The sequence below is a fragment of the Harpia harpyja genome, chromosome 1, assembly GCF_026419915.1.
Source record: "Harpia harpyja isolate bHarHar1 chromosome 1, bHarHar1 primary haplotype, whole genome shotgun sequence".
Classification (NCBI taxonomy): Eukaryota; Metazoa; Chordata; class Aves; order Accipitriformes; family Accipitridae; genus Harpia; species Harpia harpyja.
This window is the reverse complement of record NC_068940.1, coordinates 91,632,549-91,776,727: the sequence shown is the minus strand read 5'-3', so window position 1 is coordinate 91,776,727 and position 144,179 is coordinate 91,632,549. Positions and strand designations below refer to the sequence as shown.

General features: G+C 43.5%; 1 long non-coding RNA gene across 22 annotated transcripts; it reads right to left on the bottom strand.

The window, feature by feature from the left end:
• Positions 1-39,599: 39,599 nt before the first annotated feature.
• On the bottom strand, positions 39,600-126,839 carry LOC128149667 (uncharacterized). 22 transcript variants are annotated; one of them, XR_008237761.1, is made up of 15 exons: positions 124,820-126,832; positions 123,470-123,689; positions 119,322-121,364; positions 118,829-118,996; positions 112,080-112,274; positions 92,017-92,258; positions 91,341-91,456; positions 72,740-72,929; positions 70,268-70,349; positions 63,429-63,563; positions 59,840-60,150; positions 58,049-58,223; positions 54,655-55,209; positions 40,633-40,901; positions 39,603-39,962 (listed from the first exon to the last, which is right to left on the bottom strand). It is a non-coding gene; the product is annotated as an uncharacterized LOC128149667 (long non-coding RNA). The 22 variants fall into 22 exon arrangements; XR_008237732.1 differs by having other exon boundaries at positions 39,600-40,901; positions 124,820-126,830; XR_008237725.1 differs by lacking the exons at positions 39,603-39,962; positions 40,633-40,901 and adding an exon at positions 74,413-74,523 and having other exon boundaries at positions 52,463-55,209; positions 124,820-126,837.
• Positions 126,840-144,179: the final 17,340 nt, after the last annotated feature.

The following is a 144,179-nucleotide window of genomic DNA, read 5'->3' as shown; positions in this document are numbered from 1 at the left end:
CTTGGATGGAAATCCATTGCAAGTCACTTGACAAATTGCAATGGGTTCAGAAAAGCCTAGTGCCTCTGCTTTGCTCCTCTCCTGCTCCACAGACAGGGCTGCCTTTGAACCCCTTACTGCTGTGGTCCTTGGAGGCTTATGGGGAGGGTGAAACCACAAATGGGATTAACACCCAAGAGCCTATGGGAGCTCTGAGAAGGCTAAGAGGAGATTGGGACAAGGTGGAAATGAGGTGATGATGACTGCATGGAGGAATGAGTATACACAGCTGATACAGAGCGGCTGGGTTACTGCCTCTGTCTTACACTACATACTTGTGGCGAAGATGATGTTTAAGACATGGCATGTCTGGAGCTGTACCTCACAAACTGACTAGGGATTTTAAAACAATGGTATGAGATAATGAATTCACATGCTCATGAAGCCATATGTGAGGGCAATGGAACAAAGACTAGATGTATCCAATAATTATAAGAGACAGAAGGGCATACCTGTTCCCAGTGAAACTGCAGGTCTGCACCAAGAATTAGCAAAAAGGTTTCGACTGGTTTGGCTGGGAAGCAGGCAGAGGCTGACCGGTTGGGAAGACAGTTGACTGGAGCAAGTGATGAGAGTGCATTTCTCACCTGAGCAGGGTTACAAGGGACAAGAGCTAGCTCTGCACTGCAGGGAACAGGGACACTCGCAGATGGCCTGCCTCACAGGGTGGGTCAAACACAATGATAGGGACGAGGAGGTCTATGAGGGAAGAGACTTTGAAGCAGTTAATCTTATACTTCCTTTAAAAAATATCTTGATGGGAGTAGCCAGATGAGATAAAGTGGAGGGGGGAAGAGAGAGAGAGAGGAAAAATAGAAAGAGAATGAAAGAGGCTTTAGGACTGAAAGGCTCAGAAAAAGTACAAGAATAGAAAGTCCATAGAGAAGACAGAGCCAGCCTAAAGAATTAAGAAAGAAAAGAAAGTAACAGGCAGTAGGAAACTAAAAGATGAGTTACAGTCCATGAAGTAAAGCATGGGCATGGAGGCAAAAGTGAGAGATACATAGGTGAGGACTGTGTTTGATTTCAGTGACGTGTTATGGACACATCTGCTATGTTTCATACCCAGCTATATATTAGCTCACTCCTCTGTCTACATATCAGACTCATCTTGTGTGAAAGGTTCTGGTAAATAGCACAACTGGGACTTTCATTTTTTCACAAACTTTGTAGCATTAGTCCCCTATGCAGAAGATGCTGCATACGTCCCTGTCCCAGCCGATTCCCCTTGATCACACGGGCACAAACACAACCCGACAAGCTCCAGGGCATCTCAGTTCCCAAGGAGGGTTGCAGGTCCCAGTTCAGAAATCCTGGTGGGCTCAGCTGCTGTGTTCACTCTTAGGCCTGACATGGCCCCAGTGCCCCAGGAGCCTCCCAGAGAGCCTCCCTAAAGACACAGTTGGTGGAAAGGCAAGCAATATGGAGAAATGTGTTTTTCCAAGTTGGGCTGTCTCAGAAGCAGCACACCGCAGCTGTACTATCAATTATAAATTGAAAAAAATACCAGAGGAATGCTGAGGTTCATAGTCTGTGATTAGGCAGAGACCTTAATTTATGCTTGCCTCTATCCAGAGGATGTCTGCTACTCAGGGCTGAGCCTACCAGCTTTTGCATGGGGAGCAAAAAAGAAGCAGATGCCATCAAAGCAATGTACTGACTTGCTTCATTAAAACCAGCAGCTGCCACAAAGAAAGTTTCCTGCAGGACCACTAGGCAAGCAGCATCCTCTTTCAGGCAGGCTTGATGGAAAGAGGAGATAAATCCCCGCTTTTAGTGCCTCGCTCTGACTCAGCTTCCTCTGGACAAGCCACGCTGCGGTGAGTGCATGAGGCTGTGCACAGAGAGAGGATGGGGCATGAGGAGGAGGAGGGACACAGCATGAGGAAGCTGGAGGGGAAACTCTCCCCTTGTTTCCCACTTCTCACGCCACCAGCATTTCATCATGCTGAGCATCTTCAATCTGATTCCCGAGGTGAGGATCGAGGGTATCCGCTCCCCCCACGGATGCAATGCTTCCCTTCTTCCTCAGTGCAGGAGCACAGGGTGGAAGGAAGGGTATATAAATAAATAAAATGAAAAAAGCTCCCTGGCTTCAGAGATACAACAGCTGGAGATGTTCTGCACTCACAGTAGCTAACCATCCTCCTCCAAAAGACAAAATCCAAACTAAAACAGCAACAAGAGACACTGAACTATTTTTAAACCAAATTACTTAGTATGTAAGTAAAGAAAACAGATCATCAAAACTACTGGCCTCCTCCTGGTCTGGAAATGATCATGTTTCATTATTATTTCAAATAATCCTGTTTCATTAATGGCAGGAGCAATGACTTCTTCCCTGTAAGGCAGTTAGACGTCTCTCTGTTTAGCAGGACAAGAAAGGCTGTGAGTTAAATGAAAGCCTCTTGCTTCAGAAGGCATCAAAGAACAACTTCTTATAGCACATGGTAAAAAGAGGATTTCTTTGTGTAGTGTAATGTGTTATTATATTCTATTAAATATACTTTCCAAATATATATACCATCCTGTCCCTGTGCTTCTACAAGATGTCTATTTATACCAATTTGTACACCTCCAGAATCATAAAATGCTGCTATTCTTACTTCAAAGACTTTCTTGAGCATGAGCTGGAGATTTTCATTAGGCGGTTTACATCACCTAGATGTTATTGCTTTCAAGTATCTTCAGAACACTAAAGAAATCTCTCTCCAAGCTTTTACTTGGTTGAAGCAAACACCTGCAAGATACAGGGAGAATTATTTTCCTAGGAGACAGGCTTATCATGACTTCAGCCAGAGGGAATCTGTGTTTTATCTCACCTGATGCAATACCCCATGTTAGTCTTAATTCACACTTCACTTCTGGTAACCTCTAGGGCACCTTTAATGACTACTGGAAATCTTCTCTAGCAGGCTGTACATTTTAGGAAGAAATCCTTTGACTGAAATCAATGGTTTCTGGCTTCTGGAAAGGTTTTACTCCTTGTTTCCAGCTACTACATACTTGGAAACACTCCCAAGTGCTTCTGACTATATAGTGGCTGTAGAAATGCAATTCCACTGCCAGGGGTGCAGCCATAAAACCAGCCCAAAATCTCAGCAGTTCTCATTCTCTGCTGCCTTATTTGCCTTGCCTGCCAGCCCATACTACTAGTATCGTAAGACATGTACTTGCACGGTGAGTAAAAAGTCGTACCTGATGTAAGACACCAGAGAATCAGTCTCTGCAGCTAGCGAACAGGTTTTCTGCCCAGATGACAGTCTTCTGAGAGAGGTCCCACACTGCTGATGTTTCACAGAAAGATGTTAACACCTTCCCAGAAGGCATCAGCCAAAGGCATCTTCCAAACTTTCCATTAGGGCCAAGAGTCTCTCCTCCATTTGCAGCACTGCAAAAGCATGTCTGAAGAGTCTTGAATTTCATCCACCTGTGGAAGAAGAGGAGGTACTTCTAAATAATAAGAGCACCTTTGCAGCATTATAACATAAACATTTTGAAGCCCTCATGCCTCTGCGACGCTGCCTCTGTTTTGCAGGTGAAGGAACAGTGAAGCACAAATCCATCGTCTGTTCTGGATCAAAGAAGATCAATGCCAGAAATGAAGTCAGATGTTCTGACTCCCTGAGCTAAGACCATGCCTTGTTAGTCTTTTAGACCGAGTGAGAAAGAAGGAGAACCAAAGCTGTGTTACTATCGATCGGGTCTTGTGGTCATCCCAGAGCAGAGTCCAGGCCATTACATGGCAGCAGGGTCATGAAAGCGGCAGTGCCCTGCAGTACCTGCCAAGTCCAGCCACAAAGCAGCCCTCCTAAACATCAGGGTGCAATTTATACACGTTTTACTACTATGCAAAATGTTTTCTCTGTGTGCTTCTCAGCTTTACAACTGATGCTTCATGGAACGAGTTTTGAAATGGATTCCTAGAATTAAAAAAAAAAAGAAAAAAAGAAAAAAAAACCCAGAGTTTCTGGGAAGGGTGAAAAAAGATCAAAAATGGTATTTTTGTACATGGAGAATCCACACGGAATTTTTCTTTCATGATTAATTTGTGAAGCTGTGCTGGTAAATCAGGGAAGATATTAGAAACTAATAGAGGAAATACACTGGCACGTTTGGGGAAAGTGAGAGAATTATTCCTTTGGAGACTTCTATTTTTTAAAGAAACAGAGGATATCTGTCAGCTCAGAAAATTTCTGTATCTCTATTCTGCACCATTAAAAACCAACCCTCTTGTGACCGGGAAAGAAAAGTCAGAGTTGTTTAATTTTCAAATTTGCTACAGAAGATGGAAGGAAATAAGGAATGCTTTTCTTCTTTGGCAAGTCATTACCCAGTATTGGTATAATTCTGAAAATGGGAGGTCTCCATCAGAAACTCAGTTATTGCATCTCTTTGTCTGCTCTGAAATGTCTGCATTTTAAAAATAAACTACTGCAGCCCTCTGACGTGATGAAATCTAGTCACCACATCACTGCCGTTCCTCTGCTGCATGCTTCCTTCATGTTCAGGAGCACAGCAGAGCTCTTTACACCTCTCTCCTGCCAGACGAGAAGAGGCTTGTTCTTGGCCGGCTTGTCAGTAGTGTAATCCCACATCCTCCAGTCTGAGATGTCCTTGTAGTATGAGAAAAAACAGGATAGATCAAACCTGTGCGCAGTGAAGGGATAAAGAAATAATTTTACAACTCAGATATGCAATTGGGAAAAAAAAAATGTGGCAGAAGTGACTGAATTAAGGCTGTCCTGAAAGTCTCTATTTTCATCCCAAATTCCAGTTTGCTTTTTTCTAATTTTCTTTCTGAACTGTGGTACAGTTATTTAGCCAAAATAATGTTGCAGACAGAGACAATTTATTTTGTTTTCTAAAACTGCCACCTAAGGGGAAAGAGGTACTTCTGGTATGAAAACAGAGACTGGCACTTAGTGACTCTGAAGTGGCCTATTGCTTGCCAACATACACAGTTTGCACAGACAAGTGGCCATTGGCACTGGTATGATTTTGGCAGGTGTGACACAGATGCATGTCTTTGAATACTCACTGCAGACCGAATCTATTACACATTTAGGTGAGTTTTCCCTCAGGTGTAAGAACTAGGGAAGTTATAGCACAGCTTTCAGTCTGACACAGTTTTGAATTTTACCTTGTGGCTTTTCCATTACAGCCAATGCAAAAATATTCTTACAATTTATTTATACTACCAAAAGACCCCAGCAGTCATTAGTTACTTTATATTTCAAAAATCTCAAGTTCATTCGTGTAGTATTAGTGACCTAGAAAGGGGGACATTGAGAAGCAGGGATAGAACAAGTTTGGTCCAAGCCTGTAAATATGTCTGATAGCATCCATCACACCTAAAAGCAGCTATCTAAAATAGAGTGTCTAGTTCACCAGGTTCCTTCTACAGCAAGGGTAGGTCTCACTAAGGGGTGAACTAGTCAATCCTAAAACTGATGTCTATGTAGGGATTCCAGGTGAATGAGCTTAGTCAAAAAGCCTATTATGGCAGTGCCTAAGAAGTGTATCCTACCTCTTTTCTAGAAGATGTAATTTTAGGAATCCCATTTTCCAGAGGACAGTTTGGCTTTCATTGATCCCCTTCAATGCATGTTAAAAACTCAGTATTTGAGTTATTCCTCTGGAGATAACCTGAACTTGTCATAGAGCATGAACACAAGACACTATACAACTACTTCCTCTTTTAATGTTTTATTTTATTTATGCATTTTGTTTGCTGGATTTTTAATTGCAATTTAATTTTTTGTTGTTGTTTAATCAAAACCTTATGCTTTTTTTTCTATGCAATGATGAAGGAATGTGAGAGTCACTGGATCAGACCTTGTAGATTAAGCCTGTGCTATTCTAGCACAGACAGAAATAGAAGAAATGTTTTCCATATAAGGCCCACATTGTAAGCCTGGGAGCAAGAAAATAAACTGTATGGGAAGCAAGATTTCTGAAGTTACAGCACCAAACAGAATAAAATTACACTGACAGGAATTTCTTAGAGCAGCTAGCTAAGGATGCTGGGATTTCCATGTTGTTCTAGATTTTCTCTCTTACTTTTGGAACCATCTATTTACTACACAGTGTTCAATATTGTTAAAGAAGCATTTATTCCGCTCTCTAGAGCTGAATCACTGGTGGTTTCTTCTGGGACACCTCGCTTCAAATTGTGCTTAGAGCAGAGGTTACTGAGCAGCTGGTGGTCTGATTGCAGTCCGAAGTATTGCTGCAGATCGGCCTTTGCAACTCAGAGGTATGCTATATACCTTCAAGGTGATATTAATACCAGTGCTACTAGAAACCGCAATAAATTATCGTGGTTTGCAGTTTCATTCCAAGGTCTCAACTCAATCCAGATGTATATTTCAGGTCTGCACATTTTTCAGGAAACCTGGACAAAATTCTTCTAAAAATTGAGTTACTTCATGGTTTCTGACCAAAAAAACCCAAGAAACCCCGAACAAACCCCCAACAACAGAATTTACGAAAGGATGAAAAACCTGGTAGCTTTAATCAAATTTCTGTATGCAATTTCTGTATGTGATACACATCATCACACAATATACACTTTAAAGAGCTAGAAGCAAGTGATGTGATGTTTGTAGGGAAAAATAATGTTTTATCAGAGCAGCTGGTCTAGTTAGAAAGAGCTTTGGGCATGCAAACTCTTCACTAGGACTGAAATGGAGACTGCAAAACTTAAGAGCTTCAAAGCTCCTGTTCGATGTGTGAAATGGCTTGACTCTCCCTGAGCAACAAGAACGAAACCTACCCACATAAAAGGCCCTCCAAGGCCACACCATAAGCATCCTGCATCCTACAGCCATTCGCCCCTGGAGGCAGTACGCTTCACCCCACACCTGACCTGGTGGAAACCACCCAGGGGAAAGGGAACAACCACCGTGCGCTGGGATGAACTCACACGTACGATGAACAGACCTCTTACCAGGAGGACAGCTTTTCTCATGCAACAGCTGTTTTAGCCCTTCAACCCTGGCTTTCAAGAAAAAGCTATAAAATATTTTAAACCAGTGGAACTCTATTGGATGTTACAAATCATGCATTTAGCTGGTTATTTAGTTCAATATGATTCCCCTTTCCATCCTCACTCTGGCTCTTGCTCTCTCTTTTTCCCTTGAGATAACCACATTATCACCTCTCCGTCTGCAGTATCCCACCCTTCACTCCACAGGAACAAATTATGTTTGTACGCAGGTGGGTCATCCAATTACCATATCTAGTGAAACATGAACAGGTTGTTCCTGGTTTGCACTCAGCATTAACATTTACTGCCTCTACTTCAAATCTGATGTTCAGAAGACATCAAGACATAGGAATACCCTATCTGCCTTGGAAGTTTGTTCTACAATATGATCATCCTCACGGATAGAAATTTATGTCTCTGTCTCCCCTTTCAATGCCTTTCTTTGCTTTGGAAGAGCCCTTGAATATCCTATGAATGTAACTCCACAAAATGATCATGCCATCTCTGCCTTTCTTCTGAATAACCAGCCACAATGAGCAGTTTAAAGTACCTCAGTATAAGCCATCGCCTCACTCTCCAAAATCTTTTTCTGGCTCTTTTCTGCACCCTGTGAAGTCACCAGACCTGGAAAGGGCTTTGCAGGAGTGGCATGATCAGTGCTATACTTACTTAGATTTGTAACCCCCTTTCTAATCTTTTCACTGCTCTCCCTTATACTCATGTCGTGTTAGGTCATGTTAGGTCTTCTTGCTCTACAGCCCTGCTATACTGAGTTGTTTTCAACCACAGAAACCCTAAATAATTTTCATAGATATTGCTTTCAGGACATGGCCTCTCCTTTTGTTGTATAGTTTTGCTCCTAACTGGAAAATTCAAATTTTATCATATTAAAACAGACTAACCGCTCTGGATAATTTTTGTAATTGCATCTAGCATGGAGTTTTCCATGATATGAAATTCAGATTAATAGCTGTCCAACCCATCCAAATATCCTTTAAAATATCATCAACTTCACTTTCTTTGGCACTTTTGAAATTAACATGGTATTTCAAGATTTATAACAAATAAGCATCAGCAAATGAAAGATTTAATCTGCCAGCTATTCAAAATATTTCTTTCTAATAGCTGTTGTCCAACAGCCAACTTAGTCTTTAACAGACTGCAGTCATTTTTCATCCTCATGTGGTAGTAGCCCATTATCTTGCTCTTTCCTAAATGGAAAATAGTGGGGTTTATTGAATATTTTATTCTATGTCATTACTATCTCTCTTTCAAATAATGGTCCTATATCATTGCTTCCATTTCTCTTGTTCCTGATACAGGTAGAAAGTTTTTCTTTTCAGTGTCCTTTGCTTCACTAGTCACATTGGTGCCAGCTTGCCATGCCAGCGATGTTTTCATCTTCCTTCTTCAGTGTTTTCTACTACAGAACTTGCAATTTCTGTTCATTGGCATTTTGGGGGAATGTTTGCTATTTATTTTGTTTATAACTTGTTCTCAGTTCACCACTGCACCAGAATGAGCTTTAACCCAAAATTGCCTTCTCTCCTGACTGACTTCCCTATCTGTGTTTATTTTGTCCATCTAAACAGCTCCTTTTAAAGAAATCCCAGGATCCGCTCATATTTTTTTCTGTTTACACTCTTCCTCACAGGTTTTTCACTGGTAATGCTCCTCAGCTGGACAAGACCAGCTGGTTGAATCATAGGATAACTCCCAGGTGGATCCACCTGGCTAACCGCTAGCCCCAGCTGCCAGCACCCACATCTCAGGGAGGCGGAAAGCTTCAAGCCTGATGGATGAACCTTTCCCATGCCCACTCTAGCACCATTTGACGCACTTCGGTATACGGAGTTTGTCTTTCAGACACTGCACTGGATGCTACTACAGTGGAGGCAAAGTAATTTAAAATCCTCTTCCATTTTGTGTGTTTCATAAAGATGCTAATGTTAAGCCAGAGGAATTCCCCCTGCGCCCTAAGTCTCACTGGTGTGGGACAGGGGAAGTAGATGACTTAAATTTGCCGACAGACAACCCTCCTTGGGTAAAAACAGAGGTACAAAGCACATCCGTTACAGCTCCCTGGATTTAGGAACTTAGGAATTCCATTGAGGAATAAATTATTTTCAGTCTCAGAGGGTGCCTTATTTTTAATTTTTAGCTGTAAATTCTCCTCTTCTTCCTGCAGAGATCAGACATAAAAATAGCTTGTTTTCTTGGAAATTCAATTTTCCATTAATTCACTGGAAGATGGTGGAAGATGCTCAGTCCAGCCCGTGGGCACAGCATGTTTCACTTAAGTGCTCATTAACGAAAGGAATTAGGGATGCAGTGCAATCGTGTGCAAAGTCCTACCAAGCGGCTGTGACCCCCCCCTCCCTGCCATGGCTCCGCAACAGCAGATGGCGAGGAAAGGAGCTAAACTGAGCGTGACCTCCTTGCAAGCAAGATGTAGTAGTGCCTGTAGTGAGTTAGGAGCTGTACTTGCATGTCTATAGGCAAGACAAAGACCAGGCAATTTAGTTCCTATCTGGGATGGACTAAAATCCTGCTACAGTGATATCGGGATTATCCTGCAGAGAGATTCCAGCACACTTTTATGCAGAGTTATCTCAGTTCTGGAGCTCCCAGGCAGAAGCAAACACACAGGCTCATTAGCACAACATTACAAACTGGCAGGTCTGGGTAGGTCAAACGACTGGGTAGGAATAATTCTGTCTAGCATTTTTATGTGATCTCAGAGCACACACTCAAACTGTGCAAAATTTACTTTGTGATATAGTAAAGTCTAAACACTTCAAACATTTTTAAAGTTTCCTGAGGCTTGTCAGAGCCCTGTCCCATTTTATTGAGTAGCATGTTTAACTTTATGAGTCTATCAATCAGATGAATTCTAAAGTAAATAATATTTGAACAAGATGAAGAACATAAAGTTGCAAAATAAAAAGCTTTTTTAAAAGCACCCTATTACTCTGTTCAAATACCCCAGCATTAGAGTGCTTGGAAACCTCTTAGAGCTAAGTGTGCATTTTTAAATAACGTAAGTTGTTCAGGCTGCAGTTACTGAATTCCAGCTTGACACTGAGCACTTAAAGAGTTTAGAGAATCCAGACTCTCTTATCAGCTTGCAGACAGGGGCACTAAATGTCATGTGGGCTTCCTTTTGGCTTGTAGCCACAAGCTGCACATAGTATTTAATGTATTCTCTGGTTCTTAAAGTATTAAGAAAACCTGAAAACAAAGCGCCTGCCATTAGTGAAATTGGCACTGTCTTTTGACATTCTACAGTACGCATTTCTGGTTTGGTATGCCTCAAAAGTTCCCTAAAAACTGAGGGGGGGGGGCAGGGGTTGCCTGTAACTTCTTCACAAGATACAGAGAAAAGTTTCAGTGAGGGTCCTGGAAGCATGTGTTCCCATTTCCCATACATAAGCTTTGTATGTTGATTAAATAACCCACTTTGCTATGTTTTTATGTACCACACTACTGGAAAATAAGACACGGATCATGTGCATGGATCATGTGTATTACACTAATGATTATGGCATTTCTTTTGTACATAGTAAAATATTTTAATTATGGAGTTAAATTCACCATAACTTAATGCTTAAACACAAAAAAATAGTAAGGAAAGATGATAAAATCATTAAATCTGTTCAATATACTTTTTATTTTTAAGAATTAGATTTTTTACATCATCAGATGCATAATATTATAGAAAGGAAAGCATTACTCTGAAAAGCTAGATGTCAAACATCAATAAGTATTCATAGAAAAATTGGCATAAAAAGCTACAAACACATAATAGCCTATGTTAAAAGAAACAAGGCCAGTTTAATCTCAGTAATAGCTGTAATTACAGCTACATCGTGGCTGTAATATGCACCTCAGGCGACCAACATGTTGCATGATGTGGAGGGACATCCTTGAGGAACTGGAGAGTATCCCGCAGGTCCCTTCTCAGGCTGGAGTTTAGATCCTGGATATTGAGGTGAGAGCACCTGCTATGTTACAAATAATTATGAAATTATTCAGCAACCTATATTTTTTCATGGTGCCAGCCTGACCACAGCCAATGCTGAGAGGCTGCCTCAAGGACCGAAGTGGCAACAGCATGGATGCTATATGTCTCTCTGGGTCCCCGGCCTAATATCAATGGCATCAGTGGCATCCCTAAGCCTCAGTTCAGCTGCTCCAAAGCCTCCCACCAGGCGTTAGCCTCACTTCTATGGATCCCAAGGCATCTCAGCTCCTCCAGATCTGGGGAGCGATCCCTGGAGAATCTGGAGGGCTCAGAGCAAGTTGCCTGAGCTGTAGCCCCATGCTGCCTCCCAGCCTGGCTGCGAGCTTGGTGCTGTGCTCATGCACGATGTGGCTTGGCAGTCCCCAGCCCCAGTGGCCTTATGCCACCTTCCATTGCAGCATTCCCTGCAGATGTCACTCCTCTCAGCCAACCATAGGCACCTAAACTGGGCTAGCTATTGGGAATCAAATAAAATAACAAAATACAATGAACTTCATTGGAGAAGCCAGTTCCAGGAGTAACTCATTGCATCCTAAAAGAAGGTTCTTCCAAAACCTTTGGGCACTAAAACCCAGACACAGCAATACAGACTGAGCATTGTGTTTTAGCTCAATCAGAGGGGGAGCATCTAGCCGTCAGCTGTCTTATGCAAGAAAGTGAGTAATTGTCTGCATTTACAAAACAGGCAAATTTGTAGGAAAATTGCATGTTCTGAAACTGATTTTGTTGAAAATCTGTATTTCCTTTCCACATATGGGTTTCTTACTTTCTTTTATGCATTTTGACATTATGTACACAAAAGGGCTTTAATTCAATTACTTCTCTCAGTATTAAATTATTCTGACATTGTTTATTCCATTACTTCTTCTACAAATTTGAGGAGGGCTGAACACTGGTTTTAATTCTGTCTGTCAGTTCCTGATTCATTGCCATTGCAATGTACATCATTTGAAGTGGGAAATATTAGCAAAAGCTGGAAATTGCTCAAGGACATACTACTGGATGCACCCAGACTGACAATCTGGAGAGAGAGGGGAAAAACAGTTATTCTGGCCACAAAAACATCCTGGTTAGAAGGAGATCTGAACAGAACAACAGAAGTGAAACATTTACATTTGAATATAAAAGGCAAGTTAATAGCAACACGTGAGGTACAAATTGAAATTGGAGCCAACTGATAGAACGGACAAAAGGTAAAGAAATTAATGAAAATTCAGTCATCAGTGGAGTTGTTAATGCGGTGTTTAAAATGTGTTAGGAAGAAAAGGAGCTCAAACAAAGGGTCTGTGCATATTTAAGAGATGCTTTTGCCTTCAGAACAAAGTGGGAGAACTGATTCAACTCTTAAGAGGTACATGCACTGGAAAGCTAATCATCTTTCTTGAAGGAGAATTCAAGCCAGAATCTACTAAAATTAAATGTTCTTAAATCAAAGGGACCAAATAACTTACCCCAAAGGGTCCTAAAGGCTGGGGAATTGCTGAAATTAATACTTTAGGAGTAAACACATTGGCATTTCCCCTGGCTTTGATACATTCTTACTTTTCCAAGACTGAAAAAGGAGGAGAGGATCTACCCAGGAACTGCTACATTGCTTCTCTACCCAAGCAAAATAATGGAACATATTCTCTATTAAAAAAGATTATGAGAATAATACAGAACCACCACAGGCGTGTACGGTTTCACAGAGCACAGATCTTGTCAAACAAACCATTTCTGTTTTGGAGAAGATGACATTTCTTGTTGATAAAGGCAACCATGTTGACTGATGCAGTTTATTTGAACTTCTCCGAAGTGTTTGGTTTGGTGCTACACTAAATTTTAACTCAAATATTTATACAGAAATAAATGGGCACGCCCGAGATGATTAAAAATCTGGCTCTCTCATGATCTTTGCTATGTTAGTATTTTTACCAATGCAATGCAATGGTGTGGGCAGCAGGGCAGATGCTGAAGCAATGCAGGCGGTGACAAGGCAGTGACCAGGGAGGCTCACAGCAGGTCGGTGTGGTCACTTCAGGAACGAAGAAGCTGCAAGGGGATTCAACCGTGGTTGAGTCATCCATGGCAAAGATACTCAAGAGTGGGGAGACTATTTGATGCTGCTCACAGACAGCATGAGAAAGCCAAGGGCTTCCTCACTCATTTCACTAAGTAAGAACGGGTGGCTGCCAACAAGGAAGAGTAACTAAACTTGGCCTGACTTACTCGGGGTGGTAGGTTCATCACCGCTTGGGGTCTTTGCAATGAGATTTGGGCCAGTGTGTGTGTCTCTGCCTGTGTGTGTTTGTTAGAAACATGCATGAAGTCAGCTTTTAAGAGGAAAGAAATCTGCAGCTTGTGGATACAGGAGGTCATGTCAGATCGCCTGAGTGGTTCCTTGCAGGCACCAGCTCTTTGAATCTGTGAATTGTTTCCCCAGTCCTGATGGCTTTTATCTCAAATGCTCTCACAGGCTGAATTGTAAGTGTAACTGCACATGGTAATGAGGTCTGAAACATTTCATGTAAGGTCTAAAAAACTGTAACTCAAAGTCAATGTAACAACAGATGTATTCCATACAGGCTAAGAAATGACTTTTTTTTTTTTTTTAATTGGCATTTTAACTTAAATATTCTAATCCTGTGAATTACCATAGACCTAAGAAAGACATGTAAACAATTAACTTTACAAGATACGTTTGTATGTATACAGGAATGGTGAAATCTTTGTCACTTTCATGTTTAAATATGGTGCATTAATAGCACAGGTTAGCCTGATGCACTCAAAACTGCGTTTTTACAGCCCTTTCTATCTGTTTACATCAAATAGTTACAATGTCAGTAAAATAGGTGCTAAAAACTTACAGATAAACTTGAACTAGCCATGGAAACATCATACACATTTTCACAGTTCACATACTGTTACTGTTAAAAAAATAGAACAAAAAGGCATGTGAACATAGCTGAATCAAATAACACATGAAACAGAAAACAATACACAGTGTGATTTCCACTATTCCGGATTTTAAGGAACAGCTGTCCTACACACCAGGCTTTGTATTTGCAAACACAGTGGGATAAGAATAATCTCCTATTTCCTGGGACTGCTATGTTTAATTTTTTCATTCCTACAGCAACCTATTGCATTTTCAAGGGCAGATTAGGCCTGGACTTCTAATGCAAAGAGAACATTTTTATATACCACAGAGGAGAAAAAAATAACCTCACTACTTTTCTGCTTTGTCGGTCATCTCCAATAGTCAAAAACAGGTGGAGTGCAAGGTAAGCTGGTGCAGATTTCAACTTTTGTCAGAGAGATGCATCCAGATAATACATACAGAGCACAAATAATACTTAACCTTACAACCTAAACCAGAAATACTTTTGTTTAAAAAATTCACTAATATACAAAGGAAGTAAACATTGGAATTTGAAGAATGTGGGAGTAAATGGGTGCCTTTTGCCACGGAGAAAGCTGGAAAAACTCACTGGAAGAGAATTTCACTCATGGCTGTTCAGTATGTGCTATCCAAGCATAATTTTTAATATACTTTTTTCATATTGGTAAAAGAAGCCAGTTCCACTGAGCCACTGTTCAAATGTTTCTGGAGTAAAATACTTACCCTATGTAACTTTCAGGAAAATAAAATAAAACAGTGCCAGAACCAAACAGCCAAATTACATATGCTTGGGGTGACCACCATGCACCCAAATAACATCACACTGCTGGTCACACCCTTACTCTTGGGAATCTGCAGAGCTACACATTTAGCAGCCTGGATAATAAATAGGCCAATACACCTGCCTGATCATCAAAGTAAAAGAAAAAAAGTTGCTTAATTAGACAGTTAAGATTTATGATTTTCTGTTTAAGTGTTAAATAGATTTCTGCTCTATTGTTTCAGATTTCATAAACACCTGCACTGGACAAGAAAACCTGAAGTGAAGCTGTAACCAAGTCATGGTAGTGACTCTGCATGGATGACCAAAGGCGTCACCAATGGCTAACCTGGCAGGTAGGTGTGAGCTGGGTAAGGTCCATGGCAGGACCTGCTCCTTGATGGATGCTGCCCCAGGTTGAGCTGCCTCGCAGCATCCCCCAATCCGTCCACCTGCTCCGCGTGTGAGCAATGCCTGTTCGGAGACTGGTCTCAAGCACTCACCCCTGTGCAAATGAGACAGCCGCCCTGGCAGGACAAAACAAACAGGCGAGGAGACAGTGAGAATGGTTTCTGGGCTGCTGCTGCTGGGCAGCCCGCTGTACCATCAGAGGTCACAGATCTTGATCATAAGCCAGTACAAGTCTAAATTTCCACTGACTTTAACAGGCCATGATTTTGCACACATCATTTTAAGTCTAAGATGCAGACAGTATTTCTCCTTCCTTATTTATCTTCAACAACATTTAAAACAGGTTTATCCTGGCTATGCAGGTCAAAGAAGATTTGTTTCAGGTCCCAAGCTTAATAAAGAACTATTCAATGTTAAATCAAGTATGGAAACCATATTTCTCAGCCAGATTTCACAGATGTATAGCATTTAATAACTTAAGAACTCTTTATTTCCTCTTATTGAATTTCTGTTTTCTTTAATTGTGGAAGTTAATTGACAAGAGCACAATAAAAGTGAAATGGTAACCATTACTTACGCAGCACTAGGAAACCAGTCACCCTGAAGAGGCATTTAAACTGCTTTACTTTACTTTCTCCCTGGGAAGCAGGAAACAATTGTTAACAGGGCAGATGTAACTTCATGGAAAGCTCCGTTTTTTAACATACCTTTTGATACCACTTGATTGTTTTCAATGGTAGTTGAAGACATTTAAAAAGGATAACCTTAATGAGCTAAGAAATTACATCTTTCTGACTTTACAATCATCCTGTCTCTGTGCAGAACTGTGCAGTTTAAATTTAGATCAGTCCAAAAGATAACTGTTCCTCTAGGCTCAATTTCACATTATTTTTCAAATAGCTTATTTAATTACTCTTTTTGTTATGTTCTGCCAGGGTGAGTGACCTTAGCTAATAATCAGTCATTTTTTAATAAATTTACTACCCCATTTAATTAACTTTTTGTAATACTGTACTTGGAGTTATTGAACGGATTAGCCTGCCCCAGCTAACATGTTTTCCTGCAAAGAAGAAGGTAAAGGAGTGTGGAATAAACCTTATTGCCATACTGGGGCAGAAAGTTGAAGAGCATTTTATCCGTCAAATCAAAGTTCAAAGCCCAATTATAGACTTAGTGTTTAGAGAAATAGTGTGAGCCAGTCTTGAGAGGAACAAACACCAAGCTGCTTCATTGATATTCACTTTGTTTGATGTAAGTTTTAATCTAAATGGGAAAGTTCTGCCTTCTTCTGTGATGTGCAGTTGGTGCGACCTTATCCCTGGAGGGGCAGAGCGAGTAATTGCCATCTGATGCCCAGAAAATGTTTATTTTACAAAAAAAAAACCAAACAAGTTTGATAGAAGAAAACCATTCCCCCACCACCACTGCCAAACTGGCTGGGAGGATCCTCCGTAACTATCCTCTGCTCTCCTGAACCAGGCAGTGCCACTTTTTCTCTCTTAATTCAGTTCAGCACTCAGCTTTGATTTCGGAAATCCTACCATCATCGTGCCTTGTAAAGAGAGAACAAAAGTGAGCAAAGCCTGCTTTGAATTAGAGAATTACAGAGAAATGCTGCTAGTTAGGAGCAATGTGAGCTTGTGATCTTTTTACCTTGGGCAGCTAGATCCCCAGCAACAGCTAAAGTATGTCCAGAGAGTGGGAACAAAGGTATGTCCAGAGAGTGGGAACCCTTTGGAGCTGTGCCCCTACCAGGGACCAGAATCCAGCCCGCCAGGCAGGTCTGGAAGCCAGAGCTCACTGCAGCTCATCTGAATTGTGGGTGAGCTCCCTTCTCTGTTCAGCACGGAAAACATCTCCACTGATCCTATCTGCAGGATTTCCAGTTGGTTTGCACCTCCAAGGTAGCACAACTCCTGGAGGTAAAGGCAGAAAATCTGGCTGGCTGCTTAGATTCGTGGCAGGGCACCGAGCACAGCCGACCGAAATACTGCACCCAGCTCCGTTCTGCCGCCCAAGGCACGGTGCAATGGGGAGAGCCGCGCTGGGCTGCACGGCTGCAGCCTCCTGGGGCCGATGCATGGGAATCGAGAGGCAGCAAATCAGTCTCATTTGAAGAGAAGGTGAATATGCAGAGGAAAGCACCATGCCTATACAGTCCTCTCTTTCACTCTTTCTTTCCACCTCCTCTCCTGTAGGCAGCTGCTGTAGGAGTTCATAGGCATATGCTACTTTCAATGAACTTTTCAAAGCAAAAAGATTATGAGAGAGCTCTGTGAGTAAAATATTCCCTACAAAGCTGGAATATTTGTAGGCTCATCCCTGCTCGCCTTGGAGTCCCAAAAGGCACAGAGTTGGCCAGCGTGAGAACATGGCAAGAGAGGAGACCCAGTCATGGGACTCAGAAACTTGTTTCATTCTTGAACAACTTCACATCAGAACTATCACCTCATAGCACCTCCCATCTGTGGCAGTACATCATGTCAGTCCAGTGTCAAAGAATACACAGACTTGGATCGTACAAGTGTCCAAAATGTTAATACAACCAAAATGAACCTGCACTTCTTTTTATCAAGATATTGCTTTGGCAACTGCAGCACAAAAATCCCACATCTAGCAAGATTTTTTAATTGTCTTAAAGTTATAAAATGAGTAGATTTTAAAAAATCTCTAAAGCAAGAGTTTTCCTTTCTATTTCACCATTAGTACCAAACAAAATCAGGAAATTATTTTCAGAGAGATTTATATTCTAAGACTGAACTTCTATATTAGAAATTATATTTAGGAATCCTCTGAGGGTACATGTTGTAACATACCGCAGAAATCCTGTGAGCCAGTATGGATTTGTAAAAAGTAAATCACACTTGACTAACCCAATTACCCTTTTTTTTGTAGGATTAATATAGAGCAGAACCAGGAGGCATAACTGTAGATGGATCTCTAGAAATTTATTGAAAATTTCACATGATAAATTAGGGACCCACTTCTCTAAATAGGGCTTTGAGTGAATGAAACAGGAATGAAATCATATGTTGAAAGCAGATTTCAGAAAAAAAAATAAAAGAGCATACTTTCATGAAAAGAAATTCTGGACTTCACAACATGCAAAGTCCACTTGGCATCTCTTTCACAGTTTTCCTGCTGCTGAGGAGCTGGTCCTCACAGACTGGTTGGACTCAAGCACTAACCCTTCCCCACAGGCTTGGTGTCTTTTCATCCAGTGCAGTGACCCAACACCATGGACACAGGTGGAATCCCCTCTTCCACATACCTGGTGATTTGCCCAATGGTTTTGACCTTGTTTCTCAGCTAAACTATTTCTTATATACCAAGTTTGTCTTGTGCTACCTATTGTGTGCCAAAAGAAATAGTTTTCTGCCTATTACAAGGCTGTGTCCCATTCAGAAAGCAGTATTAATCTATAAATCTGAAAAAAATAAGCTAAAAGGCTCCTAAAAATCCAAAACTGACCCTACAAAACATTTATGAAGTCTGTAATCAAATTAAGCCCTAACAAATGCTTCAGAGGCATTTGAAAGCTTGCATGCATCTGACTTTTTTTCCAGCTAGACCAATAAATGAAACTTGACTATGCAGATAAAACCTTTGCACAATACTGAATTATAAAGCTCAGTCAACCCAGCCTTTTTCTGTACAAAGAAATACTAAAAGCCATCATCATTCAACTGTAGTGGCACTCGCCCTAACTGATGACTGCTCTTGTTGCTGAAGCTAACAATAAACATTGGCTCATCAAAGGCTGCTCAGCCCATCTGCTTCCAGACATTATTTCCAGTTAAAACGTTGTCCTCAGAAAACAAGAAATTCATATGTGTACAGCAGAAAGACAAATGTGTATGTCTGTGTGGGCTGTGCTCTGTGCAAGGTATATGTGTGTAAAGCAATAAATACGTATTTACTGACATGGTATCCGACTTCAGCCCAGGCAAGACTGAGACAACACAGATGTTGGTTAGCACCTGGGCCACAGCAGAATGGCTTCCTGAGGCTGCTCTGCTCTCCATGGAGACTCATGCAAATCCAGTTCACATAGAGCTAATTAGGGATGGAAATGGCCTCACTCTGTTTTGGGAGGCTGGCAAGAAACTAACATTCATCCCAGGACTATGCACTGCATTCACCAGAGTTACTGTCATGGACCAAAAATCTTCTTCACCCCTGGAAAACCTGTGGCTCGATGCAGCTGCTCACACGATTCACTGAGGAGCGCCAGCAGCTGCTATCCCAAACCAGAGGCTGAAACATCCCTGGCAGTGGGGCAGCCCTATGTCCCAGGCACCAAAGGTACACAGTCCCATCTCCCTGTGTGCTCTGCATATAGCAGCACGACGATGGTGGCTCAGGTTATGTCCAAAGGAAGCAGCGAAGAGCACTGTGTTGCCATCTCTGAGAAGCTCTGATTTAACATCGTAGACCCAAGAGGGCACTTGTGCCCATTATGCTGTGTCTGCAAATCCCACAGCATCTTCCCTTAGGTAACATGAAGTACTTCTAGCAAAGGCCCCAGACAGCTTCTCCCTCTGATGCGGGGATGCCATTTTGCCACAAGCCGGATATACAGGTTAGAGGATTATCTGGACAGCCATAACCACAGCAGGATCTGTCCCATCCACACTGCAGAGGGCTGTACTTTGCCACAAGCTAAAGGCAAAATCAACCAAGCTGTCCAACTGCCCCTCCCAGCTCATGCTCTGATCTCTTCCAAAGGCTCCAAAATAAACATGAGCCTGGGTTCAAAAAATCAGAGTGTGAGACAGATTAATGCTTGCACACAGGTTTGCATTTAAGCTATAACACAAATGTCCCCAGCCATGTCCCCAAAGCCAGCTGTGTCACTAGGTAATGGGAAGGTCGCATGATAAAGAAGAACAGCAGATGACGACAAGCACAGCATCAGCGCTAGTCACTGGTGTAGTCCTACCTCTGACAGGGAACTGCCTTCATAGATCAAACTGCCCTCATGCTGAGCTGGCCAAATTATACAGTCTTAGGTAGCTTTGGGTCAAGTTTTATTTCTGTGTGCTAAGTGCCTGAGATCCCTAGGCAGCTGCTTTTAGTACCTCAATGGACAAGCGACCTGAGATAACTAAGGGATGCCATATACCACTTCCCATTGCCAAGCGGTTGTATATATCACATCTGTAAGCCTCCTCAGGGTCTAGCTGAGTCTGAAGACATCAGTCTTCTTTAGATAATGGAATCACTTCATTCACAATTCCCAAACCAAGCCCTTGTCCCTTCCATTCACGAACAACATAAATTCTTAGAGAAAGCGACAGAGCAAGACTCTGCTCCATGTAACTCTAACTGACCAGCTGTAAACTTGGCTTGGAAATTAGAAGCTGTTTTCTAACCATCAGAGGACTGTAGTTCTGCAACTACCTACCAGTAGGAATAGTGGAGGTACAAAACCTAACTGGTTTTAAAATGAGGTTTGGTAATTTTATGAACAGGACTACACAGTTGGTTGCTGCTAGAGCTGGGCACCGGGCTCAACCTGGAAGATCCCTTTCAATCCCATGGGGAGACACCAGGATGCTCTTGTCTGCTGCATAGTACCCAGCCTCTTTAAATATCAAAGATACTTATCTCCTGGTAGCAAGGTGTATTTGTAATCCTAGCCCTCTTTGCACTGACTGTAATTCAGATTAGCAGTAGGGCCAATAATTTCCCTGTTTTGATCTGTCCATCAAGAGCAGGAAACGAGAAGACACGCAGGCTGCTGTCACACTCACCCACGCAGACTTGTGTTTTACACCAACATTCCTTCACATCTGCCTTCGCCTCCATACCCACTTTATTCCCTCCCATACATGCTCGTCCTTCTGCTCTCTAACAGGAAGAAAGTCTCCACTTAATAGAGGGTCAGAGAAATTCTTCCTTCTGCCCACATATCTCCTGGTAATCTGGCAAGACCTCTCTCCTTTGCTTAGTTGTTCCCTGCTCTTGTACCTTAGGGAGCAGCTGGGATTCAGCGGGGGAATGGCTGTGGTGAGCCAGGGCTGGGAAATCCCACTGCCCTTGTGCAGAGTGGTCACTGGAAGTCGAAGCAATTTCCAGTCGTGCCTCAGTGTGGTGGTGCATTTCTTTCCCCCTCTCCAGGCTGATTTACGAACTCAGGAAGGCTCGCTAGGCCTTAGCATAAGTGTAAAGAGTCAGGCAGTTAAGCGACCTTTGACTGTGCCAGGAACCCGTACACAGCTAAGACAGGGAGATACGCTGTGCGTCTCAAGGACTCCTGCTGCCCAGCGAAGGCAGGGGGACGGGAGCAGTGATAGCCGGTTCTCATAACAACCTGCAGCCAGTTCTTTCTCATAACAACCTTGAGACGTTACAATCCTCCCCTGACAATCTTGGAGCACCCCGTATCTATGTTTTGAGTTATTCTCCAACAGTCTCGGAATTTTCCAGTGCAGCTGGGATTCTAGAAGTTTGTTAATGATGAAAGTCAATCATCTCCCGAACCTATAAACAGTGGTACTAAGTGAGGCCCTTTGAGCTCTCCTGGACCGCAGCGGGCTGTGACCAGCATCTCCTGCTGAGTGGGACACCTCTCAGAGCTCGCAAACTTTCCAGTTTGTGAAAATCGGAGGTCTGTTACTGAAAGCCCACACGACCTGGGCTGATTCTCTTCAATCCTTGAGGCTTGACCCTTTGCTCATTGAGATAAATGCAGAAGCATTTGACCTGAATATTTTCACTGACCTCGAGGGGAAATTTTAACAGGTATACCTCTTTTTCTCTCTCTTTTACTCTCTTTTATTCTCTTTTATTCTCTTATATGTATTCTCTCAGTGTCTTTATCCATGCATGTGTACTAACTTGAATAGTCTATAGTAAGTAAGTTATAGCAAGTAAAAGATATTAAGTAAGCTATAGCAAGTACATTATAAGATATATTATAAGTTATTACTTTCAAATTTATACTTAAATTACTGTTGTGATTTTTATTCAACAGTGAATGAATTTTAGGCTGCTATTATACTCATAATCCCTTTAGATATAAACTGTTGACCAAGTCGGGGACTAGGAGTCGATCCAGCCACATCTAGAGTCTGACAGGACTTTAGAAAGCAAGGGGATCTTCTCTGAAGCTCGTGACTCAATGGGAGGGTCTCCCTTACCCTTTCCCACATTTCCTTTTACCCTATTACATTTTTGGTCCCTATATACATAAGTTTAGTCTGATTCTGATTTAATTTTCCTGTGTGCATTTTAGCCACGTACTAAGTAATAGAGTGAACCTTGCCAACAAATTCTGTGAAGTTGCGCTTTTATACAAATTTCTATTAAATCATTTTTCTATTGTTAATACAATTGGAGGTGATTCTTTAAGCAATCCAAACCTCTCTCAATTTTAAATTCCCCCCGCGACACTCAGAGAAACAGTCTCCGTAGCCCTTTGGGACTTGGCTCGGTGCTTGGTTAGTCCTGAGTACATGGTTTTGGAGCACTGATTCTTATGGGAGAGCAAGTTCCACCCAAAGGTCCACCTCACCCCTCAGTTGAATTTCCAGGACTTTGTCCATACACAAATGCAGCTCTTTTTTTCATAGCTGGCTAAGTTAACTCAATACACTGTGCATTTGTTACCAGCTTAAAGCATGCATTTTGTATTAGCTGACACTTTTTACTTCACGGTACCAATAACTAAACTTCTACTGGATATTATGGAGAGTTTTGCCATGACATGCTTTTATGTAGTCATTATGCACTCCTTGATACGTTTCTACTAGACAAGTTCAAAACAAAAGTACTGGATTTTTTACAGGTGCAATAGTCTTTAAAAAAAAAAAAAGAAAGGAAAGAAGCAATATGAATAAATGAAGTAATTCCTCCATCCTTAGAAAACAGCAGAGAAGTGATATTTGCCACTCCTTTGTAAGAATTCTGCACACATCATGCTTGGTCTCAACTTGATAAGATTCAGAAGATGCCAGTTCCCAGAGTAGAGCTCTGGACTAGGTATGGGCAAGGGAAAACACTGAAGAACCATTTTTATAAACCAGGGATTATTACAAATTTCTGGTTAAGTCAGAGTAGTATTTGCCATATGTGAGATCATTTCCAAAGACAAAGGAAGGAGGGCAACTTTTTCAAAACCCATAAAGACACATGACTTCAGAAATGCTCGGGCTTTTAGCTGCCTTGTTACTTGACCACATCTACCCGAGGCACTGCTAAGTCACTGCCTATCTTTGTGGGTACCCCTACTTGGCCATTAGACTTTCTGAAGCCATTGGAGCCCAAACATCTAAGAGCTAAGAGACTACTCCAGCTGAAGCACAGTAGTCAAATTATCCAAACACCCATTTAATTAAATACAGTCCATTCCCAGTTTTAAAGTATAGAAGGGAGGGCACCCATTTGAAATGTGAAGAATAAGGCTCACACCCCTCTGTAATGGCTTCTAGATGTTGGCAGCATGGTGCCTATTGCATCCTCCGGGCTGTGAGATGGAGTCACTCCTCTAAATCCCTCCCTACCCCAGCATGAGGCTTTGAGAAACTTGATCTAGTGGAAGGTATACCTGCCCATGGCAGGGGGGTTGGAACTAGGTGATCTTTAAGGTCCCTTCCAACCTAAACCTTTCTATGATTCTGTGTGCGATAGGATACGGGACATGCGGGAGTTGATCTGGTCTTGTGAAAGGATGCCTTCAGACAGGTAAGGATTCAGGCCTAGAGTGCTGTTGGAGCCCTGATGTAGATCTACATGATCAAATGCTGTTTCTACTCTCTAGCTGGTTTCCACTTTTGTTTCCGTAGTATTTTAAGTCACTGGTGCTGAAAAGTTTGGCTTTGTCGCAAAATACTGACTTCAGTATAACAGACACTGTGTGCAAAATATCCACACTGAACAGCACTCATGACTAATGTAAGTTAAATCTCAATCAACCTATCTCCTTAAATGCTGAATAAAATTTAGAAAAGCCCTACTTCAGCAACAGCAGTGGAATTACAGTTACAGACATCTATAGATTACCTCTCCAGCCATGTCTATGGTAACACAAGCCAAAAGTAGCTGGAAGTTTGCACTTGAATTCTGCAGATGAAGAATGTCAATTTAATTGAACCCAGATGATACCAATAAGGAGAAATCCTCTCTGCTACAGTAGAGACCATTGAAAGCTGCACCCCCCAGCAGAGACAGTCTGCAGGAGATAAGGAATTCTCTTTGCTTGAACTTGGCCCATTTTCTTCCCTACTGTGATGAAATCTATGGCCAACCAACAGAGATGCAAGGAAATTTCCCTGCAGCATAACACGACTTGACAATCAAAAAAGTAACATAAACAATGATTTTCTGACTCCTGGAGGTACCAGGAATGCTAAAGCAGTGATGTCTGCGTCCTTACCTTTATGGCAGTGCTGAATTGCAGTGGAGGAGGAACATGTGGGGCATGGAGAAGTGGAAACATTTGGGCACTGCAACTCTCCTCTCCCAGTTCTGCTGCCAAACACTTTCTGCCCAATAGAGCTTCCCAAATTAATTTTCTGCACAAGTCAGCTGTAGGGTTAAATACTGGAGAACATCTGCTGGATTGTGTGAAGGGCAATAGCTCCATTGGCAGGTCATAGAGATCCAGGAAACATCAAAGCAGGTGGTTTTTTCCAGAATTAAGGAAGCATGGTACAATACATTGGGAAGATGCATCTCATCTGTTCCACCTCGCCCTTGATTAGGTATCTGGTTACAAGAATATCAGAATTACCAGTAGCATTTTTTTTCTCATGGCACGTTTTTAACATCTAAAGTCTTTTTCTAACCTTTGCAGTGTTCCACACCATCAGTGAAGTTTGCTCCTCATTTGTCACTAAGGCATGATCCTCTCATTGTCCAGATCTCTCCAAGAGGACACTTGGCCATGGTTGCCAGGACCGAGTCCTCTCCAACTTGTTCCATGAAACAGCTGTCTCAAGATCTTGATGAAAAATTGAAATCTTACTATTATGTTTCAGGTGCAACATTTTCCATGTGCCTCTTCAAGGCTATTAGTATTCCTGAGCAGAAAGGACACTGCCAGTTGACCTGGGGACTGGGTTGTCTCCTCAATGCAGTCTCCAAAACCAAAAGCTTAAAGAGTCCAATATATTGTCTGATGACATCAATCACACAGAGTTAGACAGATAAATGACTTGGAAAGATCGTGGTCTTACGTATTCCTTGACTTGAGGAATGCGTTCCTGGACAAAAGTAAAGTTAGGCTGTAGTAAGTTAGTGGATGGTTTATGTAAACTTTAAAGGACTTCTTTTACAACAGAATTCTGTGAGACCCCCCAGACTCAAAAAGAGGACAAGACCTGACAGACGTCAGTCAATGTATTACAGTCACTGTCATTGTGGGGGATACTCCTCTGCGTATAATTAGGGGAAAGTTGGGTTTGGGCTAATGGTTGTAATATAGCCTACAGAAACAGCTACAAGGGTAGCAGAAGATACAGAATCGGTTTAGCAGACACCTTACATTTTCTTTCATTGTATGGCTATACACCAAGTTAGGGTTTAAGGTTGGGGATTCAGAATAAAACTAATCTAGAGTTGTTCATATTGTTGCATGCATGAGGATGGGCCCAGAGAGTTAAGGACAGGACCAATATTAGCAGCGTTGAAGGTCTTGTTTAATTTTGTTGTGTGGATATGAGAAAGTATATCAGACAAATGTTTTAACTAAAGGCCAGAAAAGATAGGTAAAGGATTAGTATTATTTACACCCAATAGCTTGCCTTTTTTTTTTTTTTTTTTAAGTATCATAGACTAGTTTACCAGGTACCTGTTAGTTCATGGTTCTAGACTCCAGGCCAGCTAGCCTGTCACACAGGAGTGGGTCTAGGGCATTTTAATGATTTAAAAATCTAAAGCATCTACAGTTGTTATTGAAATATCTTTGCAGGGCCCCAGAATATAACTAGAGAAAAAGTGTGGAGTCTTCCACCTTATGTTGCTTTTCAATGAAGGGCTGGCAGTTTCTAACTCATAGTATCACAGTTAGGATTAGACTTCTAGAACCTAAAAATACAGACAGGTCATTCTTGTTACACCCTGAAAAGTCCTGAAGACACAGGTAGGCACTTCTTGCTTTGTCATGCAGAAGCCAGAAAGGATTGGCAGGGAGGATGGTATGAGTGAACCTTTGGAAGCCTCCAGATACTTCTAATTTAGTGTATTGAAGCAATGAGATGGTACGGGTCAAGACAGCTATTGGTGGTACTGAAGATACTATGAAGATACTACATTGCCTTTGACAATATAAATCAACATCTAGGTAATTTTAAAGATTAGGATCAGTGTTATGGAATGTAAAACTCTATAAATTAATTATTGCTGCATTCTGCAGAGTCTAGAAAGCAACTAATATACTAAGTACTATAAGTACTCCTCAGCCTTGTTTCATTTTTATGTAATGGCAGGTCCCCGGGAACCCTACAAGTTTGTATTAGGGATGTAGAATCAAAAGCATGTTGGAGAACAAACTATATTTGGTAAGCATTCACGAAGATGGAAATGTTGGGAGAAAGACTGAAGCAGAGGGGCTCTGGGCATCTTATACTGTTTTTTGTTGTGTGAGCCACTTCCTTTCTTTATGACTTAGAGTTAGGATCTGGTTTTACTGTAGAAAAAACCACATCTATACAAGCTACATTTGCTGCATCTTTCAGATCCCAGATCATTGTGGAGAAAAGTGGTACTACTCAATGCTGTATAATATGGGGTTTCTGACCCAGAAGCCTTGCCAAATAGGTGGATATTAAACATAGGTTTAGTGTTTGAGAAGCTAGAGGATCTACACACACTAATCTAACAGTATCACACAGGGGCTAGACAGATCTAATGAAAACTAGTATTAGTAGGGTTCTCTGCCCTGTGTTGCCATTGAATATAGGTGTCGTGGTTTAACCCTAGCCAGCAACTAAGCACCATGCAGGCACTCACTCATTCGCCCTTGACCCAGTGGGATGGGGAGACAATCGGAAAAAAAAAGTAAAACTTGTGGGTTGAGATAAGAACAGTTTAATAGAACAGAAAAGAAGAAACTAATAATGATAATAACAATGATAAAATGACAATAATAATAAAAGAATTGGAATATACAAAACAAGTGATGCACAATGCAATTTCTCACCACCCACCAACCGACGCCCAGTTAGTCCCCGAGTGGCGATCCCCCCACCCCCAATCCCGCAGTTTATATACTAGACATGACATCTCATGGTATGGAATACCCCATTGGCCACTTTGGGTCAGCTGCCCTGGCTGTGTCCCCTCCCAACTTCTTGTGCCCCTCCAGCCTTGCTGGCTGGGCATGAGAAGCTGAAAAATCCTCAGCTTTAGACTAAACACTACTTAGCAACAACTGAAAACATCAGTGTTATCAACATTCTTCATACTGAACCCGAAACATAACACTATACCAGCTACTAGGAAGACAATTAACTCTATCCCAGCCGAAACTAGGACAATAGGCAATGGACAGGCTGGGTTTAAGTTTCAGTTCTAGGACCTAATGCATTTGTCAGCATTGTTATTGGGATGTATTGAAGTAAAAAGAGTACAAGACAATGCTGTTGCTAGTGATGCTGAAGGCCCTGTGTTGCGTCCTGTTGGGTGATCTGCTACATGAGCCAGAGTACATTTCAGGTTAAGGTTCAGGTTATGGTTAGTGTTAGACAACCTAAAGCAGCCAGACAAGTTAGTCTTGCACTCTGCAGGGCACAGCAACCCAGAACAGGACTGGTGTTAGTGCAGTTTTACAGTTACCCCAGAGGCAGCGAGGACTTGGGTTACGGTTAGAAAACCTACAGCAAACAGCCAGTTTATTTTTGCAGCATCCTGAAAAGTCTGGAAACTTAGGGACAGGACTGATGTTAGGGGTGGTTCCGGGGTTTGTCTTGTGATTTAGAAGAAGAAATGACCTGGCTTCGTATCACGTTGGAGGTTTCAGGTGCTACAACCTAGTGCACTTAAAGACTGTATTTTTGTGTTGTCCTCCAAGGCCCACGCTGTAAGACAATACTGGAACTTTGTGAGGTGAAGGCCTTAATGCTACCTCTGAACATCTGAATTACTGACTGGGTAAATAGGGCCAGGGATAGGGTTAGAGCTAGCACTATCATTACTGTGACTTTCTTCAGAGATGAAAAAGGAAGAGGGATTACTGGTGATGTGAGGACCTTCTGCGGTGTCCCAGGCTATGAGCTACTGTTCTTCTACATTTCATGCTAAGATTATGATTTAGAGTTAGAGTTAGGACCTAAAGCAGCCAGGCGAATTATTTTCACTATATAGGTCTATGTCTAGGAAGTTGGCAACTTTTTAAGAAAAGACTTGTGAAATTCAAAGTTGAAGTCATATGTTATATTTTAAGGTAGCACTTTGTCCCATGACAAAATCTCATTTTAAGGTTAGAGTTAGGGTTAGAGAAACTAATAGACTCAAAACTTACTCTCACAGAGCTGTGACAACCCAAGGATGAGTGTTAGTGGGCTAGAGAGAGGGGTGCATTTGGTTCCCTGATGACCTACCAGACTGAGGGAACCTTTTGTGGTCTGGTGATTACTGTAGCTAAAAGTATTAGTATACACCCTGCAGACACTATGGGAGAAGCACCTAAGAGTTGAAGAGCTTAGGCTGACTCTTCATTTCTGAACTCCTATGTGGGTGCATTTCAGGCTAGGGTTAGGGTTACAGAGGCAAAATTGCCAGATAGCTTATTTTTGTTGCATCCTGCAGATGGAAGAGCATTATGGGGGGAGTGGTGTATGTGAGGTCCAGGAGCTTGTTTATGACTTCAAGTACTGTTTGGCTTCCTGGAGACATCTCAACTTGAGAGTATATTGTGATTTTCATAACAAAATGCCTTAAACCAAGGTGGCGGGGTGAGGGTTGCATTTTAAGAAACTATAGCAGGGAGAAAGTCTGTTCTTGCTGTGCCTTCTTCATTCTAGGAAGATGGGACAGGATCTAGATAACCAAAAAGCTGTCTATCCCATACAGTAAATAATAACAATACAAGGAGCAGAGCTCTTCTTCCCAACAAACTTTTCTGTGCTCTGCAGTACTGAAGAATAATAAACTTTCAGGCTGCATCTGGTTCTGTAAAACCACTCTGGTCCCTCAAGATTTACCCCAAATCTGCACCCAAACTCAGCCTGAAATGCGCTGAAGCAGGAGTTATTTCACACTCAGGCTACACTTCTCAATCCTTATATCAGCTGCCTCCCCCCTTACTGCCTGTAGCATGCAAGATGGCACATCAAGACCTGAACCATGAAGACAGGTGGATGGGGAGCAGTACCTTCCCTGAAATCATCGCAGAAGGGCTCAGGGCTGCCAAACACATCTTCTCACCTCATCCTTCTGAGCTCTGCACACACAGTGAGAAAAACATGTTTGGCTGCTTCCAGCTCCTCATCCCTACTCCCAACCAGAAGTCCCAGCCTGGGGTGTACAAGGACCCTCCGTGCATATAGAGACATGAGGGACATCCTTCAGCCCATCAGCAGTTTTTCACCCTCTGCCTGGCCCCTGCACCACCCACAGGGAAAGCATTTGGGTCTCACAAAGAATCCCTATCCATAAGCTCAGAAAAAACCAAAAGGCTGTACCTACCCAAAGTCATGATAAAAGGATCTTGCTCCTCAAATACCACTCCTCTCATTAAAACCCTCCTAGCTCTGCAAAAGGCATCAAGAATATTTTCTTTCGCTCCTCCAACTCAAATCTTAAACCTGACATTAACTTAGCATATTCCCTCATTCCTGATGGGACCTTTTCTTGCAATATGAAAGATACTGGGTTATGCACAATGATGTAATGACTTCAACCTCCAGAGCAGAACTCTTCTTTCCCAAAGCCTTGTTGCTGCAAAGGAACTTAAGAAAAATGTCTCTAAATGCATTGGGATCTGCACCCCACAACCAAGGCAGTTCTATAGACAGGACCATGCCCTGCCTTACCTGAGTGTCTCTAACTTCTGTTCTTTCCTGCTTTTTTAGGAGCTGCAGGATGCAGCAAGGACAGCCCCTCTGGCTGCTTTAGGTTTTCTCCCTAGTTCTAACCATCACCCTGATAGTAGTAAATATACTCCAAGACAGCTCCAGCCTTAAGCCCATAAACAGTTGTCTCTCTTACTCTCTGTGCCCTGCATAAAAACACTGTCTAGATGCTTTATATCCCCATACCCTAATTGTAATCCCAGCCCTAACATCATAAATTCCCAGGGGACCATAAGCTACATTAAAAGCCTTGATTCCCTTTAGTATGAATCCTCTCCCTATCTTTCTGATCTGTGCAGGATACAGCTAGTATAACTTGTTCGGCTGCCTCATTTTCTCTAACTCTAACCTGAAATGTGTTGCAAAATGTAATTATATAGCAGGACACAACAGCCTTCAGCCCCCATAGTTTATTGCCTAGGCTTTACAGGATGCCTCAGTAAAATGTCTTTAAATGCATTAACTTCTGCAATGAGAAATCTACCCCTAAAGTCATATGTAGCCCATGGGGCCATCCCATTCCTGAAATCAGTTGTCAGAGAAGCAAAAGCAGCCAGACAGGTTATTCTTGTCACAACCTGCAGAGCCCATGAAGGCAGGGGGAGAGATGCTTTTAGTGGGGCACTCGCACTCACGTCATGATTTACAGAAGTGGCTGGTCCCCTGAGTACATTTGAGGTTAAAGATGTTTAGGAGTTTGGAGCCTAAAGCATTTTAGGACATCATTACTGCAGCATTCTGCAATGGCTGGACAGGGAGACGGGATGTAAAAGGGGACTGTAGCACATCGAGCAGAGGGTCTCTTGCTGTTTGACCTGCTACCCAGGTACATTTCAGGTTGGGGTTAGGGTTAGGTTTAGGGTTTCAAAATCTAAAGCAGGCAGACAGGCTATTCTTGCTGTATCAGGTAGAACACAGAAAGTCAGTGAGCAGAGACTTGTTGGTAGGCAAAGTCCTTGTCTAGCACTTGAAGATATTAGCCTAGTGATCCAGAATCTACTGTATTTCAAGTCATAATTATTGTAATGCTTTCCAGGGCCTATAAAGTAACATATAATTCTGCTGCTAGGGGAGCTGGAGGACCTTCTCAGCCCCTGACAATGTGACTTGGTGCCTTGCTGCACAGCCAGCTAGGGCAGGGGTAGAGGTTGGTATCCTTGTCTTTATGGTCAGGGACTGTGTTAAGGACACTGAAATGTCTTGAGTTAACAGGAGTCAAAACTTGATGCTGTCCTTTATTTCAGGGACTGTTTTCTGAGTATTTCACGATGGGTCCAAGTGAGAGCCAAGGAATCTAAGGCATGCAGGAACCTTTTAACTCTGAATGCCCCAGGGACATGAGAGCTGGGAAGAGACCCGGTGTGTGTGGGCATCAAGTCTGAATATTCTCTGTTATTGAAGTGCTTTGTTTCCTGGTTATAGTACAGTTGAAGCTGGGGTTCAGGTTAGCATGTGGGAGTCAGTTGCTTTAAAAAATTACCTGCTTCTGATGGCCTCCATCTTACAAGGGGCATGCTCCATAAATGCTGAATTGTTTTGCCTGCAAGTGTCTTCAATGGTGCCTCTGACAGCCCTGAACAACCCACTCAGGAGCAGCCATCCCCCTGCCTCCCCAGCCTCACTGCTCCCTTTGGAGCAGGTGGGTGCTGGCAACCCCCTGAGCAGACCGACCACGGCAGCTCGGGGGAGATGGGACAGGATATATGTCTCCAGCCTTAGACACTTCAGGAAGTAGGTAGCAACAAATGTCTCCTTACCGCAATAACCTGGTGAAGCCGTGATTTTCCCCCCCTCCACCCATGCCTCGAGCTCTCTTGGTCCACCACAGGATGCCCCTCTGTCTTTCTGCCTGGCACGGATGACTGCTTCTGTGCTCCTCTCACTGCACGTCTGCCTGTGGACTTGGTGATGTGTGTTAGACATCAATTTCTGATTCTCGCAGGTCAGCAGGTAACCTTCATAAGTAAACGAGCATCCAAATTAAAGACAGACATGTTTCAACAAGGGAACTTAATCTGATTCCGAAGGTGAAAGATCAAGTTTATTAACTAAGCCACCCACCTCCCCAGGAATATTACATGAATTAAAACCAGACTTCCTGGTGTTATATATGCAACGGCTGTCAACAGCATAAATTATGCCTGAAGAGGTTTTAGCTGCTCTTCTGAAAAATATCAAAACTTCTTCTTCTTTTGATTTAAGGCTTGCAAAGTTTTTTTTTTAATTTATGTGGACAATATCCTGTCTTCTTCTTACAGACTTGGACAGTTGCAGCAAGCTGTCCCTTAAGGGCACAAAGCAGATATCCAAAGACTTACAATATTTGTCAATGAAAAGACCTTTTTTGTTGTTTAAATGAGAAACCCTCTTTAAACTGACCATTCAAAATGAGATAATATGCTCCAGCTACAGTCATCTCTGAAGCCTACTAATAGAATAAAAATTTTATTTAAAAAGTAAGACTTGAATTACCAGTTCCTTTACAATCATTAAGGGCATTAGATCCAGATAGTTTATGGCACTTCTCATACAAACACTAAGTGCTAAAAGTCAAGATGAACAGCTGATCTCGAGTATAATCAGTGTTGAAAGTTACTGCAGGGGCTAGAAAAGCTGACAGTTCATTTGTAGCACAAAGAGGAATTACCATACCATTTATGATAGACAAAGTTTGAACTAATAAGAAAGAAATGACCTTCCCTCCAGTAGTCATACTGATTAGGCATCTTTTCACAGTACTTCCTTGAATGGAGATGAGCATTATTGACTTAATTCAGTTCAGGCTGGTGTAAATCAGGACAAATTCAATTTTAATCAGTGGCGTTAGGCTCATACAAATAAGTTCTTCATTATATTTTCTCTGTGATTAAATTACTGCATGTGAGCTTCAGCATGTAATAATTTGTTCTGGGTTCCCCATCAGTGCTTAGAATAAAAGGTTGTAACAACAGATGTAAAGCCTCCTACCAGAATTAATCTGGTAAGCTGCGTACTATGGCAAGGCTCACATATACTTTGTACTTGGCATGGAGGAGAGGCCACAAGATGTGTTGAAAGCTTTCTGGAGAAATAGCCAACCATGGACAGTAGTTCCCTGGTTCTTTCTTGAGGAATCTTGACAAAATCAAAACCAGCAATCTACTTTTATTTAGTTATTTATTTAAAAAGAGAATCACCAATCAACCCAACTGCAGCTGGGTGAGTTGACAATCAGTCATTGAGTGGATTAATTTTACATGTGTGCTTGTGAATTATCTGAAAACACAGCAAAATCCAGAAATGTATTCATTCATTAGTACTACTCACCATTACTTGCAAAAATGCTCTTCTGTGAAAGCAGTACTCTACTCCAGAGTGATAAAAGCCATCTGAACAAGGGCATGTTAGAGACACAAATGCAACACCAGCCTGACCTACTAGGTCTTTATAAAATCACTTTCCCATTAAGTTCTGAGTAATTTTGATCCTTATATATATACTTCTGCACCTTCTCATTGGAATGCTACATTGGGCACATGGGTGAAATGGCAGTCCGGAGTGCCTGACTGCCTCCCTTACTCCCTTACAGGCCACCTCCTCAGCCACTCAGTGTTACCTACTCCAGCGTCCACTTTGGGGGAAGTTTTAATGTATGGAGTTCTTGTCTCTGATCTTTGATTTCAGTTTAGAAACAAGCCATACACAACAGAAATACAGTTGCAGCCTTACCTCTGGGTGTAGAAGTGTTTTGTTTGCAGGCAGATATTAAAAATTACCCTGAGCTCCCAGTTCTCATCCTCGTGGGGAACTTTCTGAAGTTCTGGTGATGCAGACTGAGTGACACCACATGTGACCGCAGTGTGAGAGGGCTGTCCATCATACATACACAGGCACATCTATGAGGGTCAACAGCAGAGCTTTCCAAAATATCCAGAAGTGTGCACTTGCACTTTTTGGACATGGCTGCAGGACTCTCTAAGAGCTTCAGGTGCCCCATTTTGACTTGTGCGCACGTACAAATGTGCAATGCAGAGACACAAATGTCCTTTATCCAAATGAACGTGAGCAGTTTCCAACAAGGCCGTGGTTTTCTCCTCGCTGGGCGCAGAGGGAGAGCTGGCATCACCAAAACCCGCAGCTCCCAGTGCCGCAGTAGGAACAAGCGAGAGGCACTGGGGTTACGGGACATTTGCAGCGCTGCCTGAAGTCACCATCAAGGCGAACAAAAGGAAACTGTTGGGAAGTGCCGAGCCCGGCATCCCGGCAGAGCTGGCTGGGTTTGCCGGCGGCACAGCGGGGCTCTGTCCCCACCCACACGTCGCGGACTGGCACCACGGCGTCCCCAAGAAGAATATACCCATTTCTTAATGAGAAATTCAGTGATTTATCTGATAAAGGAGCAATTATCTGAAGACAATATCATCATTTGTGGGTAAGAAGCCGTCCTCTGTCACGCCAGGGATGTGACCAAACACAGTACATGTTTTACTTTGGACTAAGCATTCCCTTTCATCTAGACTGTGGCTTCCTTTCACAACTGTAGCTGGCTTGCATAAAGCTACCTTTCATCTGATTTCCTAATAAATAAGTTTTTAAATTCACATGGGGTCAGTCACTGGTGACTAGAATATTTTCTGCAGGAACATGTCAGAGCAGGTATATAACACACCTACTACAACATACCTTAATAAAGAATGAATCCTACAAGAGTATATCACAGCAGCGCATCTCAAACACCACAAATTGGCTGCGGGTGCCCTTCCCTCCCCTATCACCTCAACACTGCACTGCAGAAGTGAGCTGCAGGGAGACCCCAGACGTCCAATTTCTCCCATAGCTGTCCTCATTCCCTGTTTTCTCCTAGAGAATGTTTTTAAAGGTGCTTACTTCCTCTGAAGGAAGAGGGTAAAGCTCAAATTCCTATAAAAATCTGCTTCTAAACTCTTGAAAGCGGAAATAGTTTCTCCTGCTGGGAAAATGGTAGCAGCTTTAGAGCCCATTCAGCTGCATCTGCTGGGAACCCCAGCATGCCCCCGACCATGAGCAAATCTGTCCTTCTGCGAACGAAGGTGGATCTTTGCCTCCTTCTAGGCTGTAGATAATCATATTTCTTTACATCAGTGTTTATAGGTGAGCAGACCTTGAAGGCCGTAGGGGTGAAGGGCAACATTCACTTGCTTAAAGTTTAGCATGCATTTAAGTGATTTGCAGGACTGAGATGGCTCAGAGTCCTGCAGAACTGAGTCACACCTAGTCATCATCCCACAGTTACACTTTTGGTCCCTTTATTACAATGAAGTAGTGGCTCTTCTTCATCTATTTCAAACCATACAGCACATAATCCTTAAAGAACATAATCCAAATCCCATTGCTCCCAATGCAGATGATTTAGTCTTTATCACAGAATACAACTACACACAGAGCTGGAATATACATGGCTTTGAAGTAATCTTTAATAAATTTATTTACTCACTGCTGCTTAAGAAAAATCCCTACCATCAGATCTTAATCTCTTCCTGCAGAAAACAAAGAACAGATTTTTCAGAGTTTCGCCTGTTTCCTAGCTGCTATTACCAATGCACTGGCATTAGTTTAGAAGACGACTGTCCTACTAAGCATGACTATCCTTTTTAAAAAATAATTGCTAGGGGCGACTTAGAACAGGCTCAAAGAGGGTAGAGAGGAAGATGGGGAAAGAAGAGAATTGCTTTTGTTTTGATCCACTGCCCTCACAGTCCCTCCAATCCTCTTTGATTTAGCTTCTTAGACTGCTTTCACCATCCTAAACAGCCAGAATCGCAACCTAATTTCTCCCATGTCAGCAGTAATACTAAAACTGAATCACAGCTACCAGTTTTATCTCTATTGCATTTTTTTTTAATTATATGCTACAACATATCTGTGATGCAACTCTATAGGCTACAGCAGAATAGTTGTCCAAACTGCCCAGCAGATATTAACTCTGATGCTGGGCTTTCCCCACATGTGATTCCCATATGTTGGAAAAATGGGATATCACAGTTTGGAGCCCCTCCTGCATCCGATGTGGATACTTTGGAAGACACTCTAGCTCTCAAAATCTGTATTAGCATGGTGTTAAGTCTGAGATTGTATCATAGCTTAGGGGTAAAATATTACAGAAATACTATTATTAGCCCCAGATAGGCAATCCAAATCTAGGAAATTGTGATTAAACATTAAAAAATAAACTAAAAAGAAAAAGATACTCAAAGGCACGAGACACCTAAATAATCCTTCTTAGAGTAATACTATGTGAGGACTGAACAGTTATGATTAGCTCTTTGTTCACAGTCTCTAAATTTTGAGACATCTGATTTTATTTCTTAATCATGTCACTCAAGAACAAATACAAATGCTGCAAGCTTGTCAGGATGGACACATAACAGGAGGGAAATGAGGAGTAAAAATACTCCAAGTGTCTTCAGGAAGGATTAGGGCTATGCTGGAACAGCACCCACGTGGGGTTGCTCCGTATACGCAGTTTATAATCTTATTCTCAGGAAACTGCTGAGAGATATTAGCAGGCAGAAGGGGAAGTACTTCATACTCAAGTGGCTGAATAACATTTTGCAGCTTGTATTGAGACACTGCCCAGAGCTGCAATTTATCCGTATCAGGGCTGACAAGCCTTGGGGTTTCTTTTTCACTATTGCATATGTTGCGCTTGTGGCAGAGATGCTGAACAGCATCAGCAAAGCATTGCAGCTGTTGGAATCACCAGTGTTACAGGAACATTTTTTTTCATGTCCTGGAGTCAGCAAAGGCAAGGCTAAAATGGGAAACCTGAAACGCGTCCCTTCAGTGAAGACGTGCAGACACTTAATCACCTGCCTAAGTACCCCCTAGGCAAAAGAGTAGGGATGCTAGCAGGGACACTGCCAGACTGAGCCCATTCCCTGCACCTCCTCCTCTTCCTCCAGTGCAATAGATATGAGGGGAGATGACCAAAACAGTGGCTCTACCACTGTTCATGTCCCTTATGGGAGAAGGAGTCAGTACGGGGCTGCAGCAGAGCTTGGGAAAGCCCCGACCAGGACCCTGGTGAAACTACAGCATGGGAAGAGCTCTGTCTTACACCATGGTGAATGGGAAGGGAATCTGGTGCTTCTAAGATCACTTTAACTAGTTAACATACAAATTGAAAAATGTTTCAGTGTGAGGTAGAGAGCTCTGTACTCCCATCAGAGGCCCTTCCTCCATTTTGCAGCTCTCCTACCAACCCCCCAGAAGCAAAAAAGCAGTTTATAGGACTCCTGAAAATAATTGTTTTCCAGAACTTTTTGAACCACTGTTTGCATGAGTTTTTCTAACTGTGTCCACACTTCAGCTTTTGCTGGTGGTGTTATTACAGAAGGGGCTGGGAACAACAACATTTTAAAGAATAAAGGAGGCTTCGGTTGCAAAAGCATTTCCCACAGCTGCCTAGTTGGTACAGCACTGCCCCAGGCTGCAGTTAGGAGACCGTTTTCTGTAACAGTAAAGCTTGTTTAAGAAACTCTTGCCCTCGGCCTGTTGTTTCTGTCCTTGTGCTATATTTCAGCATCTTTTTGTTTGCATCAGTGCAACTGTTTGTCAAACCATGCCATAATGCAAATCATGGAAATGATCTGAATTAAGAAACCTTCCAAGAAAAAGTTGTGGGCTTGCGGGGGTTGTTTTTGCCTTTAATGCATCGTTTCCATGTCTGGTTGAGAAAGTTCTGCAACCAGTATAACGAAGGAGACAGTGAACTTCAGTGCAGGCAGGAAGAATGGCAGCTTGGAGCAGGGATTTTTTAAACAGCTTTGCTCTCAGAGAAACCACGTGTGTAACTGCAGTGTGAGATCCTCAGGCACTGTGGGCTGTGCCCTGCCCTGATATAGCCCTTCTGCTCATCCATCCTCCTCTCCTGCCATTCCCCCGCTGTGGGTTTGGGAGGGCATGATCAGATGCCGTGAGCTTGCTGTCTTCCACCAGTTTCTTCAGGAGGTTTTATGATACTGAGGTTTTATGTTTTTATTTTCACCACTCCAGGTGTTCATGTAAAAGGGAAATGGAATTCATGCTTTGGCTTTTGTGATATTTTTGTTTTCAGACTCAAGTTCCCCAAGAGAACCTTAACTCTTCCTGGCCCTCAAGCACAGCCTAATCCCACTGCAGATGATCTCTATCTAACGGCCTGAAAAGGAGCGTCAGGAGGGTGCCAGTAAGAGCTTCTCTGTCATGTCAACAAATCACCCAATAAAACCATGTAGGCAGATTGGACAAGGTATTAAAAAACCAAAACAAACACATTTTTAGACCATCTTTACACACAGGGTAAAGAAGCAACAGAATCCAAAATCAGTAGATCTGTTCCCTCCACAGTTCTTCTTTAAAACAGGTATCTTGTCAGTTAGTTAGATTAGTGATGAAAAGGAAATAGAAGGATGATACTGGCTGGATTGCAGGGATGTGATAGTAAGATTCCACTGCTTATTCATGATGGGTTAATTTGAAAGAGAAAAGACATCTTTCTGAATGGCCCTCATGATAGTCTTGTGAGAATAAGCAACAGACAGAGTGGAGCCCATCTGGGATTTTACCAGTTAGACTCTCTCAGGGCAAAGACCTTGTATTACATTAAAATATTAACTTGAAAGACACTGTTTGACTCTTGCAGAAACTGTATTGCATATATTAAGCTGGAATTGCATATAATGTTATGTCATTTTTATCAGTTACTTCACAATTGTGTATTTTGTTCCTGCATCCAAGGCATTGGTTTCATTAATTTAATTTCATCTTATCAGGCAACAGCCAAACAGATGCTCAGTGAAGATGAGGAGAAGAAAACAAAAAGCTTTTTCACTCTAAGGGCTCTGCTGTATGTCATGGGTTCTTACACGGGCTCACAAATCACTGGTGATAAAATGGATGCTTACTGCAAACCAAAGACATCAGCCCGAGAAGAGGGAGCCAGAAAGCCGACTGTGTGTGACAGTAGCCGGAATGAACTTTAAACCAGTTGTTCACTGCCATATAAAATCTCTCTACTGGAGTCATAACTTTTATTACTTATTCATACTTGCAGAGCAGTGCTGCTACAGCAACTGTGAAAGAGGACTATCATGTAGAAACACAGCAGCAGGCGTGCTGGACAGTCAGGCTTACAATCCTAGCACACTTGCATATTTTCTCTAACCACCGAACTGCAACATTTTTCTACACAAGCAGCAGCAATACCCTTCAAAAACAAGCTTGCTTCTTTGGTGTTTTATCAACTAATACTGAACATGCTTTTCATGTTCATAAGAAACCAGGTATTTCTCTGTCCAAAACCGTTTGTAAGAAGAATTCCTGCCCTTGTTTAACTGACTGCAATCTGTGCAGAGGGGGTCTTGACAGGGCAACCACAATGGACTAGATATTTCTTTATATTAATATTTTCAAGAGCGACAGTTAAGTATTTCAGTTAAACTATATCACCCTAAAATGAGATGGCTTCTAACAATTCAAGATCAAAAGTACTAGCAGCAGAGAAAAACAGGAAATTTTAATTCTAGGAATGAAATTCACATCAAAGGATGCTATGCTTCCATTTCTTCATCATAGCCTAAACAAATGAGATAAATCCAGGCCATTCACTGTTCTGGATCTCAAATGGGATTTATTGATTTTAACACACTTGGAGCATTAATACATGATATAGTCTACCAAAGGTGAACCACAAGACTGTACTTATTCTCTGGTTCTGTCCTTCTATGTGCATGAGCATGGAAGTTTCCAAAAAAGTTCAGTATTACTTTATTACCAGGACAGGACAAATGTCCATCTAACTCCAATTTCAGGTCTCTGACCATGGCAAGGAGCAGATGCTTCTAGAAAGATTACAACAGATTATAGATCAGTTCTTCCACTGAAAAGGAACCATAAGAAACTTCTTAGGCCAGAGGCTAATCTTATTTAAAGGCTACTGACAAGCTATGAAATCATTAATCTAGGTTGAGGGGAAGGAAAATGTAGATTTCTCTTGCTTCTGGAAAAGTATAAAATCCATCCACATCTCAGCTTTTGGGGGATTCCCCTGCAATTAGGAATAAAGGTTGGGGTCTCTACACAGTCTGCATCTCCCAAAGCACACCACAACTACTCCATTGTGTATATTACTTGGCAAGAAATGCCTCGACACATCCTGGGAGTTTGGAAGGCAGGCTTGCTCATCTTCAGAAATGGCATCAATGTAACTTAGAAATAGCTGAGCTGATCCAATGCCCTGTGTCTTGGCAAGGCACTGAAACAGCCGGATGGCTGCTGGCACCAGGCTCTCTCAGCCAAAACCAGTTGGGGAATCTCTGCTGAACTGCAGCTGAACTGCATTTAGTTCTCACATCAAAAGTTTTGTTGATAATAGTCAATAAATATTTTTAGGGAACATTTTAATAAACACTTCTTTTTTCTTTTTTTTTTTTTTTTCATTTTTGCAAATCTGACAGCAAGTATTTTCCTTCACCCATAACACCAATGCCCAGCAGACCCAAAGAAACCAACCGGTGTTGCATGAGTCTCTGGCCTCACTTCTCCCACGGATGCAGGAGCTATGCCATAACAAGTCAGACATGGGCTGGGCATTAGGAGACCGGGATCTTTGGGTAGCTCGGCACTGACTCATTGTGGCCTTGGGAAGCCACTCATTCTCTCTCTGCATCCCTCTTCCCAGCTGGTAAGTGGAGATAATGTTGTTTACCCATCTTCATAAAGTGGTCTGACTGATGAAGGTGGAAAAACACTCATAGACTATCATGCTGAAGACACCAAACCTAGGGAAAATATAGAGATAAACCAGATGTTACTGATGGTCTGACTGCTCTTGGAAAGATTCCTTAGAGTGATGTGATCAGATATGACAGTGGATGAAAAAGAAATAAAACAGAAGCTAGTAAAATATTAGGGGTGACAACAACACAAAGCAACAACGACTAGCCTGTAGGAAAAGAAAGTCCCTGGTTTGCCGATGGCTGCAAAATTGGCCAGCAAAATGCCCAAGGAAATGTTGAGTAGATGAAGACTCGTTTGCCTTGAGTGCCTACAGTTCATCGATTTTAATTTAGCAGCATTCACTAGAAGTCATTCTTGGTTTATTCTCCCATCAATTTATTTGAACCAGTATGTCTTTAAAGTCAACCAAATGTAATAAAAGGATATTTTCCAGCATATATTGTTGCAACAAAGAAGAGAACAGTGGAACACATTTTTCCCAAACCATTTACTAGTCTCCAGGGAGATATAATTTCCTTTCAAACTGAGCTACGTTTCAATTCATAGGACATTTTTATTAGCCATTTTGGACTAAGTAATTGACTCTTTTGGAAGCAGTTCCTTCATTGTCGCACTATCAATTAGTCAATGAAATATCATAAGGTAAAGTGAGAAACTGACAAGATATGCATCTGCTCCTGCTCGGCACTTTGAATAAAACTCTCCTTCTTTTACTCAGCTGCTTAGCTGAACTCACAACTTCATATCGCCATATGTAAATGAGCAACAATTCATTTCTTTATGTGGAATTGCGGAAAATACCGCTATGTGAAAAAGTCAACAAGAGCATTCCCACCCTCAGTAGGTAGAAGCATGGTGTAAAGCAGGAGGAGACTGCTGTATGCTGTGTTAAGTGGACCTCTTCTGAAAGCAGATGCAGTAATTCACACTGGACCACAGAAGGGCCAAGTGCTTACTTCAACATGAAGTTGCGGCTCAAGGATGATGGCATCTTGCAGGTTTGGGGGACAATACAGTAAATACCTGCTTCCCTTGACTGGCTGATGCAGTACTCTGGATCACCAGACCTGCTGCTGACGCAGAGAAAAATAATAGAAGATGAAGGTATGGTAGACTGAGCTCTTGAGAAGAAAACCAGCAAACAAACAGAAGGTGGAGCCTCTGGACCCACCAGCTATGTACACTGAGTCTGCTTTGTGTAACTGCAACTGAACAAAACCACCGCTACACACCAGGGATTTGGGCACAGAGTGATGTATGTACACTATGCATTTGGGGTTGGATGTAGTTTCCTTTCATGCTCTTTTTTGAAAGAACTTACTATACTGGACAGTTAAGGAGTATAGGAAAGTTCAGTTAGTGGCTAGTTGGCCGTTGCCGCTTGCTTTTATATTCATTCCTTTTTTGTCAAGGAAAGATCAATAGCACATGCTCAGCACAAAACTAATGTAATCAACACCATGTTTTTGAAAGATTAAACTGCACCTTTGTTGGGAAGTATCAGAAAAAGTCATCTGAAAACCTGAAAATACTCTTGGGCAGTGGAGTGCATAAAGTATGTATTACAAAGGCCAGAAAGAAGACGATAATGAAACCTTCATTATTGCAGACTGGACTGAATCACCAATATTCGTGTGACATGATATGACATGACATGACATGACATATGACTGTTACCAATGAAATCTGATTTGCAACTTCAAGTACAGTAGCTTTTTAGAGCTGTATTCAAACAATGAAGAAGAATTAAAGATCCAGGCAAAGTTTCACAAAGCAAATAATTTCCTTTTAATTGAAACCGTAAGGGCATAGTTTTGGATGCAGTGAATGCTCTGGAGCTCGTTGCTTCATTTGAACACAAGTGATTTTAAGCGTATTATTACATGAATATATTGCACTACATCCCTCACTTAAAAAAAAAAGTCATGGAAAGGCAGCAGAAAAATACATTTCCCTCATCCCTCCCATTCTGAATGTGGCACACCAGCAAGCTTTTGGCATGGCAGCTTATATTAATACTACACATCTATATGGGAATCATATACTACATTTTTATGTTGCAGTCTTAGCCAATGTTTCCTTCTTGTAAAACATCCAAGGTTTCTGGTAGAAGCTTTATTACAAAAGATGCATTGTTTCCACTGAGTTATGCAGTAAGAATAATCAGGCAAAATTGTGATATTAACCCTAATGGAAACAAGACATCCCTTATTATTTGCTGTTGATGAAACTTTGTGATTTGAAGAGACCCCAAAGAACTATGATTAGCTTCAGAAAGGTAGAGAAAATGATATTAATTTCTATGTCTTCATTTTGCAAGCTGCCTGGTCTTAAAGACATCCTTAATAGAGGCAGAAACTCTGACAGCTGCAAATCTTTGCTTGTTGGCCCCCTGCACAGGAGAAGGGATGAGAGCTAGGGAGTGGGGCAAGGCAAGTACTGCAGTGGCATTTTGCCAGCTGGGGAGGCGGTAACTGATGGTCTGCAGAGGACACACTGATCGCATGAGATTTTGGTTGTTTCCAGTTGCTAAATGTCATGAAAATAAGCTTAAACACTTTAAATAGTTTCTGCACATCACTTTCCCATTGCTGTGGTTACCTCAGGTGTGTTCTGTGATCACAGATTAAATGTTCTGGTCAGTTTTAAGGGGAAGAGCAGACGGCAGGGCTCAATCAAAAAAATAGAAGTGGAAGCACTTGTGTGCATATGTGGCTGAATTGCAGGGGGGGGTTTCCACTGAACCCATAGTATAATGGTGTTAAAGGACTTCTCACAGCAGTCCGGACAGGAAAGTAACATGAACAGGGAAAATGTGGTCGCACAACTACTACCTCTGCAGAGTTGCCCAGTGGGGGATGCACACAGTGCGAGTGCTGCAGCCTGGGCAGGTCGAAGTGCCACACATGGAAAGAAGAATCACTTCTTTTCTCCCTCACAGTTCATTAAAAAATGAGGCTTTTAATGAGATTTCAGGTAATACATGTTATTACGCTGTTTGCTGGCTTAAAACAAGAAAGGTACAATGCCTGTCCACATAAAGCTGTTTTCATGAACTCATTTGTGCTGTCAGAGTCCAAAGCTGGCTGGGGAAGGTATCTCTCCTTGCTCAGAACAGGAGAAACTGCCATTTTGTGAGTAATTTAGGATGCAGAACAGCATAGAGAAGAAGTCATGCTCTCCTTCATAAAAACTTAGGTAAACATATGTGTATGTAAATAAAGTAATTACATAAACTAAGACTTTACTCTCTGTGTCCAGCTAATCAGATCACAGTGTTAAGGAGACAGTTCCTTTGTATTCAAAGAGGAAAGGGATATTAAATAATAATTTGGATTTACCAACTCATCCACTATCATATTGTAAGAATTACAGCTGAGATCCAATTCAACAAGTTTTTCAACAAGTTTCTATGATGCTGTGAAGCTGTCAAAAACACGTAATTATTTTTGAGTACACGGGAAATATTTGTAAGCTTAAAGTTTAGCAAATATTTAAGCAACATGCTTTGCTAGTGAATTTAGTATTTTTTTCTCCATTTTGCAGTATAACTTGCACAACTGCTCCATACCATGTAATAATGAGTTCTCACAACCCCTTGTCAGATAGTACCTGTGACACCCATAGCACTATACGAAAATCAGATGAATTATCTGAATTGTGTTAGGCTAAAAATTGACTAGAGTATTCATTACCATAGTATACATACTTCTTATTAATAGTTTATTCTGATGTTGCCTTTCCTGCATAAAGTTTTTTAAAATAGGGTGATTTTAGAACAAAACGTACACAAGGGCAATAGCTGAATTATGTAGTATAGAGAACTGTTAACAGTGACTTTGGGATAAAATATTTTGAGAACAGATTTTTGGATACTGCAGTGGCAGAAAAAGATGAGCTCAAAACTCTAGCTGGAAAAGTCTGCAATTTTCTAGGCTTAATGCAACCCACTCCACTTCTGGAGACTTTCACGTAGTCCCCTCACAACTGGCAGGAGCTGTGCTAGGAAGCAGCCTTTGAAGAAATTCCCTTTGCAGGGAGGGAGATTATGTTGAAACCTCCCTGCACATAGTGTGACTGTTCACCAAGGACAGAACATTATTGCTGGCAAATGCCATGACCTCTGCCCAAAGACAGAGTTATTACAAAGCCCAGCCTGACATCCCAGTACAGTTTGTGCAAATAACAAAACGACAATAAACTCAAGGCAGCTCTGAGACAGGGTTCCCAGTATGGCCAAATCGAGATGCTGGTCTTAGGTTTCTTTGGGCTGCTAATGTAAGGCAGTAAATAGCATGACATCAATTCTGTTTACTTTTCAGGCTGCAAAACCGCTGAAATGCACCTAAAGATGGACATTACCACCTGCTTATTCTAACTTGGCTAATAAGTTGGCTGAGGCATCCCTCTGTCTGGGTGGGGTGCAGGCATGTTTCAGCAGGAAAGCCATTTGGGCCCTATCATGGCTTTCTCCTGCACTCCTCTGCTGTGCCACAAACCAGGGCTGTTATGGAGAGAGAAGTGGGGCAGGCAGGACTATGCAGGCAGAGATGAACAATGCCTTAACAAGAACAAAAGCAATTTCAAATCCCACCAGTTTGTCAGATTACTTAAGACATTTGACTGAATGTCAAAAATGTTTCAATGAATTGTTTCGCCACCCAGATCTTATTTCTAGGCCCTCTTTTGAAAAAAAAAAAAAAAAAAAAGAAATCCTGAAACTTAGTAATTAACTACTTAATTTCAGGTTTCCTCAAATACGTGTTTATAATTCCATTGTGCAAATGTGACCCAAAGCAGTAAGGCTTTGAACTGGTTAACTTAAATCTAGAGAAACACCTTTCCAAGTCCAGTTAGGACAAAACTTAAAACCTCACATCCAGCTTCTGGAGTCTTCCTAATGCCCCTGTTTTGCCCCCACATTTTCACAGATGACTGCAGGCATGTCTCCCACACCTATTTGGTTCATGCCCAGCAGCTCCGCAGAACCGATCACCTTTCTTCCAAATGGATTTGGTCTGCTGGACGCTGACTTAAATAACGTGTGTGATGCCATGTGTGCCATAAAGAAGCATGACAATGTGATTCACATGCTGCCTACAGATTTTCCGCAATCTCTTTGTATTGTAGGGTTTGTACTCCTTCATATCATTTGGAGGAACTCTTGGAATAATGATTTGGCATGTGTAACTGTTTTTTCCATTTCTGTCATTAAAGCTGCTTTCAGGGCCATGCTGAAACAGCAACAAAAGTCTTTCCCACATCGCAAATCACTGTAGTACTTGGTGTGCACTATATCAATAAAAAGATTAGCTTACTTATAGGAAAAGGATGACAAAGTCCACAATTGTCCAAGCCATGAGAAAAATGAGGTTCTGTTTCAACTAAACCAGCTAGTAACAATGTCACATTTTAACCCTCAGCTCCTCAGGTACAGTACAAGGCTCACAAGTGGATTTTATCTTATGTGCAGCATTAAATTAGTGCCATTAACCTTGTAGGTCAGGGCTTTGAAGTCAAGCAGGCATTTTGCTATTGATTTCCATGGAGCCAAGATTTTCATATTTATTTCCACTGACTATTTATCTCAAAGCATCAGGAAAATTTTCTGCTTAGAAGCCCAGAAAAGAAATGTGAAACAGAAGGGTGTGGGAAGAGGGATTTCTCCCTTGGTGTGAATGCAACATCTTCCAGTACCATCCCAACTGACAGCAACCTATGCAGACTCTGAGACAGCCCTACAGGGACCAGCAGAAGTATTTAAAATACTTACAGAAATCAATTTTAATGGCTTTCCAGGAGTGGAGAAAGAAAGCGACAGGCAGACAAATGACTCAAGTGAAGTTGAAGCAAACAGAAATGGTGCTGGGGGAGGGCAGAAGAGGCTAGACTTAAACCTGGAATCATGCTGCATTGAAAAAATGGAGCAACTCCCATAGAGATCCCTATTCAAATCCAGCTTTTTAAGGTTCATCAGAACAAAAATTTACTGAGCCAGGTAGAGGAATTTGAGAGAGAGGGAGGTAATTCATATTCTGTTCCCATTCACTGCAAAAGGAAAAGCACCAGGCTCCATGATTTTATTAGTTAAGCATTTTAAGGAGCGCCAAGAGTTGATAGCAAATTTCCAAAAGGCCTGGCTTCTGTCATGAGGAAATCATATTCTGTAAAAAGAAAAAGAGCTAGCAATGAAAAAAAGTATCAAAAGTGGGGAAAAGATACCTGGCCAGGGACTGGTGACTGTGAAGTGCACACTAAGGAGCTACTGGTGCAGGGTTTTCTTGGACTGCACAATGGGAGAACCACAACAAACCACAGGGCTATGGACACGATTACCAGCATGTAAGAAAGGGCCCCATACTGAAATGGTGCACAGCAAATACAGGACAAAAAGATGGCTCTTTCCAGTGGAGAGTTTCCCATCTAATTGTACCTGTGGGTATCACTTAATCCAAAAGACTCTACTCCAAATACTCAGGTGTTGGACAAGATGACCCTCAAAGGTCCCTTCCAACCCAAACCATTCTATGATTCTGTGATCATACTGGAGCCCAAGAAGTCACGCTGCCTCTATGTGAGTCCCGTCCAAGCACATTGAACAGCAGTTCCAACCAAATCAAAGAAGTTACACAAATTCGCATTTCTGAATATAATAAGGGAAAGACCTGTTTCTAGTGAGCATGTAAGAAAGCCTTACAGGATGCTCAAGAGGGTTTGCATATGGTCTTCTATTCCTTCTAAAGGAAAACAATTTTACAGACCTTTTTCTTTGGTATTTCCATAGCCCTGGGCTCATTTTTAATTTGTAACTGAGGACTTGAGTTTGCTGGGAAGGGTCAAAATAGAAATTCTTATTTCTCTGCGCATTTCCTTCCACGCAGCCTACACATACCCAAGTGCTATTCATTGTTTTAATGAGAAGAAAAAGGAATGGCATTTCAGCTGCCCATGGGGGATCCTCACTGTGTAGCAAAATAGACTACATGGCATCAGGCCCTCAGGTTCCTTGGTTTTTGTTTACAAATGTGAATATGATTTTTTTTTTAAGGAGTAGTGTCCCACTGCAGGGACAGTGATCAGAGGAAGCCCAAGGCTCTCAGAGTGATCACGCATGTTGAAGAGGAACCCGGGGTTGTACGTTTTCCTGGCTGCCCAATGCGATTTGGGATCTGATTTGCTGAAGTTCTCAAGCTTTCAGTCATTAATCAAGTCAACACAAACTATGCTTTGCACATACGTAGTACAGTCTGATGCCAAATGATAGAAAATCAAGGTGCTGGCATCTAAGGTAGGTGCTCCAAATTAAGCAGGTAGTCTCTCAGCTGAGCCTCTGTGCCTTAGCTTCCCAGCTGGAAAATGGGGCTATCCGCCACCAGGAGGTCGTTTTATTCAATCCAAATCAAAATACCTTGTGCATACTTACGATTTTAATTTAAGTAGGAAAGTATAGGCAAATGCAATCTTTCAAATTCATATTTAACTTGGCAAAATGAAATAGCTCCAGTTTTCCTCTTACCTTTTTTCTTGCAGAAACTATTCACTGACCTCAGTACAAACTAGTGAACTATTCCATGTCCTGAAAACATGTTGCTAAGAAATAATTATGCATCATAAACATTTAATTTAATACTGCAGGTAACATTTTTACATTGTGTTTCTTAAGGCTGATTTTTTCATTAGGCACCTTCTGGAAAAAGCAGTAAAATACAACAGTTGGGTTGCATCCTTGTGACACTGGTGCAGTCCCCAGTGGCAGCTGGATGCGGTACACGGATTTCAGCTGCCTGAGAAAACGAAGCGGCAGTGGCAAGCCGTTAGCGCTAATACAGCAGAGGAAAGAGGCAGGGCATGCAGTGCTTTGTGTGAGGATGTCAGACGAATGATGAGACTGAACAATCTTTGGTTTGTTTCTCGAGGGAAATGTGCCATAGCCCACTTGAGGTGGGGTTTGACCCCTTCTGATCCAGGCTGCCTTTTCCCCAGCTGTCTCCTCAAGCATCTGCTGACCACAGCCCTGCTTCCCAGGACCCCATCGCAGCATCAGTGTGTCTGATTTGCAGTCCCAGCATCTCCCATCTGGGCCTCCTGTCCCCATCTCTGTTTTTCTACCATTTCTGCTCTTGCCTAGCCATCTTAACTTGTCCATAACCGGTCCCTTTAAAGGCAGGGTTTAGCCCATCCCTAAAAAAACCCCCACAGAGCTGCCCCTGAGATGCGGAGCGGTGAAACTCAGGAAAAGAAAACTGGGGAAGGCAAACGGTTATGGGGACAACAGCGAAAAATGCAGGGGGAGGGGGCAGCCCATGTGTCCTCCTAAAGGCAGAGGATTAGCACAACAACCCGCATGAGACCTATGTCCTGAAAAAGTCCAGGTTTGGCTATTGTCCAAGGACACAGTGTAGCAGCTATACGCACGGCAGAAGGAGAACACCCAAATAAAATAATTGCTGTGTGTCGTTGCTGTCCTTTCCTGAATCCTTGCATTGTCCTGGGGACACATACAAAGTCTTTTCTTCTCTCCGCTCTTGGCTGCCCAGCTGGACCCCGTGGCCTGTCTTGCTTTCAGAGTCACGCTCCCCATGAGGATGAGTTTGTCCCTCCACTGAATCATAGCTGTCTTAGTAGCAACCACATTGCATTGAATTTCTCTCCTGCTTTTGGGGGGCTTCCCTGTGCCCAGCAGCACCGCTTCTGGGGTGGGATGCTGTGAGCAGGGCAGCCTGAGGCAGGGTGCGGGTGTGAAGGAGGGCACAAAGGTCCAGGAGGGCTGGGTACCGCTGCAGCATGGCCATGGCGGCTCATCCCACACAAGCCAGACGCAGCACGGGGGCACTGGAGTCTCAGACAAGTTACTGGTTTGGAGTTTGTGCGCTTGTTCTTTCAAGAAGCAAAGGAATACATTTTTTCCACAACTCTCTTGCTAAGGGAGCTGGATTGGTTTTAAAGAGGCAATTCTTTTAGAGACGACAAGCCAGCTCGAGGCAGGCACCAGCAGGGAAAATTTCTGCACGAACAGTTAAAGTTATAAGCATGAAAAACAGCCTTGTAATTAGGACTGGGAGGCGTCTAAACAGGCAAGTGCCTGCAGCCCCCACCCACCGGCCTGGCCTCACAGGGTTTGCTATCAGCCCGGCTCTTACTACCGTTTGACTTGGGGTATTTCTTCCCCCCCTGCCGCATGCCTATGTTCTTAGGGGCTTTTTAAGGGAGTTTATCAATGGCTTTTTCGGAAAGCCAAATAAATTATGTCAATCAGTTCCCCCGCCCAACTATTTAGTGACATTTTTTAAGAATTCCATTAGTTTTGTTAGACATGATTAGTTTTCCATTTAGATATAATGTTCCTGTTCTGTATAAGAGTGATATTTACTGATGCTATTTTGCTTCTAAGTTAGCAAGGCTTTCTGCATTGGCAGTGTGTGAGCGTGCACACTTTGGCAGGGTTTAACGCATACAGTGATGAGGGCATTGTAAATACCTAGACAAATTAATAATGTAGCACCGAAGAGGAACACAAGTCAGTTAATATTAATGCTAATATCAAAAGTGTCTAGAGCAGCAGACAAGATAATTTTTCTCTTTGTCAGGAATAAAGGGAGATCAGTAAGGGCCATGCATAGATTGCATAACTTGGCTTTAAAAACACGAAATAACTTGGAAAACGCCATTCTTGATCCTCTTTAAAGAAATAATCAGTGCTAGTTCTCTCTCTCTGACTTAGTAAAGGAACTAGAGCTATGCCCTTAAACCAGGGCTGTCAATTTATGTTGACAGACCTTGACGAATATAAATACAGAGCACCTAACCCGAGTAGCAGTTGAGGGGGAGAAGTTAAAATGAAAACCTAATATTGGAAAGAATTGATCAGCCTTCTTTCCTTTTCTCTCTGGAGCCTGCTCAAAGCTCATTTATTGGAAAGACTGATGGCAGCACGGAGACTGCGGGACTAGTCCGGGCTCGCTGTGCAATGCACTTAAATGATTAGGGAATATTGGACACCTTCGCTGGAGTCGGCTGTTTGTCCTCCAGTCTGGGAGCTGCGCGGCGCTGACTGCCAGTCGTGCATCAGGACAGCCCCGCGCGGAGCCACTTAGTGCTGCTGATGGCGCAGGAGCCCTCCCTGATCGATAGCCCCGCTCCTCCGCTGCCTTGGCTAAGAGCTGAAGAGACTAGTTGGTGCATATGTGATGACTAGAATTTAATTATATATCAGATTGATTTTCAATTACAACTTCAAGGAGCTGCTTGCCAGGATTTCGAGTTCATGAGAAAGGCCCTGCGTCTCCTTTCTGAATTCTTTTCTCCCCATATTCCTGCGCTATGTGGAAAATTTTACAGACTCTCTACCTTCAGCTCTCTGTCTGGGGATAAACAGCTTCAAAGTTTCCAGTAATAATGAGAAGATCAGCTCTATCTGAGACTGAACCTATTCAAAGCTGGAAGAGGAACTTTAAAGATGTGGAATAAAATTAAAACGTCTAGTTATAATGGTGATTTTTTTTTTTTCTTTAACGTAAGTTTCCCAGTGCTGAGTTAAGAAGCAGAATCTACCTTCAAATTGGGGTTTTTTGATGTTGGGCATAACACCAAAGGGGACTGAATTCAATCCAATCCAGTCTGTAGAAATGGGAATGTGTGAGTAATAAAACATTCTCATTTTATAAACCCATTTAAACCTGGTCCTGGATGAAACTGGGAATATTCGGCATATGAGAGCAACCAAGTAGATCAGAAACCAAAGGTTTTCATGAAACTCTCCCAGATCAGTTTTGTTTCTTTTATGGGTGTTCTTATGGCTGTTAACATCAGAGATTTTAATAAGACTTTCAACAAAATGCAATCAGTATGTGAACTGTATACTGGGCAACTACATGAAAAATTGAGCTGGATTTCAGGGGGGAAAAAAGAGATATTAGTCAAATTTCAGTGTTAGGTCTGATCTGCTTACTCCAAAATATGGAGACAAAATTTGCCAGTAAATTCACACGGAAGTATTTTTAAATTATATAAAGTGGAAATTTTCAGAAAAAAAGAGAAAATACAAAATTTTGAGTGGACTTAAAAATTGATTTGGTGTGGACAGAAAAAGAAAACCCTGAGCAAATGAAAAAAGAGCGGGAAAACAGTAGCAATCAAAGGACTTAGGCTTACATTTGCTGGGACTGGGAATGTCTTTGCTCATAATGTGGCAAAACGCGTGTGACGCAGCCATCTCCACGTGCACCACTGGCTTTTCCAGTGATGGCATGTGAGCTCCATCAGGCAGCCATGACATTGAGTACCGCTGATAAGAGAGCAGCAACAGTGTCTGCCCCCAGGGCTGCAGGAGGGACTGTAGCCCCCTTGCCTGCAAGCATGGCCACAGGCTAACACCCCACTTGGCCAGCTACCCTGTCTGCCCCATACATGCATAACAATACCAGGTAAATGCAAAACACCTTTCGGAAGGTACATTGCTATATGCATATAAATAGGTATGTGCTAGATACAGTAATAAATTAGTCCTGAGTTCTGTAGCAAAGCCTCTGATTTTTATAGAATAAAATTTTAACCTGTTATTTCCAGGAATCTGTATTGGAATAGAGATAGGACTAACAGTAAGTGAAGGTGAAGCCATTCTTTAATAAACCTGTAAACTGCTAAATACATGCATTGTCCAGATCCATTTGAATAGCAGTGTTGCTGTAATACATTTTTATTTAGATTTTCTTAATTTTCTGAAAAACTTGCATGGAAATCTTGACAACATGTCATGTATAAAATCCAGCCTTTTTCTCTTATCCAGTCACAAGCCAGCTGCTTTCTTGAGACATCCTGTCTGCAATGCAGATATGGTTCACTTTGACCATTTTGAACCTGCCACCTGGTTCCCCTCCATGTTCTCATGAGAATCATGATTTTATTTACTATATTATACCTCCTCTGTTACCTTCTTTCCAAAAAGAATAGTCCTACCTGAATTGCTGTCTCTTTCAAGCTCTTAATTACCCTTCTTTCCCTTCCACCTACGTTTTCTAGTTCTATTCTATCCTTTTTGATCAGTGGGAGACAGGTTTGCACATGATGTTCATGATCCAGGCACACCTTGTATTTGTACTATTTGATGTTGATAATTCCTGCTTTTTCTCTGCTCTCTTCCTAATAATTCCTAATGTTCTGTTTACTTCTTGTGATTGCTCCCATCCATGAAGTTGATGTTTAGATAAAACTACTTACTGGAACCAACTTTCCTAAGGATTATAGAATAACAGAAGAGCTCAGGTTGGATTTTGGGAGGTCATTGAACCCAACGGCCTGCTCAAAGCCATGAGATATTGGAAGGCTCCCAAAGCCATCTCTTCTCCAGGCTAGACAGTCCCCGATGTCCAGCCTGTCCTTGCAGGGCAAGTGCTCCAGCTGCCACCATCCCGGTGGCCCTCCACTGGATTCACAGTTACCAAAGCCTTCCTTATACTGGGGGCCCAAAACTGGACACAGTGTTCCAGGTGTGGTCTAATAAGTACAGGGGAAACCTCACTTTCTTCAATCTGCTGGCTATGCTGCACTAGCTATTTATAGAGTTATTTACACAGCCTCCTGTGCATGTCTTTTCACTTGTCAGTGTTACAAAGTTCAGCTATCACTTGGTCACCCAGTCACTCAGGACTGTGAGATCCCTCTGCACCTTGCCAGTCAAGTTTGCTTTCTCTAAGATGATCCCATCAGTGAACATTGTCATCTCAGTCTCAGCCCATTTCTCCAGACTGTTTCTGAATATATCAATGCATTATGATTCAAGTACCATGACAGTCTGATAACTGAATTTATCCTATTTCAATGTTTTGCAACAGAAGCAGCCATACCTTCAACTAGAAAGCATGATTAGTCTCAGCCTTTCAAAAGCCTCAGCATCCTTCAAAATATTTACCATATTCTCCATTCCTACTGACTGCGTTTTTGTTTTAAAGTGGGCCCAACCAGCACACAGAGCTTGCCTCTGTAGGCAACCCCATTGCAACCATGGAGAAGCTTACAATAACCAGCTTTATAGCTGGTGGTAGATGCACACAGGATGGGGTCTTCAGTGCTAAATCTTTAGGGGTTGAGTTACAGGAGAGACACACAGCACCTGAGTAGGGGAGACATGAATAATAATAACATCTTGTCTGTGTCTGGGCTTCTGAACACCACCAAGATCAGGTACACAAAGTTCACCTAATCAACAGGGTGCATCTGTAGAGCCGACAAATGTGGCTGTAACAGATACTGGCCCTTTATGTGAAGGTGAGAAAAATTCTCAATAGGGAAGACTCAAATGCACTGAAGCTGGTTGGGCTGTCACCACCACCTCTTCAGAAGCCTCCATTATCTCTTTTGCTTCTGTTTCTCAGATTTCCCTTGAAAGCTCAATTGTGTCTTTGACATGGGGATGCTAGAATGAAAATGGAAATCTTCAATGTTTAGAGGCAGAGGTCACTTGAATACTCAGGAGCTAAGTGGGACAAAAGGAAAATATAAATTAACTTTACTATGAGATTAAGAGCACTTCATGATTCAGGTTTTGTTCTTCTCCTGAGGACTAGACTCCCCCTTTCAGCCAGGATTTCCTGACATGAAGCAGTCAGGGTGTGAGAAGGGCACGGCACAGGGACGGCAGCATCAGGGTGGCAGCATCCCTCTCGAGGGAGAGTCCCATTCAGCATTTCAGTGCTCATTAGAATATTTTCTCAGACAGTCATAAACCAAGGATTAAGAGAAAGGATTTTCACAGAGAAACAAGCCCTTAACAGAGTAGGCAGCAGGATGTTTTTGTACTTTATCAAATAGAGGACAGGGCCAGGACACATCCTGAGTGCTGCTGTGTTTAGTTCTCCAAAAAAGAGCAGCTCTACAGTACCAGCACCACACATGTATGAGTAGAGCAAAGTTTAGTCTTAAAGAATTAGAGGCAGGTGAAAATCAGAAACTTCTGTATTTAAATCCTTGTGGGCTCATGCCTGTTTGCTGCAGAGAGGCTGCTGGGGTGTAAAATGTTCGGATTGCCTTTTTCCCCATAAGGCCAGACGCTGGAGGCTGCCTGCAGTTTGTAAACAGGATCCCAGATGCTACAGCTTTTCATAGCCACCTTTTCTTTTGTCTTTCAGCACATTGCCAACAATCATGTCTGCTGAGCCTCGCGTTCAGTGCAGTAAAACAAAGTGTGTTTGAGAAGACCTTGGGTTTTCCTCCAAGAGGATGGCTCAATGCTCTTCAAGGCACCTGCTAGAAGCACCTGTGGTTGAGACAAGGTCCAGTTTTAAAATGAGGACAATGCAGTCATACACAGCCAGCGAACACCAGCTGGTTCGTCTTGCCTCGAGTCTCCTCCACCTAAAATGAAACAGATCAGATCCATCACATTAGTGTGTTCAGTGAGTTGCCTGATGTAGACAGGCTCAGACACCCTCTTATCATCCTGTATCTCAAAGAGGAGAGTGGTCGGTGCACCGCCTGAGTGCTGCCTGCTGGAAGCAGAACATTTTGCTCCCATTCAGTGGTTTCCCCTCCAGTGCCAAAGTCCTCCTTAATTTTCAAAATTTTAAGCTTGCCTCATCTTCTGAGTCCCCATACACTGACATTTTTCCAGTCCTTCTGCCCCATGTCTGTTCCCTGATCTGCTCTTTCACTACTTCTTTTGCTTCTTCAGTTATCACCTTTCTGAACTTAAATCTCAAAATACATTCTCCATTTCTCTGCTTACCAGAAAAAGAACCATTTCTCGTTGCACATTCCCACTTCTACCACAGTTCACTCTCTTTGTCTTGATTCAGCCTATATTTAACTTTTTTATAATGTACAAAACTTTCTCCCATGGCCCATATGAAAGTTATGTTACCCCAAATTTTTCCTGTCTACTCCACTTCTTGTTGTCAAGTTTTCCTCAGGATACTTTATAGGGAAGATTCTATATAAAACATTTATTGTACTGTATCCTAGAGAACTGGCTGGTTTTAGTGTTATCAGTGGCATTATTAGAATGAACAATATTATAAGGAGGTTTGATGGGAATTACAGAAGCCAGGTTACAGATCTACTCACATCAAAGAGGGAGACAGAGAGCTTGTAGTGTGGGGAGGGAACAGATGACCACATCCTAAAAGCCTCATAAAAGATTTCTTTTTAGCCGTATGTAATCTAAAATAATAATAGGTCCTTATAACCCAAACCTTTGTGTCCCTCCCACAGGCTAATGAAAATTTTCATGTGCCTCTTGCCACCTTTTACATTCAGGCAACAGAATGAATATTTCCAGAACCACTTTTTTCACTTTTTTTTTCCCTTTGTTTGCCTGAAATCACTGTATATCTCAGGAAATACAGACTGCATATGCTAATCACCACTCTGAATATCATCAAGAGAAGATAATATATGGCATAATAGAGGCAACATCGCAAACTAGCATTACCAAAGCTGTGACACCAAATTTCCAAGGACAGGATTGGAAAATCAATCTGCATTCCTCAAGCAGTAGTTGGTATAACTGAACAGAAACCTGCCTTGAGGAAGAGCAAGGCAGTAGTGTGCTCACTGCAGCTGAAAAACTGTAACTACAATAAGCTAAGACCACATTCGACACTGTTCTCTGTGTGCATCAGCTGCCTGGATCTCACCTCATCTGTGCACAGCGCCCTGCAGGATCCAGCCCTCTGGATCCCTTTAAAGCTGGAAAGGAATAAGATACTCCTCCATTCCATGAAAAAAAAATCCTGTTTCATATCAACTTTGGGGACACGGCCCCAGGGAGACAAAGCCCCATGGTCCCTGCTCATTGCACCCTGAGGGACTCTGAAGCAGAGGTCCTCGTCCACTGGTGCCGTGGCCCCAAGGCTTCCCAGCCAGTCCTGCTGACAGGCTGCCAAGCTGGCAGGTGAACAGCCTGCAGGGAAGCAAGAAGGCCTCCCCATCAGCTGTTTTCTGAGCCTTTCTGCCTTTATGTATTACTTTTTTTACTGCAGGAGGCCCAGACTCAGGAACCAAGAGCCTACATGGAGCTCGATCACGTAGTAAATGTGTTGCCATCATGGCTGGAGAGAAGCAGCCTGAAAACCCGACACAAGTGCACTTCGAAAAGCAAACAAAATTACCCTTTCTGTTTTTAAGAAGTCCTGCGATTTTTCAGCCTGATTCATTATTTTCTTGTGAGAGGCTGAATTATTTGGGAAGGAGACAGTCATACTGTCTAGCACTGGGCAGCCAATAGCCGTGCTTTGAAAAACCCTTGGAGAGACTGCTCCTCTTTGACTGTATAGGGAAATTTGGCTGCTTAGAGTGCCCTGAATCATCCTGCAATTAAATGTCTGCAATGGGGATTGCAAAAACGCATGTGATGTTGGAATATTTGTCTCTGACAAAGCTGGAACGAGTATGAATCTGAGGAGCCTCTCTGCTTTAAGAAATTCACAGTTCACCATTGCACTGCTATAAATAAAGTCTATAGGTGAAGAGGCAGTGGGCATCAGCTAAAGCCATTTTGCCAACAGGTAACAGGTATATGCCCAAATGAAGTATAACATCCTGGCAAAGCACTTTAATGCATTCATAACAGAGTCTGTATTCTGGCTTTCTTCACATAAAAATGCTTCCAAAAATCAGAACCACAGCTAACACCTCTGTCAGGTACAACATGTCAAGCTTAAAGCCTGAAGATGGGCAGAGATGTCCCATGAGCCAACTTTGGGAATTTCATTGTACGATCCTGTTTTGCCAAAAGCCTGTTTCCTGAGATCTTTTTAACTAAGTGGTTTCAGAAAAAAGATTGAAAATGGCTCAAATTCTCATATCCCACAGGCTCAAATTCAGAGGGTAAAAAAATCATGACAGTTTAGTGACGTGACAAGTTTTGAGGCAAGACATGAGACCACTTTTGTGACTGACCATTTTTATATATCCATTTTATGTGTGGGGTGCAAAGAAGCATAATTACTTTGCAGAGAAGTTATGTGGCAGAGCTGAGAGTTGTACCCAGGTTTCTTCAGATGCAAACTGGACCCTCCTCTATTTTTGTCTGATACATGGGACACTTTTGTTTTCAGGAGTTGGTTACTTTTAATAAATTACTTGGTGGGGAAGGAGGGAGGATTGTGGGTTTGTGGGCTTGGGAGTCAGCCCATCATAAACATACATATGTACAGCTACAGAACAGCAGTAGATACCCAGCTTCGAATCCTACCCTGAGGAAGTGGCACTAGAGACTTTGCCAGAAGTTACTGTGATTGGTGGTGGCTGAAAGTTCCAAGGAAGGAAGACACAAGAACTAGAAGGAGACATTGTATAGCGCAGCTGGCTCTGGTCCTGGAGAGCAGCTTCCATGGGAGGTTGAGTAGCTTTTTTCTTCCAGGGAGGAGCTGATAAAACCAACATCAGACATTTGAAAACCTTAAGATCCACCACAATGGCAAAATATGATTTTTATTGTTTGATATTGTTCTTTACACTGATTTATGATGAGTTACCACAACGAATCCTGACCATTGAAAGGCTATTTACTTTTCATACAAGACAAACTCCTTACAATAATGCAGTGGTTTTTTAAAGCCGAGTTCAGCCTTTAGCCTGAAGGAGACCATCAATGGGAACCAAATAAATTCTCTGTCCACGAGTTTCAATAAGCTCTTTTTTTTTTAATCTCCCAGGCAAAAAAAAAGTTCTTGAAAAAAAGTTACTTTGGGAAATAGATGCAGAATGGGTTTTCTGTACAACTGAGAGATGGACATTCATGGTTCATTTCTGGGTGAACTTTTCTTTTTCCTGCCTTAACACTTATTATTTTAGTAAAAAACAGCAAGGTAAATAAGAGCACTGTCACAATCAAAGAGAAGAGCTGGAAATCTGAAATTTCATCTGCAAAGCCCAAACACCAGCCGAAACACCAGCCGTGATTCATGTTCCACTGATGTGGCACATGCTGGAAGCTGGGATGAGCACCAGCCTCCGGCATGCAGCAGGCTGGTCTGGTGGGAGAACAGAGATGTTGCAGATGAGTAGACTCCACCAAAGCGCACACACTCGAAATACAATGAAGAAACGAGCCATGTGCATTAGAGTGTACAACCCATCTTTGTGCTTAGGAGCATTTGTGTTGTAGAAAAAAGCAAAAGCATTGTTTATAGCAAAGCATCTTGGTTTTGTTGGGCTGTGTTATAAACAGGTGACTGGTTTTACCCTGGTGGGCTCTGGTCCATTAGAGCTACTGCAGATGCACAAAGTGGCTTTGGGGCAGAAGAGAGCTGGAGAGGGGAGGACTCCCTAATCTCGTGTTTCTTGCAGGATATTGAACACATGCTGTGCCCCATTTCATAGCTATATCCAGCCATGTCTATAAGGATTGCACTCCTGATCCACATCCCCCTCTGGAGGCTACCTGAGGGTCAGAGCCCTGACCTCTAGGATAAGATGGATGGAAAAGTTTCTGTTTAAAACTGGAAAGCTTTTAATGGAGAGCAGCTCTATTCTTTGTGGGGAATTTCTGTGAGAAATCCTTCCTTTCCACAGAAAATTTATGTGGGAATTTTTTTAATAAAAGCCAAATATTTGAAACCTCTCCCTTTCCCTAACAGAATATGTCACATCCCCACACTTCCCTGCATTGCGGATCTCCAGCCGGACTTCATTCCTCACAACGTGTGGTGGAGAAGTTTCCCTGTGATGCAGGACCTTCTCTTGTAAAGGAATTTTCTGCACACCTCTTGCACCCCTTTTTTCAAAACAAGCTCTGGTCCAAACTCACACCCACTGGAACCAAGTGGAACCACGCAGGCAGACTGCTGCAGGCTTTGAATCAAAAGCACATAAAACACCTCACTCATTTTCCCTGGCTCTCCGACTCTCTTCTGCACTTTCTTTTCCAAAACAGAAGGAGGGAATCCCACAGCCTGTAGCTGTTATTCGCCTTTTCCTTTCCCTCTTCTCCGCTGAGGTCAGGAAATAAAGCAGCCTGAAGGAGTGCTTGTTCCACACTTACCAGTGCATCACGAAGTAGCCTGAGGCGGGGTGAGCCTCTGCTGCTCCTCCATGGTTGCCTTCCCTCAATGCTCGAGCAGGACGAGCAGGACCCATCACAGCAGTCACTGCCGAGGCTCTGAAACAGATACCAGCACCACGAAGGGGAAACTCAATCACATCACTTATGCAGCTTCTCTTCCTGCTCCAGCATCAGGAAGGATCCTGCTAGGAGACCTCCCAGGCAGCTCTGCTTCACAGATACATTTTTCTTGTGCTGGTTTCCCCTGTCCTCTTTGGGCAGTTTGAGAGACGCTGTTGCTGGAGTTGCTGCTGTAAGGCATCCCAGAACCCAGGTTTCTGGATATGTAAAATACAAGAACTGAACGTACATTTTTAAAGCTCAACCCATCTTGCATTCAAGGACACAGAAAAGACTTCTCTATAGAAAGAACGGAGAGTTTAAAAACATAAAGGCTAATAGTAACAGCTGAATATTATTTCCATGAGCTGTTTTATACCAGGACTAAATCTGTCTGCTTTAAACAAAAGGAGATAAGCAAGCATCCCTCCTGAAACTGATTATGCCTTTATTTATTGCTGCTGCAGTGCTAGGGTGGGAGGCAAAGATGGGATTAGCGGGGATTAGCCCTCGGTTGCCTGCACTCAGGCCATCACTGCTGCTCGGTGTCAGGGGCGCCGGCAGAGATGGCTGCTCGGGCTGCACGACCGCGGGTACCTGTCCTGGAGAGCAGCCTGGAGGCACCTCACCGTCACCCACCGCAGCCCTCTGTCCTCTTCGCTGTCAGAAATGACCCTTCTTCCTCTGCACTTACCATTAGTCTCTCAGGGAACTTTGACAGGGCCCAGGCTTACTCCGAAAGAGATAAAAGTGGAAAGGTCACACCTCTGGGTCAGAGGCTAAAAAGCAGATAAAACACCCTGCCTTCAGAAGCAAAATCCAAGGGAAATCAAACCAGCTCCCAAGAAAGGGTAGCTTGTAGGCTGAACTCCAGTGGGAGGATGCAATTGCCCTTCTTTTAGCAACTTCTCCCCCCCCCTTTTTTTTCAAACATGGGTTAACAAAATATATTTAAGCACAAAACAAAATAAACTCAAATGAAAAACCCAGCCTGCCTCCTCTCCTACGGCTGATTTAATGGAGACTTTTGCTCTGCAGGGTCATCTTTTCATCTCTTACTGAGGGCAGAGTAAAAAATGTTTTTAAGCACAAGACAGACAAAATTTGGTATTAAATGTTCTTCCTTTAACCAAAAAGGGGCACAGCTAGTCTTCTGACTGGTGACTTTGAGAGGACTTGGAACAATAAATCAGAAAATGTCAGCTTTCAGTTAGGCGGGTTAATGGAGGGGATAGTGGCAAGTTGTGGGAGGGAAGAATAAACCGTGTAAAGCAAAAACACAGATAATACAAAACGTATGCAAATGAGGATCTAAGGAACCTCTTCAGTGTATTTAGCAAGAAATTATTAACATTTCTATATGCAGAAAAGGCAGCCAGAGTGAGCCAGATGCACACACATGTGGACTTTTACATATAGAGCCACAGGCTGAGAGAGAAATTTTGTTCAGATCCCTTTGGATCTGAAAAAAGAAAACAAATATTCAGGTCACTTCTCCCAGGGGAATCAGCACAACAAGGGTGACTGAGGTTTGCATGTGCACGTGTGAAGTGAGATCCCATGGCAGCTCTGCAGAAATGAGCATGCCCATGCAGAACCTACAAATCTACATTTGCACAGATGGCTCCAGTTGCTCCAACATTAACATTAGGAGATCAAACTTTTGCAGTTTCCCTTCTTTCAGTTGATATTTCTGCAGTGTGCTGCTAAAAGCAGATAATTTAGAGGGCATTGTATCAGAGTTGGATGTTTTCATGTATTTACTGCTAGTGCCTAGTTTTATGTAACCCACAAACTGTCCCTCTTCAGCTTTATGTGCACAGATCCAGGTCTCCCTTCCAATAAAAACTGAAGTTTTTGCCATTGCCTTTGCTTGATTTCCAGCACTTCTCCCCCACTTCAGTTTTTTCATTCAGCAGAGTTTTAAACCCTCAAACTTCTCTGCATAAGACCAACACAAGGAAGGAATGAGGAAATTCAGTTTTCAGCTTAACCAGAACAACTGCTGAGCCATTAGAAACTCATGAGGGTTTATGAGGCCCCAGAGCACTAGAGAAAGGTTGACATGCTATCTTATGCAGAAATGGAAAATCTGGGGAACGACCAACCGGTTTAACCTTGGCAAGATACTTGAACACAGTATTAAGCAACTCCCTCATAGCAAATAGGAATAACTCTGATAAAAAGAACTGGTTAACTTGAATTTGTGAAGAACAAAGAATGTCAAACCACAGTCTCTTCCACCAAGAGAGAAAATGTTTTACTGTCTGGAAGAGGATCCATGGGTTCAATTTTGAGTTTAATAATGTGTTTTCTGACATTTTCCTTGCTAAGGATGTAAGTTTTTAAAAAAGTTCTCCAAAATGGGTGCCCAATTGGCTGAAAAACACAGTCAAGTAATAACATCCAGGACATAAGTATCCGTCTAGGAATATACACCTATCAGACAACTGCATCTATCTCCCAGGCTTTCATGTACTAGCTTTTTCTTCTAACCTGACTGAGTGTGCCATTGACAGCTGCATCTAAGAGCAATGGTTTAAGCAAGAAATTAATAAAACCACATTAACCATCTCTGCTCCCTCCAGATCTAAAGTTTGAGGTGATGAATCGCACTCCTGGCTTTTAAGGTATTTTCCATGCATCTGCACTGGGTTTCAGAGCAGAGCTGGCTCCCAGGTGCCCAGCTTCCAGCTGAGCATTTCACAACATACAGGTAGCCCTTGGGGTAGATACTGCCAGGCTGCAGAGAGCACACCTACGTTTCTCTGAACTCCTGTGACAGAGGAACTTGTTCTAGGTCATAAGGAAGACTGTAAGAGAGTAGGATGTAAATCTAGGTCTCCCAAATCACAAGCTATCCCCCAGCCATGGGGCTTGGAGGGAAAAAAATACAATATTTCAGATATGAAAAAAAAGAAAAGCAGAGATGCTTGTTAAAATATACTTTGCTGCAAACTTCATTGTTTGAGGTTGTAAGAGCAGTTTTATTTTCCAGGTGGTGAAACAGTCAATCATGCTTTTAATACATGTAGGCTTAGCTAGCCGATAGATCCATACGGTCAAAACCTGGATATGAGTTTTGTCTCACAATGATCGAAATCAGAATCACAAGTAGAGCTCCTAATCTAGTGCCTGATAACACACTGTGTAAATCATTACGTTAAATGATAAGCCCTCTGGGACTCATCTTCAGCATACGGCTGATCATTAAACCTCTTTTAGGTCTTTTAAGGTTATTCTGAAGTTAAATCAATACTTAGCTCATCTCTGCTGCTGTCCTTCATTGAATGCATCCAAAGGACACAGTCCTTTTCTCAAACAAGGGGAATCCTCACTCTGGTTTTAACTAAAAACTCTTCATTCCAATTTTTGGAATATTAGACTATTCCAGGAAAGCTCCTGAAATGAGTTCAGCAAACAGTTGCTCAACTCCCTCCTTCCCTCCCCTTTAATCTCGGGTGCTGACCTGGCCATTCATTCTGTGTTTGCTGTGGTGAGCTCTGCAAACGGAGTTTCCATGGCAGCTCTAATCCATGAATAGGGCTGGCTCCATCGGTGGTCACTTAGGACAGGCTTTGTCCTCCCCGTGTCCTGTCGTTGGCTGAATCAGAAGACAGAAAACAAGCACCTTCAGTAAACATGACCTAATGAGATCCCCGGCTCTGTGACGGGGCCTGGAAAGGGAACGTGTGGGGACACCCGCCTCTTCTGGGATTTTCCACTGAGGTCTCCCAATGGTTTCCTGCCTGGTTTTATAAACTGTTTTACTTAAACTGCATTTCTAGTCACTTATTCATTCTTCTTTTCTTTTTTAGATACAGATATAACTGAATAAGCATGGCAAAACCATGGTCTGTCTTAGCGAGAGGTGTGTCCAACGCTCTCTCCTTTCTGCAGGCGCCAGGTTGTCCTCTCCCCACCGGCCCGGCTGACCCCCTCCGTGACCGCAGGACCCCCATGGCATCGAGCGGGTTTTCTCTGGGGACCAAGGGGCCCCTGCGGGACTCCTGCAGTGCCGAGAGTAAGGTCCTGTGCTTTCAGCCTATTCCTCCTTCGGGTGTTAAACAACAGCATGCTGATCCCTGGCTACAAACCCTTCCCCAGCCAGCACTAGAAGCTGCCTAGAGGGCTTCTGAAATGAATTGAACAAAAATTCAACTCTACAAGTTCTCCAAATAGTACATAACTTCTTTCATTTTATGCTGAATAATCACAGTCGATACATCTGGGCATTAACATGATTGTTCACGAAACCGTCTAAGAGGATGACAGCCCGAAGATTAGGCTTTTCAAGCTGCTAAGACATTAGGAAAAAATGATGCCATGTAAAAATATGCCTGAAATATACTGAAGCAGACAGGCTATGTATTTTGAGTATATATTCTATGGATTCTTTAAAGCATAACTTTTACTCTGTTCCTCCAAGCTTTTTCCTTTGCTCTGGGGCATGAAAGTCCTGCTATCCATCTTCTTTTAACTCATTATGTGAGGCACAACACCAAAGGTAAACGTGCTGGACACCATGTACACGCACCTGGCCTTTATGCACTGTCAGTCACTTCTGCAGTGTTGGATGGGACTCAGTCTGTTATTTAAGGTCTGATTTCAACTGTTTGCCCTAACGTAACGCAGGACAGTTGTCACAAAAATGCTGATCATTATCTCCACGTACTGCAAATACATTTCAGAGAATACAGAGGGCTGAGTCCTGTAGTCCTTATTTTGGGAAGACTCCCACCGCCTCCACATAGTTGATGTTTTACCCACAATTAGCAGCTACAGTCAATGTATTTATAGGAATTCCTCTGAAATCAAAAACACAGGCAGACTAATGGGATGTAAAAGAAAGAGAAAGGAAGTGACTTTGGCCATGGCATGCTTCCACCCCATGCAGTCGAGGCTGGACAGCTGAAGGACCCCTGGCCCTACGCCCTGTCAATTACCTTAATCCCAACCCAAAGAGGAATGATACTAAACACTCCACAGAAACGCTTCCAAACATTGCCATGGGAAAAAGGAAAAGCATTAACCCTGCCTTCCCAGGCACGGCTTTAGTAATGGACGCATTGCATTTTACATGGAGAAACACACAAACATAAAAGACATACCCTCCAGTGAAAAACTTGCACAACCTCTCAGAATGAACAGAATTAATCCTAAGGAATAATTACAGTTCTAAACAAGAATATTTATGACATTACATAAACACCATTAAAACAAACTGAAAGGCAATAATTTTTAGAAAGAGGGAAGGAGGAAGTGAGGCGGGGGGGACGAAAACCAATCAAAGTTTATAGTTGAAAAGATAAAAGTTACCGTGTGTCAGTCATCTTGGAAATTGTTGCTTCAGCCATCACTTGTGCCTTGTTTACTTCCCTTAATAAAACAGGGAAAGAATTTTGTTTATAAAGTTAGCCAATACTTGGAGTTTAAAGCATTTTTCTTAAAAAGGATCTTTCAAAAGCAAGAAGAAATGTGGAAAATTTCTTTCCAAAATGTTTTAACTTTTCAAGAAAAAACATTTCAACTCATTATCATCCCAGCAACCCTCTTTTCTTTTTCCCTCCCTTTTTTCCCTTTTTCCTGAGGCAGGGAAGGATGAAGGGAAGAGGGAGTTTTCCTTTCTTCTTACTGAATGACAAAATTAACACAACTGTATTTTTAAATAAAAAAAAAAAATGAAAGAGTTGCAAAGAAAAGCATTTGGAGATTTTCTTTTGCAATATACTTGTAGCATTTTTCTAACCAATTCTAGTCATTAGAGCTGGGGCAAAAGCTTGCTATGCATTTACACCCCAGATTTCATTCTGAAAATTTAGAGCTCAAAAACTGCCCTAGGCAGTGTCAGTCAGGGCTGAGCCTTCGAGGCCTGTATTGCCCTCCAGGAGACTGAGCGCTCGAGTGCCTGGCAGGAACTGGGGGACCTTTGCCGACCCAGAAATGGCCTGGCAGTTCCTCATCAGGAGAGAAGCTGTTACACTCCCTTGGGTTTGGGTTAGACACGTCGCTGGTGGAAGCAGTGCCTACACGTACCACGGGCACATGGAAGTGGTTTAGAATTGCTCTGTGAAAAGAAAGTTTTTTGGTCATAATGCTGTTTCCTTTATTTTCTATTAAGACTTGGGCATATTCCAGCATCAAGAAAAGGATGGGAACCAACAGCACTCAGAGCCATAAAAAACACATTTATCTCCTTTAAAATTCCCTCTTTCAAGAGCTGACTTCTGGGAAGAGCAGCCCAACCTTCTCCTGTATGGACCACTGGCCTGAAAATGGATAGAGGGCTTTCGTGACCCACGCGAGGAGCCGGGGATCTTGGCGGGCCGGGTGGGTGGCTGTGATGAGGAGATGTCTGTGGACATTTCAGGGGCTGGAATTCAACAGGAGGGAGCTGCTAGACACAGACCTGCATTTGAAAGCTGGCTACACCTTTGCAGGGGCAGCAGAAATTTTTGGAAATGGAGTACTGTGGCTTTATAGCAGTACCTCCCTCTGGACAAGCGTAAAAATGCTCTCAGCTGGCTGCGAGCTGCAGGATCAATATCAAGTCTGTGATTTGTACACAAATACTGCAATCATCTAATTGATACACATGGGCAACAGATATGCTTTTGCAAATCAGCTGTGATTACCAGGATCCCTCGCAGGACTCAATAAACAATGTCTGGCTTTGGGGCCGCAGAACACACACATGGCTACGCAAACCTCCCAAACAATTTTCCACTCTGCCACCCAGGCTCCATCAGCCAAAAGCTTGTAAAAGAGCATGCGACAACATAAACAGCTTGGGTTTAGCTGAAAGCCCAAAGTACAAAAACTCATCTAGCCCAGCGCAGTCTGCATCCAATTCCCCATCTGCATAGGGAAATGTTTCACTTTCCGGGTTTATTCTTCAGTACCCTTAGAAACAGGAAGAGATCCCCTTTCCCCTGTTACCCAGGCACACTTCATCGTCCCCTCCGTCCATCTCCTCAGGGCTAAAAACACTTGTGTCTCATGGCCAAGCGTGGCCGGTCAGATGGGAAATCACGTGTTGCACGTTCCTTCTCCATTTTCCCTGGTGCCAGGCGCTTCCCCACTACCCTGATTTACTCACCGAGGCGTTGGGGAGAGTTTACTCCGCTAACTTCAGGAGTCAGGCAGCATTTCCTGAACCAGAATGATGGTTTAAGTAAGGTCCTTCCACTGACCTCCCCGTGACACCGTGCTCATGAATAACCAGGTCTGTCACTGCCCCTCATGCTTAATTTTCTCTGAGGAAATCTTCTGTTAAGGGGCAACAGTTTTCCATTTCAGTGTACAGCACTACCCAGCTGCTTGTTATTTCACTTGGCTGAGCCTGACAAGCTAATGGTATGTTTGATTTGCACTACCAGTTCCTGCTAGAGACATCATAACTTTTATTACAGACGTGGTTCTTGTTAGAGACTCAGTTGTCCGCAGAAGAAAAAAAAATGCACATTTATTTCGGTCAACTTACTGGTTAACTCATTATTTGCAAGAGGAGTGCTGGTATCTAGCACACAATATCTGCTGCATTTCTTTTCAACGTATTTCACTGTTGTTTGTCCAGCAAATGGAGAGAACGTTCTAGCTTTTCTTTTGATATGCATTCCCTTTACTGTCCTAAATCCTGTGAGGATGATCACGTTTCTGATTGCTAGAACATTTGCTGTAAACTTTCTTAGACACTGTGCAGCTAAACTCAGATTAGCCGTTGCCACAGGGAAAAAAAAATGCGTACAGATTAATGATAAGCAAGAATACATTTAATTGGGCATAGCTCAGCATAAATTTTCTGCCTTGGTTTTCCTGCTTGGTGTTGATAAAGATATCAGAGTGTCTAAGGAACTTACACATCTGCATTATTCTTACACTGCCAAAAGTACTGCATGTGCCATGTAAAACTAATGCATTACGCTTTGCAAGAATAAAAAAGCAAACCAAAAGGACTAAATTGCCACAGTCCTGCCTGTTTGCAAAACAGAGAATGGATATTTTAATGAGGAGACCACTTGGATTACAAAATCTGTTTCCCCATAACATCCTGCAATTCTTTCCTCCTTTCTACATAAAGCATCCACTCAGGACAGGGCAGTACCCTCCAAACCTTCCATCATGCTGATTTGGAGCACCCTGATAGACATGTCTGTGTATCTGACGCTCAGCAACCCAGATGGAAGGATCCCAAACCTAAAATTGCTTATGAAAATTTTGGCTGCACTTCCCCTCCATCTCAGTTTAGTCTTCAGTAAAAAGGGGATGGTATTCACACACATCACCACACTGCAGCCTTGTGTAAAATATGCTTGCTTAAAATACAGCATATACAAGCAAAAAATAAGTAGGCTCATATTGTTGGCTTTTCCTCAGAGCCAGAGTAGGATTGTTACATGCAAGACTGCCAGTGCAAGATATCCATTTGCAGTATTATCAGGGACTGTTAGTTTCTCATGCAGAATTTTCTCTTATAAAGGCTCTTTAAAGCTCCTGAACTCTTGATCCTCAAAACAGCCAGTCTGGGGAGCGTTTCTTCCAGTCTTTGAAGTTGTAGCACTCATAAAGCTGACCAGCGCTGTTTGTGGGTTTGTTTTCTTTCCATATCTCTCCTTTTCCTTTAAGACCAGACAGAAGATGTCATTATTAGCAGGCTGCTCACAAGCACCTAGTAGTTTAGGGGCAGGCTTTTTATTTCTGCTTTCAAGCAGAGATGAAAGATTGTAAAAAGCTCTCTCTTTTTTTTTTTTTCCTTAGGGAATTACAGCTCACAAAAGTTCTTATAACTCCTTACAGCAGCTATTTTACTACTCAGAGAGGATATTTACTAGGTCACTTTCTTCCTGCAGCAGGCCTCAGTGTTAATAAACGGTGTCTGTGAGTTACTTTATGCTCTTCATACTTTATTTTGATCTAGCTGTGTGTTTAAGAAGCTAAAGAGAGTGTGTCTTGATGAACTACTTACACCAGAGTTTGCTCTAGGCCAAAATGTAGAGAGGGCTTTCTTCTGTTTTTTTTTTTTAAGTTTTTGTAGGTACACTGAAATCTGAAAAATGGGGCGAGCTGCCAAGGTTGCTCTGCAAGTCTGTTAGCTTCTGCTCACTCAGCATTAACATCTGTCTTCACTAAAGTGTTACTGGACCCCCAGTACACTACACGGAGCAAGCTCCAGAGGCGCTTATAGAAAGCAGAGCTCGGGGAGGGGGGGAGACCCACGTCCTCCAGGCCACCAACTAGTAGCACTTTTTCAGTCAAATTAAGGTACAGCTTTACTCCAGACAGCTGTGTCCCAGATCTGCGTGCCAGGGAGCCTTAATATCAAAGACAACCACAGAGGAGAGATGGGGAGATTGTGCCAAGAGGAACCTGTACCTGGATTCTCCCTCTCAGCATTTTGTCCCATTCAGAAGGTGACATAAAATACAGCAAGGATTTTTTTCTCTTTCCAAACAAGAAGTCAGATGATTTTAGTGTACAGTTCAAACTCAAAGTGCAATATCCCTGGAGGCCAGTTACCCCTAAGCCCTCAAATGAGGCACAGTCATTACAACATCAAGCTCAGCACTAACACACCCAAAGCAAGGCAGTACTGCATGCCTCCCTGGTAAGGTTGCACAATATCTCTGCACCTAATTAACATCTATGTGTCCATCCCACAAAGAAACCAATTCTGCGTACATGCAAAGTACATGAGTCTTACCCAGCCCCTTTCAGGTTCTATCAAGGGCAGAAAAAAAAAATCACATAAATCCCCCATAACACCTGGTGTGATGTCTTGCACGAGACTTGGGTGTACTCATTGAGGCTGTGCTTGTAGGTAACATCCAGCAAGTCAGTGAATTCAGGATCACATCCTTGAGGTGAGAGCAGCATCCTGCTCTGCAACGTGTGTAAAACTAAACAAGCTACCAGCACATGGTAAACAGGAGCACACCTCTGAAGGCACAGCTTCAGCATATGCACTGTCCCATTTTACAAAGTAAGGTCCAGCTTTCCATGAGCTGACAAATTTCCAGGTTTTTCTTTGTGTACTGTGTGCTTACATGCCCGCCGTACAATCAGCAGCGCCTGGATTTGTGGATTTATTGGCTGTGACCAGACACAGGCTAAGTAAGTAAACAGATTAATATGTATTAACATACTGCATTCGTTCAAAGTTCAGAACTTGTGCGCACATGTGAAGGTGGTATTTATCCATGGTTCTTACCAAGGGAGCTGATTAAAAACAGGATCATGCAAAGTAAGCAGTGCAGTAAAAAGGCAGCATTAAAACATTTTTTTAACTGAAATATCCAGAATAATGGTTACCTGATTTAATGGCTCATCAAACTGTAGCTCTCACATAATCTTCAAGGGTTTGGTGGTTTTATGTTGTAACTTGTAGCTGATGCTGCAAGAAGTGAGCATTCTTATGAAATTATTTTCCTATTGTTACCCATAAAAACCATCCCTAAGAGAAATCATAATGCCTCGTCTACAAAAGACAAAGGAAGAGAAAGGACAGTCATCTATTGGTCGCCACCTAATGAAAAAGAGGTCTTAAAACAGAGACAGGGACTTATTATTATAGCACCTCTTTTTTAAGTTTTTGGCTTGTAGTCTTGAAACCTTTGGATATTTTGCGTCTAAATATGGTGGGACAGTAAGTTAGCTAAACTCCCATTTTATAATAGCAATAAAAAGCTCCAGGTGTGTGTTAACACTGTCAGAGCTGCGGGTGTTAAGTACAGCAGTATGAGCTGCCACCTCACCCCCTCCCTCCCAGCAAGACTGAGCAAACCCCTCGGCCAGGCTCCCTGCAGGGAGGCTGCACTTGCAGCCTGGTTTGCAGAGCAACACAGGGATGCATTGCCAAGGCTAAAGAGGAAGGGGGGTTTTAGTGTTTGCCCCAAAGAAAACTTCACTCTTTATTACATAATTTTTAATCCAAAACCTAGGATGAATCAGGAATGCAACTGTTTTTACAGGAGAGGATATCCTGGGAGATTCCCATTGCAGCAGGTGCCTGGCCCTCAGCTCTCAGCCTGTGGAAGAGGTGCCCATCCTGCCCACCATGAGCCATCACTGAAACCCTGCTGCTGAGGGAGAAGAATCAATCTTCATCAGGAAAGTGATAAAAAGGAATTTCTTGTTGAAAATGTTTGTGAAAAGATTTTTTCAGCAGCCGCTCAGCTGCTCTCCCATGGAGGAAGCCAGGTGAAAGCTGGATGATCAGAGGTGCCACCAGCACAAGTGCTCTGGTATGTGATGATCAAATTTTTCACTTCAGATCTTAAAAAAAACCTAGCCACTTGTTTTAGTGCCTAAATGGCAGCTCAGATCACTTGATAATTTAGTGCTTAGACTTGTACTATATGTGCTACTTGACACTTGCTTTTCAGGAGTTGTGATTAGGCTGTCCCTGTCCCCATCAAGCAGCTTTTCAACTGGACAGTCTCTTGCAGAATAGAAATCCTCAACATTAACACGATGTTTTTGCAGACCGTTTTCCTGCTTCTCTTCCCAGTCCAGACCAAACTTTACATCTCTCTTATGGGATTTAGGCCTGAGTTTTTAAGCCAGATTAATGATTTAGGATGTTCACTGTCAGCTCTCCTAAAGAGCCTGACTACAAGAAAGCAGGAACCTAGCATCCTTTATTTCTCTCAGCCTGGGTCTGACTTGACCACAGCTTTTCCATGCCTTGTGTAAGTATCTTTACAACCTAGAGGTTAATCAGTGTCTCTTTCTCACTTGCAGCCTCCCAGAATATCTAACTATTACTATAACACAGAACCAAGTCTACCAAAGAGAAAACACATCTCAGATTGTCTCAAGCACTTCCCTGGGATCTGAGAGGACATGAAACCAGGTGAGAATTTAAAAACAGGTCTCCCTTTCCCAGTACAGGTGGATACAGTAGAGAGCGGCAGGCAGGCAGCCCAGTCCTGGAAATCGTGCCCTGTGCTGTTTGCCATGCAAAGTCTGAGGCACCAGGCATGCTCTGAGCCTGCCAGCTGGCTCACGCTTCACAAGCAAGATAAGGCAGCGGTCAGGTAGCCAGAGTCTTATCTGTAGTTCCCTGCAGCCTGGTGATGTCTGGATCAGGGTGGGGTGCCACTGGAAATGGAGATGCCATAGGGGCTTTAGGCATCTACAGACCTGGACAAAGTTGAAGTGGATTTTCTGGGATCTGACTGTTGAGTTGAAGCACTTGAGGTGGAACTCAGGTGTTCATGGTGGATCTAGCCTTTGCCAAGCCCAAATCTTAGACCAGTGAAAATGTAGGTCAACGTAGCTTCTGACTGAAGTATCACCTGGAATTATCATGCAGAGATTTGTTGTGACTCCATAAATAGCCTGTGACACCACAAGCACCTCTTGTCTGTCTTTTCCAATTAAGCACTTAAGAGTTTCCCAAGGTAAATATTAATACTTCAGAAAGGAAATACTAACATGCACAAAATCCTTTCCAACCTTTCTGCTTAAATAGCTATCATTTTTTAGTGAGGTCACAGCATCCAGTTTTCTATAATAAAAAATAAGCAGGATAAGTAGTTTTACTCCTGTCAAAACTTGAATGCAATTTTATGTTTTTCTTTGACTTACCCTATAAATATTTTTACTACAACATTCAAAGTTTATGAGATCTCTAAGACTTGTAAAGAGGTTGAGTAACTGGAAACCGAAGGCTAATACCTACCACAGGGACTTGGGGGTTTTTCTTAAGCAAGCTATTTATTAATATTAACAAATGGTATTTTACTGATTATCTGTTTACAAAACTGAATATTATTTTACCTTTCCATTCCAGTGTAAACAAATCAGTGAGGAGGGATGAACAAAGACCAGCACCACAGTGCCTGACAGCGTTGTTCAAGGGATCTTTTCTCAGGTTACAATTTTCTGACATTATCCCTTGAGCTGAGCTTCTGCAGCTGAATCGCTGCTGAGCCCAAGTGCAGCTCAGGAGCTGCAAATCACAGCCTTGCTGAAGCAGAGGAAAGAACAGAGTTAGCCATTTGCTGTGGATGCCTTTGACAAGCTGTGTCCTTTTTCCTGTTCATGAGTCACTCAGCAGGAGACTTTATCTTTTCTAATGTGTTTACTATCTATAATTATAGTTGCAACAGTTATCCACCCATATAGGAGAATGTTACCGTGCCTGAACATGACCAGGAGGAGCTGTGTCACAGGCCAGGAGGTAGGAGATGATCTGCCCATATCCACCATGGCCACAGGAGAACATGCAGTTTTCAGCTCATCTTCTGGCACAGCGGGGGAGAGCTCTGCTCACTGCTTATTTGCTAGTGGCTATTTCATTTCTGCTCCCAAACCATGATTTACTGACTGAAGATTAACTATTCCAAAAAGTTTGTGCAAGCAGGCAACCCAGCCTTTTGTGCAAACATTTGTGGATAGCCATTAAATGAATAACTTTGGCCCAACTGAACAAGGAGTCAAAATATTCACAGACTTTGGCTAAGTCCAGAAGAGCAGAGCCTGCCACCTTTGGCCGTCCTCTCTCTGGCTGCCCTGTCTCCTCACCACCTTCAGAGCCTTGGGAAGCCCACCATGCAACTGCACTCCTGAGGACAGCTGCTCACCCAGAACCACAGCTGCTCCAGACTCTGTTTCTAATCTTCCTTTCTTTACGGATTAAGGAATTGAGCCTTAATAGGGCTTAAACCTTTCCCAGACGTAGAGCCCAGCACTGGATTCATCACACAGTTACAGCTCCCTACCTACACACATAGCTCCCAGGTAGATGGGGAGCTAAGTGTGATCAAACACCTAAAAAGAGGATGAGGTTCTTAACTGAGCAAAAACCAGAAAAAAGACCCCAAAATACATCCCTTCATATACATATGCAGTCAGTTCCTTTTGCAGGTGTGTGCATTTGGGTTTTGTTATTGTCCTCTGTTATGTGTCTTTTCAGCTGGTGGGTTATTTCATCTATACACAAGACATCTGAGAGCTCCACTTGCATGCACTGTTACGTGTTCAGTTTATGGTGTTCATGCCTAAATAATGTACACGGACATTTCCTGATCTGCATGGCCTCTTGGTAGAACACCACAAGTACCTTGCATAGATGCGTGTTGGCCCTTTGATGGACTACAGACATCTGACTTAATCTGAAATCCAGCTGCTTATCAGTCACTACCTAAGGACCTCACTACCTCAGTTGCACAGCAACCATAGCCAGGCTTCCTATTTTTCAGGCTGGATAGCACTGCATTAATTTACAGATGGTATTTGGAAAAAAGAAGAACTGGAAGGGATTGCAAGAGACTGTGTAATCTGACCACTTGTGCAGTGCCCGGATCAAGTAAAAACAGAGCTTCCATGACTGATGTGGATCAAGTCTCCTTATAAAACTGCCCAGTGTTGAGATTTTGCCACTCTGACCCAGTGTTTTGCCACCCAGACCCAGTGTTTTGCCACCCAGATTACAGAAGAGAGGTTCTCACTGTTCAACCCTTCTTTGCTAAAGCTCGTTGTGTCTTTTACTCAAGTATCACGTGAATCCAAGGCCTGCCCTTTCAACCTTGGGAGCCTAGTTATGAGATAGAAGGTGGGCCCTAATATTGTAAAATGAAAGAGAAGATTAAAACTGTGTATTTTAATAGACAAAAATCATGTTATTTCAATACACAGTGGATCTATTTCAGTGGCAGTCAGTGGGAAAGGACAGCTAGAACCACTCTAAAATGGGCTTTGTCACCAAGGAAAGTGTGTGTGGGACTCAGCCTTCCTGGCATGCTCTGATCTGCTCAGTACAAATGCCATGACTGTGATAAAGGTAATGATTAATATAAGCACAGCGATGCCTGCATGTTTGTGGCTGTACAAGCGGGTAGACTTTGGCAGCAGCTTCCTGGAGGTTTTGATTACATGGCAAACTGAGGAGCCAGAGGAGGAAAGTGAGCAGACCTTGATTCGGAGTGGTTTTGCTTAGTGTAGTTTCCCATCCCAAGAGAAGTCTCTAACAGGGACAAGATCCTGAGCTCTGTGGATGTGCCAGTCTTTCTCCAGGGGCTATATAGGGATAGTTTAGACCAACTGCTTTGAAAATAGATGGAGTCAGAGAAAATTAACCCAGCCATTGATAAAATGCTAATTTTTTTCCTTTCTTTTGAGCTGGCAGTTCCCCTTTTCTTCTGAGTTTGCTTCAGGACAGGAGGAGGCTTTGAAAACACTTCCCACCTTTTTTAATGCTTGACATGGGAGCAGAGCACTTTGTTGTTAGGTGGCAGCATTCAGCCAGCAAGCAATGGTCCTCACTGCACTTCCCAGCTGTCCTCCTGCTCTCACAGTGTCAGCCCAGTGCAGATCTTTGGCACACGAAGATGGTTTGGACTCCAAAAGGCAATGAGCAGGTGAGAGGAGGAGCAATATTGCCACTGAGCTGGGTGGTGTGAGCTGGGGCTCAAAGGGTAGTCCCTAGTGAGCAATTTTGCCCTTCATGACCCATGTCAAATTGGAGTGCTATCTTTGCATTACACTTTTGTCTGGTACCTTCAAATCAGCATTAAAAACACACTATAAAACTAATAGGATTCTGTGGTAATTGTTCTGCTACAATAAACATGCCTGACATGAAACGCACTGAACTTTCTGGCTTCTCTGGTGCCCATTTCTTGAAGGGGAACATAACAGGGCAAGAGAGAGAAAGAACGGGAAATAACTCCGGAAAGAAAATTATCAAGATTATCCAGGTGACCGATGATTATGGGTTTTGATATCACAGGGAAATTAACATTTTAAAGATTGGCCAAGCAGAAAAAGAAAAGCTCTCAGCTCTCTTTCCAAAATAAGCAATCATTTCAGCGCACATCTCCCTCTGCAGTTGGATGGCAGTGCAGGGCATATTTATTACTGCTCCTGTTTGTAGGCTGCCTGGAGTTTGCATGCTGGTCCCCGGATCTCAGGTACTTCCCCACCACGTTCTTCTTCCTTGACTCACAGCCAGCAGCGCCCTATCCACTGACTGCCCTGAGGTGTGCACTAGGATTTTGGTGACTCTCCTCCAGACAGGACTGAACATGCCAGTTTTGGAAGAGGGCAACCCGCTCCAGGCTCTCCGAAGACGTCCATGTAGGGTTATTGTATCGGCTGTGAATTCACTATTTTTTCTGGTTTTGCAAAGGAGCATTCCTTGGCTGCCTGCCACCATTTAAAAAGAGATGACATCTGGTCAGGATGACCAAGGAGCAGAGAGGGCACCCAGGTACAAAGAGAAGCTGACAGGTATGAAGCAATGTGGTGAGGCAAGAGTGGGAGACCTGCCAAAGGAAAAATAGCAATGTGCCCATAAACTGAAAACAAACATATTCCCTGCAAAGTGGAGCTACTCCTGGTCAGGAAGGTTTGTTGACTGCAAAGCAGGCCCTAAAAGAAGAGGTTTTGGTTTAAGGCACCTTGTACACACTGTCTTCAGATTATCCAGTATAGCGCTACTGGCTAGACTGGCTATCAGGATCTCCTTGTCCTTTGTACAGGGTCACTGAGTTTGTCCTGAACCTACCGACTTTCCTCTCTTAAAGTGTATTTTTAGAAGTCAGAAACGTGCCTGTTTTTCTCTGCATTTTAAATCCAAAAGACTCAGATAATTTGCCTCAAACATTCCAAAAGAAAAAATAAATCTGTGGCTTCACATTACATATGAAGTGTTTCAAGCCTAACATAGATTCGGGGCTTTATGTTTGGTGGCAAAGTTAGAAAGTTTATTTCAGTTCAAATTTAGAATACAGCACTTCCTATAACCTCAACCCCAAACGCCGCAACTCCAAGTTTAGTTCCTTATGGACTCTCTCCATAGAGTAAGATAAATACCTAGCTGCTGTCTAAGTACTACTTCAGGTGGCAAAGTCCAAAATTTAGACTCTCAAAGCCCTCACTCAGCACCACATAGGTATCCAAGAGTAAAGTGCTCTGCATGCATAAGTATACATTTTCTGGGCATGCATTTCTGAGCATCCCAGTTTCTGCTTCTCAAATTGTGCCCTTCATATACAGCGAAGGAGCTAACCTTGCCCTGAAGGAGGCTTTGGATGCCACGTTTCCTTCCCCTGTCATCCAGAAACCTCAACTGCCATTCTCTAGAGTCAAATACTGTTTTGTCTATTTAGTCTAAATCAGGTATCCATAAGAGAGGTCTAGCCAGGTAAAGTTTTTGAGCGTTTTCCCAGAGAGTGTCTGAAATGGGTTCAAGTCCCTTCAGGCTGGTTTGGGTTTGAGCCAAGGCTGGGCACAATTGATGAGTGCTGACACAACTGGACAACCAGCACTCGGGAGGCAAGGAGGAAATGGGAGGTAATGGTGGGGAGGAAGAGTATAAAGCAATACTCCTCAATACATTTCTATTTGTTCCCACTGGCCTTTCTGCATCACTGTGCCACATTCTGAGACATCTCACATTATAGACATTGTAATTTAGTGAGGAAGAAATAACCTGGATTCACCTGAAGAAGGATCTGGAGGAGAGGAAGTGAAAACAGGGATTCCTTTGTACTCCAGTAAAAAAGATGTTCAAGCTCAGTGAGAAATCCAAGAAAAAGAAATTCATGTAGACATGTTTGTTATTTTTCCTACATCTACATATTTCTTGTGTTACCAAAATAGTAAAATTAATTTAATTTCATAGTTTTCAGAATTTTCTTGGATCTCTTTAACCCTCCTTACCTGTGTTTGTTCAATAAAGCAACAGCTCCTGAATTCAGATTGTCCATAAGGCTAGTTCTCCAGCAAAGGGGACGTTTAAGCTACTATCTTTACTGATGAAGAGGAGAGTAAAGCCAAAATGTGGATGCATATCTTTAGAAGAGCTCTTTCTACCAGGCTGAGCATTAGCTATATGCACAGTCTATCATGCTTCCGCTGCTCACCAGGTAGCAGCATTGCCTCCTCTCTGGCACATTTCCAAGTCACAGGAAGTCTAGTACTAGTTTACAGAATTGAGACTATTTTACCCAGCTGTCTAAGGTCTCCAGGTCTCATACTGATGCTCACAGAGAATAAGACACCAATTTGAAGCCAGAGGCAAAAAGGCTAGTGCTAGAATTGTAATAATATTCACTGAACTCCTCTCAGAGTCAAAAAGTAAGCTATTAGGGTATATTCCTGCCAAGTTTTTAGTATTCATATAACTCAGGCATAGTCTCCAACAGCAAATAGAATAATAGTATCCAGAACACAAGCTTGGCTTCCATTTTCAATTGACATTCAATAAAGGTCAAGTCCTGCTTCCCCTGAACTCAATGTGAAAATCCTAATTAACTTCAACAGAGAGCAGAATGGGCCCCAAAGAGTTAACAGTAGTTGGATATAAAACAGAAACAAAGCAAACTCTTAATCAAAAAATTATGGCTTACAGCTAAGAGCAACCTCTCTGGGGTTGTACAGTTCAAAATAGGAGCAGAATTTCTGCCTCGAACATTCATTGATTCTATTTCAGATGCAAAATTTGTGATCTTTTCAGTGCCAGAGACAACACATTCCAGTATGCATAACATTTTAGTTACTTATCTTCTATGAGTTGCAAGGCATAATGTTTTTCACTGTTTAGAAATAACTTAGCTCTGAGTCACCACTGAAAAACCCTGTTCTAAATTGGATTTCCCCAACGAACCTGGACTGTCTCACTTAATTTGAAAAGTCCAGAGAAACCACAGAACCTGCTTTACAGCCCATAGTCTGTGTCTACTGTCCCATAGCTACCTTGCATGGCATGGAAGGAAAGAGCAGATCAAGGCAGCGCAAGGGTGGAGGTATCCCAGGGATCCCTGGTCTGGTAGAGACAACTGCACTGCACAGGGCAAAGGGGCTGGAACAGAACCACACTCTCAAAGCCATCACCATCATTCCCACCTCCCACTGAGTGGCAGCACATTTCCAGACTGAAGCCCTCATCATTGATTTCAAGGCAGTGAGACTCCCACTGACTTTCAAAACGCTCTTCCTTTATCTCCCACCACGCCTGTGCTCAGCACCACAATGCAACACATTATCAAGAAGGCACCCACAAGGTTTAGGATGCAAAGCTGGGTTTCCTGGATGCTGCATAGCCTAGTACTTCACCTAAAGGACCACCACACAGGGCTTACGTTAATAAAGGTCTGCACAGCTTTTTATCCCATTCTAAGGGATACATGCAACAAAGGCTTGGCCACAAGCTACCCAACTGATGGTATTTTAACGGAGAGTATTTCTACCGGTAGAAGCAGTTTTCTCCATCAGTTTGTTCATGCTGTAACATTTGTGCCTACTAATCTGAAAATCCGTGGCTTCAGATTTCACACCTTTGCCTGCATTATCAAGGCTCAGAAGCAAGGGGGCAATTCAACTTGCATTTGAGTTGGCACAGCCGGGGGGACAGACGTGCTCTGTTCACCTTGAACCTTGATGCTGAAGCAGACAGTACAACTCCTGAGGGCCCAAGTCCTGCACCACTACCTTTGCAGGCAGAGGGACTGGAAAACATTGCAGGGAAAGCTTTGTACTAGTGCTGCCTCCCATGAGTCTTGAGGAAACTGAGCAGGTCGAGGCTGCACTTGCTAAAGCATAACTGAGACCAGGCAGAGGCTTCCTCGTAACACATTCTCCATGAAAGCTCTTGCAAAGCCCTGGGAGTACAAGAACCCTTCCTGACACAGGCCTTTCCCCTGCTCATCATTTTATTTTAACTCTCTTGAAGCAAAGAATTCCTTCTTAGTGCTCCAAACATGGAACTACTGGTCAGACTGAGAACTGTAAATCTTTAATGTATTACTGTTCAATGGGAAAAGAGCAGCAAATACAATATTTGAGGGGGACCTAGGAGGGAAGAAAAGAAAGACATCCTATCTAATTTGGACCAAGGTGAACCCAATTCACTTTGACAGGTTTCTGAACTCAGAAGTTTGTATAGCATAACTGTAAATAATATGCCAATAAAATGATTAAAGGAGAAGTATCAGGTCATGTCTGCCCAACCTGAAATTTTTATTTTAAATAAACGTTGTCTAAAATTTCAAAGAGATTTACAAATCTCATTTGACAACTGAGTAGGCCATAGGGTCATTGGCCAACTTAAGCAAGTAAAAGTGAAGGTATTTGCACCTGCTTTTAAGAGCTACAGATACGTGATTGGACTTTTTCTATTTGGGCAGTGATTTACCATTGTGCCATTGCTTCCTTTAGCACTTCACAAACGTTGCTTCTTGTTGAGAAGATTTTCTTGCACAACAATCATGTAATTCTTTGGGGTTTTTTTTCAGACTGGCAAGCCTTTTGAATTAAATTTTAAAGTTTTAGAACTTTTCAATTAATAATTCATACTTTCCCTTAATAAAACACGTATTCAGCGCTGAAGTTAAAAAAGATTTTTTATTGTGAGAACATTGCATAGCTTTCCTAATTTTCAGCAGATCAAATAAACCTTCATGAATTAAGAATGCAGTTCTGACAATGCCAGCTTGCACTGTCTCAAGTCCTAGTTTAGAGTGAATTAAAACTTCTTAATATTATGTTCTATTGAGCCACACACAGAAAGGTTTTGTACCACTGGACTGTGGAGCATAGCTAAAAGCATCTAGTAAATTTGTGCTACATCAAATTCTACTCTTCCTTTAACCACCCCTACATTGACCAGTTTTTTACCCAGCAAAGGATATGCCCCTCTAAGCCATGAGCAGCCAGTTTCTCCAAGAGAATGCTGTGGGAAATGGCATCAAAAGCTTTACTGTAAGTCCAGGTAGACAACATCCACAGCCTTTCCCTGATCCACTAGACAGGTCACCTTGTCATAGAAGGAGATCAGGTTGGTCAAGCAGGACCTGCCTTTCATAAACCCATGCTGACTGGGCCTTATCACCTGGTTGTCCTGTATGTGCCATGTGATGGAACTCAAGATGATCTGCTCCATGTCCTTCCCTGGCACCGAGGTCAGACCAACAGGCCTGTAGATCCCCAGATCCTCCTTCCGGCCCTTCTTGTAGATGGGTGTCACATTTGCTAACTTCCAGTCCACTGGGACCTCACTGGTTAGTCAGGACTGCTGAAAAATGATTGAAGGTGGCTTGGTGAGCACTTCCGTCAGCTCCCTCAGTACCCTTGGGTGGATCCCGTCTGGCCCCATAGACTCGCGTGTGTCTAAGTGGTGTGGCAGGTCACTAACCATTTCCTCTTGGATTATTGGGGCTTCGTTCTGCTGCCCATCCCTGTCTTCCAGCTCAGGGGGCTGGGTACCCTGAGAACAACTGGTCTTACTATTAAAAACTGAGGCAAAGGCGGCATTAAAAGTACCTCAGCCTTCTCCTCATCCTTTGTCACAATGTTTCCCCCCCGCATCCAATAAAGGATGGAGATTCTCCTTAGCCCTCCTTTTGTTGCTAATGTATTTGTAGAAACATTTTTTATTGTCTTTTACTGCAGTAGACAGATTAAGTTCTGGATGGGCTTTGGCCCTTCAATTTTCTCCCTGCATAACCTCATGACATTCTTGTAGTCCTTCTGAGTTGCCTCCCCCTTTTTCCAAAGGTCATAAACTGGCTTTCCGGGCTGCAAGCACATGCTGCCGGATCATGTTCAGTTTTTCATTCACCAATACCCCCAAGTCCTTCTCCGCAGGACTGCTCTCAATTCACTCATCGCCTAGTCTGTATCCATGTGTGGGATTGCCCTGACCCAGGTTCCCATCAGCCCATTTCTCCAGCCTGTTGAGGTCCCGCAGATGGCCTTTCCTAACACCATCCCTGCACACTTGGACTATGTCTCCATATCCCTTCCAGGTCACCTGACTCTATTTCCATTTTTTGTGTGCTTCCTTTTTCTGCTTGAGTTCTGTCAGGAGTGCCTTGTTCATCCATACAGGCCTCCTTCTGCCTTTGTTTGATTTTCTGCACATTGGGATTGAATGTTCATGAGTTTAGAGGAGATGGCCCTTGCAAATCAACCATCTCTCCCGGACTCCTCTTCCTTATCTGTGTGCGTATGTTAGGGATGGGCTCACCTCTGTCTTGTTTGTTGGCTTTGAGGTCTCTTGTCCATTCCACCCTGTGCCCTTTGCTTGCCATCCTGGTCTGCCACTTCGCCGCTTCTTTGTGAGTTGTCGTCTTCCTTTTCTGTTGTTCCAGGTTTGAATCTCTCCTCTCCAGGTTGGCTAGCCTGTCGGCAAAGATGTTTTGCCCTGCTTGATCAAGTGGATCTCATCTCTTCCTAGCAGTCCTTGAATTGCAGAGGCCCATGGCTGTAAAAGCCAAATCCCTGTTGCCAACACCATCTGTGCAACCAGGTGTTGACCTGCAGGATCAATTGATCGATCGATCGATAGATCTATCTATCTATCTATCTCCTCAAGCCCTTCACCCTCCCTGGCAGGATTAAGGAGAAACCCACCTGGTCCCTGGAACTTTGGCCCTTGCCCCAGAGCCATGTAGTCATTCTTGTTATGCTTCACATAACCATTTGGCCAAAACAAAAAGGTGAAAAAAAAAAGTCAATTTTCTGAAGCTGTTCATATTTCAAGGGAGGCAGGAGAGAGACAGAGAGATGGGAACATGGATTTCATTTCCTTTCCTGTACTCAAAGATTTGACATTTGCAGAATCTTCTATTAGGTTTGCAAATCTTCTCTTCTTGTAGCCCTCAAGGAAAAGGGAATAAGAAATGTGAATCCACAATTTAAACAAAAAACATTCCCTGCCATTAGCATTTCTTTGATGATCCTTTGGTTTATTGTTGTGCATTAACTTCTGTATAATCACATAATTGCTACAACATTCATATAAATAATGCATTTGGAAGAGAAAGTAAACAGTATGTCACATTCCATTCTCCAGTGAATTTAGCGGGACCCTCTGGCTTGACTTTACTGCTAAAGCTGCTTTTTTGCCTCAGGGTAGCTAACGCCTGTTAACGAAGTCGAAGTAAACACGGAAAATAAAAGCACTTTCATTTTGTCAAGAGATAAATTTGATGGTTCAGCCCTAAACCTCTCAGTGAATTTACTCCATGACAAAACTAATGTGTCTTGTCTTCACTGTATTGGTACCTCAGGGGAGCTGATGTGTATTAGCTATCACCAGCAGAAAAGACAAACACCATTTGTACCCCCCCCTTCCCCATGTCCTCTTGGGTTTTCCTTTTATGAAAGTTTCTGGTAAAAGCTTCTATAAAGTCACACAACAGAGTTGCCCGTGTCTGCCAGCTGTTTTTTTGCACTACATGAAAATATTTCTCAAGCACAATCCTCTCTTCTCTCTCCCTTTCAAACACTTACAGTTTTAAAAAGCCAAACTCTTCAGTATTTGACTCAGTTTCAGCTTCAAGATCTACAGCCAGTTTTGAAAACTGCAACTTATAATGAGCTAATTTTACAGTTAGAAAAAGGTCGTGTCACTTTGAAAGAGACAGATACAGCTGGAATGAAGACAACAGGATTGTGCACTGAAAGCACTGGGATTTTGCGCACATATTTGGGCCTGAATTTCACCAGGGTTTTATAAACAGGAATTTCAAAGACTTATCTTACAGGTTTGGTGTGTTCAGAGGGTGGATCTGTTTTGGTTAGTTTTAGAACATGAGTCCACAGAGACACACAGGAAGGAGGGTATATGAGAAAAGGACAAAATTACATGTCCACAGGTATGTGAGGTCCTATTTTGTTTAATATGCTTATAACCCTGCCAGTCCATTAGATACACAGGTAGGATCTGAGAGTCTTCATACCAGCTCCCCAATGAACGCAAAAGGAGAAAAACATAAAGTTAGCACCGGTAGGGTTCAGTGCTATCCTCACCCAGATATTCACTATCATCTGGTGACAGATTGAGTGACTTTTTAATGATAAACTAGACAAGGCTTCCCAAAGGAGAAGGATACTGCTGTAACCAGATAGAGCAGCAAGCAACTTAGAACTCAGGAAGACCCTGAGAAAGGGAAGCATTTACCACAAGGAGTGCTGGGGAAGGAGAGCCAATGTGCAGTGAGAGCTGGGATGCCATACCCAGGGGCCTGCATTTTCTGTACACCTCTCCTGCATCAGAGAGAGGAGACCAGTGAAGCAGTTTGATGCCTCATTCAAGTATCCTCCCTGGCCAGGGCTATTTAGAAGGGCAGACTCGGGTGGCAGCAAAGAAAAGGCAGTTCCTGCATCTCTGTGCTTCACCCCACGTCCCTGGCTCATTCCCTTTACACATCCTAAACTCTGCCTTTACCAGTTTAATCACTTCACTCAAGCAGTTTCCAGCATGTCAGGATTCACTGAGGTCCCTGGACAGCAGCCCTCTATCTGTCTCTGGTGAGTCTGGGATGCTCAGAGGAGCTGCCTGGGTATAGGTGACAGGAGCGCTTTGGTCCTCAGGCAATTCTATGGGCGATGAGGATAGTAAAACACATTTCTGCTTACAGTCCAACCCAGCCCATGCTCCCACATGTATTGTACTGGGACACCATTTCCTGAGCAACATCCTGTGCATTTCAGAGCAAAAGAAAGAATTCCCACTCAATGCAAAAAGTAGCCCAATTTGTTCATCCCTGGTCTTAAGTGCTTTCCTACTGCAATGAGATCAGGATCAGCATGCATTAATCTCTAAGACTTCCTATTCTCTAAGCCTGTCTTTCTGTCAATTCCAGCAGCAGCTCCAGCTGTTACTGCCCACAGAGAGCCAGAGTTTCTATATTCCTCATGAGGCTTGCCCTAGACAAGATTAGAAATGACTAATGGTAAAATGTTAGCAGATACCTGGACTCCCCTCTACATTGCTGCTTCCACCACTACAATCAGTGGGTGGGTGGGAAACGCCTAACACGACTGCCTTGTGTATAGATAGCTTGGGAAGGCATATGTGTAAATGGAGTACCTCAAATTTCCAAAGCTTCTTCAGTTTTCTACCCATCTTTGTTGTCCAACTCATGGTATCACTAGTCTTTCTGTTTTTGTGAAAGCACAGTTGTGTCTGTCATCAACTTCGGGTGATAAGATCAGATTTTGAACTTGGATGCGAACCACATGGTAATTCCCTGCTCTATAAAGAAAAGAAAGACAATAAAAAGCCCTCAGTACTGGTTTTGTTTCCTCTGAGCCTCATTAGGCACTTAGCCAGCGACTAGTCAGGTACAAAGGGGCAAGGACTCAGAAATGGGCCTCAGAGGTCCTGCCTTCCATCTGTGAGGGGTAAGTGTGAACCGTAAGCCAAATTCATTTAGTTCCTTTTACATAATTGTCAGCTTCACTCAAAGCGGTTTCTTCTCCTTGGTTGCAAGGGAAGACAGTCAATTGTTGTTCTATTCACTCCGTCACATAAACCCATCTGACAGGCATGACAGCAACTGCTTGCTAATTATGGAGCAAAATTTGCAGTGCAAGGTTTGTTGTGCCAACGGTCCCCAGAACAATCCTGGGATTGTTTTATGAGAAGATTGGGCAGTCAGGGTTGAGCACTTTTGCTTCAATTATCCCCATGTGCTGTCACGGCTTGGAGCTACTCTAGTGGAATGAAGAGAACAAAATAAATGAGCTCTGCTCCAACCCTGGGAGCAGTTGCTGAACCCTGAAGAGCTTGGTTGGTTGTATCTTTGTTAGCTGCTATTACAGATATTATTGCCTGGTAGTGGCACTGAAACCGAGGGTCCATTAGCACTTCTATGCTATGTCCAAGGATTTATAGCTCCACTGCAGAGACTTACTCTGGAGTGAAACTCAGCATGTGGTCTCAGCTAAGCCCAGCTCTCTGTTATCCACTACTTTGGGTGACCTAATAAAGTTCAGATATTGCTGGCATTGGATGTAGTTGGTTTGCTGATTTTATCAAGAAGATGAATTGATTTGGGAGTGAGGGGTGACTAACAGAAAAGTTCATCTCACTGGGTTGGAGTTAAAAAAATATCAAGCAATTAATTGCTTAATGTAGGAATCTGAATGATGTGCGGACACCTAAAAAGATGATTCTGAAAGAAGAAATGTAACCAGCTGGTCATAAATCAGAATTACCCTTTTCCAGAATATTCCAAAAGAATACCAATTCCCACTGAAGTTACTGGGCCACACATTCTCAGCTTCTTACATGACCTGGGTTTGCAAAGCACCTTCATGAGCCCCAGCTGGTTACGTTGCTCAAGAATTTCCTCTTTGTGACCTGAGTACACTTGTGTGGCTGTCATTTCCAACAGAGCTTCAGTGATAAACTGGAAAAATAAAACTTGGAGAGGGGGCTATGTTTCTTTCTTGCAGCCAGTAAGTTATTACAGAACATGCCATCGCTTTGCGAAAAACAAGAATCAAGGCCCCTCCATGGACTTTGGCAGCTGCACAACCCCCATGTCTGGCTACCCCCAGAGGCAGCTTGGCTGAGCCCTCTCCCACCACCACTCCTCCTCCCACATCTACACCTTCTGCTCCCCTTGCACCCTCTGCAGCACTCACTAGGCCACAGCAGGTCCAGTTCAGCTCACTCGCCCAGCAGAAAACTAATCAATCCTTCTGCTGAGTTAGTCTTCTAGCAGATGGCACATTGCATCAGCTCATCAGGCTGTCAGACAAGCCAGAGCCAGAGGGCTCTCTCAACCGGGTGCAACAGTGTGAGCATGCCTTTTGTCTGCAGCAAGATATTAGATCAATCCCTTGAAACTTTTAACCACATCCTCTTGTCTCTACAGATTTACAGCATGGATTTGGACTGCAGGGAAGGACTTATGCCACAGGTCTGCTAAAAGTTTACCTAGAGCCCTTCAGAGCACTGGAGCAACATAACTCTACAATAGCAACAAATACTCTTCTCTGCCATAGCCTGTAAAGACTCCTGAAGAAGCTATTCCTCTCTTTCATGGATGTGAATCATGTGACGTGACCCATCTTAACTACAAGCAGGCAGCATATCCTTCTCTGTTCCACAGAGATTATTACTATTCCCACTGGAAAGGTTTTGGGAAGATGGCAACAACTCTAGAAAACTTAAGGTTTCATCAAATCTGAATTTCGTAGCAGGAAGTCTCTTTCTACCCATCCCCAAACCCTCTTACCCACAGATATGACCTTTTCAGAAACATCTTCTAAAGGTCTGTGGTATTCACAGAAGACAGGTGGGAGAGCAGAGAAGAAAGAAATAAAGCAGTAGGTGTCTGGCTTTACCAGGTGTACCAGGCCTATTCGGTACACCGCAGGGCAAGTCCGAGTCAATCTAGCACTGAAAAGCAGCAGAAAAGACCAATGAAAATCCTTCACAAAATGTCCTTGCAGCAGTTCTGCTCCTTGTAATAGCCACAGAAGTAAAAAGAAGTGTCTCATGTTTTCGTTATATTCCTTTAACTCCTCAGAATATTTCTAGCTGTCCTCAAAAGAAGAATGAAGGATTGATTATTCCTCTCCTTTCCAGAAAAGGATTTAAGAAGCCAGAGGTAGTGCAACTCATGGGCCGCCCAATTCCCATGGTAAGCTGCAGTGTGCATGTTAATCTAATTAAAGCAGAGCTAAGATTTCTCCTTAGCTGTACTGGAAGTATGTCCTTCAGCACTGCTATGCACCAAAAAAATTTAGGTCTAGCCCTGCCAAACTTGCCCAGCTCTGGCTAGGAGTTGCAGAGTTTTTCCATTTCAGTTAATCTGTGTTTGGCCTGGATTTCAGCTTCCAGAGAGTTCATGGGAGTTTGCGGGATCTCTCAGACAGGTCCACTGAGGAACACAAGTCTGCCGTCACCCTAAAGGGATCTTCACTGCCACTGGAATGGTCAGCCCAGACCTTCACTCCCCTCTCCTCCCCACTCCTCTGGGTATTCCCCTCACCTCTGCTCTTTGTACAGCTGCATTATGAGTGAGCGGAGAACCATGTGGCTGAGGAACGATCCCTCTGCTGTGTTCAGATCAGTTCACTGCAAGACGTACTACACCAATGCTGAGGCACCACAGACAAACCATCAGGTCTGGAGTACAGGGAGCTCTGACTTGTCTTTGTCAGATTAAAGCAACCAGAGAACTACAGGCCAGGTACTTACATGAGATTAAAAGTAAGCAGTTAATTGTTCTTTAATCTGGACTTTAGAAATATGAAGAAAGACAGTAGCTGGAATTTGGTTCAAATTCATGTTGAGAGTACGGTTAGGTTCACTGCAGTGTTCTGCAATATGCAATTCATTCTCTCCCAGTTAACCAACTCTACTTTGTATGAAGTAGTTGAATATTGGAGGAATTCCTAATACTTTCTGGCCCATGAATGCTTAACCGGGAAGAGTTGACCAAGAAGGGAGCATCTCTGAAAACCCTGTGGTTAGGGCATCTCTAAGAGATCACAACTCAAACCTCTACTCCGGGTGAGGTGGGAGACAAGCTCCAACCTGGCCTCCCACACTCCCAATGGAGGCACTAATACACTACTGGACAGCAGGAAGGAAGAAGTGGGGTCTCCGTATTTTTGCATGATCATGCATGTTTCAAGCAACTCCAGAGACAAGATGGGCAGGGAAATACGTGGTGCACAGATCTACAAGAGCTTGGATGTGAGTCTGACCAGCCTGTTGCCTATGATATGAGGGCTCGTTTGTCTTGACCTTCTTTACCAGTAAAACCGTAAGCATTGACAAGTTTAGGAAGCAATGGATCGCTGCTCTGGAAGCACCCGCACGTGCAGGTCTTAAGCATATAAGTGGCACTTTGTATACTGAAGTCCCCCACAGGAATCTGGACAAAAGTATCTTTGGTGGCTTTTGTTTTTAAACACACAAACACAGAGAGAGTACAGCTGAGTATTTCAACAGCATACCTACAGCGGATGTGGACTGTGTGGGCTGGGGGGTCTTTCAGCAAAAGCCTGGATTCCTTTCTGAAAGGCACACTCCAGTTCAGCCAGAGGTTATAGGCTTCATACAGAAATTCCTCAGCTACAATCTGTGTTTTAATGCGGCAGGTCAAACCACCCTCATAATAGTACCTCTTGTCTTGTATAGATTATATGACATTTAAGAGGGGAAAGGGGGCACTCAAAGCTAAATCTCAGGATACTCCAACATCTGATGGTGTACAGGTCTGGCAAATGGATTTAGACACTCTTAACAAGAATACTTCAGTTTTCAGTCAGCCTCACACTGCTTTACTGCTGGTGTGAGGTAACTTCAGGGTTAGCTTTCCCCAAAAGCTGGCCCAAATAGGGTTTTTCCCCATACAAGTTAAAACAACTTTTAACCTAGTCTAAACACACCCTGAGGTGCAGACCAAGATAAACAGTAGCATAAAAGAAACACAACATCCCAGAAGACCACTGGGGTATTCCCCCATAGGGTTTCCCAAGAAAATAGCAGAGCTATTGGGGTAACACTGCCCTCTCCCCATGTAGGGGGACGGTCTGCGGTGGGATGTTAAGGGGAATGTGGTGACGTGATATCTGGATCATGTAGCCTTGCTTAGCTCTAGGAGGAAGATGTCCTTGCCAGCCTACCAGTATGGGACTTTCCCCTCAGATGTCGGTATGGAGGGAGGATTTGAAGCAGGTGAGGGGGAGGTACTTTGTGGTTTTGCCAGGGGATCTCTGAGAGATCACCAGGGTGGGCAGGAGCATAGAGGACCATGCATGAAAAGGGTACAAGGAGAAACCAAGGTAATGGTGGTGCAAGAGTGGGACTGGGAGTGGATTTCAGGATAGGAAATGGGGGCTGAAAGACAGCACAGGGCAAAGCAGTAGATAGCCTTACGGGTGCAGACATAAAGTTTGCTTTGCTCCATCTGCAGTTGACATCTGCATCACCATCCGGAGAAGTGGCTACTGTTTCTGAAGACAGCTAAGCTGCCTTTCCGTTGGCAAGCTCACATACTGCTCATGCAATAACCTGCAGCAACACAGAGCACAGCATGAAACACTGAACTCAGCTGCCATCCTGGAGAAATGCTCCTGCAGTCAGTTTGTGCAAGCTCTTGAGTTCAAACCCAGGTGCATCAGTGGTGCACACACACACACATGTGGTTTGCAATATAGACAAAGCTTAAGAGGACGCTGGCAGTCAGATGGGAGTGAAAGAGCACTTCGGAAAACAGCAGCATGAGGCTGTCCCTTTCTTTGTGTATGTTTAGAGCCATCAAGGCCACAGAGCTGGAGATTTTAGTAATTAAGGCATGAAATGAAGCCCTGGGTAGAAGCTGAGTTGATAGCATGTCATAAGGCCCTTTTTCTGAGTTGTTTGAACAGCTTACAGTTTTCCTATAGTTATTGCTTATTCAAAGCTGATTGTGGAATTATTTCCATGAGTAATTCTTGGCCGCTATATCCCTTGCAAGCAGTTCACTGCAGTCAGCTGATTGATAGCTGAAATTCAAGACTGGTCAGTCTCTTTTGCCTGTTCATATAGGTCACCTGTTCTGCTGCAGAGGAGAAATTGCTTTACGGTGGGTCATGTGCCAGGGCTGCCAGCAGCCGTGTCTCCTCGTTCACCAGACACCAGCGCTTGCAGGCTGGAACAGTGGGATAAGCCCGTTGCTGTTCCCTGGCTGCACAAATGCCAGCACAGCATTTTCAAATGTGGGATGGGTTTTTCTTGGGTGTTTTTGGTAGCTGCTGCAAGCTCGCTTTTTGGAGGAGATGTCTGCCAGTCAATGTGCTTCGGGCAGTAAGGAGAAAGACGAGCAGCAGAGAAGCCTCTCTGCAGGAGGGATGAGGGCACGGGATAACAGCAGGACCTCGAGTTGTGGCAGAGCCCAGTGTCCCTGAGGAGGCTCGGGCAGCGTGGGGCAGGCTTAGATGAGGATCCAAACTGAAGTGAAAAGTTAACCACACTGTCGAAGCAAAGCTCTGTCAGCTGCCCGTGCTCGGCAGAGTGAACAAACCCATGCACAAGAGCTGCAGCATTAATCAAAGATAACAGTGCCTTGATGTGAGACAGAGTAAAATAAGATCAATATACCCAGGGAGCAGACACTGCTTTCAGGCTTCTTTCACAAAAAGCTGTTCTGTTTTAAATAATGCTTCAAACATACCTAAGTTGTTAATTACAGCCTCCATACTGTACAAGGAGACAAATATAAGACTTGTGAGTTTCAGAGCAAGGACATCAGAAGGAAGAATAAATTGACTCCGTGTGGAAAAGTATCGCTATTAGATGATATAAATAGTGTGCTTCTTTCCCCAGCAGCTTTTCCAGATTCTGTGCTTTGAAGTGTCTCATTTTGGGGTCTCAGTTGCACCCTGAAACTCTGAAATGAACCCAAAAGCTCTTCCATTTTAATGAACTACAAGACTTAAAATTATAATTTTATTGCACTACCAATCCTGGTGGGGTTACCTAGAGCCTGGAAAGTGCGTGCTGCCCATTAGGGATTATTAGGAAAGCATTTGAAAGTTGCACAGCCTCCTCAGACTTTTACCATTAATAGTTCCTTTTGTGGCCATTCGAAGGAAAAACAGGTTTTCTTAAGCCAATATGAAACTGTTTGAATGAATATACCATCCATGACAGCTCCACTAGTCCTCTAAGGATCTCCAAAGCCTTCTCTTCCCCCTGCCTTCCCGCAAGTCCTTCGAAACTTTATATGCAATATTATGCAGGCTGTTGGTGGCTTCCTGGAAAGAGAGACCAAGATCAGTTGCATAAAAATATGGTAGAGACTAGCAGGCACCTGGGAAGACTGGAAATCTAGTTAACTTTGTCCTGTTATTCTGTCCCACCTGCCCTTTCTTGCACTGCGCCTACAGCCCATTCCTCTCTCCATAGTTGGCATTGGGCTCCACGTAACACACTTGCATTCTGCTCCGAGGGTGCCAAGTGACCCACTGTCACTGCCTGGCAGCCTCTGCCTGTTGAATTCAGCTCCTGTTAAGAGCTGCCTTGCCAAAACCTTTTCCACACTATGATGGAAACCAAGTTAGAAATAACTCAGGAGCTGGCAAGATTTCTCAGAGCTTTCATTTCTTGAAGTGCTTTGCTGCCAAGCTATGTTATTGACATCTTCTTGGGGATCTGTAGGATTATTTTTTTTTAATGCATTTCCCTCTGAGGAGGAGGTGAGAGATATAAAGTCTAACACTTGTAAAATCTCTGTATTCCAATGTGAGAGTCAGCAAACTAAGAATTATGGTGATTAGGAGGTAGAGCTGTCATCCATCATGTCATGCTCATGCACCTGGGATGAGCCTAATGCTTCTGGCAAGGTCGTGTTCAGTGGTCCACTTCTCCATGGCTGCTGTATCTGGCACTTCAGGTCACAAGATAGGAACAAGGTTGCGCTTTGCATGTTTTTCACACAAGGTGCAGCTTCGCTGTAGTTAAACATGAGGCCAGGGCCCCAGGTCTCCAGTCCAGTGTCCACGCTGGCCAGGGAGGTTGTGCAACAGCCACATCTCCTTCGCTTTCCTTATAGATGTCCTACAAAGCAAATTCTGCAGCACAGGGATATGAAAGATCATCATCAGTGGCAGGGAGAGCTAACACCCATTGTGGGCCTTGCACAGCAAAACAAACCACAGCTTAATTGGCCTCTGTGAAGTGTTTAATAGCAAAGAATCAGTGCACAAGAAGAGGGCCTGTTTCACCCAAAATGAAGATCAGAAGTTGATCCATGACTATGTGGCTAAAGCCAACACTTTTTGGAGTAGGAAGGGATCCTTTTCCTCGAGGTCAGAGTGTGCTGGAGCAGAACCGGAGGAAAGCCTCCAGAAATGCTTCTTTATTTGAGGGAGGCACCACCACAGGCTGGAATCAGGCTGCCGTCGATACTTTCATTGGGTCTCTGTTGGCCTGGGAGGATAGAGATGGACTGCTACGGATCGGAAAACAAAGCAGACAGTTGGAAAGCTATATTAAAAATATGTATATAAAAATCTCTGCCACTGATTGTTTATTCATTAATCCCTGGCCAAAAGCATTTTCATCCAGAGGCTGTCAGATGAAAAAGTCATGTGAAACTTGTTCTCACAGCAAGTTAAAAAAGAAGTGTGTGTGTGTACAGGAAAAAAAAACAACAAACTGAAAAGGCAAAGTCCTCTATGCCAATGTTGTAGTGCAAAAAGAAAAAAACTAAAACAGTCCCACATACAACACATCTCTTTCCAGCACTTTGTAGCACAGGCTGCAAAACAGTATCTGCAAGAGAATCCCAGCACTGAGACCAGAATTAAGAGCATTGCTCTGATCTGCCCCTCTGAGCGCCGGGTTTGGAGAACTGGTCTTCACAACCTACAGTTACGTGTGGGCAGTGGAAAAATACTACTGAACAACTAATTACCAAAAGCATTGGGTAACAAAATCCTGATTTAAATATTTGTAGGAGGTAGACAGAAAGGTGCCAGCCTGAAGCTTGTAATTACTTTTATTTCTGGCAAGAATCAATATACTTTAATAATAACTCTGGGCACAAAGTATTAGTTAGAAAAGCAGGGGATGCTTATTCCTAGCTGCAGGGGAGACCAAAGGAGGCAGGAAATGTCCTGATGCGGGTGCGCCAAGGTGGAGGGTGATGACTGCAGGGATGGGACTCGTGCAATGCGGTGGCTCTGCTGAGGCAGCCCTACCCACAGTCCCAAGGCAGGGAACGCTCCAGGGCACCTCTTTGCTCCTGGGGGCAGCAAGGCTGGCTGAAAACTCTCTGTAAGTATGGTGACTGCCTTCTTCCCCCTGACCTGAGCCTGCAAAGCTTGTGATGCTGATGAAGAGAGAGATGCTATCATGCCTCAGGGACCATGGGGCCAGTCTGCACCTCCAGCAGTGCTGCCTGACTTTGTGGCTGGTGCCACCACAGGGTGGGCAACAGTCCCTTTGCCCTGGCGGGAGGTTTCCTTCTCCCCAGGCAGCTCTGATCTGGACAGTGTGCTTCGCTGCCGTGGCTCTTCCTGCCTCACCCCTCATGCAGCCCTGACTCCTGGATGGAAGATTTCCTAACTACGCTCCTGAAGAGACTGGGTGGACTTTGGTTTGTGGCAGACACTCACACCCCAGCCTGGCCATCACTGAGCAGGGCAGAGGCTGCGTCCCTCTGCTCAGAGACTACCCCATGTCGCTGGGCTGTCCCTCCTGGTATGGTCTTTTCCAGGCGCTCTGCTGAGCGGCTGCCAGGGCCGCATTCAGCGCCTCCAGCCTCCCTGGCCGCCCCATCCATTGTTCGGTTGCTCTCCCAGTGATACCAATGACATTTTTTGAGTCATTCCATTTGTCTGCCGCAACATTCTCCTGTCAGCTAGTTAACATGGTAATTATACAAGGAGCACACATCAAAGCAAAGCTGTCTTGGTACAGCAGTTTCCATATGCTGCTTAGCCTGCGTGTCCCACAATCCTCTGATTTGTCCCCCAGTCCCTTTTATTTCTGCAGCATCCGACACAGCCACTTTGTTTGTGCTCAGCGCGCTAGCACATGCCATCGGCGACACAGCTTACTGCCGTGCTTGCAATTGGCAGATTCCTATTTGATTGCTGAGGCATTAAATATGTACACTTATGGTGGCATATAAAATCTGTGACCACATTAGCCACACTGTCAAGTTTAGGAAAATCCAAACTGAGTTATGGTGGGGAAACAAGTTACCACATCAGTTGAAGAAAGAGTCTGAATTAATTGGAAACCTCACAGGCTTAGATTTGGTTTCCAAGGCCTTCCCAGCCTACGTCTCTATCTGTATTACACATTTTTTCATTCGGGTTGTCTGTCCTTGCACCTGCCTGCGTGACACCTCTGCAAAATGCAAGAGTGGGTCGCCGGCGCATTTCAGGAGTTTGGCCACCATGTTGCCTTCTCTGAGCCAGGTCTGGAGTGCAGACTTCAACCCACCCAAAGTGGCACTTCTTTGACTTCATCGGGATGAAGTAATTACTCGGTAATTACCAGCAGACCCACCTACAGCGGCAGCCAAACCAAGGCATTTCACTGTTCTCCCATATTCGTTGTATGAAGACTAGGCTTTTTCATTCCTTGTTCAGCTGGATGTATTCTGTGCCTACCGAAGACCCAGCTTTACAACTCCAGCTTACACACGTTACAAGAGGGCGAGATACCACGCTGCTGTTTTTCCATACCCAGCTTCTCAGACAGAGGTAGACTTATACCACACTGCTGCTGCCAAAGGGGTTCAGATCCCACAGAAGGGGGGAAAAAAGTGAGCTGCTCTGGGCCCTCCACACCTCCCCCTGGCTTCTCACCCGACGTCTGGGAAAGGAGGTTCTGGCTCTCCAGATCTCTCTGCAATCAGCTCTCCTGGACATGCAGCAGGTCCAGCCACCGGACAGGAACCATCCTGCAGCCCGCTCCAGGCACAGGGTGCTCCGAGCACCAGGTCCCAGGAGGTGAACACCTCCCTGGCCACAGCACCGCAGCCTTTCCCCTGCTGGCTGGACCTCGCTGGTTAGCAGAAAATGGCCCAAACGCAGGGAAGCAAAGTGAAAGTGCATCAGCCTTGCACAAGTGCAGTATGGAGGACAGGTGTAGGAACACGAGCCAGGAGCCAGCTGCAGCTCAGAACCCCATGCATGGGATCTAGCTGCTCTGCACAGCAGAAACCCTGCCACTGAGTCAGGTTGTCCCAAGCTTCCCTTGGAAGTGCCTGTATTAAATTTGGAAAGTTTCTCAAAGCCTAAAAAACACATGAATCTCCCATTTTTGCCAGAGGTGGAGATTGTCCTTCTGTAAATGCTTGTCCCATCTGAAAGAATAGCTATCAGCCACTGTGACACTGTCCGTTTTCAAGTAGGTGATGAAGTCAGATGCACAGGGTTGCCTGCAGGCATAGTGAGATTTTGAGCCTTGATTAGGTTCAACATCTTTAAATGAGTCTTTTCTTATGTCATAGAAAGGCAGCTGGAGCTCAAGCACCCACAGCTGCAGAAGTTTCTGGTCTCCGTAAATTCTGCAGGAGAAAGTGCTCTCACGGTTGCTGCAATCGTCACCATATTTGCCTTCCAGGCCTAACAATCACATAGATATTTAATAAAAGATTAATTGAAAAAATCTGGAAACTTGTTAGGCAGAAGCCCAGACAGTGTTTCAAGCTAGATTTGTACCATTACTGGTCATGAAAGAGGAAAATCTGACCCAGGATAGCAACCTGGCAGCCTGTACTAGGAGGTACAGTTCTTAGGTCTTGCTGGTGTAGGGAACTGATTTAAGTCATATGTCCAGCATACAGCTGCTTTGTTTAGGTGTGTGTATATATAAAGCCCCTCCTTTTTACCACTTTGCAGCTGTTAGTCAAAATCAGTTTCAATACACTCCTGCAGAGCCTGAAATTGTGGCTCTCCTTTGGTGGATAGGAGCTTAGATGTCGTCAAAGGAAGTCCATGCAGCATTCCTTGTAAGCATCACTTTTTAGAACCATTTCAAATCTGTGTTTCAGATCAGCTCTGGGAAATGAAAGTAGAGCAGGTAAATCTGTCAAAAGACAGTGAGCTCAGGTGCCCCTTCCCAAAACGCTGTGGACACTTCTGAAAGACTGCACAACTTGCAGACAGTCCCAGACTACACTGTGGAAAACCCTACAAGCATCTCGGTTTCTCCTCAGACTTAGACATAGCCCCATTCATCAGAATCCAGCATACCTGAATTTCATCCTTATATCCCCTTGCTGTTCTTCAAACACAAAGCATCTTTTACCATGATGCATGACTGCACGATTTACAACTATCTGTAGTATTCATGTTAGCCTGCATCTACCGTTAAAGGAAACAAGCAGCAAAGTCTAATTCTTAGTGAGCTCAGATGCATGAGCAGCTTAGTATGAATGAAGAGAATGCACTGTTTGAGCTTTATGGTCCTTAAAATCAATAGCTTAACCTTAAAGTTATTCATTTACATGACTGCTGGCAAAAGTCTCACCAGCTCTCCAAAAACAGTCACAAATTATACCCAATCCTACACACAGAGCATACAAAGGACAGAGGAGGATGCATAATTAAGAGGAGCACAAAATTTACAGTGGAATTAAAGTATATAGTACAAAAGCCCTCTGCTTTCAAAGTTCAGCTAAGCAGAACATGGACACCACTCCCTCCTCCCTCTGTATTTCCGGCAGTCCTGGGATAGATTTTGCAAACCTTTGGACAGTGACTACGTTAGCACTGAGTTTTGTTTAATTTAGCACCCCTTAAGGGCAAGGCTGCCAGCAGGGTGTAAGTAGTTCAGCACACATGAGTGTGCTTGGGGAAGATCTCATTTCTTCAAGTTACCTTGAAAAGGCCCCATTTAAAAACAACTAACTTTTCCTAAAGGTAACCTTCAGTATTTTCCCCCTACTATCTTAACATCTGACATGCATTTTGTTTAACATCAGACTCAGGTCCACTCTGAATTCCTTAAAAATCTTTGAACGTATCTGCATTCACTTCATTTATTGCTTTAAAAGAACGTATCACCTATCGGAAGGCTAAAACTAGCTGGCAAAGCACAGAGGGAAGCTCTGCACAAGTGCAATAGCAGATATTATTTCAGGCTGCATTCTGAGCTATGTTTCTGCAATTCAAAATGTCTAATGAGCTTATTTGATTGTATCCATGCCAACAAAGAGATATAAACAGCTTTAATCACTGTTTCGCGTTGCTCTTGACCCCCTGCTTGGCTTCATTATTTTCCTTTTAGCCACATCAAGGCACAACACTCCAACTAAATCACTCGACCACTTGCTGAAGACCTGTCCACGTAATAAGATTTCTTTTTTATCATCTTGTGGGTTTTTTTGCACTGCTGTTTAACAAGCAACAGCAAAGCTGGATGTTAGCTCAAAAGCAGCAGCTAGGTAAGGAATTAATGTCAATAGCTCTTGTTGGTTCCTTTATTTTCAGATAAATTTCTAAATTTATTACCCTAAGCTGATTAATGCCCAGAGACAGGGAGCAGGTTATAGCTTCTGGTCTCCTGTTTTGTCACTAACAATGCTGGAGAGAGAACAGAACAGGGAAACAAAGGGAAAAGGAAGCGTTAACAGTTCAAGTCACAGTAAGTGTTGGCCTGCTTAAACTAATAATATCAGACAATTCTCTATAGTCTAAAACACCCACAGTCCTCCTACAGAGCTCCAAGCACTCCATGATCAGAGAACCATGTTTTAATGATACATTCTCTTGTAGAGCTTAAAGGTTTGAAATATGAAATCTTTTCTCTCATGCATGCTGACAGCAAATGAATCTGATGCCCATCCATTAATGAAGTTTGTCTGTCTCTTGATCATTATAATGAGGGCATTAGCTAACATTACTTCCCCCCCCACTTTTTTAAATACAGGAAAAAAAAGAATGTCAAGGAGTACACGAAATGTGACACATAACTACAAGTTCAAAAGGTCATTGAGGATTGAGGTCAGATAGCATGGAGAAAATCTTTTGCCCTCCTAAAAAGTAGGTCATTTCTTTCAGCCCCACATGGATCTAGGAAAAATCCTGAGGCATATGTGCAACCTCTGTTCTGTAAAAGAAATAGCTTGAAGGTTGTTTCCTTTTTAGAAATGCCTCTTTTTTCTTTCCTTATTCTGAAGTGGTTCTTAATGTGTTATTGACACATTCTGGGAAAAGGATCACAGAATCGTAGTATGTCTAATTTCTCTGACATCTAGGTCTGTTGCCTGTTAAATACTGTGAGAAGTGTCAGTGACTTCGAGAATTTTCTAAGGCATCCGTCTTTCTTTCTACTTCTTTTTCTGCTTGATTTCCTCAGAGTGCTCTGGGAGCCCGTGCTGGTTTTTAAGGCTACAGGGTGAGAGCAGCACGGGGACAAAAGCAGCAGCCTAGCAGGGCACCCACTCAGTGCCACAGGGCTTGCTCTTTGGTGCTCACCGAGTCCGCCCTCTGCTTCAAGGCAGGAACAATTCACAGCTGACAGCCAGCTAACTTCATCATAGATGGCTACCATGGCTTTGAAGAAGTTCTCCAATACCTAAGCTATCTCTTGCTGTAATTCAGGTCTACTGTATATGTTATCCAGCACAGGCACAGAGAGCAGATTATTTCCTCTTTCCATTCCCCAGTTCTTCTCTTCTTGAGGCTGAACACCACTAATTGATTTAATCCTTCGTCTAGTTCATTTCTGTATTCTTCAGATCATTCTCCCTGCTTTTTTCCAGATGTCTCACATTGGCACACAGTGCTGTCGCTGAAGCTGTACTGGTGCTGAGTGGAAGTTTGTGGGTGTTTCAGGATATACCCATCAATGCACACCCTTTAGCAGCATTTTCTCCCCTCCCGGCAGCAGTACATCTCCAAACTGAGGACCCTCAGTGACAGTTGAGCCTTTCCTGACTTATTCCACTCTCTGAGTGGGAAAGCAGCTCTGATTCCTGCCTGGCAAGTGAGACGTCTTTGAGAACCTACAGAATTGCAAGATGCTATATAAACTGATGATTATTGTGTCTGTACTCATCACTTTCTACTCCCTCAGACAAAAATCTTTCAATATATAAAATTTATTGTTCTTAATGAATAGAACTGGGACCCCAATTACAGAGCAAGTTCCTCAGCCTTCTGGGTGCTGCACATTTAAAATACCATGGTCATTTCAGATAGTTTCGAAATAAAATACTTTGGAATAACATGTTAATCGTATAGGTAACTCCTAAATAGTTTTGCTGCGAGGGTTAATAAGAAATATTTTCCCCCAGCCACAAGTCTTGCAGCTGTAGTTATGATAGGATTGTGGCTGCAAAAGCCCCATTGTTAAACCTAATCTGCTGTTAAAGTGCTTAATCAAGAGATTATTAACATTTCTGATGAAATACTTAGCTAAAGTGCAAAATGTAATCTTGGGGCTTTGCTGTCTGGACTTCTAGTTAATATAAGTGCCACAAACACACAAAATACCTAAACAGTGTACAGGGTTATTAGCCTAATCCAGTGTGAGAGCACAGGCACTCCCTCCCTGTGCTCCCTTTACATTTCACCTTAATGAAAACATTGTAAGTATTTTGCAGCCTAGCAGCTAAGGACAGATGCGTCATCTCACACGGCAGAATAAATGCCAAAGCTGTTAGGCTGTTTCATGGTAGGGGCCTAATCCTGAGCAGTGCTGAGTATCCATCCCTCTCGGTGCAGCCTGTGGTGCTGTGCACTCACCCCCACTGCGGATTACAACTGATGGCCTTGGCTATTCTTCCAGAGAAGGTCGGTGGGAAAGGAGAGGAGGTGATAACAGATGAATACCAAGGGGAAAAAGCAGACCGAAGAGCAGGAACAGAGCTGGCACAATTTCTAAACATTTCAGTCTTGAAGACCTGAAGGAGTTGATATATTTCTGCTATCTTCCATTTCCAGAGAGAAAAGGAACCCTTCCCTTGCTAGGATCTGCCATTTGTGACCAAGACTGAGCTGGCTTTGGCATCAGGAAGAGCACAAGTTGTCCCTGGACTTGCCATCACACCATGCCCACATAGCATCAACAGGGCCATCAACAGTTTGCTGCAACAGGCACCTCATGGTGAAATTTTATCTTACGTCAGGATTTTAAAAAATCTTAAACACTGACTTGCACATCCCCCTTTTCAAAAAAAGCAAATCATTCAGGTGCACATATGCAAGACACCTGCAGATTAAGCAAATACGTTTTGGTCCTTACCTAAGTAAGCCAGTTATCTAGGCTTCATCTCCAGCCAGGAAAACAGAAAGCCTCTGGAAAGCGGTTCATCCTTGCCCTGCCCAGGTGCCTATTCCAGCTGGGTGGGCTTGCCTTTCAGAGGTGCCAGTCTCACTAGCCTGAGCACACAGGCAGTCCAGAAAGGTAGTTTGGACTGTGCTTCTAGGAGGCTAAATTACGTTCCAACAAGTCTCATCTAACGTCTCCTGAAAATCATGCTGAGGCAAGGCACCAGCCACCTCACCCAAAATTGTCCCATGCACAAGTGGCGGTCAGCATTGCATCCTGAACCACTCTTTCCTGGATTTCACAGGGGTCAGAGGTAGCCTTGGCATCACAGGCCCATCCCTCATAGCATTCAATTGGGAAAGCTTTCTGTTTCTTCAGTTCAAAACTTCATAACCACAAAAGATTTTCCTAGCCCAGAACAATCATAGCCTCACCATTAGAAACAATGCAGCAGTGTTTCAAAATAAGCTACAAGCATCCAAATCTGGACTAGAAGATACCTCCCAGAACAATGGCTGTGCTGAACCCTGCTTATGTTTTTTGAAAGCGGAGCTGATTTTGAAATAATATAAAAATCAAAGCTCTATCGCCAGGCTCCGGCTTGCTCTTGCTTAGTCTTTTTCCTCAAGTCATCATTTTATTTCTAACATGTCCACTTTATTATTACCCATCACAACCAATAAATAATTTTTCTTTCTGTGACTACGGATTCATGGCAAAAATCAGCCTACCCCAGGCAAAGCACAGAGCCAAGTCAAACCGGAATACCACGAGAGTATTAGCTAGATTAAACATTAATAATGACTTTTCTCCTTTTGATCACTGAAGTAGCAATGAAGCAGTAGAAGGAAAGCCTAAGATGTTGACATATGTTTTTATTATCTTTAGCCTTCTTTTTTGAAGTCTTGGGAACTGGCTCCACAAATACTTCCCAGGTCAAAGGCAGAGAATTATGTTATTTATTTCAGCAGTGAGGAGACTGGGCAATTTTATTAATAAAGATAGCTTGATGTATTCTTCAAAAATTATCAGGAAAACAATCATATAAAAACTGCAAGGAAAAAAAATAATCCAATTTCGAAAATTGCTAACTTAAGACCTAGGGCAGATCAAAGAGATTCAAACATAAGTACCACAACAATGGAAATCCAGCTAAGCTTTATTTTCCTTGCTTTTTCTCACTTTTAGTTATTCCTGACTGTTTTGCTTCTGTCACGACTGGGAACAGCTTCCCTACAGCTTGTAGTGAGAAATGGTCATTCCTGTCACTTGCCTGACCAAGGGAAAATCCAAAGAAATCCCACAAGAAATCCATGCCTTCATGATATTTCCAGCTGCATTCCCCAAGCTCTAAACAATGACGTTTTTTAAGAAGTCCTGCACTTGTGAAATGGATCTGGAGCATATCTGAACCTTTTCAGACTGGCCTGTCATTAAGAAGGTCTGCTAAGAGGTTGGCATGGAAGGGAAATACACTGAGAAAAAGTTAAAGTAGTGAGTTTAAAAAAGGAATTTATATTAAGGAAATGTAAAAATAACAGCAGTATATCACTCATGGTTATTTCTCCCCACTTTTCCCCCCAACTAGGATTTTTTTGTACTGATTACAAAAATACTTGGGGGTTGGGAATTCTCTCCTTTTTGTTTAATTGAAAACAATTCTACTTGTAATTGACTTTCCTACCTTGTTCCCTTGAGGCTTTATTTTGTCAAAGCCCAAAGATTCTGTGATCACAGAAAAGGTAGCTTGAAAAATTTTTTTCAATGACTATTCCTGGATCACTGAAATATATAGTTCTAATAGGAAAATTCACGTATGGGTCCTAAAAGAGACTGAGGGCATCCAATCTTTTCTTGCTTTTTGCTGAAAGAAAGGAAACAATGAATCTGAAGCAATTCCTAGTCTGAGACAATCTGCTGTTATGGAGTCCGTAGGCTGCAGGAAACACTGGAGTTCACAGATGCTAATTAAACTACTCCTGCCCCATCCTAGAGTGTTTCCATTATCCCTAAGTTTACTTTAAAAAGCCCAATTAGCAGCAGGCTTGTATCAAGAAACGCACCAATCTGTGCTTTTCTTTTCCTTCCCTCTCACATCCAAATCCAAATCCCACCACCTCCACATCTCTGCATGCCAATAAAAACTCTGGTGTAAAAGCCAGGCACATGAAGACCCAGACATGTCTGAAGACACCAGCTGGCAATTATGGGCATTTCACGATCCATGCAAACAATTAAATATCAATCTGGTTATGCTGGATCCAGCCATGAGTTTTTCAATCCAGTCATTTCCCCGTTTTTCATATTTTCCAGTAATTTAGTGTATTAATATGGCTTACTCATTCCCTGCTTTCACCCCTCAGTGTGGGACATTATCTTGGTAAAAGTACTGACGGGTACAGCATGGAGAGTTCCCAAAATGCTCAACTATATGTATTTTTTTTTCAGGATGAAAAGAAGGTGTGTTAAATTTATTTCAACATTTGGATTTTTGCCAAGTAACCACAGACTGTAACACAACCAGTGTCTTAAATACTCATGTTCCTGAGACCAGTGTGTTAGCGGAGTTGTCAAAAACCAGCTGCACCGTCCCACTGCCAATGAACCTGAAATGTCATTGACTCAAGGGTCATCTTGTCAACGTTACCAGACAGACCTTGCCTTTCTAAGGCTTTCTGACACCTACACCAGCAGCAGGTCTCCTGGGAGGACCAGCGACCGCAGTGGCAGTGCTGCCAGCCCAGGTGCCGCAGGGGTCCCATTCCAGGCAGCACTCACAGAGGCTCTGAACTGAAGGCACGTTCTTAAATGCTGACTTGAGAAGACATGAACTTAACACAAGCACCTGCTTCCTCAGCAGAGGCCTGGATCTTGTATCAATATTAGGAGAGATTGCATCTGATTTACTAAGCTTTCTGCATCTAACCCACCCCATTTAAGGGCTAGCTTGTAAATTCACTGTTACTTCTTGAGTTACCAAGCTTGTTTCCTTTACAAACTTACCAGAAGAGTAAACGTGCTACAGCAAGTCTGCTTATCATCTCCCTTGACAAAACCATAAGCACCTCTGAACCAGCACATACAGTCTTGCAGTCTGGGTAGTCCCTTTACTAAAGTGGAACTAGGTGTCCTGTACAAGCATGTGTTCTAGAGCTGACCCTCGTTAGGAGAACAAGGGAGCACTTGGGTCTAATTAAGAGAGAAGAGTGTAGCTACAAGTAGTTTATGTAGCCGAGTCGGGTATTATGGGTTTGGTCACTGAACTTAGCTCAGGTTTGGAGAAGACCTCAGATGAAAGAGCAGTCAAGAGCTCAGTCTTCAGAGCTGCTGTGGTCTTCTGTCTTGTCGGGCAGTAAAACTGTTTTGCTTTTTCTCCCTCTCTTCTTCGTAGGATTAACTCATGACTGATACAAAAGCAACAAGAAGCAAACTGTCTCTGAAAGCTTTACTGTAAAAAAGCCTACAGATGTTTTCAAATGTGCTTTTATTCAAACCATGGGGTGCTTTGCCACTGTAGCGATTTCATGGTTGTTTATGGTATGGTTCCATCACAAGCCTATGCACAATACGAATGCTGTGATGAGCCAGAGCAAAAAAATATATTATCTCTACAATAGAGTAGAGATAATACAACAGTGTCCTGCACCTGCAAGGCAAGGGCCCAGTCTCTACCTGGGCTGTTAGACATCACCTCAGGCAGTCCTGAGCCCAAAACAATGTTTCCTGGTGATGTTTGAATTCTTGCAGGTCTCCTATGTCAAAAAATATGGCAGTGAATGTCTCGCTCAGAGTCACAAAGCAGGTCTGCAGAGGAGGCACAACTCAGACCACGGTGATGCCTGCTGAGAGTCCTCATCCTTTTTCTTGGAAAGCAGAAACCTTGAAGTTTAGGACTTGGGGTTGACCAGCAGTGCTTTTAATAAAAAATTAAGATGAAACTGCTTTAATGAAAGAAGCTAAAAATTAGATAATAACAACTGGTTCAGGCAAATCTTAGTGACGGAAAAACTAATGCACAAAACAAATTCTGGGCAATTGCTGGACTGAAACATGGGTACAGTTTTCAGTTCAGACCATCTCCAAAGCATTCATGTTTGTGCAAATAAATGTTCACAAAAGAATGGTGGGAAGAAAAAGAAATGGGTTTGGTAGTGTTTATCTAACCCCATATTTAAATTGCCAGGTGGAACTAAGTGCCAAGTGGTCATCTTATTAGTTTGATATGTGCTCTGTTATGATGAAGAAGCCGTTGTTTAATACAAGCCCTGCCCAATCCATGTTTGAGATGCTATAATGAGATAACATAGACTGTTTTGTTACATGGTCATATATGTGAAATGCAGACGCCAAATCTGTAAAACAGCTCATGAAATAAGCTCTTTCCACCAAATTAGTAACAACTGCTGGCATAATAAGAGGGTACATTACTTTAAATTCGTGGCAAAAGAAATATTTTGTAGCTCATGTCAGAATAAGGGATAATTTGCATGGTTTAGATTCTCTTTATTGGTTTTCATTATTTAAAATAAGTATGTTCAGTAATGGTTTCAAAGGGCAAAAGTAAGGAGAGGAGCTGGCGATTGAATGCTTCTCTAAAGACCTGTGTAATAACTTAGAGAAGTAAGAGGAAAATACCTCTTCAGGTGACAGTGAACTTCAGGAAAATAACCAACGATCACAACACAGTGAGAAGGAGAAATACATATAAATAATGGAACATTAGTTTGACTCAGTTAGAAGGAAATAGAATAACATGTTTACATTTTCAAAAGAAGCATTTTTGCCTTCATAATTAAGTTAGAGTTATCTTCAATTTGATTTTCCTGTTGGACTTCCAGCAGCATTTTAACTGTAAATGTCCTGAATAAAAACACTGTCAGAGGAAAAATGTGGTATTACTTTGTGAACTGAGACTTGAGTTTTTGTTTTGGGGTTTTTTTTAAAGAATGGGCATAAATGTTTCCATGTGTTGACATGTCCCTGCTAGCAGTTAACTGTGTCCTACTGCTTCACCCCTGTGGCTGCAGAGAGTGCCGGCGGCTGGCCGGGAAGCTCTGCCATCACCCAGGTGGGCCACTCGGCAAGGGTGCCTGCTCACCATGCCCACCTTCCCTTGACAGACATTCCCGGCCATCAGCTCCACGTGTTTATGGCTGCAAAACGTGGGAGCACCAGTGCCAAACCCAAGCCATCGTCTTTCCACCGAGCTCTAAAAGTTCAGACCACAAAGCGCTGGCGCTGATGCGGCGCTGCTCACTGGACGTCCCTCTGAGATTTGATGAAACCAAGGAACAGCGGGGGAGAGAAAGAGAGAAAGAAGTGAGGAAAGAGAGAGGCTAGACAGAAAACGGGGGATGTGATGCAATGCTCCTGCGCTGGTGCCTGGGCCGTGGAGCCGAGCCCGTCCGCCAGCATGGCCAGGGAAGGAGGCGGCAGTGACCTCCCCTGCGGCCAAGCTCTTCCGAGATGCCCGGCCAGAGCTTTGGTGGATGAGCATCCGCTGGGTGCGGCTGACCCTCCTAGGGATACGTGGCGAGCCGTCCCAGCCCAGCATTCCCATCATGATAAATTCTGCACCCAGAAAATGCATCCCGCGGACTGAAATAAGAGCTCCCTGCACGACGCCAGGACGTGGCTCTTTCATGTATCACCAAAGCTTCGGATTCAGCACAAAGGATGCAGGAAACGCGATGACAACAACTGAAAGACTGTTCTGAGCTTTTGCCTACAGCCATCTCTTTGAGCCTCAAATTATCTGTAGTTTCAAAGCTCTGTGTCTGAACCACTGCATCCCAGAGGAGACCCGACCCTTAATGATTATTGTGCCTTCTATGTCCATATTGAATTACAATCCTGTTAACACCAAGACACCCAAAGTTCCTGGGTGTTTTGAAGCTCTCACCATTTTTCAAAATAAACAAGGGCTTCTCCTTTCGACGCTGCCTGTTACGGTTCCTGACTCCCAGCTCTTCCCTGCAGCATGTGGGCTACAGCTTTTCCTTCTCTCTCTGAACAGCAGGCTGGGACTCTGACTCCATCACATGGCTCAAAGGGCTGGAGGCTCAAAGGAGGAGACTGGGTAATTAAAACGGAGAAAGTTGGTAGTGTTCCTCCATGAGGACAAGGCTTATTGTTTTGGAGCTGCGGAGTTTCAGACAGTGCTGGGAGCAAACTCCACTAATGCCAGCATGTCCAAAGGGGTACAGAGGTGCTGGCAGTGCCTTCCTCCAGCAGCTGCAGCCATGGACCAGCATTGCAGGGATTGTTTGCACAGTGAAAGCCCACCTATATTCACCCAGACCTTTCTCACCATCTTTCTAGCTCCTTTCCCCATCTGCTGCAAAGCCTGTGGGCAGGTCTGGTGCACACTGCTGGGGGGAAGCCAGCCCCAGTGAGGAGAAGTCCCGGAGCAGTGGGGAGAGGAAGCCCTGAGGCCAGTTTCTCTCCATGCCATGGACCCAGAGTCTGGCTGCAGCAGGGCAGAAGCGCTGCCTTTCTAATGCAGAAGCGGACCCACCAGCGTGGGGCACAGGAACAGTCTGGGTGGCAAACAACAAAATTCAGCAGCAACTGTACAGAGAGAAAGTTTAGAAAGTTCAGAGTTGACCCAGAGAAGGTCCCAAACCGCCACAAGTTCTTGTGACAGAAGGAGGAAAAAGAATCTAACATCTACAGAAAGATATTTATACCCCAGGGAGCACACTAACTCCCTCCTTGCCTGCTAACCCTCCTCGGCAGCACAGGCAGCTCCTTCCCTCCCATGGGTAGGGCTGTCTGGCCATCAGGCTTCCCCTGCCCACGCTGAGGAGACTATCACCTCCCCTTCCTTCTCCCCGTCTTCATTTCTCCCCTTTCCTTGCTTTCCCCCACACGTGCTATCTCCTATTCATGTTTTTTTTATTATCAATATTTCCTTCTTCTGTTCTTTTTATTTTGTCCACTTGTCTCTTAATTTCTCTGTAGTCTGGAAAAGCTAAAGGCGCACAGCCAGTTCTGCCTCCAGTATGTAGTTGAGGAGCCAAAAGCATGAAATGTAAATTAGCTTTAAAAGAAAAAATTATTTCATTAAGTAACATGGCTGGCTGGCACTCAGAAATGTCCTCTTGCAACATACCCTGGTGATCAGAGATGCATGTTATTCACTCGAAAGAACTGCATGACATATTTGAATAATGCCTTTTAAATATTTTTGAAAGAATAAGACACTTTAAACCATATTCTGTAACTTGAAACTGGACCAAAAAATAACCTCTGATTTGAAACAACTTACAACACAATTTCTAGCCAAAATTAGTGTATTTTCTGAGTTTCTTTCTACCCACGTATTCTGTTTCAATATAAATTATTCTTCTAGAATTCAGTTGGGCATATTCGGTCTTAAAACAGTTTTCCTTCTAAAGCATGAGGAGTGCAAAAAACAAGGTATGTGGTTTTTCTGAGGCTGCAGTATAGCTGGATGTTTGATGGTAAGGGTACAGAAAGGAGCAGGTCGCACAGGACCAAACTGCCAACACAGGCTGTGACCAGAGGGACAGGCACTGCTGCACATCAGCTCCATACTGGTTATAATGAACAGCTTCGTAAGAGCTAGTTAATCAAATATGAGATCAAGTAATAAAAAAGAGACCTTCTGCACATTTTCTGTCCCTCTTCTCAAGGTCTTGCTGCTGAGGGCTGTCAAAGGAGTTGCATGGAACGAGAAAAGAGTTTCACACAGCAGTGCAGTATAAAACCAGTGTGTCATCCCCAGGGCCACCCTGGTGAGACATCCCTCAGGGAAGAGGCATCTGGCTCTGCCCTAAGCACCAGCCCTGCCTTGCTGTCCCACTTTCCCCCTCACCCACAGCATCCGCCAGCTTCTGGCGCAGCCACAGCCCCCTGCACGCCTGCCCGCACCTCTGGCAGTGAGGTGTAATACACAGGTTTTGTGTCACCTGGAGGACTAGCTGAATCTAACATGAGACTCCTACTTATATGTGGCCAACCACTTGCTCCGGCTGTGCCCCACAAGCAGATGGTCATCCCTTCACCAGCCATTGCCCGAGAGGTGGGGAGCATGCGTGCGCCTGGGGCTCTGCACCTCTCATCACAGAGGCCTCTCCTGCAAGCCTTCCCCCATGATTCAGAGAAACAAGCATCTTTATTCATGATGGTGATGTGATGTCTCACTGATGCATATTTAAAGGTCTGAGATATAAACTTCATCATGGAAATCAAAATGGAAAATATGGTGCTGGCTCTCCTGCCCCACTTGCAAGACTTGCGTATAGTGGGAAATTTGGCCTTGTTATCACCATTTTTGGAACCATCTTTAATTTTCAATGAACTAACTACAAGCAATTTAAGAGTTTGCATCAACCCTCCCAAAGTTAGTAGAAAGACTTAGCTGGGTGCTGGATTTGCCATGGATGAGCCATAGCAATCCTATGGGATATTTGTTAACTGTCTGCATCAGCTGCTTCCGCCTGGTGGTATGTGACTGCTCATCGCAGACACATGACGCCGTCATTGAACCCCAGCCAGTGCCCGAGCAGGGCTCTTACCAAGGACATGTGTGTACTTGCAGAAACAGAGGGATGACAGATGAGAAAACTCTTGTGGTTTGTTTTTCCATGTAAACAAAAATGCTTTTTCATAAACACAACCAAGGATGCAGGGAGCTACACTGGGAAACAATCTTAGGAAAACTACTCTTGGCTGCAAAGTTTATTCTCCTTTCCCAGCAACATTAATGAGTTGATATGTAGCGCTCAATTGTCTGCATGCAATGAAAGCTGCACCAGAGAGGGATGCATTTAGAGATGTCTGGGACACTTCTCACAGAGGGAGCTATTCCAACTGCCTACCATAGAATTCTGATGAGAGTGCAGGCTAAAGCCCCTACATTTAAGATCCTCATTTCCCTCTGGAGTCCAACAGAGAGAGTTCTGCTCCTCCAGAGAGCACTTGTGTTAGATGTCTGAAGTTAGATCATGTGAACGGTCCCTCGCCCATCCTCAAATTCACTTAGGACAATACTGAAAAATATTTGTATTTAACCCACAGCCAGCTATTACCCACACAGGCAAATGCAGGCTTTGCATGAAAGCTCTGCAGAGCCATAGGGCCATGACATATCCCAGCAATAAGATGGGGGACTCTGGAGGCTGGGGGAGAGAGAGAGAAACTTTAAATTAAATTTGAAATGGACGGTTCCTGGAGGTGGTTCCTGCAGCGCTGCAAAGCCTTGGTCCCTGCTCTCCAAGGCCACCTCCACACGCAGCTACTGGGAAATACTATGTTAGAAAGCTGGAGAAAATCCTCTTCAGGATGTTTATCCCAAGCAGTCAGAAAGCTGCCAGGGGCTGCCCTCAGTGGTGGCAGAGATGGGGCTAGGGGCCACGCACAGACAGTGCTACGGAGATGTCCCCATCTGCGTGTTTTTAGTGAGCATCTTTCAGCCTTTCTGCCCAATGTAGGGTGCCATTAGTGTTCAGGTCAATTATTTGATAGCCTGCTTATTGGGAACATATGACAGACACTTACCACATACCCTAAATATTCTCAATAGTTAGCACTTCTGAGACTCAGGGTCCTTTTAACAAGCCAAAGCACTTAGAAAAGGTTAGACCTCCATATCGGAAGTGAAGTTTTATACTTTCCACTAACATTTTATATAGCATTTTTATTATTGATTGTAGCACAGCACTCGGGGTCTCACAGGCCCCCTTGCACTTTGTAGCCTTAAAAATAGATATTTTTTGTTGAGGGATTAAAATGCATATTAGGACATTTAGGCAATTTAAGGGAAAAAAGCCCAATGTTTGCAGCTGGCTCCATTTACTGATTACAGTTTCATTAACCATGGTAATAGTATTCCTGCTAGTAAATACTTGCTGGAGTATTTACTTTATAATGCTAAAGTATTGCTAGAAAACAATACTCTCCTTTGTTTTCTCATTCCAATAAAGTTACCGTAAGATTACAAAGGAGTCTGATCCCAATGGAGGGCTACATTGGGGTTACACACAAACATACATATACACACACACCTAGACTATCTCTATACATTATCTCATTCACATGATTAACACCCATTCTTTAACCAACTTTCTTCTTGTTTTTACACAAACAGGAGGTCTGCCTATATAATCTAAACATTTTCTCCACACAGCAAGTATTCCCATTTTCTAGCTGGGAGAGTAAACATCTGACCCAGAACCGGAGTTAACCATTTAAGTCTTTAAGAGTAGTAAGGAGTAAAAATAAAAGCTTTTGCATGAGCCGAACGAGTGCTCAGGAATAGGACCCTGGTGGGACAGGGCAGGATAGGACAGGACAGGGACAGAGAGCAGGCAGTGGTTTCCAAGGCTCATTGTTTCCAGCAATTTTCCTTCTTTGTCCCCTCCATCTCTGCATCTCCCTGCACATCCATAGGCTCCCCAAGCACAGCCTGCTCTGCCATCATAGCTCCATTTTACATCAGTACCTTCTTAACTCAAGGCTGGTTCTTTGTTCTCTTTTGTCCTTTTCTTTTGCATCCCTGAGAAATTTGTCTACAGTTAAGAGCCATCTGTCATCTCCTAAAGACTTCTCCCTTTTGTAATTAATCTGTCACTCTCACATCTGCTGGGGATTGAGCAGAAATTAAACAAGGTCTGAATGTCTCAGAAGCTGGCCCTATAAGACAAGAAAATAATATAAAATCATTGTTTGGTTTCCACTGGAGCAAAAATTTAATTTGAGTTTACATCCCCCTGGCTTTCTGAGGTCTCTTCTCGGGTCAGAATAGGCTGGGCTTGTGTCTATCTGCACTTTGAAAGGAGGGCCTACCTTGGAGACAGTATCCCTCATCCATTGAAAAGCACAAATAATTATTTACAAAGATTACTGTTTACTAGCAAGTTATCTCTGCTTGACCCTACTTTTCCATGGAGGAGCCCTACTCAAACACCTTCTGCATTGATAACTGTATTTCATATCCACCAAGGATGTGTTCAAAATTTGCCATGCCATCACTGGTATCTGCAAGGATTGTTAAGTGTTTGGGGGCTTAACAGTACTGAGGCTTTCACTGATTGCAAAAAAGTATCAATTTTAAAATGTACCAATTTAAAAAGTGCTTTCTTAGGGATTTTTCTAAAAAAGTCTTGCTGAGATTTGTCCTGACAATAAACATGCACTGATGGACTGAATTAATTTTCTATGTGATCAAAACACATGATGTGTTTGATAATGGAATTACAGAACACTCTGCTCTCATAAGGACATTGCTGCAATCAAATATTCTTTTCTGAATCTGGGACAGCTGACATATGAGCATGCACACGAGAGGAGGAAAGGGGGAGAGCAAGATGCATTTGCCTTGGGATGGCAGGGGAAGCCAGGGAAGGAGGCAGCTGCAACAGCCACACGTGGGGAAGGGGTGGCCGAGTCAGACGGACAAATTAGGGGAACAGGGAAGAAGGGAAGTTTGGTGGGATTTGGCTGACTGCACCAGCCTTGCAGCTGCCTTCTCACCAGCGGCAATCTTTATTCTGAGCACACAATGACAGGCACACAGAGGAGGAGTCCAGCTCTCATTTTCACTGAGATAAGATGCAGCATCTGGTACAAGCAATAAAATTAAATGCAGCGACAGCAGCCTATGTCTGTAGATACCTAGTCAAGGTGTGCACAGTGACACTGAGCTGCAGGAGCCAGGTGGGAGCCAGGCTCCCAGCAGGTCCACGTGAGACATTCCCAGGTGAGGAGCTGCTGGCTGATGAGTGCATCTCTGCACCAGCGTCTCCTCTGGCCACGTCCGAGCCAGCAAGCAAGCCCGTTCTGACAAGCCAGAGCATGATCCAGTGCTGCCTGCCACAACATAAAAAGAAGTATGTTAGACCAGCTGAGGTCTGATTTTTGTCTTTCTCCTTCCATTTCCCCAGATGCAAGCTGAGACACAAGTGCAACAAACACAGGGGTTAATTTGGCAGCTGTGTGTCGTGGTTTAACCCCAGCCAGCAACTAAACACCACGCAGCCGCTCACTCACTCCCCCCCACCCAGTGGGATGGGGGAGAAAATCGGGAAAAGAAGCAAAACCCGTGGGTTGAGATAAGAACGGTTTAATAGAACAGAAAAGAAGAAACTAATAATGATAATGATAACACTAATAAAATGACAACAGCAATAATGAAAGGATTGGAATATACAAATGATGCACAGTGCAATTGCTCACCACCCGCCGACCGACACCCAGCCAGTCCCTGAGCGGTGAATCCCTGCCCCCCCCCACTTCCCCGTTCCTAAACTGGATGGGACGTCACATGGTATGGAATACACCGTTGGCCAGTTTGGGTCAGGTGCCCTGGCTGTGTCCTGTGCCAACTTCTTGTGCCCCTCCAGCTTTCTCACTGGCTGGGCATGAGAAGCTGAAAAATCCTTGACATTAGTCTAAACACTACTGAGCAACAACTGAAAACATCAGTGTTATCAACATTCTTCACATACTGAACTCAAAACATAGCACTGTACCAGCTACTAGGAAGACAGTTAACTCTATCCCAGCTGAAACCAGGACACTGTGCCAGATAGATAGACTCACCGGGAATTCGTGACCCCGGAGTGAGTCCCAGAAGAGACAGACCTGACCGTGACATTTGGTCATTGCAGCTGCAGAGCCAAGGAACCAGTGAAGCTGTTTGGGCCAGCAGCGGGAGGAGCACCCAGCCTTTGGTGGTGGGACCAGAGTCCCCCAGCACCCTGCAGTCCTCTGCCCCACAGCAACATCTGTGCCCAACCCCTGCCCCAGTAGCATCCCTCAGCAGCGTGGCTTCATGAGGAACTGTGGCACATTGATCTTTTCCTATTGGGTTTTATTGGTAAAAATGGACAAGCCTAAAAGATTTCCACAACCTTCTGAATTTACTGTTTTTCAGGAAACCCTGACACCTACACAAGGAGATGAAGAAGCCAAGGCACCATCCTTTGGTATTACCCACTGTAGCTGCATTCAAACATTTTCCACCCTAAGACCAGTCAGTGATCTCCCTCTCCTGCATGTGGAGAGGAGGACACGTTCCAAGAAGCCCAAGGAATGGTGAGAGCAACAGCTTTGCAAATACAACAGGAGCATCTGGGGTTTCCAGCCCTTTTCAGTTTTTCCCAGGTACATTGTCTTTGGGATTGTGACAGGAACAGATGGTATGTCTTTTTTCTTTGAATTGTATAGCCTGTATTCATTACCAAGCTGGGCTGATCTTAAAATGTGTGTTTGTCTTCCATTCGTTGCACTGTGCATCACTGCCTTGGGCTAAGATGTTATTTTTGTCAGCTTACTATTTTTGAAAGGAGAGAGACACATGCATTTTAAAAGCCACCTTCTCGGTTAATCTCAGCCACTAACATGCCTTTGAAGCTTTGGTTTTGAAGGGATGTGGTATCAGTGATCTTGACAAACATTTCAGTTTGCCCACTGCCATCCAGGGACTGTGCACACAAGTTTGCTTTTACTAACTGCAGAAATACAAGCAGAACAGACTTACAGTAGGTATATAAACAAGAAGGTCACAAGGTTAATGTTTGACTCTAATCCTAATGACTTTTTTCAGCCACGCACAAAGCATGACACCAGAAAGAATGCACTAACAACAAAGTAAAGATAAACAAGTACAAGAGAACAACCCTCTCCTTTGTACACCAGCTTCAGAAGTTGCACAAAAGTATTTAAAGTACAAATAAAAATACCCTAGTTTTATAATAGATGTAACTTTATCCATTCCTTTCCATTATATGTGCAATAAGTTGCTCCAAGGTACCAATAAATATATCAGAGGAACTTACTGGTTTATAAATATTTTGAAAAAATAGAAACTATTGCTTAAATAACCACTGTATAGAGAAAATAATCTCCCACGGAATCTATTAAACCGGGTTAATGAACTAGCAGGAAAAAGTTTCAAACCTATTCCCCCAACATCTAATTCAGAGCAATACTTTCAAGGTAAGTTTCGGACAAAAATAATGAGGAAAGTTGTTGAATATGGTTTTGAGTGAGCAGAAATTAAGTCAACTGTTTACAGAAATGTTTGCAAGCTGTGACAAATACATTCTGAATTGTTTAGTTAACGTGCAAGGTGATTCAAAGTACAGCAACTACATTATGACTGTTATAAAGGCTCTGTCAAAATATAACAATATTGCTAAGGGCTCTTGACACACAGATAGTGGACCCAGGCCAGTAAACAAACCCCAAAAGAAGTGCACATAGTTTACAAAAAAAACAAATGCTGCTAGCAAATCTCTTCAAATTTCTTTTCATAGATAAATGCAAAACCTTATCAAAAGACTGCTTCTGTGCCCAGAATATTTGTTCTGTTTCAGGACAGTTTACTTTGGCAACTTACTCAACTTTGCATCTGTAATTAAATGATGAAGATGAGCCAACGTGGCTCTGGAGAAATCATAAGAAATTGCATCTTATCTATTTGCCTTTTATTTACAGAGCTCTTCATGTTTTGGCCGCCCTAATGCATTTTTCATTAAAGCAGAAGGGCAAGTTTGACACACAACCTTCTCCCTCAGTGCACGCAGGAACTGTTATCCAGAGGCAAAGTCCAGCATTTTCTACCGCCTCAGCTTCTACCCCCATCAGCAATTTTTAAGTGATTCCCTCTGCTTTGGAGACTAGACGTCTCCTGGTCTATACCTGCCTCACTCCATGATAGGAAAAACATTCAAGCCCACTTCTGGCTCTGCAGAAGTAAGACCTGAGTGAGTATCTTAGTTGGAATTAAGTTCACATCTAATTGAATATGAACATCTATTATTTCCAGCATGGGAGTACCCTGGTGTCCAGCACTGCCTCGCTGTGGGGGACCCCGAGGACCCTTGACACAGTGTTTTGCTGACAGCCCATGAGAGATGTCTCTGCTGATCCGCAGCTGAAGGATTTGCCCAGAGCAACATAAGAACTCCCGTGGAGGGCTGGAGATGGGGCTCACCTCTCTCCAATCCTGATCAGAGGAGTGACCATAAATGCTATGCTGAGAATGGCACTGCCTTCTCCAGAGGAGTCTCAAGCCCAAAGGGACAGTGGGGAGTTCATATGGTGACACCTCGCAGAAGGCACAGGCAGAGCCCTGCTGGCATGGACTATGCTACAGCGAGGCAACGGCAGCATCCCCCAGCTGTATCAGCAGATGGAGTGGGATTGACCTTATCTAACATCTGAAAGTCGAGTGCTCACTCTGCGGGGTCGTCTTGGCTACCTCCGTGGGCAGTGCAAGGGAGGTATCTAAGACAGTGGAGTGACCATCCACTGGAGTCACCAGTCTCCCTTCCCTGAAATGAGTGGATAACTAGCTGCAAATTAGTTGGGACTTAGTCACAGCATGGATATCTTTGTCTGGATGAGCAGCACTGAGCTCCTTCCACATGCTTCCTTCTATCCAAAATACCTCCCTAGAAGCACCAATTTTTCTGGTGGATGATAAAGACAGTCTGGGATATCTAACTTAGCTGTAAGCTTCAACAGTGCACAATCATAAAATGAAATAAGGTGGTTCCCACCAGTATTAATTTGCTACTCAGATGTCCTGGTGAAACCACCATGCAGTGCCTAGGTTCAGGTACCATTAGGTGAGGTCATGGTCCTGCACCAGAGGGACGGAACAATTCTGCAATGGTCTTGACCAAAGGCTCATGAGGAGGGGACTGTGAGAAGGCAGGAGACCATGATGGCTCTCAAGGCACAGCTGTTTCTGAATGAGCTCCTCAGGCCCACCCAAGTGATGAGTTTGGACTTCACCCAGTTCATTGGCATCAATGGGTGATGTGAAGACTTGGGCTATGAAGAGAGACATGGGTTTATTTCTTATGCACCTAAATCAGCTCATGATTGTGTGTGACTGTTTATGAAAGCAGTAGTGTAGATGACCTTCCAGCCAGGAGTCTTTGGCCGGAAGGCTTTTTTTCCCCTCTGTCACGATTTCAGCATTCCCACTGCTGTTATCCTGACAAGGAGATTTAGAAATGTTCGTGTTTTCTGACAGCAGGCTGGAAATGTCTCAACATGAAATGCAACCTTCACAAGGGGAAACATCATCCTAAGTTGCAGAGAGACATGAAATACCCCTGCTTGAATGCAGCGGTGCGAAATCTGTTAGCAATAACAACTGCAACAGCGGGCCCATAAAATATGCTTACCAGACCCAGGATTCACTGAAACACAAACAAGCTGTACACTGATAGATGCAGGTTTCAGAGAATCAATGATCTTCATGAAAAGCCCCCTGCTTGTGGTGACCCCCTTGGTGAGGGGGCGAGCACAGGGGCAGAAGGTTTGGGTTTCCATGGGAAATTTAAAGAGCTGTTGCACCTCACTCCTCTCTCCCCCTGCCCACCCCAGCCATCAGCACACCGCAGGCAGCACGCTCCCACCAGCATCCCTGTGGCTGCTCGAGGGATGGTGGCTGTCACCAGCCTCAGCGGAGCTACAGCGAGAGGCACCAATCTGGCCAATACCAATGGGTCCCGTACACCCATACCTGCACTTCAAACACCTCCAAATGCCCAGTGAGCAAAATCCCTCACCGTCCTGGGGAGCACTGCTGCCTGCCCTTGCCTTTGCTCTTCCAGACTCAGCAGGGCACTCCGGCAGGAAAATACTAACTCAACTCCCACAGTAAAAATGCCACAGAAAAATAACAAAAAGAGCATTATTTTTATTCTTCTGATGTGTACACAAATTTTTTCCTGATTCCTGAGCAGCAATGCTCTGAGATAGGCAGAGATGTGTTTGAAAACTAGCTCCTCATTAGGTACGGGAATTGAATTTCTCAAACATTCTTGTGACAAAGTAAAACAAAACAAAAAAGCAAAGGGTTTGTCTCTTTGCCATCATCAGCTAGGATGTGTCAAGAATTTGCTTCCATAATGAAGACAACTTGGCCGAAGCATTTTCAACCTGTAGAATAAATTAACTGGTTTTAAAACAAAACTTAAATTTGTATCACAACTGACAGACAAGCTGTGTCAGATTGGCTCCAATATAAAACTGAGCAAATATCACAAGTGTTCCCTCTGGATTCAAAGTGATACTGCTTCAGTCATGTTCTTGGCTCCTTGTGTCCTCCCCCGAATTCCCTTCACCACACAATTGTGGAAACCTGATTTTAAACTCATGCACTTGGATCTTCCCAAGCATGGTAGTTTTTGTATGAAACGAGAGACTCCTGGAGGTGCCAGAAGAGTGTTTCTAGGCTCTTTAGCCAAAGGCAAATAAATCAGATAGGATAGGTCCGTGCAAATTGTGCAAAAAAAGGCCGAAACACAAGTTTTTCTAATGTGTCTCTGAAACGATGAAGCACAATTTTAACTTTACACCCACCCAATATATCTCATAACTGCCTAACAGTTTTTGAGCGTACAAAAACTACATGTAGGTAGTTTAGAAAAGCAAATTTTAAACACTTGCTAAAACTCTTCAGTTCTATTGAGTTGATACTCTGCTTCTCTCTAAATAGTTATCTTTCCCTGGCTGCTTGCAAACCTCAGGAGCATCTTTCAGCTGGGACAATCTTTGGTCTGGGAACTGGATAAAGGAATCGACTGTATCAGCAAACACAGCACAAACTAAGAGACAGGATAGCACATAAGCCAAGCCAAATGAATGTACTGTTATTCAAACACATATAACAGAAAGGGCCTTGCCACTACTTGGGCTGTAACATGAAGGCTCTGACCTGAATTTAGAGAGTAAGTGGCTAGAAAAGCCCAGGCAATGATCTGGCCAAAGTCTTGGCACTGTACAGCACCCTGTGTAGGTTGGGAAAGGACTAGTGGCATCCTGAAAGGAGCACCTCCCAGTTACACCAGGTTTGAAAGCCCTGGAAGCCTAACTTCTCTAAACAAACCATCCGGTTAACCCCCCACACACACTTATTTTGCCCAAATTTAGACAGATTCAAATTGACAAACATTTTCCAGAGCTCTGACCTTTCCCAGTCCGCCCATCTCTGGCTTCACCTCTAATTAACAAGTGTTTTCTCCTGAAATATCTATTACGCATCTATTCTAAGCAAAAACTAAACACACAGAGGCTGTTCCCGTGCAGAGCCTACCCCGGGGAGGCACACATGAGCTCTCTGACAATGAGCAGCAACCTGCTGTCCACTCCCATTTCCCCAAGGTCATCAGCAAAATGGAGAGTTTGCTCCTCTTGTAAACCCCTCACATGCTGCCAAAGCAGAACATACACTTCAGTATCCAGACTGGTGACTTCAGAGAGCATAGAAACAGAAATGCAGAAAGCACTAGAAGGGAGGATTCATTTTTTCCCAGTGATGTCAAAAAGCCCTTGGATCCTGCTGCATGACATGGCCAGGAATGATGGAAGCTGCTAAGAGGATGGAGACTTTTCTTCACCTTAGAAGAGAGAGTGCAGATCAGCTTGGCACAGGCTGTGGGTTCATGATGTAAAACATGCAGCAAAATCAACTTTGGGTGTTTTCCCGAATGTGGTGTCCATTCCCACTCTGGCGCCGTATTGCACAGCCCCTGACTTTGTGCCAGCACCACTCTTCATGTGGCAAGCTGAAATACAGATTAAGAAGAAGATCCAGCTTTTAAAAATGTAAGAAAAAAATCTTTTTTTTACTTTCTAAAGCTGGATTTGCTCTCAGATGGCTTCCCAGCACAGCCTCCAAAGTGGTGAGCCAGCACAGATGGGGAGATGCACGGAACAGGAGTGACTGTAAAGGATGGGGGGAAGAGGCAGGTGTACGCTAAGTACAAGGATGTCAGCATTATCACGGAGCTCCCTGTGGTGTGGCTGGGCTTGATGTGCACAAGCTGTACAGTGGGGTGACAGATCTAGCATGTATGAAAAGGGAAAAGAAGCTCATGAGCTGTGTGGTACCTCCATCACCCGCTCCTTAGCCAGGCTTTCAAAGATGACACTCGGCTCCTGTGCTCCCACTGGGCCAACTAGATGCACGCTGGCAGAGTGGAGCCATTTACTTTTTCAGAGAGCAGGATGGGATCAATTCCAGGACAAGATGCTCAGAGCAGGACACTGCCCAGAGACTTGGAACTGACTTTCACTCTTTTTTTCTGCAGTTCAAATTTACCAGGCAATAGCCAGAAAAGGGACCCAAAGCATAAAACTGTGTCAAGCCCAAGATCAGGGTCCACAAAGAGTGGCATACAGCAGCAAATGGGTCTAATGTTTGTGCAGTGATCTGAGCAGTGTTAGAAGAGCAACAAGGAATTAGTTATCAGAGCAATGGATACTCCAGATACTGTCAACAAAAGGATGCAGCCTGAAAGCCAGTGGGATCATTATTCACGTTAAGCTATTTCACAAACCATGGTGTTCCCAGAAAACCTGATACAGAGCAAAGTAGATAAGAAGGTGAAGAAGGTTTCCAGAGGTGATCTGAGAAAGCATGTGAAAAATGTCTGCATGAAAAAAAACCACATGGGAAAGGGCACAGTTTGTAACGGTACTGAGGGGAGAAAATACAATAGCAAGATGATTTTTTGAGCTGCAAGCTTCAACTCTGCAAGCTACATACAAGCTAAGAGGAGATGTGCTGGCTGCAGACACACTCCCACGAGCATCCGACAGCTGACTGCCAAAGCACCTCCTAAACGTGATGATCTGATGGTCGAAGTCCTGTCAGCTCACAGACAAAATGGAGCAGGACTGCTCGTGTGACTGCTGGGGATGAGATGCTGTAGAAAGTGTCTGTGAGCCAAGGAAGGCACATTCCCAGGCTCTGCCGGGAAGCTCAGACAGAGCCTCAGTGCTAGGTGGGGTTTTGTTTAAAGGCATGGTGACTACATTAGCAATAGAGCACAATACTTTGCAAAGGGTAGGAGGAAGCCAGATAGTGGTTAAAATATCTCAGAAAAGAGCTGTCACTGAGAAACTTTTATATGGAGCAGTGGAATTAGGGAATACAGTAAACCTTACTGCAGATGCCAAAAAAGTATGGGACAAGTCAAGCCCATGTGAGTGACGTGAGGAAACTGTTCCTCTGCAGCAAAGTAGGCATGGATATGTTTAACTGGAAAGAAAACTAAATGCTCACCTCAGGCAATGCTCCTTGCTCTCCTGAGCTGTCCATGCTAACAGATGCTACATCTAAACAGAGGATTATGGATATCCCATGTTTCTTCACTTTAGTATATGCCAGAGAAGCAAACACAAGTTAGTGGAGTGGATCCAGACCATTTCTGGCAAGGCAGTTTTATTCCAGAGGAAGAGCACCCACAGGAGGATTGCCAGAAATGGCTATGTCACCTTAAATTCCCAACCAAAATGAACCAAACACATAAACAAGGCCTTTTCTGGCACCTTCCAAAAGAAGGTCTCAGCATTTCTTACAAGCACTACTCCATCTCACAGTCCTTTTGTGATGTATTGTGTATGTGGGAGATGAAGCTCCAAAAGGGTCAATGAATTGCATAAAGCCTGTGGCAGTATTGGTAAAAGAGATAAGATACGATTTCTTGGTCCTACTTAATAAAAATAAAGTAATCTGTCTTTTTTATTTGGAGATGTCCAGATTCCTTCTCCAATCTGTATATCAATAGATGTTTATCCTTTCTAGTGATTTCAGATTTTACTTATTGTGGCAAGTTAAAGGAACAGTTTGTATTTTTATAACTGTTTTTATAGCATGCTTAAGCATACCACATAATTTACTTCATAAACATCACAATATCACAATGCAAACTTCATTAAGCTTTAGCAGAACTAATTACATTGTCAACTAAATACATGATTAAGAAAATGGCAACCAACTTACTTCTTGGCTCTCATACCTTAGAATTTGATTACTATAAATATATGCAATTGCATGCACTGCCAAATACTGTACTTCAATGTTTGTCCATAAAATGTAATTTGAAATGCATGTAGGATAGTACAGCTTTTGTAAGAGGAAGTTATTATCTGTGATAAAAGCAATTGTTGACATTAGAAATACAAACTAGAGGATTCAGATGGGAAATTTAATAAAAACAAATGTAGAAAGGAAAAGGGAGGTTAACAATATGGCAAAGCAAAGCCAGATGTAGCAGTAAATATCTGCCCAGAGGCAAACCTGGACTGCTACCTATCAGAGTGGCAGCACAGCTGGTTTATTTTTTACACTAGACATGGTCAGTAGGCAGACAACAGGCAAGTATGCACTTAAGCTGAGAAAAAGTAAAGCTAACCATACATTTCACTCTGACATGTGTTATCTTAAAAGAGGGAAGGGCCATTTGGTCAGGGAGCTTTTTGGTTTTGTTTTGTGTTTTAAACAAATGCTACTACCTACATTTCCTCTTAGCAATCATCCGAGTTGCATAGGTGAGTAAGAAAGCAAGCAAGCCAGGAACACTCAGTCAATATGAGCTTTTCTCCAGCGCGTAGTGGGCCACAGGAGATGCACCAAAGCCGTGCGACTCCTGCCCATGGACCACCTCCACCTGTGCAGGGCTGGGGTGCTACCCCCAAATGAAGTGTCCTGTTTTCCCACTTCAACTCCTCTCCCAGCATGCAGCACATGCATAACAAAAAAAAAGCTTTGAAAACTGCAGAACAAGGCACTCTCTGTGCATCCAGCTCAAGTACACTTCCCCAGGATGAGTAGAGTTAGGGGCAAGGAGAATTTCCTTGGTGAAACTCATGCTGGGAGCCAATGACCCCACTTGGAATAATCAGAAAGTTTGAATAATCTAATTGTACTGTATAATTTTTTTTCAGCTTGAAAATGTCAGGAAGAGGATGTTACAGCAGGACACAGGCTAATACACAGAACAAGCTGGCTCACATTACTATCTTCTGACTTTTTTTGTTTTCTTATTTTGGTTTTGTATCCTGCAGTTGTATCACTCCATAGTAACAACCTGCTGAGTGAGAAAGGGATTTACAGTGCTTTTCTCTAGTTCTTAAAGTATTTCTGTCACTTAGCTGCCATTTCAGAGTTAAAGGAGAACTAACTACACATTTTGGACTGACCTAGCTGTTTTCTCCCTTTTTTAAAGAAAGTTTTTCAGTGACAAATGTGGCAGAAAGTATGTTGCGTTGTGGGAGGGAAGCAGCGTTTGGTATCCAAGGGGTACATCTGCACTAAATTATCATGCTCTAAAGTTTGGACTGATTTTTCGATTAACAAACTGTTTTACCATGTTCCTTTAACTATTGGAGAAATAAGTTGTCTGTCAGTGTTTCTCTACCAAGAGTTTAAACTGAACATCAGCCTCAGTGCAAAGCTCAGCAGTCACAGGCAGGGCAGCGCAGAGGGGAGGCAGAGCCTCCAACTGGGCGCTGGTACCTGCACCTCTGAAGTCAAAGTGGGGAGGAATTAATGTTTAAAATTGTTACCCACAAAGAGCAAACACGCTAACCTCCACAGAGGATTTTATCCCTGTGTACACAACCATATACTGCCACTGGAGCTCTCTCAGCGAAGGGAGTTGGGCAGGTTCAATATTTAAGCCACATTTCCAGCAGATGCATGTGGAAATCCGCAGCCCAGTCTCAAAGGCATAACTCGTGGGTGCACTGGGAAGGCATGGCCGGGCATAGCCCTGACATGGGGCAGGGGGCTGTGCTGCAGCATGGATGTGCCCCTGCCACGGAGGGACCTTGCTGGCTTTTGCTGACAGGGATTGCACACCCAGGGAGGACCTGGCAGGGGCAGGAATGAAGGGTGGGGGTGGAGGGCACTGAAGACACCTAAGCTAGCTGCAGGGGAGGGGAGCCAGGCACATTCGCAGGGATAACTTGGGAGGGGCTGCTCTTTTCAGCACTATTTTCACTATATTTTCACTATATTTCATTGTATAATTGGTGCGATGAGGAAGGCACCAGCTGCCAGAGTGGGTGGGGAGGGGGGACGTAAGGGCACTGACGGAGGGCAGATGCAGCCCCTTCCTTTATGCTAACCAAATGCTCAGTGACAAGCAGAGGAGAGAAAGAGCAGCAGTGAAACGGAGATGCGTGTGATCATGGCACTGGCGCCCATGAGCTGGCACTGAGGGGATGGACAAGGAGGTGTTTGGCGGCACCTTGCACAGCTTGACTGCAGCAAACCGCTTCCAGCGTAAGCCCTGAAACCCCATTCTAGAAACATTTTGAGTCAGAACCAAGAGGCTTTTCCAGCTCTGCTACGAATTCAGTTTCTCAATGTGATGAGATCCTTCCTGGCTCCGTGAGCTTTCATGTGGCAGCAGGGCTGGGCTTCCGAGCCACGGCCAAAACATCTGAGTGCACAGAAAACAGAGGCAGCTGGAAAGTAAAGGTGGAAATAAACTTGGGGTGATATTTTCCCTCATAAGGAATTGGGACAATCTATTTTCTCCATAAATCTTTGTTGCTTAAACTATTGAGCAACTCAACTTATACTAAGGAGAAAAACAAATAGACAAAACAATGAAATAAGAAACTTCAGACTTGTGCAACTAGCCCTTCCAGAGAGGACTGCCTCCAGCATAGACAGGTAGCCCTCTCGCCTTTTCCACTCTGGTCGCTATATGTAGGCAGTTCTATGCATTATCTTCCCAGATCTGATCCCAGGCTTGAGATCTAGAGAGCCTGGGGATGTTAGAATCTACAGGAAACATACTGTAAGTTTTTGAGCAGTTTGCCATCATATCTAGCAATGGGAGCTGAAATGAAGCTCCATGCAAACAGAGCGACCCACCAGCCCGGACCCAGGGCTCACCCTCCTCCTCAAGGAGCAGAGGATGGACAGAGCAAAGTGACAGGGGTTGGCTGACAAGGTCATTCACTGAAAGAGCTGAGAAGTTATCTCATGTTTTGTGAATGCTGATCCTGTGCCCTTTACTCAACTCGATGAGACCTTAAATTATACGCTGTGGAGAGTCAAGATCATAAATAAAAAGGAGGGCTCCTCAGATAATGGCATTCCAGTAGGCTTACAAATATGCCTCATTTGGGAACATATTACATTACAGTTTTGGACTTGCCAAATGATCTTCTGTTCTATTTATTACCAGCAGCCTTATATCAGGCTCATATTTCAAGTTCTTAATTTGTGCAACTTTTGTTCTACCTCAAAAAAAAAGATTTTCTTTTTTCCCTTGATCCCAATGCTCTTACCACCCAGGAATCAGAACTGACAAAGGACATCAGGAAAAACCCCGACATACCCCGGCATTTTCCCAAGGTGCCCAGCTGAGGTACCACTAATACTGCAGCATCAAGATCAGCCCTGTAGGAAGAGATTCACCTTTGTTGGCACTGACGTCAAGCTCACACTTCAGAGATCAACTTTTTGGCCCCAGGAAAGCACTGGCCAAACAAACAAGCGGCCTTACGTACAGAATTAGATCAGGGACACCAAGTAAAGTGAAACAGATTCATTCTGATGGCACATGTAGAAATGTTTGACTTACCCAGCACAAACTGGCCAACCCAGTTCCATCAAAGTGCTCTGTGGTCCTGCTCAAGGTTTCAGACATGTGTTATAAGGAGCAGCTGCTGCTCCAGGAAGCATGTTTCAGTCCGGGCAGGATCAAGCCCTGAGAGTTTCTGGTGCATGTTTCAGAGAAATCAGCCTCAGCCTTAGGTATCCAAGTTGGCTGTCATAAATATTTATTCATTAAAGAAAGTCCTTGTTTGTTCCTGGTGCAGTTTCATAGCCTTCTAAAGACTCACGAACAAGGGAAATGTATGGGCAGGGAAGGGAGGAGGAGGAATTTCCTCCCTTTCCTTATAAGTTAAAAAAAAAAAAAATACAAAACCCGAGCTTGCCTTGTGGAAAATAAACTTGTCCAGTTTTGTATACATGTGTTTCATGTACAAACTTTCAGTGACTCAGATGTGAAATGTGCCTCAGGTTTGTTATGTGTTTTGTTTTGTTTTCTAACTCTCCCTGAGAAAACATGGGCCACAGTTCAGGCTGATGTCTATCCCATCCAGTAGATTGCAGGGGATGCACAATAAAACCCCAATCCTGTGAGTGTTCGTGCATGCATGAATAGACCTGCATTCACTGGGCTTTCTCATGCATGTAATTGTCTGCAGGATCAGGGCCTCAGGCACCGCACAGAACTTGGGTATGTACATTTACTGGGGGCTGGAATTTGTTGCATTATTTTGACATAAACTGTTCATCTCATTTCAGAACTCACTGCTGCATTCATGCCAGCATTCCCAACTGGACAGGACTGATTTTAAGCAAGCTTTAAGAGACTACCAATCTCTTTTTTCTTTCCTGTCAGCATTGATCTCCATCAGACCCAATGTGCCTCCTTTTTAATCATCTTGCTTCTCCTGCAGCTCTCTGATTAGGTCACATTTCAATTTGTGCCTGCAGAGTTGCTCCCATGTTAGTGGCTGGCAACATTACAAACACAACTTCTTGGCATTCATGACTGAACCACGTCAAAGACCCCCAGGTAACTACAGATAGTTGGAAACTACTTCATGCGTTTGAGCTATTTCTGCTTCCTTGTGATGCATAAAGAAGAGCTACAGTGTGGCTGATAAGGTGTATTTGATTTGTTTGGATCCTCACCTGGGAACTACTTGTCTCTCATTTTGCTTGCCTGGAAAAACGTGTTGTGACTTCAGACGCCTTAATTGAGGCCCTGAGGGTGTTGACCTTCAGCAGCAGTCCCATCTATTCCCGATGTCCATCAGTCACTGAGGTTAATAGTGTGCGGTATTAAAAAAACAAGAACATCATCTCAGCATCTGTCAGTCCCTTGGATCATGTAGTTCATTTCATTCATTCAGTAGCTAGCAGGGGGTAGGGAGAAAGGAGCCCCCTGAACCCACCTGCTGTCAATCTGAGGGGCTGGGCTGGGTTCCAGAAGCCACAGGTGAGCAGCACTAGGCAGCCTGGGAGTTAAGCCTTGACTTGGATTGTATTCACATTTTGGTGGTTCTGACTCTGTTTCTGAGTTTGTGATGAGAACCCCCTTGGTGAAATAAACCTTCACCTCATGTTAGCTCATAGTCATCCGAGTGAGGCTAAGACGGGGCAGTTGTCTGGAGATGGCAAAGCCAAATGGAGCAGGGAGGACCTCTCCCAGGAGCAGTGTTTTGGACCTCCAGAGGTCAGAGGGAGTTTCTTGCCATCCTAATAGGGCCAAGAAGGGAAGTTACTAATGCCAAACCCTGGGATGTGGGGAGGAGCTCTCTCTGATAGGTACAAGGTTATGTTAGGACCCCCATTCCCTGCCAGCCACAGGAAGCCCAGAGATACCCAACACCTCCAGGCAAACTCTTAAGCGACACTTCTACTGCACACAAACATTTTGGTTACTTGTCTGTTTGGGAACAGAAATACATGAAAACTACAATCCAGTTTCATGGGTTCTTGGTAGCATGCTGTTTATTGTTCCCGGAGGAACAATAAGGATTCTTAAAAGCAGATGGACTCAGACGCTCTGATGATTTGCTGTAGAAGCAAAACAATGGGCCAGATTTTTTAAAAATAGAAAATTCATCCATTGCACAAGTAAACCCCGCTCTCCTCTATGCACAAAGTGGGACAACGTTTTGCAGCACGTTTTGCAGATGCAACTGAATAAAGGGTTTTCCTGACACAGTAATCATGTAAAAATCAAACATGAGCAAGGACTTAAAACCAAATATAATCACAGAATCACAGAATTGCAGAATGGTTGAGGTTGGAAGGGGCCCCTGGAGGTCATCTGGTCCAACCCCACTACTCAAGCAGGGACACCTACAGCCAGTTGCCAGATGGCTTTTGAATATCTCCAAGGATAGAGACTCCACCACCTCCCTGGGCAACCTGTGCCAGTGCTCGGTCACCCTCACAGTGAAAAAGTGTTCCCCGATGTTCAGAGGGAACCTCCTGTATGTCAGTTAGTGCCCATTGCCTCTGGTCCTGTCACTGGGCACCACTGAAAAGTGCCTGGCTCCATCCTCTTTGCACCCTCCCTTCAGCTATTTATATACATTAGTAAGATTCCTCTCCTCAGACTTCTCCAGGTTAAACAGTCCCAGCTGCCAAATCCTTTCCTCATAGGAGAGATGCTCCAGTCCCTTAATCATCTTTGTGGCCCTTCATTGTGGACTCTCTCCAGTATGTCCATGTCTTTCTTGTACTGAGGAGCCCAGAACTGGACACAGCACTTCAGGCGTGGCCTCAACAGTAGAGTAGAGGGGAAGGATCACCTCCCTTGACCTGCTGGCAATACTTTGTCTAATGCAGCTCAGGACACCATTGACCTTCTTTGCCACAAGGGCATATTGCTGGCTCATGTTCAGCTTGGTGTCCACCGGGACCACCAGGTCCTTTTCTGCCAAGCTGCTTTCCAGCTGGGTGGCCCCCAGCGTATACTGGTGTCTGGGGTTGTTTCTCCCCGTGTGAAGGGCTTGGCATTTCCCCTTGCTGAATTTCATGAGGTTCCTGTCAGCCCATTTCTCCAGCCTGTTGAGGTCCCTCTGGATGGCAGCACAACCATCTGGCATATCAGCCACTCCTCCCAGTTTTGCGTCATCATCAAACTTGCTGAGGGTGCATTCTGCTCCATCATCCAGATCATTAGCAAAGATGTTAAACAGGACTGCATCCAGTATTGACTCCTGGGGTATACTACCAGTTATTGGTCTCCGATTAGCCTTCATGCCACTGATCATCCCTCTCTGGGACCAGCCTTTCAGCCAGTTTTCAATCCAACTCGCTGTCTGCTCATTCAGCCCATACATCAACAGTGTCCAAGGCTCTACTGAAGTCTGGGTAGACAGCATCCACTGCTCTCCTCTCCTTTACCAGGCCAGTCATTTCACTGTAGAAGTTTATCAAGTTGGTCAAACATGACTTCCCCTTGGTGAAACCATGCTGACTACTTCTGAAGATTTTCTTCTCCTAAATATGCCTGGAGATGGTTTCCAGGATTAGCTGCTCCACCACCTTCCCAGGGATGGAGAGGAGGCTGACCGGCCTGTAATTCCCTGGGTCCTCCTTCTTGCCCTTCTTGAAGATAGGCGTGACATTTGCTTTCCTCCAGTCTTTGGGTACTTCTCCCAGTTTCCATGATCAAAGATTATCAAGAGTGGCCTTGCAATGACATCTGCCAGCTCTCTCAGTACTCATGGGTGCATCTCATCAGGGCCCATGGATGGATGGATGTCCAGTTTGCTTAAGTATTCTCTGACCTGATCCTCTTCCTTCAAGGGTACATCTTCCTTGCTCCAGCCTTTCCCTGTTCTCTGGGTCGTGGGAATCTGAAGGCCCATCTTGCTAGTAAAGACTGAGGCAAAGGCGGCCTTCAGTACCTCAGCCTTTACCATGTCCTGTGTAACCAGGGGCCCCATCTTATTCAGCAATGGGCCCACATTTTCCCTAGACTTCCTTTTGTCACCTATGTACCTATAGAAACCCTTCTTGTTGTCTTTAGCATCCCTGGCCAGACTCAATTCCATTGGGCTTTGGCTTTCCTAACTTTGCCCCTGGATGCTCAAACAATGTCTCTGTATTCTCCCAGGTTACCCATCCTTGCTTCCACTCTCTGTATGCTTCTTTTGTAATGCAGCAAAGGTAAGGTGCAACAAAGGATACTTCCTTCACTCCATGAAGTAGTCACTGTCAAAAATTAACCTGAATAAACTCAAGCCATTACTGAAATTGAGAAAATATAAAAGCCATGAAGAATTGTTATAAGCAGACCATCCATGTTAATTCTCCACACTTCCAGAGAAGGCTAAAAGAGAAGATCAGATGGACCAGCCCAACCTCCTGTGGGTCAGCATTACACCTGGATTGAAACCAGCGTATATACATATACACACATCAAACACATGTATATACACATCAAACTATATAACTAAAACCAAACTATATAATATAAATATCAGGTATTATATAGCATGTATAATAAAGGCTTCTCTTTAAAGGCTAGTGGGCCCTTTGTTTTGATGAGTTATGTTTCAGAGGGTGTGTATCTGATTCATGATTAAAGCTTATATATTTCTAGCACCAGAAGAAATTAAACCAATTTGCTGATCATGTAGGTAGTCTGGTGTTAGAAAGAACAGTTGTTTCTTTTTACATGGCAAACTGAGTAATCATAGGTGGAGGGGAATCAACCCACATCAAAAAACAGAACCAGTTTTCCTAAATGAAATTTTGTAATGTGAAAGAAGTACTTTAAAGAAACTAATGAAGCCTAAATATTGCATCATAATTTGTCCTATTAATGTTGGTATCATCACTTTAAAATTCAGGTTACTATAGATATTATATTTTTCAGACAACCAAAGTAGGGCAAAAGGAGAGCGCCATAAAAACCAGACAAGTTTCTGTCAGCGTGTATTTTCAGCTGCAACATTTTCTTGTGTAAACCCCGGGTTGCAGCATGTAGTGCAACTTCTGTGTTTGAAGCTGTCCCACACTTTCAAGAAGACTAATATATCCACTTTGATTTTCATGAAATTCAGAACATAAAAGATCAAATACACTCAATAACTGATGCTAAATGTCAATGACATATCAGCAGAAAGGATTTTTTTTCCACATGGATATGGTGTGAACGGAATGTGTTGGGAATAATGTCATTGCCCACAACAACAAGCCCTTTCCTCAAGAGCACATCTCTTCTAACAAGTGTTGAAAGTGGGCAATACAAGGGGCCCCTCTCCCCATTTCCATGCTTTGCTGTGCAATCTGTACAGGTAGCATCGTTGGAGCATTTGGGTTTTATTTTAGGGCTCTAACACCACAAAACTTCCCTAAAAGTATGTACCAAGTGGTAGGTTTTTGTTTAGAGGGTGCATAGCTCCCAGCAAGACTTGGAGGGAGATCATAAGTGGCTCCAAAACCTGTAAATGTGCCATTCCCATCTACCCATGAACCTGGGACCCAGGTCTTGCCCTCCTTCCCCCTCCAGCCCATGGAGCCTACATTCAGGAGACCTTATCCCACATCACCCTGCCCCAAATCTCAACCTTGTGCCACCATGACCTCCACCACCCTTGTATTCCACATCCCCCAGGGCATCTCTGGTGCGCTTCACCCTCCTCCTGCACATTGTCTCCTTCCCACACCAAGGGTGTGTAAGGAACTGCAGGACAAGTCAAGCACCATGGTTTGTACATCCAGCATTGGATGGATGCAGTTTTCTTAACTTTTTAGAAGTGTAGACCACATTTGCCTCCAGCTTGTCCTTCAGACTGATCCTGGTAGCCAGGCACAGCTACCTACAACTTCCCAATTGTATGAGAAAGGCCATTGTCTGCCATCCCCTTCTCATCCACTCCTGGCAATAGCTCTTGACAAAGGTTTTCCAAAGGGCTGCACCAACATGCTGCCTGCCTTTGCTCTGTGCCAATGCAGGCCACCTTCACTGTACATGTGAATGAAGAGAAGAGTTGAGGGGAGGTAGAAGAAAGCTCCCTGTTGAATACTGCAAATTAGTATCCACTCAGTAACAAGTCTAAGCTAGAAAGAAGTCTGTCGTAGATGACAAATTTGCTGAATGTAATGGGTACATGCTTGCATTAATGGTTAATAACTTATGCCAAGGTTTTCAAATGCAGTTGGTGATTTTGCATGTTGCTGTTCTTATTTGCTGTGCATGACATGCCGCTGCTTTGGAGGCCTGCTTTGAAGAAGAGAGGTACAGCCCATCTGAAAAATCAGGCTGACACCAAAATGTCACACCCTTTTTTGAAAACTTTTGCCTGGCTTTCATAATCCTCACAGGCATCCTGGGCACCTGTGAAAAAAGCTGGAACTGCCTCTTCATAGTCAGGATGTATCTTAGCATGATTCAGCCCTGCCAATACTCGTGTTTGGAGCAGCAGAAACAGGTCAATGAAGTGTGTGCATTGAGCACTGATATGCCAGTGAGATTTCTAAAAGCATCAACAGGAGAAACCTGCAGTCTCCTACAAATGCATGAATAAAACCAAAAGCCCGACAGCACTCACCTGCCGTGGGAATTTCACATATTTACACAGACATTTGGGTCATCTCACTTACAAAGCTACACATCTGACAACGAGCAACAAAATAAGCAGCCAATTTTCAAAGAGAACAATTGCAAGTAAAACTTGTTAGCCAGAGTGATGATTTCTCATCCACTCAGAGTATTTTTGACAAGAGGAAAAGGCCCATCTTCCCCAGACTGCTGCCTCCTTAGTAATCTGCCCTGGCAGTTACAACCTGCCTCTCAAAAGCTCCTGTGTTTTGAATCCAAGCAAAAGCTTTGGCAGCTGTAAAACTAGCATGGGCTCGTTTTAAATGATGAGAGGAAACAGGCTGACAGTGAGCTGATTAGAAAGCTCTTAGAGCCCTCTTGGCTGAGTGGGGAGAAAAGGACAACTTTCTTCATGCGCTGCCAGAGAGGGGACACGGGGGCACCCGGAGCCTGGCTTGCCGTCCTCGGCAAGATCATGAGGATGTGGGAAAAGACTGTTTCGGGGAGGCTGAGCTGCCCTTGCTGCCAGCCTGCCCCTTCCTGACAGCCTCTGCTCTGAAGATAACGAGGGAGGAAATAATGAAACACTATGGTAAAGACTAGATGAATTTGAAGAGACAACTGCAAGCTGTTTCCTGGCCCCAGCCTTATCTGGAGTCCCAGAAAATAACCCTTTCTCTGTGGTCAATAAATAACCCGTTACAGTTGGGGTGAAATATCTTGTGTAATTTCTGCCGCTGAGGGCTGGGTAGCAGGATGTGCTTTCCACAAAGAGCAGGGCCAACTGTATTACTAGCCATGCTTTGGAGCGGAGAGGAAAGGCTCTGCAGAATCCTCTCGCCAGGACCATGTGGGTTAAGTCAATGCTATTTAAGTGCATTGTAGAAAATGAAGATGCAGAGCTAGGATGGGAAGAAAGGGTTAAAAGGATGGACTCGAAAAGCCATGTAGAGGTTATTGAATGGACAAAGAAGCAAGCATTAAATATCATTTAGCCAAAAAATAAAAATAAATACAGGAGGAAATTACTTCATCGCAGCCCACACTGCGTTATCAGTACAAAAGCTTGGGGAGCTGTTTCTTTCCAAAATGGCAGCTGATGGCTGATCTAAACAAAAGGTCGTCAGGGCAGCGAGGGGACAGGAGGGAGGCTCAGGGAGGGGACAAACAGAAGATGTGCCAGAGCAGCAAGCGTTTAGGCAACCCCATGGCCGCACACACTGATCAGCAGTACTGACTGCAAGGACAGGCAGCCGCCTTCAATACTCTTTGCAATGAGCCCCTAAAACCCATCTGAGCTGAAGATGTGTCCTAGCTCAGACATTTTCTCTGACCTGTTGTCCAGCAGTGCCTTACTTATCACACTTGAAACTTCAGGGCCCAAACCGCACATTTCGCCAGAAAGCCATCACTTGCTGCTCTGCAGCAGCAGCCCAGCCACAGTACGAGGGCAGCAGTTCCCCATGGCAGCGCCTCTAAAGGCTGTGTTTGCACAAACAGGTCAGCAGAGCGGCTTGGTTCCCACTGAAAATTTCTCACAGTTTGGATTGGTTTTGCATTTTCATTATGATTTTTATCCAGCTGTAAGAATACAGTGAAACTTGTGTGACAGTCCACCACGTTACATCCCTAACTGTCTTAAAGGACCACCCCTAGGGTATCCTCAAATTTACTAGCTGCAGCTCTACTCTACCCCTGCAAGAAAACGACCTCTGTGAAGCAATCAACTTTTTTGCTGGTCCCCTGAGCAGCCAAGAAGGCAATTTACACTGCAGTTCATTCCTGCTACCTTCATAAAGAAAAAAAAAAAGAGAAGAAAAAAAAGACCTGCTTACTCCCAACTACAAAAACAGTGAGGCAAAATGCAGTTCAGCTGTATGGTGGTACCTATAAAACCAACCATCTTAAATGTAAGAAGTTTGGTTTGGGGTTGGGAATTTTTTTTCCTGTATAGTGAAATAACTGGGAGTAATAGTCATAAAACCTTTCATTGAGTTTCCTGGGGTCTGAAAGACATCTGGGAGGATTACGGGAGGAATACCATGTGCAGTAGTTATGCTTGGAGCAGCCTCAATTTATGGCTCCATCTGTAACTACTGCAGTTCAGCCAAAGCAGATACTGAAAATGTCCCTGAAGTTGAGCCACGCCGATGCCATAGCTCAGCAGCCAAACTCCATGCTGGGACAGGCCATGGTCTGCTTTACCTTTCTCTCCCCTTGATCAAGCCCACCTTAGCATTTCCCAACCTTTTTTATTTTTCTTGTTGTCCCAGTTAAAGTCTGCGTCAGATGGAGACAGATATTTCCACACCAGCCCCGAAGCAGAGGGAAGCAGATAAGGAAGGAGCAGGGCTCGGTGCAGCCCCACCAGGATGCCAGCCTCCAAGCCCCACTGTCACCTCCGTGGGACGCTGCTGGTGGCTTGGTCACACTTGGGAGCAAAGGTGGCAGCAGCAAGGTGACCTGTTACCAAGGCAGTGGGCTGCCCTTTCCAAGACAAGAAGAAGCACCACCAGTCCCTTTTTCAAAGTGTCACAGAGAGGGTAAGCAAGGAGGACACAGCGACACAGCTCTGCCTTATAGCAGCGATGTCCTTTCTTATCCCTTCTCTGAATTTGGCTGTTTCCATATCACTGCCTTATGATACTATAGGAGAAACCTTATCGTAGTTTTGTTGAAACACAGCCCTATATTAAGCAGGGATCCTGGAAAAAGCCAAAGAGGAGGAGAAGAATTCCTCAGTGCGGACAGACACATTTTTGCGGAGGCAGCTGACCGGCTCTCCACAAAGCATCCAGAGCCTTCTCAGTATTCCCAATCAGCCTTCCTGCCTCCAGCTGAGTTCCCATAAAAATGCTGAAGGGTCTTTGATCTCAGGGTACACGTCCTTATGAGAAGGGGAGGGGTAAAATCGCAGAGGTCGGGCGAACACTTGACAGTAGTTCCTGCAGCTCCTCCGACCCCAGCCAGCCTTTGAGGTCCTGTGCCAGAGATGGCAGATTTGGTTTGATCAGTCATGAGTTGAAAAGGCAAAGCAGAACTGCTCAGGTCAAATCAGATGCTTAACTGCACTTGCCTTTTGTGAGGGGTGGGGAAGTTCAGTAGAAATTAGGATGATAGGAAAGAAAAACAACAACAACGAAAAAAAAAAAAGACTAACGAGAAATTACGTATTGAAAGCATCAGCCTCCCTGTTACATGTCACTTGAGTTTGGATATCAGTTAATGGCTCAGCCAGTTTCCCAACTCAGCCTTATCAAATTCCCTAGAAGTGGCAAAAAATTTAGAAGATACATGTTTCATTGGAACACACTATATCCCCAACTTTCCAGCCAACACACATAACACAGCTTTTGCATTTTACAATCTATTATTTTTACTGATGCTAGAACAGAGATCCGACCCTGGAGGGTTTAAAACTAGTCCAAATGATAACAGCTTCAATGGCACTAAAAATAAACAAATGTTCAGATAGGTATTCTTTACTTATATCTCTGACAGAAATTCCTCTGTGAGAAAAGTATTTCAGGCTGTAATGGAGGAGTCAGATCTTTATGTGTTCCTGTCTCCCCATTGACTCAATGCATATGGAACATTCATGTAAAGGGTTTTCCCCCCGAGGAACCAAACTTATCCTAAAGTGCCATGGAATCAAAGGGATGGATTCCCCTCTTGTTTACCTCAGCCAAAACACCCCTCATGTTAACTGCTCTCTGCAGACATATATAAGCAAAAGTAAAACAAACTGTCCACTATCAAACCATCCTGACTGTATGAAAGAGAAAGAGCTTTTCTCTGCATTGGGTCTTGCTATTATCTAAAGCACAGGAATTATTCTGGAGAAAGAAATCAGCCATCAAGAATCTAAGCTGAGGCCTGAATAAATAATTTGAGGCTGATATGAAGGCAGGGTATGTAAACTGAGAAATGTATAGCTCAAAAAATGGTGGTTTGGTTCCCCTCCATCAGCCCACCACTCAGGAAGGGATACGTGCCAAAATGCTGACACCAGGTACTTAGGAACAAAAGGAGACTGCTGCAAACAGAAACTTGTAGGCAGCAGATAGTACACAGTAGAATTCATTGTCTATTAGCTAGGAGCCAGAAGAATTAAATGTATAAATAGAAGCAATAACCTGGTGATGGGTAACACCCCAAAAGTTCAGTCCGGCGACAATATCCCAAGTTATTTGAAAAAGCTTCCCTGGAGCTGGGGTGGTAATCTCTCTTGAGCAAACATGTCTAGTAAACACAGGCCTTCCTGGGCCAGGCTCTGCAGAAGCCTGCGAAGGAGACCTCTCCTGGGTGTCTCAATGCATCTCCTTCCACAGCGAGGGCAGTCCAGGGGCTGATGCTCAGCTCTCCATAGAGACCGCCTTGTGGGGACACAATTCACTGTGATTATCTGGTAGCTCAGATGAATATGGAAGACAGAGAAAAGCTACTGAGTCTCAGAAAACAGATTAATTTGCAGAAAGGACAAGAAAACAGATTAATTTGCTTGAAAGAAGAAACAAAGCGGTAAGCTGGAACTGCTAGGGGCTGTGTTGGAGGGGGTGCAACAGAAAATTGCTGAAGATTTTATTCCCAGGCGTCTCTGCTTTATGCGTCCCCACATTGTGAGGCATGGAAATCCTAGGACCATTTACATGACAGGAGGAAGAAGAGGCAGACAGAAAAGCTGCCGTGTTTACTAGGAGGTGTGCTTCAAGACTGGTTTGTCAAATACACGTTGCATATACATTTAGCCACAGACGAAAGGCAGTAATTCATTCACCAATTTCTGTGGTGAAATTACTTCAAGATTTATTCCATGCCCATGTGCCAAGCACACTCCTGATACAAACCCCGCAGTTACACACCCATGCACACACGTGGGCACGCACACCCCCATACATGGAGACATCCCAATAGTGCACTAAATAACTTATGAAAATGGTTAGTTGTGTTTTATCTGGAACTAAAACTAAATCTGGAGGTGAAAAGTCAATCAAAAAAGCCGTAATGTCGAGACTTCTGAAATAGCAAACATCCGTCTGCAGAGGAGGCACCACCTGCCCTGAGGGTAAGCAGTGGTGCGAGGAGGTGCGTGCCGGAGCCATGGCTCTCTGCAGAGGGCTGGGGACACAAGTCACCTCACTTGACTTTATATTTTCTCTTCCTTATTGCTCTGGAATACTATACATGCATGACTGTATGTGCAGTGCTCTACATACTCCATCAGGACTACACATGCTCAACAGAAACAGAAGGATGGCTGAAAATGAGAAGGCACAAGGTAGTTATTCGGGAGTCCCATCAACAAAATCATTATTCAGCATGGGAAAGCAGTTTTGGTGCTTGGCTGTGGTGACACATGAGAGGTGGGGGAGCTGGGGCTTCCAGGTAGGCTACAAAGAAATCTGGTCAGCAATGAATGGATCTTCAGTTTATCATAGGCAACTGGAGAAATGGTTTAGCTGAAATCCATAAGGTTTGGAAGGCCCTCGGCTGAAACTGAGGCTTTTGAGAGTCTATTTTCCAGAGGTCCAAAGAACATAAAGGCAAAAAAAATCATGCAGGAGAGGCAAAGGAACAAGAAGAACATGATAAAGAGCAGAGAGGAGAAAGTTTGCGCAGAACGAAATAGGCAAGTTTTATTTTTGGCTGTATGTTTCATTGTAGAAAGCAAACACTACATAATGGACACACTAATGCTCCAAAAAACCACATCTCAGAGATACCATTAGCTCAGGACGTTCACAGCATATATAAGCCGAAAAAGACAAATATATACTTTGTGTAATCACGGTCCGAGTAAAGACTGCAGAGACCATTACCACACCAAAAGGATAACCCAGCCAACCACAGTCTCGCAGGTTATAAAAAACTGCATTCAGAAAGTCAATTAGGCTCCACAGAGCTCTCGAAATGACAGAAATGACAGGAAAGCGAATGAAGGGCCAAATCCTGCCCTGCCAGTCGCACAGCGCAGTGTGAGCTATGCATAATTATCTGAGGACAGAAACATAAAGAACAAGAAAATAAGGCTGTTTAGAGCCAGTAATTGTTTCCTATGGTTTCACAGAGCTGTGCTGAATAAAATGCATTTGTTATATTATGACAGTGGGTCACAGAAACCATAGTAAGGGAGGAAAACGCAGAATGATTATATGTTGCAAGAAGACATAGCTGCAGTAAAGATGAACATAAAAAGCAAAACTGAACAGAGATCTAGAATTTCTAAATTACCCTTGGCCCAAATGTCTGGCTTACCACTGAAATAGTATAATTATAAACCTGGCATAAAACAGGACATGGATCTAGTTACTAATTTCTTACTAGCAATAGCAGCAAAACATTTTCTGCCAGTAGCGGGTCTCTTGACAAAAACCTTGTGTCTTCTACATGATGTGACCTATAGGGAAAACTGTTTTTAATCAGGCAAATCTATAAATGGTATGCAGTTGTGGTCGCTCCTCTCAGATGTCAAAAGGAAGAGAGGAGAAAGTGGGGGAACGGGAGGGGGGGGTTCTTCACTGTAATTTCTGTTTTAACACTTCGCTTTCTCTGAAAGGCACAGTGGAATTTGTAGGTTTAGGAGATTGCTTTTGGCATGCAGGCCAGTGATGGCAGCAGTGTCACCTCACAAGCCAGGTAAAAAAACCAAACAAAAACCTCTTCTTTGTAGTATTGTTTTAGCCCCTGTGCTCCACTTAAGTTTTGACTGCAAATACAGGGGTCTTTCTATGGCTGCACTTCTGACTCAGTCACTCTAATCTCTGTTTTCCAGCACATGCTTAAGCCTAAGCACATGAGGTACACCACTAAAGTCAATGGCACAGCTCCTGTGCCAAGATCTTAAGCATGTTTTCAGGTGCCTCACTGGGTCTGTCCAAAGAGCTTGGACAGAAAATAATCCTAAATAATTTTCTTTCTCTGTGGTAGGCGTCCATGAAACAGCAGTCAGTGGAATGGTACCAGTGAATTAACATTTAAATGTCTTATACCATATCATAGTCTATACACAGTTTAAGATTGTGTGGAGATTTTTGTCAAGCCTTTCTACCAGTGAAAAATTGTCTTCAACACAACTGGACTTTTTTGCCATGTTTCTGCTTTCTACTGAGATCTTTTAGCTTTTGACAAAATCTGAATCCCTGAAAACCTAATAACTTGGCTGCACTGAAAAATATAGATTATGGTTAAAAAAATCTTCTAATCTTCTGGTGAAAAGGCAAAATTTTGTGCAGAGCCAAATCCCAGTCATTCAACTATTGAGCTGAACACATTTCCTCGGGCAATACACAGCAATCAGATTACTATTAGACAGGCATAGCCCCTTTCACATCAACCAACCCAGTTTTAACCATAGTTTTGCAAACGTGTGATCTATGCTTGATATTTAAAATGTTATTTATTTATGTGTATGTATGCATATTGTGTATATATATTTCCCCGTTATTCTGCCTTGGCTAAGTTGAGGGCCCTCCACATGCCCAAGAGCTGCCAGGGTACTTAAGCATTTATGACCTGTGATTCAGAGTGGGTCTGAAGGTCATTAAAGGTTGGGTGAGGAAGCGGTTCACGCGACAGCCAGTTTACCATGATTGATTGTTGTGCTGTAAAATATTATGAAACCTCCCCATTAACTCTTTTTCTCCGCACAGGGCCTACAAGGGGTGGTGAAAGCCATGAGGAGCAGCTGCGTCAGAGCACGGGCACAGGCAGCACTTGTCCCTCCATTTGGGTAATCCCTCCATTTTCCAAATGATTTTCTGAGTAACATCACAACACAGCTGCAATGTTGAAAAAAGGTCACCAAGGCTGACAGATAAAGATTTTCAAAAGCAAACAAAACCCAGGAGTTGAAGAAACGCTTTTGCTCTCAAAAAAAAGTCCACACGCACCTCCACAGCCATGCAATAAAAGAGGTCATTGAACTGCACTTCGCTAGGTGATGGTATCTTGCCAGATTCATGGACAAAGGTGATCCATGACTACCTCCTCCCTCCTGCAGTGAACAAAACAGACAGAGGGCATTGCAGAGATCCAGCAATGATCACCCCACACTGCCTGCATGTCCCATCCCACTCTGGATAGAGTTATAATTTTGTCAGGACAGATGAATTAATTCCTTCTAGATATTATTGACAGAGCCTTGCCCCAGTGGTAGTCATGTGCCTGCAGCTTGGGGCTTTCCATTTGCACTGCAGCAAGCCCACAGCGCACTCCATATCATCCTTTCTTCCAAAACTCCCTGAGCCTGTAACAGGCATGCATCCATAAAACAACAACAACAAAGTAGGTATCTCCCAGCGCTCAACACAGGTGAGAGAGAGGCATTTGCTTCCATACCTCACCATGTGGCTAGACAGTGTGTGTCCAGCAATAAGACCTCACACACATGACCTGTTGCACATGCATATTCTCACCATAAGACCAGAAGTGCACTGTAATGTGATCAAGGGCATTTGGGCTTTGGTGACACAATAAATACAGCTGTTTGCATGACCAAGAAAAGGAGGAAGAAGAAGAAAAGGCTCTGGCAAAAGTCTCAAGTAATTCCAAAAGAGAAAGCCCTGCTTGGCTCTTCCTCTCTCATATCTACCCCGAAACAGAGAAATGGGCAACTCCACCGTAACTCTTGAACTGGAGCACAAACTGCAGATCAGGGGCTTGTTTCCTTTGTACAGCATCAATCCCTTAATTCTTACGACAGTGGTCTATCACCAAATCCCGCCAAACACCTACGGAGCAGCAGCCTAACCCTTGACTGGTCCCATGGCAAGTTACTGTCCACCATCAGGCATAGTACCAAAGGAATGAGTGGGATTACCCAAAGAACAAGACCATTAGTGAATAAAAGCAGCAGAATCTAATCTCTGATACAGATTCCCGAGGTGGCATCTGCTCCTTCTCATTAGCTCAATTCTCAAGTTTGCAACCTGTATAAAAAAAGGTGTCTTTTCACTCTCTCATTTGTTTGCCCAGAGGTGTCATTCACATCATTGCAAAGACCAGGCTGGGAGTCTTCAAAGGAAAAGGTTTGTTTAAGCAAAAAGACATCTTTTTTTGTCTGATGCTTTCAGATAAAGTGATTGACATTTTTGGCTTCTGCTTAAAGTGGAACTTCAAATCAGGGAAAAAAGATTATAGAAAACAAACTCCAAACAGTCTGTTTCTTTTTATTTATTAAACAAAAGTAACTTTTTACTTTACCCAAACATAGTATGGAGTCATTCTGTGTACCAGTAAAACCAATCAGATGAAAAAATACTTTCTGCCAGAGCTGGAAAGTAAATTCAGTTCACCAAGAAAAGTTTGTTTCCACAGGCTTTGAGCCTTTCATAAGTTACATTCAACCTTCCCTCTCCAATTATTATAGACATAAATTATAAGGTGAGCTAAAATATGTAGTCCTTTTTTTAGAGCAAAATTCTGGGGTTAGTTCTCTTGGTTGCTGCTGAAGAATAAATTGTATCATTATAGCCTTCTTCTGGGTCTTGTTATTCTGACTTTTTTGACTCTTGCTAGCTGCAGTCTATACAATGCACAACTGTATTTGTTCACAAGGAATGCTTTGGTTCTTTTTGACTTTTTCCTTTCCACTTCCTAATGGTTTACATGTAGAAGCAGAGCTTTTGAAAAATTACCTAACACATACTATGTTTAATGAGTACATTTAAACATACTTTAGCTACAAATCTTATCAGCTGATTATTTAACCTTTGTGGATAGGCTAAATATTTTCTTCGACTCTTAAATAAACATGATACATGGTTCCCGTGGAAAGCCTAATGAGAAGGAAGTTGTTTTTAAACTTAAGTCAAGACTTTTCCTTTAATTTATTTTATCAGTATTTTTTTCCAAGTGATCAAAGCAAGCCGTTTGTATGGCAGACCTAAATTGCTAAAAGAAAAATTAAGTACTAAAATATTAATTCTGCTGTACTTTATTTGGGGGATGGGAGTTGCATGCCATCTGGAAGGACAGTCAAGAATTTGCTGCACACTATGAAGCACATGGTATGAGGCAAGAAGTCAAAATCCTGCTGTCTCTCGAGGTGGATTTAAATAATGAAAATCAAGATGCGTTTATGGATTTCAGATTTCCATAACAATAAAACATGTATATAAAATGCCTAGTGGTTGTCCTGGCACCCCTGAATGCCTTATGAACAAAGCCTTACTCGAGAGCACCAGCCTCCATGCATCAGCCTGATTGCCTGGGAGTGGGCAACCAGTCTGTCAGGGTCATGTAAAAGGTAGGTGTGCACCTGTGGATGCCCAATAGACATGGGCTGCAGCGCTTTCAGACACTTCAGATATAACATGGGACCACAGCATCCCTCCTGGTCTGCTGCCCCAGCCTGGAGCAGGGCAGTGGTGCTCCACAGACACATGAGATGCAGGTGCTGCGAGGTGAGGGGCTGGCTCAGAGCATCTCCTGCCGCACATTAGACTTAGGTATGTATGACAATTGTGCTCACACGCGTATACCACCACATATATCCATATAGTGGATATCCACATAATGCACCAGCAGGAGAGGGGTGGTCCAGGGCTAGCCAGAGCAGGAGGTTCCTTTGGGGCACAGGTCCTTCGATGGGGGTTCTCAGCCCTGCTCCCCAGTGCAGCAGCACAAACTATCAAAACCATCCATGTCACAGATCTTCTTTACTTCTTGAAACCAAAACACGACACGCACACAGAAATCACCCAGAAAGCATGCAGGAGAAAACTTGGGCTTTATTCTGGGACAGAATGAAGGAGAATGTGAAAACGCACTGACGTCATGAAAGGAAGAAGTTGAATAGGTCAAGAAGCAGAGATGTGAGCTTAAGGAAATGGCAAGGCACACAAGAAAAGATAAGGGAGATTGTATAAATAAATAAGCACACAGAAAGGAGCTGAGAGCACTGTGAACAAAGCCTTACTCGAGGCGGGTTTGCAGTCCCTTTTCAGCCTGAATGCCCCTAGAAGGTTTCAGAGGAGTGGACCCTTTTAAAAACTTCACATAGGGACATCACTGTATAACACCCGCAAACAGGTTTTCCTTTGTTGCCTTTTGCAGCTCTAGCAGAGGAGACCTGCAGGCATCCCCACTCTCTCCCCGGGTGCACAGACCCTTGGCTGGAAGGAGTCCTACTTTCATAATTAAAAATGAAAAGAGGCAAAACAGCAAAAATGAAAATAAATAGTACAAGCGAGGCTGGCTTAGCACACCTTTTGTACCCCAATCTGTTCAGAGGAGAGGAAACAGAGAGGTAACTGAAGTAGTATTAGTTTAGTTGTTACTGGCAGCGCATGTCACCTCAGCTCAGAAGCTGAAAATTAATGAGTACACTTACAGAGTTTTAATTACTGTTCTTAACTCCTGAGTGTAAACTTCATCTACCCACAGGGAATCTTCTCTTCACTGCTGGAGACAGCTGTTAGAGGCATGTAATAATCATGGAATAGGTTTGTATCTTTTCCACTGTCATTGCTTTAATTTGCAGTGACATTTGTTAGATCATGTATTTAGAACCACAACAATTATTACATCCTGTGTGCCAAAAGCAGATACATATATCGTACCTGAAGCTAGGACGGTAGTGCAGACAGACATATCCCAGCCAGCACCAAACCCGTATACTCACTGTGCTTTATCATTACACTGAACTTGATCCAAGGAAGTAAATTAGAAGCCAATTCATGTTTATTTATACCGGTCAACTGAAGGATGTGGCAGCAGAAAAGTCAGCACAGGCTCTACAAACTCACCAGTGTCAGATTGTGTTGGTGGTTTCCTGGCCCATATGTGTGCCTCCACCTCTCCAACTCTTTGCATTAGCTAAAGTGTGCTCCATGGGCAGTCCAAGGGAAAATACAAGTATAACAGTCTAATTTGCACTACCTGACTTGGAAAGTATAATAAGGTGCCGAAGTGGGTGGTATTCTGGGCCTCACATCATTAGTTCTTGACGTTCACCCACAGGACAACAGGCCCTTCATGTGCCCCTGGGAAGAACTGTCAAGCTGGAAACACATACCAAAATTCATTCTGCGATGAGCTTGCAGGCTCAATACAAGCAATGATGTGCTATGTTTCAGGTATATGGAAATCAACATCATGGCCTTTGTAGCGCTGGGGTGGGACTTGGGCAGCAGATTTTCATTGCCTCTAATCTGAGACAACCTGGGTTGAAAAGCTGTCCCCTTGCAGGCTACAAAAAGGTTATGATGCATGCTATAAATGTCTTCCAGGCTCCACGGGTGAATCCCTGGTTTGGAAGTATTTTGAGGGAAGGAACAACTAAAAACATAGAAACAAACTAAAACTGGAACAAAATGCAACATAACCCTAACAAAGGCAGCTTCTGCCTGTCTACCAGAATACTCTTATCTGATTTTACAGACAAAGGAAGTATGGGAAGATGTCATTTATCTGGACAAGAACAAAGCATTTGATACCCTGCCAGATGGAAACTATTAGTTCAAGTAGAGAAAGTGGGGATTAAGATAAGAACTGCAAAGTAGTTAAGGAATTGGCTAAAGGGGAGGTGACAATGGGTTGAGCTGAAAGGAAGAAAATCACTAGCAGAGTTTTGCAAGAGTCAGTATCAATCCTATTTATTTCTTTAACAATTTTGGCACAAAAGAGTGTCTAATGAAGCTTTCTGATGACTGAGGTTGGGGACCCTTGTCCATACTGACAAGCAGCAGAATTTTACCTAAGCAGAGCCAAATAGTCTTCAGAAATAATAGACGTGGAGGGAAATTTTACTGTATAAGGTAAAAGGGTGTGCATTTAAGAAATAACCAGTAGAAGCTTGTGCTAACCATGTATGTGATGACAAGCCAGCAATGTGGCCTGACCATTGGAAAAGGTAAAT